At 38.2% G+C, this 143,742-nt stretch overlaps 12 protein-coding genes, 1 long non-coding RNA gene and 2 other non-coding genes across 19 annotated transcripts in view; 10 read left to right on the forward strand and 5 right to left on the reverse strand.

Moving 5' to 3' along the window:
- The window catches only part of LOC135795131 (transport and Golgi organization protein 1-like), a 5,224-nt gene extending 5,157 nt beyond the window's left edge, over window positions 1-67 (forward strand). Inside the window, exon 6 of the mRNA XM_065306680.1 lies at window positions 1-67. This exon is cut by the window's left edge and continues 549 nt beyond it. The gene's annotated coding sequence lies outside the window, so the exon portion shown is untranslated.
- The window catches only part of LOC135795136 (uncharacterized), a 12,148-nt gene extending 11,972 nt beyond the window's left edge, over window positions 1-176 (reverse strand). The window contains exon 1 of the long non-coding RNA XR_010549034.1: window positions 104-176. This is a non-coding gene — a long non-coding RNA (uncharacterized lncRNA). The remainder of the gene's footprint in view (window positions 1-103) is intronic.
- A 2,107-nt stretch (window positions 177-2,283) lies between these two features.
- LOC135796767 (uncharacterized) lies at window positions 2,284-7,171 on the forward strand. Of its 4 annotated transcripts, XM_065308910.1 has the most exons (5): window positions 2,284-5,834; window positions 5,997-6,365; window positions 6,433-6,654; window positions 6,736-6,973; window positions 7,033-7,171. In XM_065308910.1, exons 1-5 carry the CDS (start codon window positions 2,370-2,372, stop codon window positions 7,128-7,130), a joined length of 4,392 nt encoding a protein of 1,463 aa, XP_065164982.1. In that variant the 5' UTR covers window positions 2,284-2,369; the 3' UTR covers window positions 7,131-7,171. The 4 variants fall into 4 exon arrangements, with proteins under 4 accessions (XP_065164982.1, XP_065164981.1, XP_065164983.1 ...); XM_065308909.1 differs by having other exon boundaries at window positions 2,284-6,365; XM_065308911.1 differs by lacking the exon at window positions 6,433-6,654 and having other exon boundaries at window positions 2,284-6,365.
- Window positions 7,147-22,237, reverse strand: LOC135796766 (uncharacterized). Of its 2 annotated transcripts, XM_065308906.1 has the most exons (9): window positions 21,793-22,237; window positions 16,478-16,579; window positions 16,199-16,398; window positions 12,990-16,135; window positions 12,803-12,930; window positions 12,694-12,729; window positions 12,446-12,609; window positions 8,350-11,128; window positions 7,147-8,253 (listed from the first exon to the last, which is right to left on the reverse strand). In XM_065308906.1, the coding sequence occupies exons 2-9, from the start codon at window positions 16,573-16,575 to the stop codon at window positions 8,040-8,042; spliced, it is 6,765 nt and encodes a 2,254-aa protein (XP_065164978.1). In that variant the 5' UTR covers window positions 16,576-16,579; window positions 21,793-22,237; the 3' UTR covers window positions 7,147-8,039. The 2 variants fall into 2 exon arrangements, with proteins under 2 accessions (XP_065164978.1, XP_065164980.1); XM_065308908.1 differs by lacking the exon at window positions 12,694-12,729.
- Window positions 22,238-29,204: 6,967 nt separating this feature from the next.
- LOC135795520 (pseudouridylate synthase RPUSD2-like) lies at window positions 29,205-36,775 on the forward strand (the record flags this gene model as incomplete). The annotated part of the gene is made up of 8 exons (XM_065307227.1): window positions 29,205-29,373; window positions 30,382-30,604; window positions 31,834-31,921; window positions 32,857-33,077; window positions 33,380-33,570; window positions 33,628-33,858; window positions 33,923-34,269; window positions 34,369-36,775. Coding segments are annotated over 8 exons (1,548 nt in total), but the record flags the coding sequence as incomplete, so codon positions are not given.
- Window positions 36,776-37,118: 343 nt separating this feature from the next.
- Atu (Another transcription unit) lies at window positions 37,119-39,544 on the forward strand. The gene is made up of 6 exons (XM_065307506.1): window positions 37,119-37,242; window positions 37,333-37,615; window positions 37,674-37,856; window positions 38,196-38,487; window positions 38,543-39,124; window positions 39,182-39,544. Exons 1-6 carry the CDS (start codon window positions 37,239-37,241, stop codon window positions 39,473-39,475), a joined length of 1,638 nt encoding a protein of 545 aa, XP_065163578.1. The 5' UTR covers window positions 37,119-37,238; the 3' UTR covers window positions 39,476-39,544.
- On the reverse strand, window positions 39,455-41,378 carry LOC135795735 (T-cell activation inhibitor, mitochondrial). Its single transcript, XM_065307507.1, has 5 exons — window positions 41,235-41,378; window positions 41,042-41,171; window positions 40,284-40,985; window positions 39,984-40,228; window positions 39,455-39,925 (listed from the first exon to the last, which is right to left on the reverse strand). Exons 1-5 carry the CDS (start codon window positions 41,237-41,239, stop codon window positions 39,559-39,561), a joined length of 1,449 nt encoding a protein of 482 aa, XP_065163579.1. The 5' UTR covers window positions 41,240-41,378; the 3' UTR covers window positions 39,455-39,558.
- Window positions 41,379-41,467: 89 nt separating this feature from the next.
- TRNAR-UCG (transfer RNA arginine (anticodon UCG)) lies at window positions 41,468-41,540 on the reverse strand. The gene has a single exon. It is a non-coding gene; the product is annotated as a tRNA-Arg (tRNA).
- Window positions 41,541-41,743: 203 nt separating this feature from the next.
- TRNAR-UCG (transfer RNA arginine (anticodon UCG)) lies at window positions 41,744-41,816 on the forward strand. The gene has a single exon. It is a non-coding gene; the product is annotated as a tRNA-Arg (tRNA).
- LOC135796099 (mutS protein homolog 4-like) lies at window positions 41,778-46,843 on the forward strand. Its single transcript, XM_065307998.1, has 10 exons — window positions 41,778-42,094; window positions 42,181-42,256; window positions 42,317-42,475; window positions 42,525-42,673; window positions 42,738-43,271; window positions 43,331-43,852; window positions 43,912-44,015; window positions 44,079-44,301; window positions 44,356-44,780; window positions 44,837-46,843. The coding sequence occupies exons 2-10, from the start codon at window positions 42,199-42,201 to the stop codon at window positions 46,731-46,733; spliced, it is 4,071 nt and encodes a 1,356-aa protein (XP_065164070.1). The 5' UTR covers window positions 41,778-42,094; window positions 42,181-42,198; the 3' UTR covers window positions 46,734-46,843.
- Window positions 46,844-47,185: 342 nt separating this feature from the next.
- On the forward strand, window positions 47,186-48,958 carry LOC135795521 (another transcription unit protein-like). Its single transcript, XM_065307229.1, has 5 exons — window positions 47,186-47,305; window positions 47,396-47,678; window positions 47,737-47,919; window positions 48,243-48,534; window positions 48,590-48,958. Exons 1-5 carry the CDS (start codon window positions 47,302-47,304, stop codon window positions 48,956-48,958), a joined length of 1,131 nt encoding a protein of 376 aa, XP_065163301.1. The 5' UTR covers window positions 47,186-47,301.
- A 1,415-nt stretch (window positions 48,959-50,373) lies between these two features.
- On the reverse strand, window positions 50,374-119,876 carry LOC135795522 (uncharacterized). Its single transcript, XM_065307230.1, has 3 exons — window positions 119,237-119,876; window positions 68,640-68,732; window positions 50,374-50,484 (listed from the first exon to the last, which is right to left on the reverse strand). The coding sequence occupies exons 1-3, from the start codon at window positions 119,441-119,443 to the stop codon at window positions 50,374-50,376; spliced, it is 411 nt and encodes a 136-aa protein (XP_065163302.1). The 5' UTR covers window positions 119,444-119,876.
- Window positions 54,821-56,479, forward strand: LOC135796114 (transmembrane protein 272-like). The gene is made up of 4 exons (XM_065308021.1): window positions 54,821-55,392; window positions 55,470-55,592; window positions 55,741-55,845; window positions 55,906-56,479. Exons 1-4 carry the CDS (start codon window positions 55,077-55,079, stop codon window positions 56,088-56,090), a joined length of 729 nt encoding a protein of 242 aa, XP_065164093.1. The 5' UTR covers window positions 54,821-55,076; the 3' UTR covers window positions 56,091-56,479.
- LOC135795388 (peptidoglycan recognition protein-like) lies at window positions 69,343-72,546 on the forward strand. Its single transcript, XM_065307066.1, has 7 exons — window positions 69,343-69,502; window positions 69,800-70,014; window positions 70,069-70,180; window positions 70,237-70,419; window positions 71,631-71,833; window positions 72,142-72,253; window positions 72,325-72,546. The coding sequence occupies exons 1-7, from the start codon at window positions 69,439-69,441 to the stop codon at window positions 72,507-72,509; spliced, it is 1,074 nt and encodes a 357-aa protein (XP_065163138.1). The 5' UTR covers window positions 69,343-69,438; the 3' UTR covers window positions 72,510-72,546.
- Window positions 73,804-75,273, forward strand: LOC135795582 (peptidoglycan-recognition protein SC2-like). Its single transcript, XM_065307298.1, has 4 exons — window positions 73,804-74,186; window positions 74,265-74,482; window positions 74,544-74,655; window positions 74,983-75,273. The coding sequence occupies exons 1-4, from the start codon at window positions 74,102-74,104 to the stop codon at window positions 75,183-75,185; spliced, it is 618 nt and encodes a 205-aa protein (XP_065163370.1). The 5' UTR covers window positions 73,804-74,101; the 3' UTR covers window positions 75,186-75,273.
- Window positions 119,877-143,742: the final 23,866 nt, after the last annotated feature.

Raw genomic sequence — 143,742 nt, forward strand, 5'->3', positions numbered from 1 at the left:
ACGCAAAACATTGTACATATAATACTTGTACAAAATGAAAAACAATAAATTGTATATTATCTATAAATATTGTGTTTTTATTTATTGTGTGAAACTCACTTACCTTTAACACCTGCCATCTCACGACCCAAATGGAGAGGAATAAAAACACGACTGCACTCACAAACGACTTAGGCACTACTGAGCGCGCGGCGCACTGCGCGCTGCCTTTCTATATCTACAAGTAACCCTGATACCGTGGTGGGGGGAAACTAATGCGCACCCATTTCACCACTGCTTGAGTCTTCTAGAAGTTCAGGTACAGGCTTTTGACTTCCTCCTATGACTCAATCTCATTTGAAGGTCCTTTATTTATAAAAATGTTTTCCTCATTTCTATGGTAACCATGACAAATATAAAGACCGTTTGAAATTTTTGTCTCGTCAGGTTGTTTTGTGAATATGGTATGGTAGGATTAAGATGCTGGAAATTGTGTTAAAATTCTTCGCAGACGCGCGATAGATCGACTTACCTGCGCAAGCAAACGGTGAAATGATGGATACCGGTCGATAAGGGGTTAATCCGAATATAGCAGGGGCATAGCCGGCCATTTAATATCGACCTATAGTCCCCAGAAACCAAGCGCCTTGAGCGGCGGTCGTGGATCGAACAAATTGCATAGGAAGAATAACCGAAGCTTACTGCGGGTTGTATCATTGTGCCGCTTACGCAAAACTTGGCGATCCAGCAGGAACAAACACGTCATTTAAGGGATCAGCTTGCTCCAAGGGATCAGTTCAAAGTCAAGGAGGGTAAAGTCGGTTGGTAAGAGATTGGTATTCGTCTCACGGCATGTGAAGAAAAATTAACGAATCATTGGTTGATGTTAATAAACAAGAGATCAGGGCTTTTCAAAACCATTAAACTGAAAGAACATCCGTCGTGAACACACAAAGGTCAAGTCACGTGATGTTGTCCGGGATGAAAGAAACATTCAATTATTAAGTGATAGGTGATAAATCAAGCATTGTGAGAAAAGAACGATTCCACGACTCTTGCGAGGATAGTGAAACTTAAGACTTTCTTTCAAGCTAAACCCTTGTAGTCGACGAGGTACTTGAGAGGATTCTCGAGATAGTACTCAAATTACAAATGAAGACTCAAGAAACAATAATAAAGGGAATCAAGAGCATTGCACAGAAATAGGGAAGTTAATATAAGATATGTCCCCGATCTCAAATCATCACAATTACTCCACGGTGACTACGCTATCATGAAACATACAGAGAATCTTTGATCGGAAAACAAAGAGAAAAACAAATCAAAGAAACAAAGTAGATATTATTACAGTTTACGAAAATACTATTATCTTGGAAACTGGATTCGATATCTGAGGACACCTTATTAAAAGGTAAAAACTCGCATTGAGACTTACAAGTTTCTCACCGAGATAAAGTAGAAGGGCATAACATACTTAGCTGTACTGGAATGATAATACGCCTTAATCACAAAAAATTATTAGGAATTACCAGGAACTTAAGGAATGAAAAAGGTTTACAACTGCGTTTCAAACTAAGAATAAAGAATGTACCAGTTGGAGACCAGGCCTCCAAGGGATTTCCAAATGGAACAAATGTCCTCCAAGGAAAAGGATTGTCTTCTCAAGATTTAAATTTGACACCAAATATTTACCAATATGTGAATTCTGCAAGAGTGGCCACTTTGACACCAAACATCGGTTTCTACTTGGGAATTCTGGGTCCACCCTATGGTTGTGGCTCCATGGGGAATAGGGTAAATTCCTTCTGTTTGATGATCACAAAAATTCTGTACATATAATGCAATTGTTCTAAAGCGTTATGGTGGTGTTAGATTCAGATGTCCTTTCTACAAACAACTAAGCTCGTGATATAATGCACGGGTCAGGATGGAATAAAATTATAACAAACAGAGCCAATTCGTCAGGTAAATTTTTGGAATACCTCATACACTAGCTAGGTATCAGAAGGCAGATCCCAAGCAAAGGGAGGGCAATTTCGAAAAATAAGGTTTCATAAGACTCTTGGTAGTCCCACTGATAGAGATGAGTGAAAATAGCTGGGGCTTATGCAATCAAAAAGTCACTTTTCCACTGCAGAAGGGTTAATGAGAACCACTTAGACAGGTACGACGGAATCCTTGGAAAATGCTAACAATACACTTTCAAAAATGAAAACATGTTTAATCTACAAGTGGCTGGGACTTACCAATTATAATAATAATAATTGATTTGAAAAGTGATTTGGTATTTTGAAGCCAGTATGGAGAAGTCTAAGAGTATATGCCATGGTAGAGGGGATAATAATGAATCATTAAGGACATTTGATGGTTCTGGTAGTCTGTATCCCTACATGGGTGGTCTTAACAACACAATCAGTGAATTTAGACATAAAGAATCAAGTGAAATAAGTTACAAATTCAAGAAAAAGTCTTGGTCTAATAAGGAGCTACCTAAAAAGAAGTTAAAAGATAGAAAGAAACGCGAGAAGAAGTCAAAGGTCACAAAACAAGACATGGCTATACAAACAGGGTTAGATGATCTTGAAGAAGAATTAAATATAAGATCCGAACGAGAAATTGGTGTATCTACTGATTGTAACTTTTGTCCTGATCAAAGTGTTACAACTTATAAAGATATTCAAGTTCAAGCTGCAATACCTCAACTTAATAACATTGCTTCAAGTGTACAAGCGAATCAAACTGGGAGAATCTCACAAAGTGAGAGTAACATAACCATATTTAAAGAGAAGTTCCAAAAGAAAACAGATTTTACGGCTTATAAAGAAGCTAAGAGTATTGCAAAACAGAAACAGAAACCTATAACTAAAACTAGGTGTGACATGACTCATGCTCATCAAGATGAAATGATTCTAAACAGGAATAAGCAAGAGATTTACACATCAGGTGGTGAAAACTTTTCGACTTCTCCTTATGAAGTAACACAGAGAGAATCGCCAAGGAAACATAGACCACATCAGAAGCATCGGAATTGTTCATATGCACGTGTTCCTACACCGCATCCATCTTGTCATCCTGTGATGTCAACAGGATCTATTAGAGAAGTGCATCATCACACTAAAAAGACAAGGTCGAAGAGTTTAAGTCATGAAAGAGATTCTCTAGCTGAGAAAATCAATATTAATAAGGAGACTATCAGACATCATAATAAAGAGATTGCTGCATTGGAGAAGTGCCTAAATGAGATTTTACACAGATTGGGACAGGATGATTCTGTAAGTAAGGAAATTGCAATTAAAAATGAAAAGAAAATGTTAAATGATGAAATATCGAATGATTCTAAAAGTGAATTAGTGTCATATGATGTTTCTAATGTTTCTAATAACTCAAATCCACCTAAAGTTTTAAATAGACAACGTACCTATATAAAGGATCATAAATCTAAAGATACCAAACCTAAAAGAAAGAAATCAAAAGCATCAAAGTCCTCATTTCAACGTAGAAAAATATATTCTGATTCCCTCAAAAAGAGACACCAAAGATATAAAGAGAAACCTGCGAAAACAACACGAAAACCAAATGTTAAAAATGCGTTATCTCCGACAAAAGTCAGGAGTGTTTATAAGAACCCTAAAGGTTTCATTTCGAGTGCTACAAGTATGAGTAGTAAACTTTCTGATATTGGCAGCACAAGTCCATATCCACAGAGTATCCCTTCGTTAAATATTAACAGAAATGATGAAGCATATAATCCAAGAGTATATCATCAAAGTCATCCACAAAATCAACATCAAGATCATCACCATCACGGGATTGTTAAACCAAAACACAAATTACAATCAAAAGTTAGTCAAGTCCATTATAGCAAAAAGAAAACCAAATCCATTTATGATATGCTTCTACACTATATTCACTTAACCAAAGATGTTAAAGATGATAAAGCTAAGAATGACTTAAGTCAAGATAAATCTATATCTGAATTGAGTTCTGAAGAATCTAAAATAGTGATTTTATCTGTTTCTTCTTTAAAACTTCGAAATAATCCTGAGAAACATAATGAACATAATAAGAATCAAAAGAGTTTTAAAAAGCATAGGAAGAGAGTTGTTGAAGAAGTATCAGATTCTGAAAGTCCAGGACCCAGTAATAAACCATTCTTCATAGCGAACAATAACAAAACTAAAGTACAAACTCCAAAGAAGATTGTTCCCAAGTTAACAATTACAAGTGAAGATAGTTTAGAATATGACACGTCACGTGCACCTGATTTATGTCCGTTGACGGCCATCTTTAATTTTGAACCTCCTAAAAGAAATTACTTGGTGTATAACACCGAAGTTATCACTCACAATAAACCTAAAATTGAAATTAAAGCATCACCACAACCTTCTACGTCTACATCCGAGAATACAAAAGTTGAAGAATCTGAAAAACCTAAAACTTCAACGAGTGCTAAACTAATGACCATTCAAGAAGAAAAAATTGCTTCTCCGAAACGTAGAAGATCTACTATTAGCAGAACATCTTTAACTAAAGTATCTGAAGAAAGAGAAAAACCAGAAATTGGTGTTGCTGACCTGAGTCCTGTACTTGTACGAAGAGGAACTGCATATCCGTCATATGGAGATGTAATGAAAAGTTTAGAAAACATGACTTTACCTGATAACAAACCTCAACCTAAGTTGACTTCATTCAATTGCAATGATAGGGAATGCAGTAATTTGATATTTAACTACACCTCAAAGAAGGATCCTAAAGATTTTAGACAAATGGATAAACAAAGTTCCAAAGATAGTAATTCTAGAGGAGCTTCCTTTAGTTGTGAACGCCATGAATCAAGCGCATATCATACTTTGACAACCCTCATGGATTCTAAGTCAGAACGAAGTTTTCCTACACCTTCTGAGAGTGACGTCGCAATCAAAAATGAAAGTGGTTATGAAAGCTCAAAGAAATCCAACACTTTCAAAAACTTTTTCAAGAAAAAGACTTTGTTTGAAGTGTTTAAGAATAAGATCAAAGCAAAGAAGTATTTTGATACAGATACAAGTGTTTCAGAAAGTTTGGCCGGAATTGATACAAGATCCCCTGCTTGTATCATATCTGAAGAATCTATAGCAAGATCAGAAAACTTTTCTAACAGAGGTGTAAAAGAAGAGTTGTATCCTGATGAGGAATTTGACCAGGAAGAAAAGTCCCCGTACTCTCAGAGCAAAACTGTTCTCTGGTTCAACTTTAGAAAGAAAAAACGTGAGGCAGGACAACCTTGTGATCCCTGGTGTATCAATAAACAAAATGCATCTGATCAAACAGAAGTACCACTAGCGTGTCACAAAACCTGTCAACAATCATTCAAGTGTATGCCTGCGGGTCCAAAGAATAAAGATGAATGCCCGTGTATGCAACCTTATGAACAACAGAGGGAACAATGCAAAAAGTACGCTAGTAAAGTCCTCATGGAAGCTGCCAAACGACAGAAAGGTTACCGCAAGCAATATGAGGATTTCAAAGAGATGCCTTTAGATGTCCTAATGGGCAATAAAAAGTGTGCGTGCAAACCATTAGTTCAGGGTTGTCCTAAATCCTACGCGAATAAAGTAGCTGCCATGCAAGCAAAGAGTTCACAAAGAGATAAACCAATTCAAGTCACCAAATCACCACGTAAGAAAACCCCGCCTGTGATAACTGCTCCTGGTTCTCCAAAAGGAAAACCCGACAAAAGTGAATCAGATGTGATTTTGCCCAGAAAAAGTGCAGGCGTTATACGCATATCATCCAATGGGAGTGTGGAGACTGTCGAACTGGAAACAAGTGTAGAAACCCATAGTGAGGACCAAACAGTGCGTTCATCAGAGGAAGTAAGTTCCAAAATAAGGTCCTATACAGACCATGAGATTTTCGATCGATTGTTGAGTCAATATGAGCGAAAAGACGCCATCGCGGGCCGTCTCTCCCATGACGAGCTCTTTCACCAGGACCAGATGCTGGCAGCTAACTCGGGTGTGGTTCCTGACCTCCAGGTACAGCCGCGCCCGGAACGCAGTGAAGAGGAACGAATGCGTGGTCCGAGGTTCAGCGACCGACCTAAACCACTAGTTCACATCACCACCGACACCACCGTACGACCAGACGATATTGGTACATGCTTCGCGCGCGGGTTCCGCCCCGATAACCTCATGCTCTCTGGAGATGCTTGTTTCCACATCAACAAACAGGACAAGATTAAGATGTCTCCGTATATGCTGAAAAACACTGAAAGTATCATAGACTTTTCAGAACGGGAGACACCTTTGGATTTTCTATTAGCCCTGGGCTTCATGGTGGATGAAGCTAGTAATGCGTTGAAGGACGACGATATTCGGAGTCGTTTGTTAGCTGCCATTACTGAGGTGAGTGTATAATTGTGTTTTCCTTTGTGTGGGGTCGTTGGTAAGAGATGCAAGTGTTTGTTTGGAGGCCAGGGTATGGATCAATAAGATCACCACCACTCAAGGTACACTGCTGTATTTGGTCGCTTATAAATCGCGCCCGGAGACAATGCGATACTTTCTGCAGTTGGTTGAAGCGATTATTAACAAACGAATCAACAATGCGATTCGTCTTGATGGGTTTCTCCGGGTGTTGGAAGATGTGGAAGCTGGGCGTGTACAGATGATCAATATTCTCGGAGAGGATAAGGTTAGGATATGCCCAACCGACTCTCAATCGTCAAAACCCATCTTAATCTTCTCTAATGTGAAATATTTTGTTTGATTGCAGTTTGAAGATGAAGAAAACGAAGAAAAGATTGTCAAGAAGCAATTGAAGACTCTCTTCGTCAATGTGTACACAGTTGCTGAAAAGGAAGCGTCCGTTAGTGGTCGTACCTTATCATCCAACCAAGTGAGTCTGCTTCGTATCCTTGTTGCGAAATATCGCGCTGGTTTACATCCGCATTTGGAGCTTATCGCTCGTTACATTGGCCAAGGTCTGCTTGAAAATGAAATACAACTCGAAGGTAACAAATATAACCTTAAAATGTTTCAATATAACCTAAATACTCTTTTGTTTCTACAGCCGCCATGATCTTCCTTTCACGTCTCGATACATCCGAAGTGAAACTGAAGGAATTCGAAAACTATTGTGGCATCACGTGTCAATTGCAGGACACTTAACAGTATTACTACCCCCTTTCATTAAAATGTTTTTCATTGTTTTTATTCGTTTTTTGTTTGGTTTTTCATTCTCGTTCAATGTCGTTCATTATTATTTTCTTGACAATTTTATAAAATCACAAAATTCAACGTCGGTGTCACACAAACTCAAAATATATGTATATGCGCGGTACAATCGTTTCTAATCATATCAATAATTTATATAAACCTAATATCGAATGGCATCGTGTGTGTTAACATACATTACTTAACGCTTAACTCATCATGGCGTCGCAATAGTTAACCTAAAATTTACTCGACCCGCGACGAGTATCAATTAATCAACATTACAATATATCATAATATAATTTTAACAATTAATATATTAATATTTGCTTGCGTGGTTCAATTTTGTTCGTTTCGAAAACTTTTGATTCGCTCACCGTACCAGATATGCCAAAAATGTTAACAATCTTTTTTAATGCTTCCATTATTATAAATATTGCAACAATATTCATTTAACTTAAACATTATCTTAACACCTAATCGTTCTAGAAGTACGAAATAAATAATCAATAAGAATAATAAATAAAAGAAAGCTACAAAAGGTGTGTGTATACTCACATAAGTATTATTCGTGTGTGTGTTGTGAGTGATTCTTTTAAAGCAAAACAAAAGTAAAACAACAAAAGTTGTTAAGTATGTACAAACAGATGCATTTTGCGCATGAAACGATAAGCAAAATGATTTGTCTTGTGTCTCGCAGTATATTTTGGCCACTGAGAAATGTTTGTAACTTGTTTAAGAGTATTTCGTTTTAGTTAAGTGCTCGTTTGCTCGAGTAAATCGTAATTGACTGGAATATTCATTGAAATATAGTAAAATAGATTCTCATCCTAGATTAGAGCATAAGACCTCTGTTTTGAGTGTTTAAACCATGTGCTCAGTAATATTATTGCTGTTTGCGTGCACTGGAGGCGTATCGGGCATCATTGGCGGGGACATTGAGTGTTCAGGTGTAGTCGATGTGCGATGGAAACCAATCCCGGTTCTGTGTGGGATGTCAGCGCTTGGTGATCGACTCGACCTGCTTGAACTACTCATGCGTGATGAGCTTGATGCGTTGTTCTGATTGTAATTGTATCTGTAATGTAAGCAATGTTGATTTTTTTAGTATTGCAGTTGAATAATTTTCCATAGGATTAGTTGGCAGGCATGTGTAGTGTAATGAATGTCTTACTTTTTATACGTCCCACCACCAGTCGTGATATCATCATACCCTCGGCTTCTTTCTTCTGATGGCGAGTACAATGAAGCAATGTTGGTCCTCCTCGGATTATACGTCTGGTAACGATTGGGTACGTTGACATAGTCATTGGACACTGATTTGCTCCGCACATATGGTCTATACTCAAGATCACCCTCGCCGGAAGAAGAATATCCACTGCTTCGGCGATAACTACCTCCATAGTCCAATGATGAGGTCATACTAGGTTTATATTTGACTGTTCGTTGACTGTAATCCTTGTAAAGGTCTAAATCTTTATAGTTACCAACTAAACTCGCTTTTCTTGGTTTCTTTTTTTCATTAAACCTGGTGTAGAATGACTTACGTCGTATACGATCAATAACAGACTCATTCTCATCACCGGAACCTGAATAGGTGTTACCATTTGGTGACAATGGTGATAATAAATCTTGTTGGTGATAATCTGAACAAACTGACCATGAATCACAACTCAAAGTCTCATCACATGGAGATAACAGAGTGGAACTCTCATCGGTCGTATACGAAATGCGATTGATGTTGTAATCACCACTTTGGGTGTGTCCTATACCGGAAGACTCCGAGGAAGCCGGCGTATTCATATTCTTAAGATCTAATTTTAGATTACGTCTATCAGTATTCACTCCATTCACATCAGCACCAATCACTTCAACGTTATTATTACTCAAGTCATCACCATTGCGATTTTCAACATTCGTACTTTTCCGGTATGATGGAAGTTTCGTAGATTTACGTTCAACTTTCTCGGTTATTGTATTATTGAGTACGTTATCACTTCGTGAACCATTATATCTCTTCATTTTATCCATAAATGTGGACTTGGGTCGTTCACCATTTTCAGGAGATGTTACATCACGCACTTCCCGAGTTGGCGTGGTCACTGGACGTGGCTTAAACGCCGGTATGTTCGATTCATTAATATCGCCTAAATCATCTTTTGGTTTCTCAGTCGGTTTATCCTTATCTTTGTCTTCGTACTTCTTGAATAAGTTTAGAATTTTCGAAACACTCTTCCGCGATGGTTGTAGTGATTTATTTGTGGTTTTAACATTGGAAAAGTCTTCAACAGACACAGCTCTTTTGATAAGAGTTGATTCAGTCATGTGATCCATATTTTTCGGAACGCTTTGTTCACGTAAGCGTTTTATAGCTGATTCGACTGCTTTCGGTGCTGCGGCTGCTGTATCAGGACTTACGATTTCATCCTTGGGCACTTTGACCTTAGACTTTTCCTTTGGTTTATCGTCGACGGAAAGTGAACGAAGCTTTTCAAACTTCTTCTCAATGGATTGTAGAAATTTACTTTTAGTTGAAGCTGACTTTTCCGTTTTCTCTGGGGATTTCTCAACCTTTTCCGGTGAAGCTACCTTATCAGACTTATCTTTCGTTTTGACCGTTGTTGAAGAAGGTTTCTTGAGTTTGGAAACTTTCTTGACTACTACTTCAGCAGTGCCTTCGGGAGATTTATCTTTAACCCCATTTTCCGCTGGATAACTTTTCGGTCGCACTAACTTCGATACTTTTTTAGTTTCCTGCGATTGTTGTCTTGATAACACATTCGTTTCGATATTTTTAATGTTATCGGAAACATTCTTCAACAACGTCTCAGTCTCTTTCATATTTTTAGAATCTTCCTCAATTTTGATTGTTTCGTTAAACTTAACTCCATTACTAGTTACGACGCCATCTTGAATCTGTGTCGGAGTTTGGGCAGGGGTAGTTGTAGACACTGTAGGAACATCCTTCGGTGGTGATTTTCTTACGGGTTTCTCACATTTATCGACTTTTTTCAACGCTTCGACAAGTTCCTTACACTTTATCAGTTTTTCCTCCGTGTCGAATTTTACATCCTTGACTTCTTTTATTTCACTAGTGTCAATGTCTTTTTCCTTCGATAACGAGCGCTCACGTCTGAGATTCAAGCGATTTTTAATTCGTTTATCTCGAATCTCCTTGAGGACTTGTTGAGTTTCACGTTCGCGTTCCTTTTTCTCCTTGGAGACGACATTATCCTCTTTAGGTGGATCGAAAAAGTCAGGACGTAAAAATCTCGAGATTCTCCGGGCTGGTTTCTCACTCTTATCCTTTTCGATTGGCTTGGTGTGCATGTACTTAGATAAAGGTGTGCTTAAGGGCGACTCGTCGTCTTTTAATGAGGAAATCTCCGCGATGCTTGCCTCGGGACTTCGTAAGGAATAAGAATGGAACTTTGTCCGGAAGTCGCTCGGCTCACGGAGACTAGTAGCACGATAATATCGTGGTCGTTCTTTTGTTGCATTGGCAGTGGAGTCGTAACTTGATGATCTATCAGTGTCATAAGGTGACGTCACATCCCGTACATCACGCCCATATAAAGATGGCGTCCTATCGGTATCACTCCCATTGGTAGTATTATTGTTGTTAGTATTAGTGGTAAGATTTTGTTGGCTGCTGCATCGCTTTTCGTAAGAGAACCTCCTCGGCAGCGTTGATGCCCCTCCTGCAGCACGATCCAAAGATCTCCTCGCACTCAACTCCTCACGAGGCATACTTTGTCGATCGCGTTCTTCTTCACGCATGCTCATAGTGCGTGATATCTTCTTAGCTTCGGACGGAGGCAACGACGCAAATAATTGCTTCTGGATCCTGCGTGACAATCCAGGCGTGAGGTACGACAGCGCGAGGGCGTCCTCTTCGGTGAGCTTAAGCTTTTTCAGATTCAAATCCTCGAGATGCAATTGTGCTTCGGTTTCTGAAATCACAATCCCCCACAAATCATCATCACGCTGTCTTATCCATGACACCTTCACTCGATTAGTTTGGTTACACAATCATCATCAACAGAAAAGAAAAATAAACAAAATGGCGTCGCACGTACCTTAGCATGTGAAAATCTGCCCAATCCGCTGTCGGAAGGCGTGTCGGTATTTGAGGGGGGTGCAAAAAAACAAACGAAACAAAACGACAACAAATTAGTACGATCAAAAATCAACTCAATTCTTCAAACAAAAAACAAAAAACATTAACATTATTAATGGTATCAAACTTTGGTCGAGAGATGACGCCACATATTATAACCTACCAAAAAATAAACAACAAACAATGCACGCGAGCGATTTGTAGGTAGGAAAAGCATGTGTACGTGAGATAGTGAAATATAGAAATCAAAATAAAACACATCGACAACAAAAAGAAGCCACAATGATTCCTAATTATGTAAAAATAAAAAAAGTAAGTCCAGCCCTGTTTTCTCTAAGTTTACCTGTCGCCATATTGTATATAACTGCGTATTTCATCAAGGACCACCACAATGACAAGCAAAACGTGTTTTTATGTTTGTTAACAGTAACAATCTTCAACAACGCGCAAAAACAAACGAAAGTCAACATACACATGCACCTCCTACCGAAAATCGCATCAGTAGATCGGTCGGTAGATCGTTGGGTGGGCGTGGCGCGCGCGGGTTGGTGGTGATATCATTTATGATGGTGGATTTGTTTGTTTAAGAGTAGAGTAGGTGGAGATTGATTGCTTTTTTGTACGGGGGGTTGGTGTAATTTTAGTGTGTGGTGCCCTCACGGCCCCTCGCGGCGGGCACATGCATCATCACGCGCACGCGCCCTGCAATCACACGACAAACCGCCGGTCAGTCACAATCGACGACTCACATGCGGAGGAGACTTCCGGCGGGGCGTTGCAGACGTCAAAAAAAAACAAAAAAAGAACGTAATACAACGCTCCCTGTAGTGTGTAATACGCACAAAAATCAAGATGGTCTCGTCTTGCGTAAAAATACGTTCAACAAAACGAAAAAAAAATGACAAACTAGTAAAACGTAAACACTACTCTACCGGGCGGGCACAGGCGGTTATGTCACATTCCTCTTAACGTTTACATAAACATAAATTCCCGAGGAGTTCCAAGGTGGAGTCACCACGCCTTTGCAATATACCTAGGCGTGGCCTCACTGCCAAGCAACGCCTCGTACCAGCCACTAACGTCTATTCCAACTACCTAAGGTGCAACGGGTGCAAAATGCAAGATGCATCAGACTGCCGTGAATACATACCTCCACGCGGTAAGGTGGAGCTTGAAGTTGTATGGGTAGGGTGCATAGAATCCTGGAAGACGCTGTTGATATCAGTCGCCAGATCACGACTGACGCTGCGTCGCCATGGTGTGGTACTGTTCACACTGCGCTCACGGCTGAATTGTCTACCATGCGGTGAGTTTCTGTAACGCAAAAAAAGAGGAAATTAAAATATTGCTGAGCAAATAAAAATATAACCTAAATGCATACAGAGTATACAGGCTTACATCAGCGAGCGCATCTCTCTGAACGTGTAATGCGAGCTTGAAACATCAATCACAACACGAGGAGTAGATTAGTAGACGTGGGTTAGTCATAAAATTGACAGGGTCTTACCGTGACGTGCCCAGGGATTCCATTCGAGGGAAAAACTTAGAACCGTGATCAAAATGGCTCAAGAATCGACTGTTGGGGAACACTGGACGTGCTGGATCATCGTTTAAACGATGAGTTAAGTCTCTAACCTAACAATTACAAGAATAAAGTTTAAAAAATAATATAAACATAGTTTAATTAAACTTACCCTTGACAATAAAGTCGAGAACAAATTCTCAGCTGTCAAAAACTCGAAACCATCGTCATCATCATCATCCTCACCGGAACTCAATGAATCCGCATGTTCTGTGGTGCTCTTCCTTGGTCGAGAACTACGTAGTTTGTGCATGTGGAACATATCTCGTTTTGAACCCTCTCCTTCGGCATCGCTATCACGCCCAAAGGAACTATGCCGATGAAGACTACTAAATGGAGATTCGTCCTCAGATCCATCACGATCAAACAGCGACATCATTCGCCGGGGTGTTCTAAACTTGGAACTAGATAACCGACTGCTATTGGTAACAGTACTCGACGTGTCACTAGGTTCAAGACTACCCGCACGTGGTGTAACATATCCACCACCTTCCACTGCAATAGGGATGATATACTCCCGAGGTGATTTCTTAATAGGTTCACCTGTTGTTGAGGTTTCTGTATCACTTTCTTGTGTGGATTGTCGCGATAATGAGTTTGTCCTTTGTGAAGATGACGATCGCTGTGATTGGAAACCACGTGGCACAGGTGGTTTTGTCGGTGGTGACAAAATAGGCTCTTCCCTTTCTCTCAAGTTCGAGTTCAAAGGACGCTCGAAAGAAATAGGAATAATATGTTCTTTTTTCCTAACGTCGATATCCGCATGACTTGGAGCAGCACCAACAGATACAGATCTGAAGCCCATAAAGGGTGGTGGACTGGTAATGGGTACGGTAACCTCACTTCGTTGTTGAGGTGTAGCAGGTGGGGCTTGAACATGATGTGACATCTCAGTTTTGAATTCCATTGTCGCAGGTTTGGGTTTAGGGTAGTCAAGTTGTATCTGTGCTTTTGTGGACTTTCTCCTTGGAAGAGTAGCTGATTTAAGAGTTATTTCCGCTGAGGATGTTTGTTCACTTGGAGGAGACAGTGGTGATTCGGGAGACTTTGCAACTTCTGGTGTGGAAGAATTGGGAGTGGGTGAAGATATAGCCCTTGTGAATGGCTTAGGTGTTGGTTGGGCAATAGGTGGGATTACACCAATGCTGCCGGAAGCAGAACGTCCGCTAACACCGAAAGGCACTGGCGGTTTCCGTACCATACAAGGACGTGACTTTGACTTCCGTGCGCCTTCTTTATCCAACGCACTGGAGATTATACTCACGGCGTTTTTCATCTTGATTTTACGTTCGTCTTCAACTGGTGCTTCCGATTCAGTCTGAACCACCTCTTCGACTTTTGTTGGCGTGGGTTCTACATTTATTGGTGTTGCTTTCACTGGTTCAACTTTAGGTTTCACTTCTGTTGGTTTTACAGGTGATGTTACTGTTGGTGTTGTCACACCGGGTGTACAAGGAGTAGATTCATTGTCCAAATCAATACTATCTTTCTTATCATCGATGATTAACTTCTTGGAGGCGGCTCCCCTCAATTTGGGAGGGGATGTGCTTGTGAGGCTTGCTTTCCTTTCAAACTCCTTCTTAAACCCGCCTACACTAACACCAGGAATTATGATTTTCTTTGGTTGTTGTTTCTCTGGACTCTTTTCCTTTTCACCGGTTGAGATTAGACTTTGGAATTTCTCTGCCTGTTCGAAAATTCGGCTTTGCCTTCGTTCTGGAACTTTTGAAGGAGTTGTTGGAGTAGGAGGAGCTGTTGCAGGAGCTTCTTTCGGGGGCGTGGGTTCTTTCTTTTCAACTTTTTCAGTTTTAACTTCTTTTGGAGTCTCCTTTGGAATTTCTACTTTTTCGATAGCAGGTGTATCTGTTTTCTGTACTTCCGATTTTGTTTTGACTGTTTCGTTCTTCTCACCTAGAGCTGCAGGCTTTTTCCTGACACTCTTCTTCTTCTTTTCTGGAGTTGCCGCTATTTTAACATCTTCTTTCACATCTTTGACTTCAACTTTATTTGTATTTACATCTTTGTTTTCTTTATTCTCTTTATTTTCTTTCGTTTCCTTAATTTCTTTCATAACTGCGATGTTTTCTTGACTTGGATTCTCGTTGATCTCCTCCAAGACTTTGGTACTTAGACTTACCGAAGTTGTTCGTTTCACTTTTTCCTTTGGATCTTTTACATCTTTAACTTGACTAGCTTGTTTCCTTGTAGCTTCCTTAATCTTAGCTTCTTCAATAATCTCCGCACATGCCGCTCCCTGCATTGATGGATCCTCAACATCCGCCATTTTAACATCTTCCTCAAACGTTGCCGCTGGTGCAGAAATATCCGCTATCGTATTCTCCTTGACAATTTTCTCTTTCCGTTTTCCATCTTGAGGCACATTCGCTTTCTCCGTGCTAACCGTAGCTTCCAATTTTCTTTTCGGTGTAACTTTATCCTTATCAGTGGCAATAAGTTCCTGTATCCGCCTTTCCGGTGAACTAATCTCCATAATAGATCCAACAGACTGTGACCGTGTAGGTGGCGCCACCAATGGTTCAGCCTTTACTTCCTCCGCTCCTTGATCACCGGTAACTACTAATTTATCAGCTTCGAGTTGTGCTGGCGGTGGGTTCAGACTCAGAAGAACATCTAATCGTACCGGTGTCTGATTAGCCAGATCTTCTGAGATATCTAAACACGATTCGTCGTAGGTTTCATTCACCCACCAATGCGCGCAAATCTTTTCAATATCCGCGCGCTTTTTTGGATTCACAGTTAACATTTCATGTATCAAACCGGAAGCAGGACTAGGATTTTGTGGTTCGAAATATTCTCCTTGCGATATAGACTTGACCAATCGCGTGAAATTACTACCATCAAAAGGCATCGCTCCATAAACGAGCGTATATAATAGCACTCCTAAAGACCAACAGTCAACTTCCGGTCCATGATAAGGTGTGCCTTTGACAATCTCAGGCGAGGCGTAAAGCGGAGAACCACAGTACGTAGACAAATGGCGATGGTCATCGAAAACATTCGACAAACCAAAATCAGCGATTTTTGCGCTGCCGTGTTCGTCGAGTAAGATATTCTCAAGCTTAAGATCACGATGGCAAATCTTATGTTTGTGACAATAGTAACACGCTGTGGCAATTTGTCGGAAGATGCGCCGCGCCTCGTCCTCCGGAAGCATTTTTCGTACAAAAAGATAATCGTAGAGTTCACCGCCGGCGGCGTACTCCATTACGATAACGATTTTTTCGCGATTCTCAAAAACTATTCAAAGAAAAACAACAAATTTAGATATTTTATTATAAAACGCCTTTTGTTTATGTTTACCTTCGTAAATATGTATTATATTAGGATGTTGCACTGATGACATAATTTGGATCTCGCGTCGTATTCGTATCAGGTCCGCTTCCGTTTCGATTTTGGACTTTTTTATCGTCTTGATGGCGACCTCCTGACCTGTTTCCTTGTTGATACCGAGCTGCACCTTGCCATAGGTGCCTTGCCCCAGCTTTTTTATTATATCGAATCTTAAAGAGAAAAAATTTAGTTTAATGAACACATAACCTCAACTATAAAGTAGTAAATTTATTGGAAAAGTGCATTTACCGTTGTTTTAATTTGCGTTTGTGATTGTGGAGGCGAACACTCCCCGTGTTCTCTATGCCTCCCATGATGTTGTTGATCATCGCTTCGCCCACAACCATTTTGCTGAAACAAAATTATTTCATCATTTTAAAAACCTGTCATCTTCATTTGAGGTTAAGAAACTTTTTGAATATATTCTACATCTTATAGAGTGACATTGTCGATCGTCATTTGTTCGTACGAGACAATAAAAGCGCATGAGTCAGAAATAGCGGCATGCGCATGGATTAAACATGCGTTAAAAGCGGCCGCAACGCGCTTTCTGAAGCTTCCGATGGCTCCCGATCGCACATCGCGTCCATCTATTTTTGATCGTCGCAAACGATGCGTGCCTCGCACGGTCGCAAACAAAATATAAAATCAAATAACGCGCACGACGGCTTCAACTCAATCCCAAGCGCAACAAACCGACCGAAAAGATCAACACGCAACAAGAATAGAGTCACAATTGATGGCGACAATCCTAGAGAATCCAAGACAAACCAAAGAGTGACTTAACTTAAACGCAATGGCTTACAATCAAAAGAAGTTACTTAAGACACTTAATATTTGGTCTTAAGTATAATAAAAACTAGAAAACTGATTTTTTTTGTAGAAATTTCTCAGAAAATATCAAAATTGTGGTTGTTACAGTCTGGAAATTAAGTAATAATACTTAAGTCAATAAACTTGACTTAAATCACTCCTAAAATCTAAAATCTTGATGTAAAACTATGTTTTTTCTGGACGTTTCGACACTTTCGACATTCCAAGATTTCGGCATATTCTGCCGGTCCTGCATTGGCCAACACACGACCGCTGCCGCCGCCGGTTGGCGTGCGTGTTCGCGGGCGCCCACAGCTTTCAGCTAAATTTAGCGAAAGGCAGAGAGCATCTCTTCTCAACTCGCGCACTGGTCGTCTGTCGTGCGTCGCCCCGCGCACAAAACACAAATGAGATAATTTTTCACTTTCTCATTGCATTAAGGACACTGCTGCACGAAAATACACAAGCAAAAAAATTGAATCATCAAAATAAAAATACGAAACATAAATAATACAGATTAATGTAATTTTAAACTATGAATCACAATTTTTATAAACACACTGTATGAAATGATGTATGCGCATGGAGTTTAAATTACTTGGGAATTTTCGGGAAAGAAAGCCGCCACATTAGCTCATCCGGAAGTCATGAACATAGATATCTACGTGCATGTGGATGTGCAAACAAAACAGACAGACGGAAGCAGACAGCCGCCGCCGAGAACGCGAGAAGTTCATGCGAGGTCGTTAAAAAGCAAAATTAAAACGTGCCGCATGCGAACGAAGCAAGTGCTTTTATGCGCGTTGCAGACGTCTAGTTGACATTCATAAGTCACACAAGTGCAACTGCAATATATCATAACTTGTATTTTTATTTTTTTTTATTAACAAAAACAGCTGGAAAACCCGTTAGAAATATAATTAGCTACTGTCAATCGAGTAAATAGAACTTTTTAACTTAGTGCAATATTGACTGATCAAATTTCTTTCATTCGCTGATATTTTATACCTGCATAATTCATATCTGCAATAATTTGATTCGAAAATGAAACGTGGTCGCAATTAAGTGGGGCGTACATGCTTCCAGACGTGGGCGGTCATGGTGTGCCACAAAAGGTTCTGAGCTGCTTGAGTGTTCTGACACTCTGACATTTACATTTTTTTCATTTCCCACCAAAGCAAACACACATTCAACTTGTGCTAGACTATCTATCTAATCATTTAATTCTTAATATATTTTTTATATCTCTGGTCAATTCAATTTGTCTGTTCGTATCTTTGAATGAAAGAGATTTTTTTGTATCGCCAGACGTCTGAGTCTATGTCAGTGATTAATTAATTAAAAACACGTGGGCGCACCAGACGCGAACGTGCGGGTTGTGCGCGGTTCGTGCTTGTTTATATGATTGGTATTATTATGCAGAAATTTATTCTGCTTCAATCGCAACGTGTTGGTGTTTACTTCGCTTCATTCATGTTTTTCACTAATTCCAACCAGAAATGTTGATTTTAACACTAAACATTTTTAATATTTGAATGTGCAATTTCTAGATTCCTTCGCATGCGATGACAAAACGAGGTGGAAATATATCGCGTGCGTATGTGCGCCGTGAAAATTTGGAAATTCATGCCAAGAAAATCATCTTGCCGCAAGCGCCGCGATGCGTGTACGTATGTCCCGTCGAGCATCGACATTTAAATTAAGATTACATCGTCGTCGTCGTCGTCGCACCTCGCATCGGCATCGCAAATTTTCGCACCGTGCACAACCCACTCAGGAATGTCACATAAACCTTCATTTTGAGGTTCATTTTCGTGCGCGGCCAACTACCAACGCTGCCGGCATAAAATTAAGTACGTACTCAACGTAATGCTGCAATATTTATAGGTATAACTTACATATGTGGTAACATAAACATGTAACATGATTTTGGGCCTTGCACCTTGCACTCGATAAAAAATAACAATCCCTATCAAATTTTATGGATGAATAAACCTGAATAATTCAATTAATTTGCATTTTAAAATTGTTTCAGTATATCTATATCAAAATGAATCGCAAAATCTGTTGGTAAGCGCATAACTCAACAACGCCTAGACCAATTTGGCCAATTCTTTTTTTTAAATGTTTGTTAAAGTCAAAGGATGGTTTGTACGGCGAGGAAAAAATCGAATAATTGCCGGGAAAACCCTAAAGACAGCCTTTTCCTATAGGATATAAGTTGGCATTGAGATTCAATCATAGTTATAGTTAAATAGTTGAATCCGAGATGGCGCGCTGAAGTGCATTATTAGCAATTCTTTATATAATTAATTTCTTTAAAAGAAAATTGCGAATCTTATTGATTAAATTGACACATACTATGTCTAGAACAAGAGAGTAAGAACGAATTACATTTTTTTAAACACTACCGGGACGAAGTCGCGGGCAAAAGCTAGTAGTTTATAGTTAATAATAAAGTTATCAAATAGAACTAATTTATTGGGAAATACGGATAAAAACATGAAAAAGATAAGAAATTATATCTTTGACATCATAAATCAAGCTGGTTCTCAGTAAATACTTCGCAAAATAATATAAAATTAACAAAATAAATTCAAATCAATTAGAAAATATCAAAATTTTAAATTATAATCTTTTAAAATGTGACTTTTTGAGGTTATTACAACCATAACCTTAAATTTAATGTTTTCCCAGCATAAAAACCCCAAAACTAACCTAAATCATCACCCAAATTATTTCTAGGTTAAATTTAATGATTTTTGAAAGTTTCTAATTGCTCCTGTCGTAATCAATTAAAATCAGTGTAAAAAATCAATAGTAAAAAAGCAATTGAACATGGCAAACTATTATGTTAGGTACATTAGCATTGGATGCTGCGAGAAAACGTGACTCAAACGTTTCATGACGTCAATCGCACACGTAGAGCGCGAGAGAACGGGATTTGTACGAGTTACGAATTGCAAAATGACCAACACGCGAATCACTCGCAGCTATCGGACTAACAACAATTCATACGCTCGTAAACCTTCCGTTTACCACTGAGTGTGTGATTCACATTTATGTTGATATGTTAATGATGACCAAGTGACCAGATGACCAAATTTGGTCAAAAGTCAAACAGAATATTTATCACATTACTTATTTTCGCGTAAAAGTGACTTAAGTTAAGATAGGTTGACTTAAGTCAACTTATTATATCGAATTAAATTTAATTCGTGTGTTATAACAGCGAACGTGTTGGTGTTCCGAATGCGTGGTGGATAATGAGTGGGTGGGTGTGCGCGCACAACTAGCACATAATGTGACTTAACGAAACAACGTAGGTATAACTATACCTACCCAGGTACAATCATGATACAATGGTAATAACACAATTTAGCAACACCTTACAATTGAAAGGATAAAAAAATTTAAAATTGAATTTTGACTTAACTTAACTTAAGTCGATTTTAACTGGAAAATAATAAACACAGTGGAATAAAAAATAAAAATATGCGTGGTCGTTAGGTGGACGCAAAAAACAGTAATAAAAATCAACTGGGAGAACAATGTCGGCTTGTGAATGTGAGTGTCGAAACAAACGTTTTTTTCGGACGGAAATATTCTAGGCTAGGCGCCTGTGACAAATCACCAACAGCCGGAAACAGCTTACGAAAAATTCTATACTGCTATAAAAAAAAATAAAAAAATAAACTGGTGAAAAACAAATGCCATCAGAAAACAAGCAAAACAAGCATTGTGAAAGAAGAAATCAAATTAACTTAAGTAAAGTAAAGCGAAGTGAAACTACGAAAGAACAAATGATGAAAATGAACAAGTTTCCCAATGCTTTTTGCTTGTTTCCATGAAGTAAATTAAGTTTACGTCGAGACACTCGTGGAAGACCACCCAGACGCTCAGATTTTCCAGGTTTAACCAAGGCTGTAGTCTAAACGGCCCGAATGAGCTTCAAGTGTGAGCGAAATTCGTGCTCGGACCTTTCCTAACAAGATTAAAGAGGATAATTAAGTTTAATTATCGTTCGTGTCGCTCACGCCACCGCCACCGCAAATAGTTACGAGGGAATCACTAGAATATTCAACGAAATCATTAATATCATTAATATTCTCGTCAGTGATTGATTAATAGACTATAAATTGGATTTATTGAAGGTTCATAACCTAAAATTAGTTTCCGTTTTTATTTCTTTGAATTGAAATCAAATTTTGTGAATACACAAATATCAACTATTTCACTAAATTGTGTAACTTTTTATTAAATAATTATGAGGTTATAAGCACTCAACAACCAAATATCCCTGTTATAACCTAAAAAATAAATCCTGGTTTTCTTTACGAAAAATTCGTGTTACCAACTTAAATATCAACCCTAACCTAAAATTCACCTCCCAGTGAATTTTTTAAACGATTGGCAATACAAATCACCCCAATTTGGAGGTTAAATCTGTCAAAATCAAGTGTTACCAACCTAAAACCGTAAACCCGTTTAAACAAATACGCATGAAATAATGTCTCGTGATAGTCGCGCCGGCTGAAAAGTACAAGTCCAAGTGAAATGTCTCCTAACCTAATTATAACCCATTACGCCGATAAATTTAGATCGGCACAGCGTTTAGGAATCTCGACGCCAGGCACATACACACTCTGCTACATAAACTACAAAAAGGCACGGCTTCCAAAAAAAGAAACAAACCTATCACATGTCTACGCTATGATAGATGAAATAAGAAAATAAGTAAATATACTCACAGTGATTTATCTTGTTATTTCCGGTTTGAATCCTCACATGTATTATACAAAAAATTACAACCGTTTTGTTCGTTCGTACAGCGCGCCGCGCGCCCTCATCGATTGTGAACTTTTCCGGGCGCACAATAACAATTTTCCGGGAAGTTCGCGCGCGTCGTGATACGCACGCACTGCACACCGGCGGGGCGCGACATTCACGCGGCGGCTACGACGAAGATGTCCTCAACGCCCCTCTCCACACATCACCTCTTATCAGAGTGAGTGATAACGAGCGTGTGGTGTTTTATTGGTCGAGTTGTAATGATTGGGTTGCTGGTGTCAACGTGTTTGTTTGTGGGTGTAAATGTGTGTTGAGTAGTGATTAACAGGCGTGACAACACGCACAAACGCGATGCGCACTGCCAGACGCCATCTTCTCGACTGACGTGCACCAGCAGCACGATGAGCACTCGACCAGGCTCGGCCTACAAATGGGAAGTAGTGTTCAGTTCGGGTGGCATCGTCGATGGTCGTAGTGTGCCACTGATGCCAAAGTCGCCAAGCAATGCTTTCGTGTATACTTGGTTGCATATATTAAAACACTGTGAATTTGTTTTTATTTCGTTTTTGTGAAAATTATACTTTTAAATAGTTTAAAAACTATTTAGAATCAAATAACTGTTGATATCTATTTATTATTTATAAAAAATGCATTATTTATTAATATTTAATTGTTTTTGATAGATTTTCATTTAGGAAAATGGTTTAATTATATAAAAAGTATTAAAATAATTGCGTTATTAATTCCTTTATTTAAATCCAAACGAAAATCGTTCAAAAATCACGAAATTCTATTTGTCTGTTGGAATGTGTGTCTTTTCATTGGTATAGAGAATGCGCGAGTGCACGCCGCGGTGGTTCGGTGGTGGCGGCGTCGGCTCCAGACTATAATATTGATTAAACTGGCGTTCGCCGCCGCCGCCAGCGCGACTCGTGCGCCCGCTCGCATCGGCAGCAACGGGCCGCGACCCCCGTTCGACCGAATATCGTCCAGCACGAGCTCACACCCGAAAAAACGCGTTTTCGTATCGTTTCGGGCGCGCAAAACGCGCTGAAAACACTCGAATTCCAAAAGAAACCGCGACATTCGCAAGGGTTGAACTTAAACTCTCGTCCTGCACACTCATCCACTCACACACACTGCCATTGAACTCGCTGCGAGAGGATAACTTTTCATTGCTGAAAAAACTACACAGTTTTAACGATGAAATTTAATTTTGAGTGAAGTGCTGCTTAAAAACGAGTTTTCTCCGCCGCAAACGAAGAAAATCCACGCTGGGGTTGGTAAAAACTAAGGTGGTGCATACCGAGATGACATGGACATCATCGGTGCGTCCTGCAGGGATGAAACGTGTCCAAGACATATAAATAGGTATAAAATCCAATATTTTTACAAATTTTGCATAAAATTTTACATATTTTCCTTTAAAAATCATATTTTTGTTATTAATTTAATCTAAATATCAAATAATTATTTATTTTTAGTTGAAAATTATTACTGCAGTAATATAACCGATAAAAATTTTATTTTTAATCCTAAATTTACGCGAATATCTCAATGAAAATCTTGTGCTTTACGACTGTCGAAATGGGCGTGCGACGAGTGTGACGGCGCGCTGCGGGTTGCATAAAATATGAAGCAGTATGGGTTGCGTCGAGTAGCGCTTTGCATACGAGTGATGCGAGTTGCCGCGCGCTGGTCGTAAATTTCCTGCTGATTCGTGCGAAACGCTGCGCAAAACGCGCAAAACTAAAGAAATCCGCTTAGATTCGCTTAAAATCCGCGCTGCAGGCTTCAATTTAAAGTATCACTCATGCATCCACCCTAACACACACTAATTTCTTATAATATCCATAAATTTATTCATGTTTTACGCGTTTTATTATATTTTAAAGAAACAAAACTTTATTGTATGCATACAGAGTTGCATACATTGCATAACACAACCAAACACACACAATATACGTGCGTTTAATTCGTTTAGTGAGCTTTTACCATTTTATTCCATTTTGCGTCGGTTGGTAACTGAAATGTTCATTAATGGCCGTGCGTGTTGCATCGTAGTTTCGTAGTAGGCTGTAGTAGGCGGCGTTGGAATTGTAAATGAGTATCGTATGTGTAGTTTTGCGTAGCGTAATTTGCAACCATGCAACACATGCACATCTACGTTCATCACCGTGCATATATCGTATGTGTGAGTGGCGGAGAACTTCCGGATTCGTTATTCCATCATTCCGGATGCGGATTCGTCCTGCGCCTGCGACGCGCTACGAGCATGACCGAACGTTAACTAGCGAATGCATCGGATGCACACAGCATTCAAGCGTCCATTATAACTCACATTAGGGAATCAAACCTTTTTTTTTTAATTTTTATCCATGAAGTTTAAATGCAGGAAAAAATAAATAGCATGAAAAAGTGATTGTAAATGTCGAATCTGATGCGTTGTGTTGTGATAGAACGTGATGGAATGAAGGGAATGAAGTGAACGATGTTGAATGATGGCGTCTTCGCATTGTATTGATGTTGATGTGGAATGGGAAAGCAGGGACGCCGGAAGCTAGTGCCATTTGCACGTCATTCGGACGCCATTTTCTGTTCCGATGCATTGTACTTTCATGATTCTACTGCTTCCACTCTTTCAGCTTCCTTTTCATGAGTATTCTATTGTTTTTCGTTGTTTTTCCAACGGCAAAATCAACAAAGAACAAGTATTTCATACTAAAACATGTCTTTTTAATTAATTTTCATCAAATTATGTTTTGTTTCATTCTTATCTACAGTTTAACATACAAAAATCATCAATATTTGTTAAATTCTATTCAATTTTCATTGATGACTCAGCATGAACATTTCAAAATGGCTACGGTACTCCGCCATATTGTTCCGCGCTTCAATTTATTATTATTATAACATTTATTGTCAGTTATCTATTCACAAGTCGTTTGTGCTGTTACTTGCACGTTCCGGTCGTTATCGATGCAAATCACAGGCGTAAGTAAAATTAATTACGGCACGGCGTCGCATTCACGAGGTGAAAATTCAAAATTCGCGTATTTACCCAGCGCCGAAAGCAAATAATGCATAATAAACGATGGCGATGCCAATGCGCGATGACGAGGCGCGAATTTATTAATCGCATCGATCCGCAACCCAACATACACGGCTTTAACCCGGAAAATCAACACAAATTGACCTAAATCAACTAAAAATAAACAATTATAGCGTGATTGACATTAACAATTATGTTGCTGTTGTTGTTACTTCATCTATATTTGCATCAAAATCGTAAAACGAAATTTATGTACGCAAAAGAACTCAATCCATCATTATAAATTACAGGAAACTGTAAATTGTGATGTTGAACTATGTAATTAACATTGCACATCATTATTAACACATAACACGATAATTATATGCGTTATGCTGCATGTTAAGTATTCTTATATCTTTCGCATCTTGAGGCGACCGCAACTCGAGGGTGTAACAAATGTGTAACAAATCTGTTTGGCGAATGTCGACGCATTATCATGCGTTTCGATCGCATTCATAATGTTGCGTGTAATGTGTGTTGCCGACCAAGAAATGTATTGTGTGTTGCTTAGTTGCTAGTTATGTACTAGTATCATAATTAACTCGAGGTAATTTAATTTTGTTGCAAAACGGTTTTGTTTTTGTTTTCACTTGTTTACGATCACTCCGGGTTGCCTGAGGTTATGAACATAAATACCCACCTTATAATCCCCAACATGATGGAATGTTCATGAATATTCGCTGGAATATTCCAGGAGTGAAGAGTTAAGACTAAGCGGATGTTTTGTGTTTGTGTATGTTGCAGTTCGTGGCTGTTATCCCGGAGGTAATCTGGTATGCAGTGGCGGAAATTGGCGCGTTCGAAGATCACATCCGGTCGATCACGCACGCGCAATATGCTCTGCTGCGGCCGGCGAAAGGTAAGCCAGCAAAACAATTTACCGCAATAAAAAACGGAAATAGCAGGCATAACTCTTTTAAATTATTAAAATAAGCTCTATGCATGACACTAATTGTGATTTATTGTTTTAAATTCTAGTTTTTTTCCACTCGTTTTTGTTTCATTTAGGAATTTATGTTTCATTAGCTTCTGCCCGCGACTTCGTTCCAGTAGTGTATAATAAAAATGTAATTCATTGTTACTCACTAATATGTGTCAATTCTATCAATAAGATTTGCTATTTTATATTAAAGAAATTAATTACATATATAAAGAATGGCTAATAATGCACTTCAGCGCGCCATCTCGGATTCAACTATTTAACTATAACTATGATTGAATCTTCATGCCAACTTCTATCCTTTAGAAAATGGCTGTCTTTAGGGTTTTCCCGGCAATTATTCGAATTTTTCTCGCCGTAAAAATCATCCTTTAACGAACATTTAACGAACATTTTAAAAAAAGAATTGGCCAAATTGGTCGAAGGGTAGTTGAGTTATGCGCTTACCAACAGATTTTGCGATTTATTTTTATATTATAAATTTCCCCATTATTTCTATTTTTTACTTGATTACAAAACTTTTAAAAACGTTTTATAACTTAAAAAAGTAAATTTTCCGTTTATATTTTTATTAGAGACCGACCGAAACTGGATTTTAGCCGAAACCGAAATTTCGGTCGGTCTCTAATTTTTATTGCTTTTTGAAGTTTTGGCGCATGTGATGTATCGTTCGTTCATTTGTTTGTTTTATTATTTTCCTTGTTATTTCTATAAGGGTACGAGTAGTTAGAGGGTGAAACTCAAGCAGACTGCGTGGTGCCAGCATCGTTCCGTGCTCGTGCCGCAATTCCTTATCGAATTTATCAATAACAGCGAAATAGCGACATAAAATTGAACGCGGCGCCGGAATGCAAAAGAACTCAAGCGGAAAAGCAAAAAATAAAACCATATATACCAGAGGCTGCAGTTAAAAAAAGTGATAAAGTAATAAAGAAGGTTATAATCTTATAATAACATAAAATGCATGGCAAAAAGCACCGCTGCACGAACCGAAAGCAGAAAAACCAGCACAACCGGGTGTTATACTGCATAAAACAATGGGAAACAGGGAAAGAGAACTGAAATATGGCCGACTGCAAGCATAGTGCAAGCATCATGTTCTATCGGGTCTGAATCCTGGTTTTGGGGCATCTGTGTTATCCGTTAGAAACATTCCTCGCTCCCTTGTGGGTTTATTGTCTGTGTCGCTCAGCAAGCCGAGGGGTCAGATTCGGCGTCAGCCTTTTCCCAAGCACTGATTGCTAACGTTATTATAAACACTAGGATAACATGGCGTATAAAACACACTGTTAGCACGCTGCAGTTGGGTTTTAGTTGATTTTGCGCGGATAATCGGTTAATAACTATGCAACGTTACATGCTTGGACGCCATGTTTTGCAGCGCGGCGAGGTATAATAAAGGAATGATAGCCGAGGAGATATGCTCTCGCTTGTTTTAATAAAAGATACTTCATTTTGGGCTTGGGGACGCGCCACGTGCATAATATCAGTTTAATGCTAGGTATAATTGAAAATGTTCGAGTAGATCTGCATCATTCATTTTAGTCGAAATGTGTTGTTTTTAACACTCTTTTGAGACTTTTACAAGTAGACATTAACTTTGTATAAACAACAACGCCATCTATCGGAAGTAAGCCAGATTAATAAATTTTTATCACTTAGAAAAGTTGCAAGTACTTTTGCGGTTTTCATGTTTCCTCTTGTTGTTTGGCACGTAAAACTCCGCCGGTTATTAATTAATTTTTTGGTAAAGTTGGTATAAACTAGGAATAGATATCAGCGCTATGATTGGGCGGGCGCATCCGTATCGGTGATTGCGGTCGTGAAATCCTTCCGCCGTTTTGATGTTGCGAACTTTTCTCTCCACCCCGCCGGTGGTATATTTTTTAGACGATAGTCGGGGCGCAACGCCGAGACGCTGCTGGCGGATATAAATTAGGATTCGCTATGAAGAAGTTCCACGATACCCAGGAAATACTCGCGGCGCGGCAGGCAGTATTGGCGTGCAAAACTAATTAATCTTTCTCGTCGCACCGCCAGCAACCTCGAAGATAGAATGTTTTCATAGTGTTTTAAAACGTCAGGTTGCGTAAAATAACAATACACACGTGCGAAAAATGCAAAAAAATCAAATGGGGCGTGCTCGGGGTAAAGTGAACTTTCCTCCGGGACTGGATGCGATGCGGGGCGCGCACTAATTAACGATTACAATTGTCGACGTCGACGCTGTATCTGCCATCTTGCAGGTTGTTCATCTATAACCTCAGCGCGTCCCAATGTGACAATAAACCTGCGGAGGGATTTATGATTTTCTCAGTCCCAATGGACAACTTTACCGTTGTATTTATTGCTATTCAACGTGCAATTTGATGATAAACTTATCTGGATCAGTTGGGCGTTGAAACAAAACTGGAATTAATCAATCTTTATTTTTTGATTACTTACTGCAGCGCATGAAATGATGAAAAACGAAGTTGAAAGTTGCGGCGTGCTGGAACCGCCGCCGCCGGAAGAGCTGGAAAAAATAATCCGTTTGTAGTTGGTAATCTGGTTAAGTAATCCGGGAAGATTACGTCGGGACGTTCTTCAATTTCGACGCTTTTGTGCGGTAAAGAGTAATGCGGGGGATACCACATTATCTGGAATTAACTTTCAAACGCTGATTTTTTGTCTACAACTGCGATCTTTTGATCGCAGGCAAACAAAGACCGTGGAAAAATTGTTATGACAACCAGAAACAACTGAGAGTTTTGTATATCTCTACTAATATTATAAATACGAAAGTCCTGATGTTTGTTACACTTTCACCAAAAACGACATAACCGATCATCATGAAAATTTGTACACATATTCTTAGTGATTCTGATAGTTGCCAGGCTACTTTATTTAATAAAAATTATTTTTAAAATAAAATAAAGAAATGGATTTAGCCAATAATACCTCTGCATCTGTTGACTACTTTAACGCCATCTAGCATTCCAACAATGAAGCTCAAACCTAAGTACTATAGTACCATCACACTGTATTTATCACACTGTATTACCGACGCTACGTCAACATCAAATCCAGGTATTTCACACTATGGAGACTGTACGCTATACTTCCGACTATACTTTCAACCATTTTAAACTTCCCACGCCATTCCTGCTTCATTTATTTACTTCTTCTGGCGACTACAGACGCGAACAACAACTTCATTATTTTAGATATTCGCGAGTGAAGCCGCGGGTTAAAACTAGTTTCTTATATTTTTGTGTTGCACCGTAGGCAAATGCGCAGGCGCAAGTTCCACCCGTGACTAAAACCCGTGACTAAAGTACTTTTTTGGTGGTCCGTGACTAAAGCAACTTCATTATTTTAGATATTCGCGAGCGAAGCCGCGATTTAAAGCTAGTTTGTATTATTTTTATTTGTTGCAGGCGAAACTCGAGACCAAAGCGCTGAAAGCCAAACGGCCTGGATTCACAGACGACCGATACAACGAAACATCCTACTACATCGAGAATGGTACGTTAAAATATTTAATTAATCAATAATTTCATCTGAAAAAATTTATATTAAAATATTTGCGCCGCATTTGCATCACAATTCGTCGATTTTTTCTCTGTTGGACTGAAATCTAACACCGCGAGGAAATGGCTCGGTGACGAATTCGATTCGCGCACAACCAGCTGATACGAGTATGCATGAAGTTGTAGAAAACTTCAATAAAACTTGGGTGCGGGTGAATTCTCCGTCTCGCATTCACACAATTCGCCTGTATAATGCTAATATGTAGAAATATTTCCGGAGGGAGCGCGCGCGAGTTCCGTGTGCAAACACAAACACACCCACAGAGGGCGCTGGTGTGAATGCACAATGGCGAATCGATCGTGTTTTATATCAGCCCCAGACCTTTTTACAACTCGATGTGCGATGTTTGGGCGAGAGACGCGCGCGCTCGAGGCTTACCTTTCCATGCGATATTTTTTTCTCCTCACTTTCTTTGAAAACTTATCCTTTTATCATCCTACAGATTGTTACAAGAGATGCAGCAGAGAAAAAAAAAACTTCTGACTATCTTTATTTTATGCGCGAGTTTTGTTTGGATTAGCTTCTAATTTTAGGCCTTCGAAAATCGCCTGGCGTGCATCTTTTCGCGGCGTAATTTTACGTCTCGTGAAGGCGGAATCATTTGGCAGCTACTGTGCGGGAGGAGTCACTTCGCGAACAAGCGAAACTTTCCCTCTTTCGCGCCAAGTAATAAAACTTTCAACATCAGTCTCGGGCGTCGAATGTACGCGGAAATAGAAGCTCGTCGAGAGGGGTGAAGATTTCCTCGCTTGTCGACACGCCGCTTCGACAGCGAATTCCTGCAAAGCAAAAAGGACTATTTACAAATTTCTAAAGCGTCTTAATTAATTATAGACTTCGATGCCGCTTTAGTATCTAATTTCGACAGTTATCTCGTAAATAATTCCCGGAAATTCGAAATTTTAGTAAAATTACACAAAAACGTTTTTTTGTGGTCTTTAGGTTTGCGCAAGGTCTACCCTTATTACTTCACATTCACGACGTTCACCAAGGGACGTTGGGTCGGCGAGCGCATCCTGGACGTGTTCGCTCGGGAATTCCGCGCGCACCCTGCGGAAGAATACGAGCGCTGCATACAGGCGGGCACGCTGACGGTGAACTACGAGAAGGTGCCCACTGACTACAAGCTGAAGCACAACGACCTCCTCGCCAACATCGTGCACAGGTATTTACGCCACGCCGACGTGCAAAACCGCGCCGGCCTCCTTATTCTCCTCCTCCTCCATCCACATGCTTCCAAACCCCTAATCGCACACACACCGACTGCAATGTTAAAATATTATTACATTATTACACGTGTGCGCGCCATCTAGGTAGAGAGATAGAGATAGAGTGGTTTTATTATGATATTACTGCAATTTCTAGCCGCGCGCACCGAGCACAAACATCATAACATTAAAGTTTTAATCAAATTTCGCTTGTAATACTCGCCGAGCTTGCGATAAACCAGCCAGGCGATGTGGGATTATCTGCGTTGTGTTTCCGGTTTGACGTCACATCATGAGACGCTGTTGTGGTTAAACATCATAACATTAAAGTTTTAATCAAATTTCGCTTGTAATACTCGCCGAGCTTGCGATAAACCAGCCAGGCGATGTGGGATTATCTGCGTTGTGTTTCCGGTTTGACGTCACATCATGAGACGCTGTTGTGGTTGCATACAGTTGCGCTGTAATAAAACAACATGGACGGTGTCAACCTGAAGGCTTCTCATTCATTGCAGCGAGCGTTAACGAGCTTGCAAGTTAATGCAACAAATGAAATTTGTAAATCCCGATAAGCACCAACAAGAAATAAAATTCTTTGTGTTGTTTGGATATTTGTGCTCGGTTGTGGAAATTGCGACAAATCCGCTGGGATTTTGCAATTCGTTTGGACTCACAAAGCTTTTTTTGCGAAAGTAAGTGGCCATAGACACCAAGCGACTAATTTAGTAGTTGGGCTTTCTGGTAAAACACAATAGAGACCAATCTGTAGGTAAGTACACATGTAATAACCAAAAAGCAGTTATGCAACCAAATCTACTCGTACGTACTTAGCAGATTGGTGTGGCGCGGTTTTTAGCTAGTGCACGTTTTGAATATATATATACAAACACCAGAAATATGCATGCACATATTTCACGGCCCCCCGGTTCTATGGCCACTAATTTTCGACGATTATATATACAAAATGGCTCACACTTGGAACCATCCACTAATGCATCTGTGCAGGTCTCCGGATGTTTGCTTTCATGTGTTCTTTAATACCCCCTTAGTAAAATCCTTTCATTTGCGATTAAAATTTGTTGTTTGGAAATATCTATTCGGACGATGTGCAGACGCATTACTTGTGGTTGGGTTTCATTGTCATGAAAAGCGATAGTACCTCAAGACGTACTAATAATATTTCCAGACACGAAGTACCAGTGACGTGTCACCCCATCACCATTGTGCACATGGACGAGGACGTAGTGGTGGTGAACAAGCCTGCCTCTATTCCAGTAAGTGGCGCCGAGACTGCCAAATCTATCATCTTACAAACCTTCTTCTACTTCTTCATTTTAACTCTCTCTGTCTCTGTGCAGCGTGTTGCCGGCCGCCGGGCGCGAAAAACGATCGAAAAATCGCATTAGCTTACTAAACATGATTTGTATTAGCACATTGTATTAACTTTAACCATCACCTCGTAAATTTCACCTTGCTTACGACAATAGGAAAATGGCCGCTGGCTTGCCCCGCCTTGGAGCGCTTTTTAAAGTGCTTTCTTGGTTGTTTTGCAGACATGAGACCCCCGTGTTAGCAAACCCAATCAAGTTAATACATGTAGACGAAGACTTAATTGTTTTGGATAAACCGTGTTCCCTTCCGGTGAGTAGTACCGCGTGGTTCCGGTTCCCACAGACACACACACGGGTGAATTGTAAAACGTGGGGCGCAAGACAAACAGGACCGGCCGACTGTGCCGCGCCGCTGAAGGATGTGCGGAGGGTTGCATAGCACCCGCCTTCTCCGTGATCCCTTCGATAACAAATCTAAGTGTTTGTGTGCGATAACTTGCTTTCGACTGTCACTGCGAGAGTGACGTATTTTAATTAACTTCCATCATAATCCGCGCCGTGGGGACGAAAGAAAAAACAATTTACTTAACGGCGCTTTCTAAACGCCACCAAAGTGGTAACTAACCGGCTTTCGTAACCTACTAATTGAATTATTTCTGGTTATCGCGTTGCGGGTTTGTTTTACGATGTGGTCCTGTTCAACTGGGACCTGACTAGACCTTTGTAATATATGTACATATCCGGAATACTCACAGGTCGTGCTCGTTTCCAGACTGTTTCATTTTTTCATATTCTGAAACACCTTGGAAGATTATTATTGCTGTATTTATATTTATATTGTTTATGTTTATAAATTGTGCTTCGATTGGATTGGATAGGTGCATCCATGTGGCAGATACAGACACAACACTGTTGTCTTCATCCTCGCCAAGGAGTACAACTTGAAGAATTTGCGCACGATTCATCGGTTGGATCGACTCACCAGCGGGCTGCTTCTATTCGGCAGGTCGCCGAAGAAGGCGCGGCAGATGGAGCACCAAATTAGGAACCGATTAGTACAAAAGGAGTACGTCTGTCGGGTCGAGGGCGAGTTTCCAAAGTAAGTTGGACAAAAGAATGTGCTCGGCGCTTTCACACCTTTTGCCTTCTGTGCTTGTTACACTTCTTTACAAAACGAATTCTACCACTTCGCCCGCTTCGAGAAACATTCAACATTCAACAATACAATTTAACTTTGCGTCTTGCCTTAATGAATCGATGCATTTTTTATGCGGCGGGCGTGTAAAGTTTTTGTAACGTACTCGTACACAATCAGTAGTAGTAGACCTACTCACAAACTCAATTTGTTTCTTTTTTTTTCCACTTTCTGAAGTTGTATTAATTTATTTTGTGTTTGTACAGTGAAATCATCGAATGTAAAGAGCCCATCGAAGTAGTTAGTTATAAAATCGGCGTTTGTAAAGTCTCACCGAAGGGTAAGGACTGCACGACGATTTTCCAAAAACTAGGCTACAACGGAAAGACTAGTATAGTGCTCTGCAAACCCAAAACGGGACGCATGCACCAGATCAGGGTACATCTTCAATACTTAGGTGCGTTTATCTTCATCACAATGAAGATTTGGTTAAATTATTGATGAAATATTGCAGGATATCCGGTAGTTAACGATCCTCTCTATAATCACGACGTGTTTGGTCCCATGAAGGGCAAAGGCGGCGATTTGGGTGGTAAGACTGACGAGGAGCTAGTCCGCGATCTGATTCACATTCACAACGCCGAAAACTGGCTGGGAATGGACGGTGATAGCGAACTGTCAATGTTCAACCCTCGCAAAGGTGGCGATCTTGATGAATCACTTGTTAGTCCATTCGCACAAAAAGGTACGCCCTCTTTCAACTCAATGTCAAACAAGGTTTTAATTTGAATGAATTGTTATCTGTGTAGATCGAGTGTTGGGCGACGATGACGGTGATCCAGTATCAAGGGAACCTTCCCCGTGCGACGACAGTCTGGAAATCAACACGCCGATCGCCTGCGAATCCACCCCGCATCCCCTGACGTTATCTCCCCTTTCATCGGTTGGTCACGTCGCCATGATGCCCGGCATGCAAGGCGGCAAGGACAACGATGCCAAGGTCACCGTCGCGACGCAGACGGGTCACGAGGCGCCCGACTTCAGCTTCAACCCCGACAAGATGACCGTCGACAAGCACTGCTACGAGTGCAAAGTGAGATACAGAGATCCCAAGCCGCAGGACCTCGTCATGTACCTGCACGCCTGGAAATACCGGGTAGGAGTCTATTCTATTCTATTCAGTTGCATGATTGCTAAGGGATTGCTGAGTTTCATCAATTACTAAATTCCACTACAATTTGTCTGTTTTATTCAGGGTCCCGGCTGGGAATACCAGACCGAGCTGCCGACGTGGGCCAGTGTTGACTGGGTGGATCCCAACGACAGCGAATAATTCATTCAAGATGGACGCCGCGCCAACCACAACGCAAGCATGGATTTATTTGTCTTTCCAACTTAAAGTTTGTTTAGTTTTTAAACGTTAGGCTTAATTTTTAATCAATCTTCCCATAGGTTTTAAGTCTAAGCAAACATAACCTATAATTAGTTGTAGATTCTTTGACAGTTGATGTTTGCGTCCAGTTATGTTATTCAGACGCAGTTCGAATCAAAAATCGCGCTGGTTCAGCTGAGAATGAACTATTTTTATATGATACATCAAAATAGCAATTAATATCGCATTGCCCATTTCAGTAACTGATGTGCCGTGATGACAGCAAGTAAAAACACAAGAAAAGAAACATAACAATACTATTGTACTGGAATACAAACGTGCCTTGTTATAATGTACGTTGTGACAGATAGTTTATCAACAAACTATTCGCAGACATGAATCAATGATATTGAGTGAAATGTTTAATGATATATCCTTGTAAATGTAATTAAATATTAACTCATATCAGATGAATCCGAAAAAGTAAGAATATATAAGAATATATTTACTGTTCATGTCTCTTTATAACGATGATGAAAAGATGGAGGGAAATAATAATAATTAAGGATTCTTGAATGTATACTTGTTAAGCACTGACATGGATTGTTATAAAATGTGATATATAGAGTGATTCGATGATGTTTGTATCTACTACACTTCTCGATTCAACCAGATACATATTATAACTAACACTTTGTTTAAACGATAATTACGAATGTGAGACATTATACATATAGACGTAATGCAAATTGATTGTTGACGGTGTTAACGTTTAGGATATCATAAGTTGTTTTGTGATCGGATTTAAGGTCAGTGCTTAATTTCTAACCTCAAACAGACATTTTATTTGAAAGACATTGATTAGTTATTAGACTAGGAATTGAATGAATTGATTTTTTATCAAGTTTTGTTGACGACCCAATGCGCCGACTTGTTATCACTCGACATTTATTGTTATTGTTTGCTTTCGACATCATTTTTGACTAGTGTGTAAGCGTGGATCGCCGCTTTTCATCAGAAATTAATCTGTATCGCTTGTATCATGCTAAGAAAAACGAGGATTACGAGATTCATATCACTCATTCAAGTTCACAAATGTAATTACGTAGCTTAGAGATTAGCATGATGAACCATCGAGAAAATTAAGATATGTATTTTTAAACAAACATAAATATATTGAAACAATCCCAATCAATTGAGCTTATATATAAAGAAGATACTGTTTTAATAAAAAAAACTTGGAAACCAATTGTAAAAGACAAGACGCAGATTTGTATGATATTGATTATTGCGAGAACAAGGGAGAGCTTTGTGTAATTATAATCTATTCAAGAAAAAAATTCGACACTTCTGTTCGTAGATGGCTTATAGCGCTTCCTGTTTGTTGAGAAAAAGCTCTTTTATAATGATATTACCGCTAATAGACGATAAAACTAATTACGATAACTATAAATTTACAACAATTCATAAGATTTAGCGAATAATACATATTGTAATGAACAGAAGCGTTAGTATTAGGTGCGATTTTTAACTTTTACACAATATATTGCGAGTGCGTCGTGTGACTCGTGCATTCAAAACCTTTAAAAGATGAAGATTTAACGTCAAACCAAATTGATGACAACAAAACCAACCGTAGAATCAAAGTGAAATAATAAAAATAAACGCAGTGTACCAATCGATTAAACAAATGCATAAATATATGATAGCGAAATTTATAAAATGTATTTTTCATAAAAGAATTTTTAACATTGGATAATATCTAATAGAGAGAATTTAACGCTTCGTCGATATTTAGTTGATAATGTTAAAATTTGAAGAAAAGACGCTATTTGTTAAGTGAATAATATGATATTATACTAGCTGGACAACCAAAAACTCATCTATTTCGTGTTTCATTTTGAGGTACAGACAATATAACGAACGCGCACCAATATTTCGATTTTATTTACATTTGCAGTGCTTCTTGAAGTCTCTTGATTTGTAACAGAAATACACTGTGGAGGAGTGATTTTTGAAGACGCAAGAATAAATACCAACAACCGGATGCAACCAGAATTATGTAAATCAATTGTGAATCAATCTATTGTACATTTAAACTCTCTTTTGTTCACAGCTTTTATCATCTGTGATGAATTAGAATTGTTATTAATTTCTAATGCTGTAAGAAAGCAATTTTATGTACAATGTAGATATGTAATTAATTGTAGTTTGAGTGTGTGTTTTATTATTTAAATAATAGTTTCTTGTCAATGATTGTAACTTTTACAATTATAATTATGAAAGGGTTTATGCGAGAGTATTCTTTTTCCTTTAAATCGTTTTCAGAATCCTTACAAGTGAAGAAATAATAAAATTTTATTTGTAAGATATTTTGAAAGATGATATTTACTGCGTGTGCTTAAAAACCTACCAAAAAGATGTTTTATGGCGTTTGTAGAGTTGATCTTTCTTTGACCTTTCAGAAAACTAACATGCAAGACAAATTTAAGTAATACTTTTCAACTGTAACGTAAATTATGATGCGAAAACCGTTAAAAACTGCAGAAATTTGGCGCAATTTTCCAACTTTTTACGTGAACATGTCTACACAGGTGCTGTTTGGGTTGCCTACATCTCTCATAAATTTGTAACCTCCACACTTGGCATATTGGCGGCTTGTAAACATCGTTGCTAATGAATCCGTGATCTGTGCCAACTAAAAAGTACTTCATTGTTATTAAAATTAGTGCCACGGTTAACAGACAACAACTATGGGTATGTTTATCTTTAATATACATTATTGGATACGAAATCATTGTTCCAACAGGATTTGTGTGTGATTTTTGAACTTCCTAACCTATACAGGTGTAAATCGGAGTCCTTCACCCAATCGGTCACGATCTGCGAGTGCTGAATCGAACAGATCTGCACATTCTAATGCTAGTGCAGGTTCCGGATCACGATCGCGCTCACGTAGCCGATCGCGTTCCGGGTCCGGCAGTCCAGGCACAAACAGGTCAAGATCTCAATCAAGATCAAGATCCAGATCAGGAAGTGCTGGCAGTAGAAGATCAAGTGCACATTCGGGGAGAAGCGGATCAAAATCGCCTTCACAACATAGTGGAAGTCGAAGTAGAAGTGGCAGCAGGTAATACAACCTAAAAATGCGTTAATTTCATTAAATTTTTATTTATATTTTGGTTTAGATCAAGAAGTGCTGGGTCAAATGTTAGCAGAGCATCAAATCAGTCAAGATCTAGATCTAGAAGTCGTTCTAGATCACGATCACGTTCTGGTAGTGCTCATTCCAATAGAAGTAATCGCAGTGGACAATCTGCAAGAAGTGGGTCTAGAAGTCCAAGAAGTCAAAGAAGTAGGAGTAGAAGCAGGTAAATATTCGTTAAAAAATATTAATTTGCATAGTTATGCAACACAAATCACTTTAAATTTTATACTCTGACTGGCAAACTCTTAAAACATTAATTTTCGCTTAAAACTACATGAAAATAACGAATATTTATTAAATATTATTTAAGCAAAGTAGGTGGTGAAAAACAATATTTGTTATCTACCACAGCCTCTTCAATCAAAATTCTTCATCTTTATTCTTAACATTATAAGTTTTAAGTAAATAAGTTTTATTTTAGCTGAAATGAAGTTGTACAGGTTGCATATTTCATATAAACCCGCTGAACTTAAAAACTAAAACTAAAATCCACCATTTTAAGGTCAAAATCAGCCGCATCAAGAAGTAGATCTCGTTCAAACACACCGAATGATGCTTCCACAAAAAATAAATCACCAGCAAAAGGTTCCGACAGCGAGAACGAAGACAAAGGCGCCGACGCTGCTGATTTATTCGGTGATGCTGATGATATCAGCTCAGATGAAGACAAAGCAAAAGAAGCCGCACCAGCTAGAGACGAAAGAAGCGATGATGAAGAAGCTAGACCCGAGCCAATGCAACAAGATGACCGCTCGGATAGATCAGCAGATGAAGAAGACGCAGAGAAGAAAGATGTAACAATCATACGCAAACTTTTTAATCAATACTTATTTATTATTATCAATTTAGGAAGAAAAAGAAGAGGAACAAGAAGTCGCTCCGGAAACAAGAATCGACGTGAAAATACCGAAGATTTCCTGTGATTTAGGCAAAGAAATTCATTTCGTCAAACTACCAAACTTCTTGTCCGTTGAAACGCGTCCGTTTGATCCTGACACATACGAGGATGAAATCGACGAGGAAGAAACACTAGATGAGGAAGGCCGAGCTCGATTGAAGCTAAAAGTTGAGAACACCATACGCTGGCGTGAGGATATAAACAAAGAAGGCGATACAATTAAACAATCAAATGCGCGATTGGTTCGTTGGTCGGACGGGTCGCTGAGTTTACATCTAGGCTCGGAAATATTCGATGTGTATAAACAACCACTGCAGGGTGATCATAATCATTTGTTTATCCGACAGGGGACGGGTTTGCAAGGCCAGGCTGTGTTTAGGACTAAGCTAAGTTTCAGACCACACTCTACAGAGAGCTTCACGCATCGCAAGATGACGCTGTCGTTGGCGGATCGCTCGCAGAAAACAAGCGGGATTAAAATTCTCTCACAAGTGGGGATTGATCCTGATAAAGATAAGAAAACATTGTTGAAGGTAAATAATTTAAGGTTAGCGTGTATTTTACATTGTGATATTTTTGTCTTTTGTCAGAAAGAAGAAGAAAAACTTAGGCAGACTTTCCGACAAACAAAACCACGCAAACGCGGTGATGGTAGTCGCCTACACGCCAGTCAAACTTACCGTGAGGAAGACGGCAGTGAAGACGAAGGCGCCATTTCACTGAACGCCATCAAAAACAAGTATAAATCAGGCGCTAACATTACCAAAGGCGGCGCGATTTATTCATCGGATGAAGAAGGTTCTGACTTTGAAGCACGCCGGTCGAAAAAACTCGACAAGCCGAAAGCACTGAAAGACTCCGAATCAAGCGAAGATAGCGATTAGTTTTCATTTCATTTCATCAACTACAACTATTATATAATATTTTAATTATAATTGACCTAGTAATCTTAACTATTTATCTATGATCACAATTTCCAGTTCCATGGCACGCAAACAACCCCATCGGACAGCACCGAATAATACGTTGAAATACTCAGTCGCAGGCCGTTTGTAAGCTCGGACAATCGACGCTGATGAACCAGTAGATTCTCGCAGCACGCGATCATCATCTCCGGCGTCACGTTGTCGTCTTTACGCAGACTCAGCAACTGTAAATTAATCTTACACTTTTCCTGCAGTGAGCGCTCGATGTGTTTGTCGGTTTCGTAGCGACTCATGTTCTCCAGCGCGAGTTCCATGTTATCTGTGATGAAACTGACTAGGAGGAAGCCTGGGCATGACGCAGGGACGATGAATTGTCCTGTTGGGGATACCATCAATGGACCAGCCTCCCTGTTGTAATTTAATACAATTTTAAATCAGTTTTAGGTTAATATGAAAATTTACTTACGTTTCAACGACGATTTCAAATCTTTTGAGTGATTTTGGCCAAGTTTTTGGAAACTTTTTATATGTAAGAAAGTCACTCAGGGATGTGGTGATTTGTTGTAGATGGCGCTCATACTCGCCGGCGAGAATCTTCGGCATAAATTTACGTCGCATTACTTTAATATCTCGCAGCACTTGAGAGACAGCCTTTTCGAATGCGGGAATTCTTTCTAGATGTTCATCGTACTTCTTGATATTTTTGATCAACTGTAAGCAGTTAAACAAATTAATATTTACTTAGACATGGAATTGATCAACTTACATCCAACCAGTTGTGTCTAACTTCACCACTGTTCAACATGATGTGACCATCCAAACTAACGCCGGTGAATGGTGCAAACACCAAGATTCTGCCTTTTAAACACTGAAGATCATCAAAGTGTTCGACTGTCAACGCATTCAAGCTCTGTAAGCAGCCTTTAAAGTGTTGGATATTCCAACCGCAGTCCCATCTTAAGTCGGATAACTTTAACTCAGCTGAGAGAGTTTTACTTAATGCTTCAATGTCTTCTCGCATTGGCATTGTTAGATTACTGCGTTCCAATGCTTCTTTGTTGTTGCTCTCCAGCCATTTACAGAGTCTTAGATTTTCTTGCGCTTCGCGAATTGTGCGTTTCACCGCCAGCGGGCCGAAAATCACGTCGTTCGGGTCTAGATTAGTTAAGTCAATATCGTTTGTTCGATCGGGTCTTACAAATGTATAACCGCTGGATGAATTTTGCGCTGGTTGTGGAAGTTTGTCGATAAATTCTGTACTCAGGTTACATGATTTGAGAACTTTTAGGAGAATTGATCTAAGATCTCTTTCCCTCAAGTCTAGTTTAACTAATTTGAATGTACCTTTCTTGGTATCTATTTTATTGTCTCTGATGTAGAATTGTATACTGCAGGGTTGAACGTGGCGCGATTTTTGAACGGTTTCAATGAAAGAATTCAATTGTTTAAGAGAATTCTCATTAGTTGTCTATAAGCATAGATATTTATTTATTAACTATTAAGTTAATTGAGTAGGATATTTACCCTTTCTTTTGGAAATTGCTCAAACAAATCGGGATGTACAGCAAAATAAAACGGCCTAAGAGCAGTGGCTACTTCTGTTGATGTCAACAGGCTATTCCTGCTGAGGTGGAATAGCCTGATCGTAGCCAGCCTGAAAATTATCAATTACCAGTTAATATCTGCATCAACTTAGAAGGAATGATGTTAATCATACCTCATATTTTAGTAGAGCGATGCATCGCTGTTAGGTGGAGTAGTTATGGCACAAAGCAATGAAAACCAGCCAAGGTTTTGCACTGAAAGTTTACGTGATCGACAAACACATGACCTTAACCTAACCTGCAAATGCGATAACTCAACCAAAATTTGAATTTGAATTAATTGATTAACTACCATCGTGAAAAGCAATAAAATTAGGGAAAATTTTGACTCGTTGAGTCGAGTTTGCGACCGTGACAGGACTCGAACCTGCAATCTTCGGATTCGAAGTCCGACGCCTTATCCATTAGGCCACACGGTCTGATGAAGGGATGTTTTTCAGTCATGCTCCTCCTTGGAATTAATAGAAATCACCCCTTATTTTGGATATTTCATTAATAATTGATGAATTAAAAGTTAAATAGGTAAATTCTGTACATATAATGGGTCTATTCAGTTTGTCTTGACATATAAATTAGCAGAATGTTAGAGGGTGATTCTTTGGCTGGAAATCATCCCTTATCAGACCGTGTGGCCTAATGGATAAGGCGTCGGACTTCGAATCCGAAGATTGCAGGTTCGAGTCCTGTCACGGTCGCAAACCTTTTTGTTTAACTATCAATTTCATACGCATGAAAGTTTGTTTTAATGTAATGCATCTTCTAAATATCTAAAATCTTCTAAATCACAAAACAATTTAATAAATACATCTTATAAACATGGATTACGTATTCAAATTAGAAAATAATAAAATAAATATCATAATTTTTCATGGCATTGCCAAATTGTAGCTACAAGCAAAGAGTTTTTGTGATGTATATAATGCTGCATATCTTGAACGGCGGTTTTTGGAACTAAAACCAGTTACAAGTTTAGGTTAGGAAGAAGTTTCAAATAGTAATCAGTTCTTTAACGTGCGGCGGTTAAACAATGATTTAAGAGTGTTTAATGTGGTTTTTAAGGTTTTATGTGTTACAACAATGAACTTAAACGATTTCGCATTATGTCCCCGCCGCAACAAGAAGAAAACGCTAAAAGGTGATTGGAAAATTATATTTTTACGTTTACTAATACTAAGCATAAATTGTTTGGTTCTAGTTACCTATATACAAAATGGCGCTTCAGGTCACACACGAAAAACCTCCACAATCACCAGTAAATCAAAGAGCACAGAAAAATGGCATTCTGAAAGTAATTCAGTTACACACACATCAAACACAACACATACAACAGTGGATGAGTCTGGGATTATCATAGGTATGCAATAAAAAACGCAATAAAGCATTTTATTAACTTTTTTAAATAGCAATCACGGAGGGGCGAGGCGAAGCATCCTGTGAAGTAGGCATTTCTGCCATGAACACTCAAAACCCTGAATTGTCATTGTCGCAAATATCGGACACCAGCAGTTACATCAAGGTGCTGAATAAAATTCACGTTTTATATCCATCAGAGGTAAATTCAAAATATAAAACTTAAACTCATCGATTATCGACATTAAATTAATATATTTACATAGATTTTGGTTCCGATAACATTTACAAGCACAAGACTCGTCGAGATGTTAAAAAGCACATTCCCAGCGGTAAAAATACTCGCGATTGATCGGTCGGCATTCCGCAAGGATTCCGGGCAACAATTCGTGCGCGATGTATGTGCCAAAGCATACAATCCGGTGATACTCGTACTGCAACATAAATACTACGCACTTACAGCCACCGGCGCATTGCGCGTTTATCTCGAGACTTATAAGCGTGAATTTTATGCGAAGGAAAGCATGCGGGTAACTTACACCGAGTCGGATTCCAATTCGATGATAGATGTCTTCGTCGCAGACAAGCTGGAGCTGGTGGCGTGTGCTCTCGAAGACGATACTATACATAGAAAGACTTCCAGCTTACGAGGGATACTTAATCACTGCAAGACAAGATTGGGTAGTCGAATGTTAAGATCGACGATTTTACAACCACCGAATCAGTTGGAGGAGATCGAAAGTCGTTTGGATTGCGTTGAGGAGTTGCTTAAATGTCCTGAAAAACAAATCGCACTTCGGGTAGGTTATAAACTTTATTACTTATATTAAAATAACATCTTTTTGATTAAAATCATCAGGATATATTAAAGAAACTGTCAACTTTCGGTCAAGTATTATCTCTTGCTACAATACTGAAAGGAAACGCGCAGTACTGCGACGAGCGCCACTTAAACTACGTTCTGCGCCTGAACAGCTTCTTTGATGAGATAGAACCGATGAAGGAGATATTATCCACATGTAGATCTAGTTTCTTCCACGAGGTACTTGCTACTTTAAATCGAGAAGAGTTTCAATTCCTCAATACCGAGTTCAAGCGGATTCTTCACGAGGACGCTCGGCCTTGTTCAGGAGAACAAAGCACAACAGCACGTTGTTTTGCCATCAAAGGTGGTGTAAGCGATGTTTTAGACTTTTTGCGCACAAAATATTCCAATCGTGTGGAAGAAATGCGCAAACACGTTGCAGAGAAAGCTCTAGAAGTTGGTTATGATCTGAAATTATCAAACAGCCAAAAGAAGGGATATCATATGGTCTTGCAATTGGGTGGAAAACAACGTAACAAGTTTAATAAGTCCACATTACCTGTTGATTTCTGCCAGGTACAATAATTCCTGAGTTTATGAGTTTAAGTTAAACTCAAACCTAAAATATTTTCTAGGTTGACATTATGGCGACGATGGTAACAATGAAAACCATTAAATTACTAACATTATCGAATTTTTTAAGCGACACAGCGACTGAAATAATTAAAATCAGTAATATGTAGGTTTTCTTTTTAAGAGAAATAGGAATTCAACAAATCATTAAAAATTTTATTGATTTTAGGCATCTCCACAAATTACTGCTTAAAGTCCAGGAAAACATTTCTTTACTTTATATAACGTGTGAACAGGTAGCAAAATTTGATTTTCTACAATCACTAGCAAATGCTACAGCTGCGGGAAATCGATATGTTCGTCCCAATTTCGATAATTATACTAAAGTTATCGATGCGCGTCATCCTCTCTTAGATTACATTCTCGAAAAGGAACCTGTTGCAAATAACATCGTAAGTTATACTAATCCAACAAACTTCAGTTATAATTATTCAAAAATATATTAGATCGTAACACCAGAACACCGCCTGCATTTGATCACGGGCGCCAATGGTTCTGGTAAATCAATTTACATTCGACAAATAGTTTTGTTGCAAATAATGGCGCAGATCGGTTGTTTCGTGCCTGCAACCAGCGCCACCTTTCGAATATGCGACCGGTTTCTTGCGAGGATCTACTTTGAGGATAACTTTGAGAACGGTGCATCTGCATTTACCCTCGAAATGAAAGACATTAAATATTTCTTCAATGTTATCACTGATCGAACGTTGATTATCATTGACGAATTGTGTCGTTCGACTGCCGTGCGTGAAGGAACCGCACTTGCAATGGCGATTTGTGAACACTTGATGCGCACACCCGCTTTTATTTATTTCACAACTCATTATACCTACATTACAAAACTACAACAATTATATCCACAGATTAAATGGTTAGTTAGATATTTTGTAAATACATTAAAAATAATTTCAACGATTTAAATTTCAGTTGGCAAATGGAAACAAAAGAAATTCATCATGAAGCTAAGAAACCAAAGTTACACTTTACACACAAATTAATACCTGGTGTTGTTACCCTGGAAGGTTACGGCTTGGCTTTAGCAAGAAATGTTTGGCCTGACACTGCTACAACTGATGCAGATCAACTTTTAAGAAAAATAGATGATAAATCTTTGGATACTTCAATTGATAAGAAGATAGCGCTCAAAATTAATTTAGAAAACACCCTTGCTGAGTTAAAACGCGTGGGAAAATGCGACAAATGCACTGCGTATCAATTATGGCAAGAGTATCAAGCTGCACTGCAAGAACTCGGCGTTACAATTAATATTGAACGACGTGTGCGTAAATCCACGTTCAATTCGACTCAAAACGATGACGTTGATATGACTCTCACACAAGAACATTTTCAAGCCGAGTTTGTCAGCACAAATTATTCTTCCCATCAGTCACGCGCAAATTGTTCAAGTTTTACTGAGAATTCTTATCTTCAGCAGAAGGGCATTAATAGATCTCCTCTCATCATAAATTCAAGCATTTCAAGTAATTTTAATACTGTCCCGAAGCAACCTGTTAAAGTATTACAAAATTTCACTATTGCCAAACCGGTAAACACGTTATCTCGAAATTATTCTGGTATTGCGGCGAGAGAACAAGCAATTTTGCGCGATTCTGATGATTTTTCGTTTGTGCCAATGTCTCAGTCGGTGTTTAATAATGGTAACACTGCTTTTGACACATTTACGCAAAATATTCGAAATATTCAACAGGCTAGTCAGGCTGAGAGAGAGTTTAACACTTCATGCACACATAATGAAACACTTGAACAAGTAGATTTTCTAAACAAAAGTCATGCCTTTGATCCATATGAGATAAACTTAAGTTTTTCATTCGACGGTGAAGATTCACAAAGTACACAGGCAAACGTATTTGATTTTTGTGCGCCTGAAGTACCCAATAATCCTTTTCAATTTGAGTCTAATACGCAATCAAGTAGTCATGATGTACGAATGATTGAAGATATTGCTCACAAAGAACTTTCGATTACAAGTTCACATTTTATGAACAATTTGCGTGCTGAAGACGCGTCGACACCAATACCATCTGGTAACTTAAATACAATTGAAGCTAGAATGAAGTATGCTGAGGCCTGCATAACACCAACACCACAAATGTTTGATAACGAGTTTAAAACTCGTTTACAAAGCAATGTATTGACGCCTTGTACCAGCACAACTGGCACTAAACCAAAAACTGTAACAACAGAAACCTATTCACCTGAATTGCCCATTAAGAAGAAGAAATTATTAAATTCTGAAGAACTTAATGCTGCATCGTTTGAAAATTCATTTTTAAACAATGTTGCACAATCTCAAGAAAATGAAGAGTCACTAGAATCATCACAGGAAGTGATTGATTTATGCTCTTCACAATTGGAGCCAATCACACCGTTTCAAAAACAAACTAAGAAAAAAGGTTTCAAGTTGTTTAACAAACGCGAGCTTGAACAGTTTTACAATCAGATGCGGCTGAATGCAATGCAGAGTAATGATCCAGAAGAAGTAAGAAAATATTGCCAGGAAGTGATGAATCGTCCGTCTATGAAGCAACTACGGGCTTCTGAAGTATTAGTGACTGCGCGGCGTACCGCAAATGGACAATGCGTGTTTGACAAACCGAAGAAACCGAAAAGATTCCAAGCACCTTTCAAAACAAATGACAATTTCGGGCGGAATAATCAAATCAACGCTACAATGTTCAGCGATGCTAATTCACGAGTCTTTGACGAGTACATGGAATACATAAGGTCAGCGAAGGATAAGACTGAAACACTGGATTTTGATGAATTTAAACGCAGAAGTTCAACGTCCGAAGATTTCCCTTAAACTAAAAAAATAATCGTTGGTTTTAAATTTGCAAAAATAGTTTTATTAATTATTATTAGTTATTGTTTATAGTGTTTATAGTGACAGAGAATAAGAAATCATTTGCCTAATTCATGACTACCTAACCATTCTTCGTCGTCGCCGTGGTTGTCTCCAGGATTGGTGCAGTTTTCATCGAAAAGATTCGCACACCGTGTTTTAATGCGTTGTTGTTGACGTAGATACTGCTTCATTTTATAATAGGCACGCAAATTATTTAGGAAATCATCGATTGCGACCTTTGCTGGTGTGGCACGTTTTCCAAGTCCATTGCCCCTGATCCATTCGTGATCATCGCTGGAGCCTGGTAGGCCGCCATTGACACAACCTTCGTCGAAAAGATTCGCACATTTTGCTGAGCGTGCAGAGCAATGCACGCAAAATATACATCTCTCATAAATTTATAACCGCCATACTCTCGGCATATTGTCGGCTTGTAAACATCGTTGCTGATGAATCCGTGATCTGTGCCAACGAAAAAGTACTTCATTGTTATTAAAATTAGTGCCACAGTTAACAGACAATAAATATGGGTATGTTTATCTTTAATATACATCATTGCATACGAAATCATAGTTCCAACAGGATTCGTGTGTGATTTTTGAACTTCCTAACCTCTACAGGTGTAAATCGGAGTCCTTCACCCAATCGGTCACGATCTGCGAGTGCTGAATCAAACAGATCTGCACATTCTAATGCTAGTGCAGGTTCAGGATCGAGATCTCGCTCACGTAGCCGATCGCGCTCCGGGTCTGGCAGTCCAGCCACAAACAGATCAAGATCTCAGTCAAGATCAAGATCCAGATCGGGAAGTGCTGGCAGTAGAAGATCAAGTGCACATTCGGGAAGAAGCGGATCAAAATCACCTTCACAACATAGTGGAAGTAGGAGTAGAAGTGGCAGCAGGTAATACAACCTAAAAATGCGTTAATTTCATCAAATTTTTATTTATATTTCGGTTAAGGTCGAGAAGTGCTGGGTCAAATGTTAGCAGAGCATCAAATCAGTCCAGATCAAGATCTAGGAGTCGTTCTAGATCCCGATCACGCTCTGGTAGCGCTCATTCTAATAGAAGCAATCACAGTGGACAATCTGCAAGAAGTGGGTCTAGGAGTCCAAGAAGTCAAAGAAGTAGGAGTAGAAGCAGGTAAAAATTGTTTAGAAATATTAATTTTCATAGTTATGCAACCCAAATTACTATAAATATTATACTCAGACCGATATAAACTTAAAACATAGATTTTATCTTAAAACTACATGAAAATAACGAATAATTATACAAAGTAGGCGTAGAAAAACAATATTTGTTACCTACCACAGCCTCTTCAATCAAAATTCTTCATTTTTATTCTTAACACTAAAACTTTTTAATAAATAAGTTTTACTTTAGCTGAAATGAAGTTATACAGGTTGCATATTTCATTTAATCACGCTGAACTTAAAACTAAAACTAAAATTCGCCATTTTAAGGTCAAAATCAGCCGCATCAAGAAGTAGATCACGCTCAAACACACCGAATGATGCTTCCACAAAAAATAAATCACCAGCAAAAGGTTCCGACAGCGAAAACGAAGACAAAGGCGCTGACGCTGCGGATTTATTCGGCGACGCAGATGATATCAGCTCAGATGAAGACAAAGCAAAGGAAGCCGCACCAGCCAGAGACGAAAGAAGTGACGATGAAGAAGCTAGACCCGAGCCAATGCAACAAGATGACCGCTCGGATAGATCCGCAGATGAAGAAGACACAGAGAAGAAAGATGTAACAATCGCACGCAAACATTTTAATCAATACTTAATAATAATTATAAATTTAGGAAGAAAAAGAAGAGGAACAAGAAGTCGCCCCGGAGACAAGAATCGACGTGAAAATACCGAAGATATCCTGTGATCTAGGCAAAGAAATTCATTTCGTTAAACTACCGAACTTCTTATCCGTTGAAACGCGTCCATTTGATCCAGACACATACGAAGATGAAATCGACGAGGAAGAAACACTGGATGAGGAAGGCCGGGCTCGATTGAAGCTAAAAGTTGAGAACACCATTCGATGGCGTGAGGATATCAACAAAGAAGGCGATACAATAAAACAATCGAACGCGCGATTAGTTCGTTGGTCGGACGGGTCGCTAAGTTTACATCTAGGCTCGGAAATATTCGATGTTTATAAACAAAAATTGCAGTAATATCATAATAAAACCACTCTATCTCTATCTCTCTTACCTAGATGGCGCGCACACGTGTAATAATGTAATAATATTTTAACATTGCAGTCGGTGTGTGTGCGATTAGGAAGGTTTGGAAGCTTATGTGGATGGAGGAGGGAGGGAGAATACAAGAGGAGGCCGGCGCGGTTTTGCACGTCGGCGTGGCGTAAATACCTGTGCACGATGTTGGCAGGGGGTCGTTGTACTTCAGCATGATCAGTGGGCACCTTCTCGTAGGATTCACCGTCTTGTGCCCTGCAACATGCAGCGCTTTCGTATTCTTTTCCACCCAGGGTGCGCGCGATTCCCCGAGCGAACACGTCAGAGGATGATACGCTCGCCGACCAACGTCCCTTGTTGAACGTCGTGAATGTGAAGTAATAAGAATTGGAGCGCGCAAACCTAAAGACCACAAAAACCGCATTTTTTCCTGTAATTTTTCTCTTAAAATTTCCAATTTCCAGAAATTATTTACGAGATAACTGTCAGAAATTAGATACTAAAGAAACCCGGCATCAGAAGTCTATGAGTAATTAAGACGCTTTATTTGTAAGCAGGTCCTTTTGCTTTGCAGGAATTCGCTGTCGAAGCAGCGTGTCGACAAGCGAGGAAATCTTCACCCTCTCGACGAAGAGCTTCTATTTCCGCGTACATTCGACGCGGGGAGACTGATGTTGAGGTTTTATTACTTGGCGCGAAAGAGGTTCGCTTGTTCGCGAAGTGACTCCCTCCCACGCACAGTAGCTGCCAAATGATTCCGCCTTCACGGACGTAAAAATTACTCCGCGCGAAAAGATGCACGCCAGGCGATTTTCGAAGAGCCTAGAGTAAACTAATCAAACAAAGGAAAACTCGCGCATAAAATAAAGAAGATAAGTCAGAAGTTTTTTTTCTCGGCTGCATCTCTTGTAACAATCTGTAGCATGATAAAAGGATAGGATTTCAAAGAAAGAGGGAAAAATATCGCATGGAAGGTAAGCCTCGAGCGCGAGCGTCTCTCGTCAAACATCGCATCGAGTTTGTAAAGGTCTGGGGCTGATATAAAACACGATCGATTTCGCCATTATTGCATTCACACAGCGCCCTCTGTGGGTGATATTTTATTGTTTGCACACCTGGAACTCGCGCGCGCTCCACTCGGAAATATTTCTACATATTAGCATTATACAGGCGAATTATTGTGAAGATGCGAGACGGAGAATTCACCCCGCACCCAGGATTTTATTGAAGTTTTCTACAACTTCATGCATACTCGTATCAACTGGTTGTGCGCGAATCAGATTCGTCACCGAGCCATTTCCTCGCGGTGTTAGATTTCAGTTCAACAGAAAGAAGAATTGTGATGCAAATGCGGCGCAAATATTTTAATATAAATTTTTAGATGAAATTATTGATTAATTAAATATTTTTAACGTACCATTCTCGATGTAGTAGGATGTTTCGTTGTATATCGGTCGTCTGTGAATCAGGCCGTTTTGGCTTTCAGCGCTGGTCTCGAGTTTCGCCTGCAGCAAATAAAATATACAAAACTAGCTTTTACAATCCGCGGCTTCGCTCGCGAATATCACAGAAATAATGAGGATTTGCTTTAGTCACGGACCACCAAAAAGTACTTTTAGTCACGGGTTTTTAGTCACGGGTGGAACTTGCGCCTGCGCATTTTTGCCTACGATTGCAACACAAAAATATAAAAAACTAGCCTTAACCCTTGGCTTCGCTCGCAAATATCTAAAATGATGGGGGTTGCTTCCGCGCGTCTGTAGTCACAGAAGAAGTAACAATAAGAAGTAGAATGGCAGGAAGTTTAAATGGCTGACAAATTACAGGTATAGTGTACAGTCTCCATAGATGTAAGATGAGTAGTTTAAGATGTTACGACGTAGCTGTCGGTAACTGGTGTGATAATACAATTAATGATGGTACTATAGTACTTAGGTTTAGAGCTTCATTTACTGGAATGCCTGGTAGCGGTAAAGTAGTCAAATAGCCAGATGCAGAGGTATTATTAGCTAAACAATTTCTTTATTTTATTTAAAAAATAATTTTTTTTTATTAAATAAAAGAGAAGTAGCTACCAACTTAACTTTCGAGGACCACTAAGAATATGTGTACAAATTTTCATGATTATCGGTTAAGTAGTTTTTGCGTGAAAGTGTAACAAACATCAGGACTTTCGCATTTATAATATTAGTAGAGATATACAAAACTTTCAGTTGTTTCAGGTTGTCATAACAATTTTTCCACGGTCTTTTGTTTAGCTGCGATCAAAAGACTGCAGTTGTAGACAAAAATCAGCGTTTGGAAAGTTAATTCCAGATAATGTGCATCCCCCGCATACTTTACCGCACAAAAAGCGTCGAAATTGAAGAAACGTCCCGGACGTAATCTTCTCCGGATTACTTAACTAGATTACCAACTACAAACGGATTATTTTTCCGCTCTTCCGGCGGCGGTTCCAGCGCGCCGCAACTTTCAACTTCGTTTTTCATCATTTTCATGCGCTGCGGGCATCAAAAAATAAAGATTGGATTAATTCCAGTTTTGTTTCAACGCCCAACTGGATCCGGATAAGTTTATCAATAAATTGCACGTTGAATAGCAATAAATACAACGGTAAAGTTGTCCATTGGGACTGAGAAAATCATAAATCTCCTCCGGAGGTTTATTGTCACATTGGGACGCGTTGAGGTTATAGATGAACAACCTGCAAGACAGATAGCGTCGACGTCGACAATTGTAATCGTTAATTAGTGCGCCCCGCATCGCATCCAGTCCCGGAGGAAATTCACTTTGACTTTGTTAACGCCCCATTTGATTTTTTGCATTTTCCGCACGTGTGTATTGTTATTTTATTGCAACCCGATGTTTTAAACACTATGAAAACATTCTCTATCTTCTCGAGAGGTTGTTGGCGGTGTGACGAGAAAGATTAATTAGTTTTGCACGCCAATTAAGTTCGCTGCGCCGCGAGTATTTTCCTTGGTCAACTTTCATAGCGAACTTAATTATATCCGCCAGCAGCGCGTCTCGGCGTTGCGCCCCGACTATCGTCTAAAAATATACCGGCGGGTGGAGAGAAAAGTTCGCAACATCGGAAACGGCGGAAGGATTTCCACGACCGCAATCACCGATACGGATGCGCTCGCTCATTCAATCATAGCGCGATATCTATTCCCTAGTTTATACCAACTTTAATTAAAAATTAATTAATAACCGGCGGAGTTTTATTGCGTGCCAAACAAGAGGAAACATGAAAACCGCAAAGTACTTGCAACTTTTATAAGTGATAAAAATTTATTAATTCTGCTCACTTCCGATAGATGGCGCTGTTGTTTATACAAAGCTAATGTCTACTTTTAAAAGTCTCAAAAAGAGGTTAAAACAACACATTTCGACTAAATGAATGATGCAGATCTACTCGGAACATTTGCAATTATATTACCTAGCATTAAACTTTAATTATGCACGTGGCGCGCGTCCCAAGCCCAAAATGAAGCATCTTTTATTAAAACAAGCGAGAGCATATTCTCCGGCTATCATTCCTTTATTATACTCCCGCCGCGCTGCAAACATGGCGTCCAAGCATGTAACGTTTATTAGTTATTAACCGATTATCCGCGCAAAATCAACTAAAACCCAACTGCAGCGTGCTAACAGTGTGTTTTATACGCCATGTTATCCTAGTGTTTATAATAACGTTAGCAATCAGTGCTTGGGGAAAAGGTTGACGCCGGAATCTGACCCCCGGCTTGCTGAAAGGACAATAAGGACAATAAACCCAATAAGGAGCGAGGAATGTTTCGGACGGATAACACAGATGCCCCAAAAACTAGACTAGACCCGGAGTTGAACATGATGCTTGCACCCGGAGTGCGCGTGCTATTAATCCGTTAATAGAGCGGACTTCATGCTGATCGCAAGGGTTGCAAACCAAAGCCAATCTGTGGGAAGAGCAACAAGCGGAGGAAATTTCAAATTTCAAGCTGGAAATTTGCACTGGCTTCCGATTAAATGAACATCTGGTGAATGGTGGAAGTCGTGTTTGGTCATAGTTGGAATTATCAAAGCAATATTTTTCGAATTTCTGCATAATGAACACTTTTCTCGTGAAAGTAAACATCCGGTTGTCAATAGGAATGAGTTTTGAGCGTATTCAGCATGCGCTCGTTTCATAAATACGCATTTCTGAAGGAAAAAATTCGCTCAATATAGTCGTTGCAAAGAGATGCTTTCAATTCAAATCATATTTCCGGTATGGTGCGTTAACATCATCTTTGCACACCTCTACAAGCTTTTACACTTTTATTCAAAAAGGATTTTTTCCATTTTCAAGTAGATGTTTAGATCTTTTACAAATCTCTCCCTGTTAATTTGTAATTGCTTTTAGGAAAAAAATTGAAATTTAAAAAATTTAAAGAATGCTATATTTTTTCATCGTGAATATTTGAAATTCCATTCATTTCATGCTCCACGCAACGCATTCAGATCGCATCAGTTAAAAAAAAAACCCATCCGCATGAAGTATATTCAATTTTTGCCGATTCGCGCACTGAACAAATGTATTGAAAAGCAGCGCCGTCAAATAGATAAGTTTGCTACTTTTTCGGATCCCGCGCGTCTTCCAATCGCAGCATACGCCCGCCCGCAAGAAACAGGAAGGAACTCAACCTTGCTTAACCTTCCGCTCGAATACTCCTCGCATGTACGGAATGTGTACGTGCGCGAACACCGAAACAAGCGAAAGAACGGATCTGCAAGGCAAATGCAAAATTGGATTGCATCAAAATGGATTTGCCCATCCCGCCCTCTATTAGTCAAAGTGGAAGGATGCGGACGCGGAACAAGCCATAAAAGTCTCGGCGAATGTTTGCGAGTGAATTATTTGCATTCGGCGGCGAGTGCATAATAACCGACGTTCTATTCTAATTGCATTTGGAAATCTGTTACGTCGAAGGTCTTTGAAAATTGAATTCTACAGGATGTTACGTTTGTTTTCTTCCCTGCATTACATAGGTGGTGTCTTGGTTGCCTATCTTGCAGGTAAACAAAGTTTAACTAAGTGTGCCACATTAAATCATTGTTTGCACTTTGTCTCCCGGACGCAAAGTTCTCGGAAAATCAGACATGAACCAAGGGAATTCGAACTTTCCTCGAGTTTTACTACGCTTCTTTTACCTTTTTTTTTCTTGGTTATAAAACATTACATAACCTAGGTTATAAATATAAATTTTAAAGATCAAAGTTCACTATTTTTTCATCGCGTCTAGACGTTTTATTTTCTTTTTGTCTTTTCGAAGGGAATGAGAAGCATCCGAAAGCCCACATGCTGGAAATCGATTTACTTGGAAATAACTTATCTTTCACGGAGCGATGCTCTCCTCGTGCGCATTAACTAAACCTAATACATTTTGTTGTATTATTCATTTTCGTCGATCCCCCGGCTGGTGGTGGATATTTCAACTTTACGCGTCTCTTCTGTTTCATGAGGCGTAGGTTATGTTGGTTTTTTTCAGTTAGGGTTAGGCGAAGGATTTTCGATTTGTGGTTATGTTGATTATGCAGTCATTCGCTTTGTTTCGGGGCCGTGGAGAGCCGTTTATCATTACTTTACGCTGAATGATTTCTCGCCGGGGGTGTGCGGCCGAAAGTTCATCATAACACCGTAGAAAATTCATGGTTTCGTAAATTCGTAATTTGTCTAAGACCCTGGGTGGGGCTCATTCCGTCTAATTGGCAATTTCGTTCCAAGGCGCTTTATTTACGCTACAGGGAAACTCAAAGCGAAAATTTTAAAACAAAAAACAAAAAAAATTGTTTGACATAATCAATTGTCATCCTTCACACATGGATTACATTCAGTGGTCCATAAAAATATTTTTTGTTTGGCTAGGTCTGCGCCAATGTTCACTTGGCCTTCTCTAGGCAGCTAAAAATACCTGGCAATGCAAACCTGGCAAAATGTATAAATAGTGCCGAGTTTTTTATTATCGCTGCTCGCCGAAATGCTCGCAGCATGTGCGTCCCACAGTCGAACGGGAACATTGTCACCATGAACAACACCTAAGCGAATGGATATCCCGTCCGAAACCATCCCAACATGCGGCGTGCGGCAACACCGCTCCGGAATAACAACAATCTCCGACATGATGAGGACGAAAGCGACGAGGACGCGGACATTCCGCTCACGGTCCTGGAGTTGAGTGCACCGCCATCACCGCAGATACATCAAGTGGACGCTGGAAATGAAGATGGAGAGAAACCACGCAACGGGAATCAGTCGCCATCCGTGTCGATACATGTAATCGACGAGGGTGGCGAGAATGGCAAAGACGTGCCGGAGAAACTTCCACCACCGCGAAAGCAAAGCGACGATAATGACACTTCGTGGCAGAAGATCAAGAAGAAAACCTCACGTAAGCACTCAACTCCTCCCTTCTGGTAGACAAAACAAAACAATCTAATTGAATTATTTTTATTTTCTCCTCTGTAGCTGTGGTCAACGCATCAGTCGTGTTGATGTATCTGGTGATGTCATCAATGTTCGTCTTTGGCTGGGTCAGTCTTAATAGCTGCACGGTGAATCCCTGGATTCCGGTTTATCTCATCGTCGCAGGTGGGTATCAAAAGTTAATGCATGCAGGAATAAAAGTAGCTAAACTATCGAACGAACGGAAAAGAGGAATACTCTTCTCTCCCCGCCTTTGAACTCATAAATCTTGTCGGCTTCCGCCCGCCCGGCTGCAGTAAAGTGTGTTTTTCAGGTTCAACAGGTATCCTCACCAAGGCGCTCATCCGCACGAGGAACAAATATCTCTTCAACGTCGTTATCCTGCTGGTTTTATTCGACTTGTGTTGGCAGGCGTTCGGTATAAATCTCACGTTTGCTTTTAAACTGCGAAAATAACCATTCAACTATAAATTCACAGGTTCCTACATGGTTTATTCTGAATACCAGCCTAATTATGATGCTGGTAACGGACAGCCGTATTGTCATCGTGTTGCCTATCTACTAGCCTTCTGGATCATCACCATAGTGTATTCTCTGATTGGATTATTTATTTTATTATCGTGTTGTTACTTTTTGATGCGGAACACTTTTCGAAAAACGTGATGCACGGCGAAACAAAAGACAATTTGCATTTATGTGCGCTTTAAAAGTTTCCACAACGTGTTAAGTAGTCGCTACAACATAACCTACAATTGCAACGCGTTGGGTGTTTAGGGTTAGGCGAGGATGCCCAAGAAGAATGCGGCCGAGTAAAAATGTAAATGATTAAACCTCGCGCGTATGAATTCGAATCACCGGAGCGTGAGGTTTTCGTTCTCTCCCAGGCGCCCGGATTTAATGAAACATGGACCCGTGCGCAATTCCCATTCCGGAGTGAAATTCAACGAGAAAGTGTCAGTGGCAAGGCAGAAAATGCGAAAAAGCTACAAACACATCAGTGACGGACTTGAAATAAATTACTCTACATGCAGTAATAAAAAGATAACCTTAAATTGTTTTTCATAAAATCAACAAAAAAAAAACCCAAAAATTTCTTCCTCTGTGTTTTTTTTCGAAATGAAATTTGTGTAGTTTTAATTAAATCTTTCGAGTGGTTTCCGCATCGGACATCAATCAAAAGTAAATGCCCTTTGCGCGTATGTGTGTGTGTGTACTTTGGGTTGCGTAACATACGCCTAACATAACCAAACACGTCGAGCGTTGAGGAATGAGCAAATATTAAATCGGAGTGCTGAATGGCGTAGGAATGGGCAGAATGGGACGTAAACTCGAATCCCGCAGTGTGTTGTCCATAATGAAATGCATTCCGTCGTCGCGCTGGCGCGTTTTCATCAAAACTCAGCCGCGCTGCATATTAATATTCCGATTTGAAAGTTTTCTCATAATTGTGCCAATCTACACACGCGTTATATACATACGAGTATTTCCAACTGGACCTTTGGCATCGGTCAAAATTAAATACATCGTTATTCAAAATTTCAACTAAACAAACTGTTAGGCAACCCAATGAGCATGAAAACATAACAAAATCTACAAAATCTACAAGAGAAGACGTTTATACAAGCAACTTTCAAGAATATAAAAGAAAAACAAACCGGAGAAGAATTATAAAACACGAATTTCTATGCAAATTTAAGTAAATATTTTCGAAAAACATATCATAACCAAACATTCACTGTTTTCCTGTTCATATTCATGCAAGTATATAAAAATTAAATATAAAGTAAGGTTATGTTTTGTGTTTAATTACATTGCATGCATTTCCACCTGAAAAAATGCGACCCGAAAGCACAGTGCACAATTAAAGCCAGCAATGCATATGATTACAATCCAGGAATAAATTGCGCGCCGCATTTATTTGCACTTCATAAGTGCCGACTTCCGCGCCACCCACAACACAATGCATTACAATGTAGAAAACTGCAGAAATGAATAAATCACAATAACGAGCACGAACAATAGTTTTTACGGTTGCATTTGATTAATAACAAAATAATGATTTCCGTATGCAAATCACATTTTAATGCGACTAATTTTATTTTATATTCAACTAGCTTTAACCCTTGGCTTCGCTCGCGAATATCTAAAATAATGAAGTTGCTTCCGTACGCGTCTGTAGTCACAGAAGAAGTAACAATGAAGTAGAATGGCGGGAAGTTTAAAATGGCTGAAAGTATAGTCTATGGAAGTATATCATTACGTATTGCTGGATTTTATTTTATGACCCGCTCAATATTCTTAGCTTTAGCGAATGATCCGTGGCGTATGGCGGTAAATTTATTTCGAGCGCACTTTATAACCATGACAAATAAGTCCTGAAAATGGTCTTTGACCACTCGCCCGAATATTTCATAAATCGACTCCACAGGCGGCTCTTTATCCTTTATGCTTGGCTAACGCTCTCCATAAGTGATTGAACCCATCTCCACATTCCCAAGTGGGATGCGAATCATGCGCCCTATCTCTTCCAACTTTCAACGCAAGACAAGTAATTAATAATCAAATACTTGAGTGAAACATAAACACAATTCGAAATTGGGTTGTGTTTTAATTGTGGAAATTTGAACAAATACGCGATGTGGACATTACGCAAAGATTTTCATTGGTTTTTGTCGCTTTGGACTTGCTTTGTATGTGTGTCCCTAAACTCGTTATCCTTTGCAGTCTGCAGTTGCGGCCCCCGCAGGGCTCCAAAGCTAACGATACAAAATACTCTTAATTACGAACAGTTTTTGCTTGCTTTGCTTTTGTCATCATCACCATCATTTGTGACAAGAGTGAAAGAGAAGGAGTGGATTGTGCGGAAAGGACCACAGCGCTATTAATGAGCGATTCTGAAGTCTGAAGTTTTGAGCTTTTACAAATTGTCCCGGCTTCTACACATTTTTCGCCGGCGGACGCGCGCAAAACAACCGCGGGTTGGGGTGGTTCATGGCAAAAACCTTCTTGCGTCCGGGGTGCAGTCTGCGAATCATATGCGCCTGGCGATGGCCGGGACACGGCCCTGCACCTTTCTTTGCGGTTAAAGGAGATTTATACGTGTATAGCCCGTCGCCGTAAGTTCGCGACACCGAATTGCCGACAGTGAAATATCGCGCACTTTTATTACGCAATATTTTCCTTATTCTCGCGCGAATCGTGCACGTACCTTTACATTTCGGACAGGCGTTCGACAATTTCGTGATGCGCAAAGCTTTTTGATGGACGCCCGGCCGTCAGGATTCGAAAAACTATTCGCATATGACGTGTTTCCGGCAAGTACGGAAAACGTGACAGTTTTATTTTTACACCCTAAATTAAAAGCAGAAAACGTGCATTTTAGCGCTATTCATTGAAATAATAGAAATTTTTGATTATTAGGCAACCAACATAACATGTATATAGTATATCTGCAGTAGAATGTTTAAAAACATTTCAATTACGCACACATCCTGACTTCGGATGTCAGTGTGTATTATTTTCGGATTATTTTCACGGTGCTTTTACGCGTTGATGTGCTTATCAGCCGAAGCGTTGAAAAAGTCAATTAATTTTCAATCTCGCGCTCGACACGCCATTTTACTCTCGTCGCTCACAGCAATTTAAAAATCAGTTTTATATTGCGCACACCCTAAAACCCACACTCACACACATGCTATGAGCATAAGCACAAGGGCACTTGTCGAACGCGGTAAAAACTACGCGCGCCCAAAGGCGGAAAATTTTATTATCAACTTTCGTTTTTACTAGCGCGGCCGTAATAAATATTACGCGCTATGAAACGTGAACATACGCGGCTGGAAAGATGGAGACTAGAGTCGCGAGTTATAAAAGTTTTGCGGCAGCGAGCACTCGAAAAGATTACCTGCGAAGAAGAGTCAAGAGGCGGAAAGATGCAATGCACAACTGCAAACTGAATAAGTTTCAAAACATTTTATTTTATTTTTCAACGATTTCCGAGCATAAGAAAACATTGGAAATGAATTGAATAAAATGCAATGTTGGTTGCCTACGCTGAATTTAATGCAAACTATATCAACTTAATTAATTCAATAAATCTAAGATTCTCTGCGCTGAGGTAACAATAGTGTCTTCACTGCAATATCCTCAAAGTTATGATTGTGCTGCCCGGCGCCTCCACATTGTTGCGGGTGTCAAGTTGAGCGCGACTAATAAATAGACGCCATCAAATCGAATCCTAATGAAATAATTATTGCTATTCATAACAAATAATTGCGGTCGGGTGGATTTATGGCCGCAGCAACGTCTCTATTGTTTACACAGCCTCAAAACTAGCGGGCATTCAGGGACGCATTTAATAATACCAAAACAATCTGCTTGCTATCTAAATAAGCAGAAGCACAAAGTTGGAATTGATTTAATTAATTGATGAACATTTGCTTGCCAGCGCTTATTATTAGTTGGAAATGTTCATAGCGCATTAATTCCTAAGACAAAAGCGCAAGTGATATAGTTATTAATCCTCACAATTGCGATTTTTCTCTTTACGCGCGGAGAAATTGTTTGTAATTTGTGCAATTCACCAACAATGCGTCTATTGTGCCGCCGAACAAAATTCGGAATTCGTAGGCAATAATAAATGATTTGTCTATGATTAAATAGCAGCAATAAATTAGCAAGGCTGAATTATTGGAATGGTTTGCCAAACGTAAAGCAAGTCGATTATATTCGTACTAGGAAGCGGATATCGTTTCATCTCGCGCGCTGCGATATGAATTTCGGCATTCAGCATTCATCATTCATTACGCCGCACGCAATCAATCGTTCAAATTTTGATTATTCGTATTAAGTGCAATTATTTTACGCAATGCGCAAATAAATTTAACGCACGTGTATAATTGGTTGCATATCAATTGTGTAGGTTAGGAAAAGTCGCTGTCAGAGGATAAAATATGAGATTTTCGAATTATAAACCCCCGAAGTAGGGTTTTGGCCGCCTCCTGTGTGCTACAGCTACTGCTGGAAAACCGGGCCATCCTTTACACTCCACATTTCATCCGCCGCTCGCTTTCCACTTATGCTATTTGCATATTTGTCAGCGTACTCGGCGGGCTTCATAAGCCAGAACAAACGCAAAGCGCATAAAAAAGAAAAACGAGCAACAGTTATGAATTGCTCTTCACCATACGCCATATTGCAGTTTAGAAGCCCTTGTACATACAGTGTTGGCTTGACACATTTTTATTATAAAATATTTTTTCAGACTAAAGCCTGTCCTGATATTTATATAACATTATAGTGATATAATGGTGATGGGATGCGCGTTGGCCTTATCATTATCTTTTTCCCTAGCTCTCGGCGAGCAGGAAGCGTGACGCCAACAAAGGGACATTAGGATGCGAGCATTATTTCATCAGTCTCACTTGCCGCCGCTGTTATTACTACCCCGAAGGCCAAACAAGGCGTCGCGACGACACCAGCCACACTTGATTTTTTTCTGTGTGTGCTTCTTATCTCTACATCCTAACAACCGAACATAATGGGAATGTAAATGTAAACATTTTACGTTATTAAATTTTCATATTACAAATTTAAAAAAAAATTAAAAAATTCTCTCTACGCTTACCAATCACTCGAAAAATTTTAAAATTTTCTAGGAACATACCTGAAACAAAACAAATCACAATTAGTTTTATAATAACTGAATTCAAATCAAAGCGCATAATATAAACAGCATTTTCGCTAGCAACTGAATAAAATTTAATTAAACGTAAGCTGAAATGTTTAATCCTCGTCGGCTTACATCGCAAAATCCTACTTTATTTGATGCGCAGTTTAATTTAAAATTAAGTGAACCGCAATTTGTATTTCACATTGCAAATGCGCCGCTGCTGCTGAATATTCCAAAAATATCGCATGATCGTTACCGAAATAATTGTCTCACTACATTTAAAATCATTACATAATGCACGGCGTAATCAATTATCAATCGCGATTGCCAAAACAAACGAATAGCTAAACAATAGTTTATTAATCATCATTGTTTGTTAGAATATTATACAACAAACAAACAACGGTGCTATTCGCTGCATAATTGGTTATTTAAAAAACTTTACCGAATCAGCTGTAAAGCTTTAAGACGCGAGCGAGAGCCCGTAAGAGCATAAGCTGGGCATTTGCTTGCGAAAGGAAAAGATGACATAAGGAGCACGAAGCAAAAAGTGAAATCCTGGTCAAGTCGTCACAAAAAATCATCTTGAATAAATTTATTACAAAGGTTAAGTTTCCACGACTTATACGAATATAGGTTATATAAATACTGTACTGTTGACAGTCGCGTAGATGTCGCTAGAGTGCAATATATTTCTATGCATGCGGGATTTGTACATTCAATAAAGTCGTACCGAATTCGATTCGCTTCACAGGAGAAAAGGAAGAAAGACGCATTCGGCTTCCTGTCCGACGAGGTGGCTGCCTCGATCATGTTGACACTGAGCTACTGTTCGCGCGGAAAAATCATGATTGATGAGGCCTTTGAGGTGAGCCATACATCAATGTCCCGCATAATCGGTTCCGAGCGTCGCCGCACGTAGTAGGCAACCCATATGCCGGCCGCCCGACGACCTTTTACTTTCATCGCCGCCTCCAAAGGAAAGGATGAGGGTGAAAGGATACAATAATTTGATTTTTACACAGGGTCGGACTAATGCAATACATCACGTCAAAACTGAAAAAGTCAAAATTTTGAATTTCAGGTTTAATGTTTTGTACCTAAGTGAATCTTGATAAATATTTTGTGATGTGTGTGCGTTTTGGCAGATACGATCCTGACGCGATTCTAATGGTTTTCATACAATGTAGACGTAAAAGAACAGACAGGCTTTGAGCATGTGACGCATTTGATGTGCCATTCAGGTGGGTGCGTTTTGTGTGCGTTGATGGGCATTGTCGTCGGCGTTCATTTGCGTCAATAAACATCAACGCTATGTAAAAAACATAATATGTTAATTTTGGCAATACTCACGGATCACTTAAGCTCAACCCAATCAAAAAATTTAAAAAATTTAATTAAATTTCGAATTTTTCATTTCCCAAACAATAATAAAAACAAATAAATTTCTTACGCAGTTCAATATTCAAACGCAAGCATTTCGTATTTCCGGCCGTCTTTTTCCATTTCCGGGCGAATCGTTTGCTTATTCCCAAACAGCGTTATGGAATATCGAACGCATTAAACAAGCGCAAGGAACGCAAGGACGATTGCAGCAATTCCAGCACAACACGACAACAGCAATAGTTAATAGCATTTTCTTAACAGAAACAAGCACGTTGTACCTATCGCACACACAGCGCGTCGTGCTGTAAACTAATCCTGAAGTTAGAAAGCACCGGGAAAGCCGGAAGAAGGAAAGAAAAGACTCCACTCGAACGCTGCTTGAATAGCAATAACGATATAGCTTAAATAAAACCTTTCGCCGATCGCACCGCGGCGCACAACAAAATACACCACTTAGGAATTGAAGTTGAAGTGCAGCGAGCAATTTAAATTCGATTTAGTGCTGCACACCGACACAAACACACGCCGAGATCACGTAGAGCAGTCGAAAGCGAAGGAACGATTCGATTTCAAGAGGAAATAAGTATGTAAATGCATGCGAACATGAATGCATAAAGTAATATCGACGGCGCAAATCATTTCTCAAGTGAATTCGGCATCAAGAGGTTACAACAATGAATTTATCAACAACATTTCCTCGATTGTTATTGTTCCAAAGGGTAAATAGATGATTGAAATGTCGATAATTCGACTTTATCGCGTTATTTACGAGCGTAAACATTGCGGGAGTATTGTCCAAAGTGTTTGGAATGAATTTGTGAACAACAATGATACAACCAGCGGGAATACAATGGAAGAGGTTTGTTTCAAACCTCCTAAATCTTCCAGGCGCATTGTTACGCACAATAGAAACGATACGAAGTTCAAGATCCTTTGCTATTCTGCATCCAAATATTCGAATACCAAAGTCACCAAAGATTGAACAGCCAAGGTTAGCGAAGCGATAAATCCACAATATGGACCGCAATTCGTCTTGCTGCGCGAGCACGAGAAAAGCTGAAAAGCAGGCATCCACCAGCGCAAGAAGCAAAGTGGAAATCCAAAGGACTTTGTGTTGCGCGTACAGATTGTACAAGAGCGGTAAAACAAAGCGTGCTAAAAGGCCACTCCTCGCATACCACAATTAATCATTCGCCGATCAGCAGACGTAGTATATTGTAATTATTATTGTATTTACCCGCACGGCGCGAATCAAACCACCATCCTTCCATGAAGAGATGAAGATTATGTAGGCTGGAGGCTGTGCTGTGGTGCTTTGTGTGCGCGTGCTTTTAGAGGAGCGTTTAAGGACTCTATACGTTGGGAGATTAAGCACGTAGTTACACATCTATGGCGTGTATCACTTGCCGAAAAATGTAATTAATTAGAGTGGAGCAGCGACAAGCGGTTTGGTATCGAATTAATTATCCTTTTGAGGAGGAAGACGAATTAAAATTGAAGGCCTTTCAAGTTCCACACACGCATTCAATGATAAACAATGTTTATTCTAACCGAAATACGGATTATCCGTTCTAATTTGATTACTTTGGAGTAATTTTGATGAAATTAGCGAGATAATAAATTAAAGGTTCAAATAATAAACTGTAAATCTACAGGATAGATAGGTAGATTAAAATTAATTAATTTTAAGATTTAGTTGCGTAAAATAACTGCTAAAGTATCAAATTCCACGCTGTGACTAAAACCAGTGAGTAAAGTACTTTAGTCACGACTTTGTCTGTCCGGGTTTAAAGTACCACTTTTTGTGTCACATAATTTTATAATTTAGATATGTAAAATATCTGCTAAAGTATCAAATTTCACCCCGTGACTAAAGCCCGTGATTAATATACTTTAGTCACGACCAAGTGCTTTAAAAGTGGAGGTAGAAAAAATAAATTTTCTACTTAAACATTTTTACATAAATCTGATTAATAAACTTTAATTTAATCTATTTCAAGTACTCGTAGTATAAAAGTAAAACCAATTTTTCTTGCGCGGAAAATTGAAAATCAGAAACTTTTTCGATTTGTTAAATTCGTTTGCGAAATCTCACTCGACACGCAACCACCGCGTTTCCTAACAAACTAAAACTATTATCAACGGCGGTGTTTTACTGCCCCCGATTTGTCTATTCAACCGTCCTGTTTGTGTGACCTGGCGGCCGTGCCGCCGCCCGTCACCGGGGATGTTTCATCAAAGAATCCACGCGTGTCGGGCACCGTTTTCGCTTTCCATTCTTTCCTTCTTGTCGGAGCCTTGTCGATTTTATTGCGTTACTTTCGGTTTATTGAGCCATTAATTTCGTTTCGACAACGTGGTGATCGACAGAATTATTCGAAATGTGCCAGGAAGTTATCTTAATTAAGTAGCTATCGAAAAGATGATTTCACGAAAATATATTGTAGTTAACACTTCACGTCATGAATTTATCTTGCGGGTTTTCTTTGCGGGTCGTTAAGACCAGCATTTGAAACTCGAGAAATTATTAAACGCAGCGCACACAATCATAAAACGTTTTATTGCCTCTCCTTTCGTATTTTTTCCTCGTTGGGATCTCACATCCTTTATTTTTGAGGGGAGTTTATTTTATTTTATTACATTTTCATTCGTCCTCGACATCACACACTGCAAATCTTTTTTCCTTCAAGTGTTTATTAAATTTAACGATGCTTCCATTAATCGCAGATATTTTACGCAACTAAATTATAAAATTATGAGATACAAAAAGCGGTTTTTTATACATGGACCGGCCAGGCCGTGACTAAAGTACATTAGTCACGGGCTTTAGTCACGGAGTGGAATTTGATACTTTAGCAGATATTTTACGCAGCTGTATTATAAAATTATGAGACACAAAAGTGGTACTTTAAACACGAACGGGCAAGGCCATGATTAAAGTACATTAGTCCCGAGCTTTAGTCACGTGATGGAACTTGAGCCTATGCATTTAAAATACAAAGTTTTATGCTATGTGAAAGTAGAAAAAACACATTCCTAAAGTGTCATTTAGCGCACTTGATTCATAATATACAATTTCAAAGAGAATATCCTCTGCATTGCGTATTAAAATGATACAACTTGAAATGCATATTGACGCAATGCGCGTATGCAAATGGGCGTTATTGCAAACGTTATCACAACTTCATTATGAGCGCAGCTGGCAACAGCATTTATGCCAATGCAAAGACAAACAAACTAGTTAATGTTTGCACGCATTCCAAAACCTCACCCTCCACGCTTATTTCCCAAGATTTCCCTTCACCCTGTATATTTTTAAAGGCAACAAAAAGCATCATAAACACCGAATTTACTATTTATACGAACACAAAGTTAAACAGAGTTGACTTGACTGCAAGTCACGAAAGGAAGAAACTGTACAACATTCAAATGCTTCAAGATTAGTCGAGTGCATCAAAGAAAACTTACTGGGTTGAGGACTGCATGGTCCTCACAATGAAGTGGACAGGATTAAATTAAGCAAAGTTAATTATAACATTCATTACCTTCACCCGGGCAAGAGATACAGGCGATGCATAAATGCATTAATGTAGTGCCAGTGGAACGCAGCGAGCATACCTTGTTTAATTAGATTTCATTTCTTGCAGGATGTGCAGGATGCGTTAACGTGCAATTAGAAATGTTCCTGGTCGTTATAACAACTTCGCACTAATTGAATGGAACTTTTCATATCGCATAATATAATCGATGTTTGCATAATGAAACGACATAGGAATTAAGTAATACGAGAGAATTCAATCATGAGAGGTTATGTTACAAGTCCTGTTTGCGTTTACAGATAAAGTGGACGTAAAGTGATGCGACCTCATCAGTTATACGCCCTGACGTTGCACACACAGCCCCAGAGGGCCTTCGCCGACAGAGTTTATGTAAAGAAAATATTTTTCTATTTTCCTCCGCTCGGCGGAAATGGGAAATAAATCAACAACTCAACTCCACGCGTCCTACTGACCCAAGAATAATAAATAAAAAACTTAAAATATTTTGAAATATAAACAATCAACAAATATAAATAAAAAGTATTGTGTTGCATGTGTGTGTAAGGTAAAGAAAGATGGTGGATTTGATGGTGGGGTGCTGAAGAGCACTAGAGTGTGCTGACGGCGGCAGGGAACGGAACGAAATTGAACGCATATCTTATTCATAACCGAACGTGATTCCACGCCGCCTTCCAGCGCGCAGCCATCTTCTGTAATACCTTCGCTGCATGGTATGCGGAAGCTATAACACTACATGCGAATGTGAGATTACTATTATAGCACGCGGAGGATTGCACACGAAGAAGAAGAAAGAAGAACTTGTCTATTGATTTTTCTTTTGTTCGCTTTTTCAAACATTCAGACATGATATTTTAAATATTCAGGTATGTTGTTGTATTAGGAACATAGATGGCGCTAGTGGTAAAACACATAACCTATTTTTTCTTCCGTAAAAGAAGCTGAAGATGTTTAAAAAGTTTAAAACAGATTTTCGTAATTGTTTGATTAATAACGGAATGTTTTCAAGTCTTATAAAAAAAAAGCAAACATCCGATGAATTTGTTTGTTTTTTCTTCAAAAAACTTTTAATTTTAATTATAAAAAAATTTAATAACTCAAACTGACTAATAAATCAATATACTCGTATTTCTTGCATTGTTGACTTTAATAATTGCGAGTAACTTGTTCTTTTCATCAAAATTACACTCGAAAGTTCGAGCGTTTGTGAATTAAGAAAGTAAACCAATTTTCTAATGATCGTAATTTTTGTGATTTGGATGTTTTCGTAATTTAATTCTTCCGAATGGATCGCGGCGCATTTGAGGTACTTGGAAACTAAAAATAATTGGCTTCGTTAGGCGTGCAACATGCTCTCTCGCTGTGGGTTAACTAACAACACAACCGCAGCGTAGATATTGGAAAATCACGCGCGTGAAATTCTTCTACGCACGTGAAATAATATCAGCTTAATTGCTCACGTAAAAATCAAAAATAAAAACAAGCTTAAATTGTTCACAACGCAAAAATTAATTGGTTTCATTTACTATGAAAATAAATTTATAAAAATGAAAAAAAAAACTATGCGAGGATTATTTGTTTGACGTGTTTTGTTTTCGCTTTGCATGCAAACAAAGACGCAAAGCCGGGTTCGTCGAAGCGTGCGGATTTTAATGGACGCCAAAGCTTAAGTCCTCGAATCCTTGCAGCGGATGTGCGCCTGATGTGTCCACGCAAACAACGCCATAGATCGAGATTATCGGGAAATTGCCAATGCTGTCGACGTGCTCGCAAAGCGCCGGAAAACGACGCTCAAGATGCTAAAGCCTCGTTTTACGAAGTGCATAAATATAACTCGCCTTTGCTGCGGCTGCGTCTGAGCACAATTTTACGCATTAACCGACTCAAATTGGTGTGAACTGTGTGGAGTTAACATGGCGGGCACGTTAAGCAGGCAACCCAATACACACACACGCAAGAGTACCGCTGCAACCAAGATTGCTTAGGTTTAGTGCCGTCGCAATCCACGGCAAACGTCCGGGATTTTCATTAATTTACGTGTAATCAAAAAGGTTTTCCGCCCGACGACCGCACGGCACGTCTCGACCTTTCGCCCGCCCATTAAGAGTCCCGAAACTCCAAGTGAAGCCGGGAGGAAATTCGGAGCGGAACGCACACAACCGAGGAAGGAACTCACAATCGTCTCAGGTCGCGATGGGAATGTTGTCTCATTGAGCGACGTTTCTATTTTTATTCCGGCCGCAGATTCTAATTGTGACATCACAGACACGGCTGCATCTTAATCATCATAATTTCAACATTTCCATGTTTTTTTTGTTTGTAAACACAAACATTTTGTTTTCTTGTAAGAGGGTCTGGTCTCTTAAGCCGGTTATCCTGATTTACTTACGAATTACCGTCGGAGGATAATTGCATCAGGACAAAAGAACACACCGCGAGATTTCCATCTGCAGCGTCATTGTCATCTCAATAACGCAAACAAGCACCGCGCGCGCGGAAAACGTTGAAAATAATGAAGAGATGAATGATAATTACTCAAAACGAGAAGATATCTTGCGCTTTTTTTTGTTGTTGGTTGAGACGATTTTTTGCGCTTACCTTCTTAAGATCTTTGTTTGGCTCTCCGTCGTCGGCTTTCCGTTTCTCCGTACCACCGGAAAGCTTCTTCTCCTTTTCATTTCCACCACAAATCTGCAACAATGAAACATCATTAGGGATATTTTATTTCACTGAGAATATCAAACAAACAAAGAAAAATAAATATTTTTGCTTTAATACTTGAAGAATCTGTTTAATCCTGTATTAAGAAATAAGATATTAAGTATCAAGTGTCTAAATAGAAGTTTTGTACTTTAGTCACGACTTTAGTCACGACCTAACCCGTCCGTGTTGAAAAAAACACTTTTTGCGTCTCAAAACCGTGAAAACCGGCGCTTTAAAAATAGAAGTAGAAAAACATATTTTGTCAAACGCAAATAAATACAAACATAAATCATCATATTGAGATAAATAAACATTGCACAATAACAAGATATTTCACTCATAATTTCGAAGCGACGTAGACGATAATTATTAATAAACTTGATAAATAAAACGCAATCAATACATGTGTAGAGCGTAATGGCATAATATTCGATTACATTCGCATTTTATAGATTGGTAAATTTCGAGTAAACAGTGTTTATCTAGTTTATCAATAGCCCGTGTTTGTCCGTGAAATATTTACGCTTGTGGACACGAGTCGATATTTTTGTTGCCATCAACGCAATCAGCGAAATTGACTAAATTACAGTTATAAATAAATTCACTGCTCTTTATCTTCATCTTCACTTCATTGACAACCTACAAACAGTCAACATCTATTACTAGTTCCAATAAAAGTAAAGTAATTGTAAAAATGGAACAGAATGAGAAAGTTTACGTCCACGTCTTGTTTCTATTCCCAATTATTTGTGGAGCATGTAAGTTTTATTAAAATTTAATAAAATATTTTTGTATATTAAGTATCAAGTGGCTAAACGGGAGTTTTAGTCACGAGATTGATTAAAATGAATAAAGCAAGTGTTTAATCAATCGAGTGTTTAATAACGTGATAGCCACGCTGATTTTTTTACTTCCACCCTATTTACAACGTTGGGTTTTTGCACCCCGTGACTAAAGTGCTTTAGTCACGACCGTGATTAAAGTGTCACTTTTTGTGTCTCAAAATCGTAGAAAAAGCAATTTAAGGATAGAAATATTTTAATTTTTGTGTTTAGTATCAACATGTCCAAATATAATAACACGTAACGATTGGAACGCAAGAGAAGGCCTATCGAAATCTTTAGAGCAATATCCAGCAACTCATGTTCTCCTACATCATTCCTCAACAGCCACGTGTAATTCACCAGCGAATTGTGCTGCGTTAGTACGATCCATACAAAAAATCCACATGAATCGTAAGAGATACAGAGATATCGGATACAATTTCCTTGTAAGTCAATTTTTCCCTCTTCTATTTCTATTTCTTATCCTAATTTAATTCTAGATCGGTGAAGACGGTAACATTTACGAAGGTGTCGGCTGGGGCAAGCAAGGCACCCACGAAGACCGCCTGAACTCCCGCAGCATGGGCATTTGTTTCATTGGCGATTACACGTGTAAGTCTCCAACAAGAAATCAAGCAATCAAAGTGGGTTAATCATTTATTTTATAGCTTATCTGCCAAATGAAGCAGCTCTCGGCGCACTGCAACGCCTGCTGGAGTGCGGTGTGGAGGATGGCCACCTCACCGCCGATTACAAATTGATCACTCACCGGCAGGTCACGCCGACGGACTGCCCCGGCCACAGGCTGTATACCCACATGCGCGGGTTGGACCACTGGGTAAACGCTCCTTAGGAGGTTACGATGTGGACAGTGCCAAGTTAATGTAATCCAATTCATGTCGCTAATTACATTCGCACCGCAAATATCTTGGGAAACTTGCGATGAATTCATTTAAGAAATTCTAGAAATTTCATAGAGATTGCGATACACAATACAAATCGAATTATATTATATATAATTTAATATCAATATTAATATTAGTTTAGTTTTAAAATAAATTATTTCACAAACTTGGATTTGAATTTTTTTAAATTTTGTTTTGATGGGGTTATCAGTGTGTTTGTTAACAGACGTTTGCATTTCGATCATAAATTATCGTGTGAACGTAATTAATGCAGCTGGAAGATAAAACGTACAATACACGTGGGAGTAAACTGGTTTCTACGCATGATAAGAAATGTAACTAGGCTATTTTTGAAACCATATTAACAAAAATAGTATATTAAGTATCAAGTAGCTAAACGGGAGCTTAACAACGTTCCATGTGACTAAAGCCGATAACTAAAGTACTTTAGTCACGGCCGTGTTTAAAGTTCCACTTTTCTTTACAAAAACTTTAGTTTTCTCTGTAAATTTATGGTAACACTCTGTATAAATTTAATAACACTCTCTTTCTACATGACTCACACATAATCCTTTATTAACAATAACCGTAGATTAAATTTTAATGACCTTGCATATGCTTGAGACGCGATAAATTTAATTATTTCATCTGCAGTCGTAATTTATTCGTAAAAATTAAACCCGGCATGTAAATCCCCTTTTAAATAAACATCTCGTGAATCCCGTATAAACGCACAATACTTCAACTTAATACAATCCCTGTTTTTGTTGCTTGTTAATATAAAAGCCGTCCGGATAATCGAAAAAGCCCAGTACGTCGCCGACTTAGCAGCAAACAGCAAACACCGTCGTCAACATATCACGCTTAAAAAAAATTCTTAACAAACAGAATAAATTATATAATCAAGAGGTGAAACACCAGCGCCTGCTGCTATCTAAACCATGTTGGGAAAACTTGTTGCTCCTTCGTTGGGCGCGTGCATCGCGGCTTGTTTGCTCGTCCTGGCAGCATCCTCAGGTTGCTCGTTACGTCTTTCTATTGTGTGCACGTTTGTTGTGCGTTGGAACCGCGAGCGCGGCCCATTTTACTAATAGCGCAATCGTTATATTTTTAGATTTTATTATTAACATTTAAATATAGCTTTTTAACGTTTTCAGATGCTCTGGATATCGTATCGAGAAGTACGTGGGGTGCTGCTGCACCAAGATTCAAAAATTACATCTCTGGAACTCCCACACATCTTATCGTGCATCACACTGTGACGCCATCTTGTTCCGGGACAGATTGTTATCGGAGATTGAAGCAGATTCAAGCTGATCATATTAATAAGAAATACGGGGATATCGGATATAATTTTTTGGTAAAAATAATTTAATAGTATATTAAGTATCAAGAGGCTAAAAAGGAGTTTTAGTCACGAGCGTTTAATCAATCGAGTGTTTAACAACGTTTAGCCACGTGATGCTTACGCTATTTTTTCTACTTTCACTTTATTTTTACGTCTTCTGCTGCCCTGTAGACAAATACGCAGGCGCAAGCTTCACCCCGTGACTAAAGGCCGTGACTAAAGTACTTTAATCACGGCCATGGCTGTCTATGTATAAAATACCACTTTTTGTGCCTCAAAACTGCAGAAAAACTTGATTTTAATCATCGATTATGTTTTAGATTAGTCAAGATGGTACCATTTACCAAGGACAAGGTTTTGGACGTAAAGCTGCCCATGCAGGAAGAGCAAATGGCTATAGTATTGGTGTGAGTTTCATTGGGAATTTTGAAAGTAAGTTTCTACTAAAAATTCGATATTTTTTTTAATGATTTACGAATACTAAACCTATGAAATATTTCCAGCATCATCTCCAAGTCAGGCGTCGCTAAATTCCCTCACAAACTTGATTTCCTACGCGGTACAAGAAGGCAAATTAAGCTCCAACTATAAACTGGTCGGACATAGAAGCGTGAAAGCTACAAGTTGTCCAGGCAGGAATCTATACAGCGAAATCAGCAAGATGAAGAATTTTTCAAGTACCCTTTGAGTGTTTAAATTACGCCAATAAAAAGTTATCAAAAGAATTAAGCTGTGCTGTTGAAACTGACTCATCAATATATTCATAGCCGGATATAAAACGTTGACAAACCAAATACTAAAACCCGAACGCAAAGAGTGCGTATATAAAGTTGAAAACCCTTAAAGTTAACTTCTGTCTTTCAGGATTTCGCTGCGCGCGGTCTGTTTTCGAGCGCTATGGATATAAAAATATTTATGTCTACCCCGTTCCGAGCGCTTACCGTCTGCGCTATGAATATCAAATTTATGTGTACGTGTTTTTATTTTATATTTACTTGATTTCTCATTCTTTTTGCGTGTGTTCGCCCGTTCTCACTTCGATTGCAGTGGAAAACTGCAGATGTGGCTATTTTATTATCCTCCAACGTTCAAGGAAAAATTTTGAATTTGTTAATAATATATATAGAAGTATCAGAAAAAATTATTTAGAGCAAAAAATTACTTTAATTTGTGATTAGTTCATGTTTTCCGATGTTGCTGTAAAATAAACTGTATACAACTGAAAAGTCGTGAAAAACACCCTGTAACTCCTCTAAAATAGAAGATATTTAAAGTGTCTTATCGCCATGTGATAGATAAAAGAGTCCTTAATAAAATGAGTACTTTTTGCATCTTCTAAATTTGTAACAAGTACCCAAAAATGTCTCTCAAAAATTGCTATTTTTACTAAATTTCCAAAACTTGAGATAAAAAACACCCAGTATCTCCGGTAATAATGAAGAAATTTGCAGTTTCTATACGTTATCTGGTAGTTGAAAAGACCTTGTATAATATGTGTACGATTTTAAACCCTAACCCTAAACTAGAAACCCTTAAATGCCCTTTAAAAATTGCTATTTTAAGAAATTTCTTAATTTCTACATTTTTTACGGTTGAAAATCCTTCATATCTCCAATAAAAATAAAGAAAATCAAAATTTCTCAATGTCACGTGATTACTGAAAACACCCTTTATAATATACGTATCCAATGTAATCTCAAAACCCTTAGACAATGCCAAAAACGCCCCTCAAACATTGCGATTCTTACAAAACTTATAAAAACTAAAAACTTTCTCCATCCTTGGCACACAAAATCCCATTTAACTTTAAACCATAAACTTGACCTTTTTTACAACTGATAATGAGTCAGCTCATACCACTGATAACAAAACATCACACTCGTATAAACATTTACCGACTTCACTATAATTGCTTGATGTAGTGCTTAGTGTTTCACATTAGCCAGTTCATTGCTTCAACATTAAAATCAAAACAGACGTAAATTCAAAACATGATAAATAAATAATTCACAGCGGCATTCCCGCGATTCCCTCGAGGCAATGCTGAGTTACAACTCGAATGTAAATCACATCGATCACCAATAAATTGGCAATACTCGTATAAATTCCCATTCGGATTCTCATACGACTGTTTTTTGTGTTAAATAACACACGATAACGCATCGGCAATAAATACAACCCGATATTACAGATATTCGTTAGTAAAGTGTGTTACTTTCAAGCGCAACGAGGTGAATTCATATTAAGTTATTTATTATTAATTAAAAGTATTAAATTACGATGGCAAATAACAACTTTGGTATTTTGTTATTTTTGTGGAGTAATATGTTGATTTACTGTGGTTTGACTAATGCTTATGCAACAGGTAATTATCAATGTTATTTACAACATAATATCACGTAACCTTGATGAATTGATTGATTCGTTTTTTCGATGTTTACAGGCACGATTGCCATGAATATTATACTACGAGAAGAATGGAACGCACGAGAACCAATCGCCAAACATAATTTGACGGAACGACCAGCACCTTATGTGGTCATCCATCATAGTGCGACCCGATCGTGTTTTTCGGAAGCAAAGTGTAAGAGACTCGTCAAGTCTTTTCAGAATTTTCATATGGATACACGAAAATGGGACGATATCGCGTATAATTTTGTGGTAAAAAATGAAGAAATAATTTTTATGTTTTCGGATTTATTTTTTTAAAATTTGTTTAAAGATTGGTCAAGATGGTAATGTGTACGAAGGACGTGGATGGGGCCTTACAGGAAGTCATGCTACATCCTACAATAAGTTTAGTGTTGGTATTTGCATAGCTGGAACTTTTACAGGTAAAGAAAATTGGTTAAAAATGATTTGTTTTACTTTCATCGTTAAAAAAACACTTTTTTCACGGTTTTGAGTTAGAAAAAGTGATATTTTAATCACGGATGGCCAAAACCGTGACTAAAGTAGTTTAATCTCGGGCTTTAGTCACGGGGTAGTGACTAAAGTATTTTCTAGTAGTGTGCGAACAAATTTCAAAGTTTTAAAAAACAAAAGTTTAAATACAAAAACCCAAACGTGGAAATAAAACGATAAACGTAGTTAAAGTGCCGTTTAGCACACTAGATTCTTAAAATGCTACTAAAACATAAAATGTTTATCTCTTGTTGTAGATTATTTGCCAAATGAAAAAGCAATGAACGCATTAAAACAGCTCATAAACTACGGTGTAGTGACAGGTGAAATAAAAGACGATTACAAGTTGATTGGCCATCGGCAAGCTACGGCAACGGAATGCCCCGGAAAGACTTTATACGAAACCCTGCAGAGTTGGAGTCATTGGACACCTGACACCATCGACCAGCGCCGCCGATAAAATTATAAATATACGAGTATAGCAAGCGGTATCATTAAAAATATAAAAAGGGCAGGAAGAATGCGCAAATAAATCAATATATCACCCAGTTCTAATAAATTTCACTTGTTAAGACTTCAGCAAGATAAAAAATAAAAACGAAAAGAAAAGCGCGTTCGCACAGGGTGAAAACGACGTTTCGTTAGTGTAAAACCGTTCGATCTCGTTTTTAATTAATACCTGGTGCCCGCACTCTTTTTAATCACTTTGCTTCCTCTCCGGCTCGCATCTCGCCCTTATTTCCAGCGTTTCAGTGCGCTTAACTAACGTTCATTAAAGCAAGTGATTTGCGATAAAGGGATAAAATATTTTTCACTTTGCTTTTGATTTTCTTCTTTCCGCTTTCAACATCCGGCTTTTATTCTTATTTACTAACAGGGAAAACTTCCGTTTTGATAACAACTTAAAAAATTTAATAAAAAGTATAAATGTGGCTTAAATAATTCGTGTCATCCTCGGAAAAAGATTTATGTCAAAAATTAACAATTTTTATATCAACTCTCGTGCGAGGTGGAAAAACGCGCACGTAACGTAATGAAACGTCATGAATAGTGAGCACGAATGCGCTCACAAGAGTGAAAATTCCACCACACACACGTAATCCAGCTTTTCCGCGTGCGCGCATCGCGAAAAACTGCTTAGAAGTGTAAAAATTCGAATCATTCGCAGGAAAAATGCTTAATGTGGCAGAATTCAAATGTGGCATCATCTCCCGCATGAATAATTTCAATTTTTCACTAAACTCAACTTAACTGGATGTGTGACAAGCCTAAACCAATAATATATTTCATTGTCTTCCCCAGTAGCTCCCGTTGTGCCGGCCATGTGGGATTAATTAATCAACGGTTAATTTGTTGTTATGGCAGCGGTTGTTAATGATAATTGCCGATACTTTGGGCGTTCCGCGTTCCGTTTCGCACGCCACATGATTATCTCTCTTCCTGCGTGATCCTGCCGGCTGTAAAGTTACTATCGACGTTCATGTTACCACCAACCTCACACCCACCTCCGCAGCATATCCTGCTTCCGACATGTTGTGTGCGGTGTGGGCTAGTGACGTCGCTAATGTAGTGTTCTCTTCCCGACTCTGGGGGTGACTAGGTGTGATTATTATTGGTTACCACCAGCTCCCCAGCGCGATAACGATGCATGAACTCTCGTGTGACTTGTGACTTTCTGACCGGCGGTCAACTGGCATTAAATACTCATAAACACAAATCATCCCGGCGCTAATTCCTTGCTATTCCATTTTCACTACTATTACTAGTACTTAAAATGTATGGAAAACAATAAATTTATCATCGGGTAATTTATTATTTCGCTCATTATCGACTCGTGTGATCTTTAATTTTATTTACCTGTACTACATACGAGGTATGATTTTGTTTGATTTGTGAATTTCTATAAATATGGAGCTGGGCTGTAAAGAAAGAAAATCGACGTCGCGAACAGATCAAGTGAAGGAAAATCAAACAAATTACATAAATACGTTCGTCGGCGTGATTAATCGAAGTCGATTTACAAACGCGACAGGCGAGCTAAATATCAAAGCGTTTCGTGCACGCGTGAAAGCGACAGCATGGATGCAAACGACTAGAAAGATTTAAAAGTTAAGCGACAACATTTACTGTATGATATTATATAATTACGCAAACTGTTTATGAAACGTTTATGAAAGCTTAAAAATTATTTTTCGTGGAAATATTTTTTTTCTATTTCAACTTTTAAAGCGTCAGTTTTTCCTGCAAAAAGTTAATAATATACTTTAGTCACGGGTTTTAGTCATGGGGTGACTAAAGTACTTTAGTCACGGGTTGGAGCTTACGCCTGCGCCTGTGAGACAAAAAATTATTAATAATTTTAATAATATACTTTAGCCATGGGGTGACTTACTTTATACGGGTTAAAAATAATAAAAATTTTAAAAATTGATATTAGTTGTTTTATTAAGTTTTGCAAGATATTCCCGATACACTTTCGAAGAAATTCGCTTTGCAAACACAAATAGAGTTCTTCAGTAGGGTCGCTTTGCTCTTTGCATCCATTTCGTCCGCCGCACGGTTCGTTTAACCAGCTCAAGTAGAGCGTGACATGTACGGCAAACTTTGCGAGTTTTTCCCATATTTTTCCTCTCTCTGCTTCATTTTTTCATTTTTTCCTCGCGACTTGATTCGCATTTGATGTGCGTCAGCGTCGCGTGGTGCGTGGCGACATGCGATTGATGCTTTATTTAGATATTATTCGGGTATTACTTTCCGCAGATTGACATTTAAATTACAAGAAATTAAAATGGAATGATATCCGACTACAATTTAATTTGATAAATCATTTTCTTTTTGCTACGAAAGTGATATTAATTTAATTTAAATTTGTTTTAAAACATTTTTGAACGTGTCAGAGAATGATTAATTAAAATACATATTAAATACTCATTATACACATAAATTTCCAACAAGTTTAATATTAAAATGTATTTTAAGTTGTATTTTTTTATCGTGTTAGTATGTGTTGTGATAAGCACGATAAAACGATTTAATCCATGGAAATTGAGCATGAAATTAGCAATTACTTACAGTTGGCCTATTGATTTTTTCATTAGCACTTGTATTATTCAACAACTTCATCATTTGAACACAAAACTTAAAAAAAAATTATTTTTTTTGTATTTTTTACTTTCCGCGACAGTTTCTAAAATCCAACTGTCATTCCCAGCAAATATTGCTTGCCAACAATACCTTCAAAATCTTCAAACTTGTTTTTATTCTTGGCCTTTCAAGTTTTACTGGAAACTTTCACCCCACATCGATTCACATTACGTTCACGTGCAAACCGCGCATGCTGTCTGTTTGTTGTGAAAACACAAAATGTTTAGCGAATTGCATTGACATTGCATTGCATCGCGCTGCGAAAATAGAATTTCACCGTTTCACCATCGGGGCGGGCGGATTGTGGGCGCAGGATTCGGATGGACTCTTTGTGCCAGGCCAACCAACAAGTCGACGTCCCGTCGGTTCGCAGTACTTACAAGCGACCGACCGACCGAGTTGCCGTTGGCGTTGAAAATCAATACCTGCTTGCCAACTCGAACAAACCTCACAACCGCAAAGGCTTTAACTTCAACTTTAACCAAAGAGGAAGAAAAACTAGCAAGGTGTTCTGCGGTAGTAAAAGACATAAAAGAATTTTCTACCAAGAAAATCATAATTTCAATATGAGTATTTTCAGAATCAAGTGGATAAACGGGAATTTTAGATCTCCAAGTTCCACCCCGTGACTAAAACCCGTGAGAAAAGTACTTTAGTCACGGGCGTGACTAAAACCCGTGAGAAAAGTACTTTACTCACGAGCGTGACTAAAACCGTGAGAAAAGTACTTTAGTCACGTTCGTGAGAAAAGTACTTTACTCACGAGCGTGACTAAACCCGTGAGAAAAGTACTTTAGTCACGGGCGTGAGTAAAGTACCACTTTTTGTGTCTCTAAACCGTAGAAAAAGTAGCACTTTAAAGGTAAAAGTAGAAAAAATAATATTTTGTACTTAAAAGCTATTAAATCGCATGCTTAACTCCTTCCACGTAGCTCTTCCAATTTGTTCACTTCACAAATTTGGAAAAGCGACGAAAAGTGGGCGCCGACGCGTTTCAATTACCAACAAATCGCTGACATTAGCATTTTCATCGAATTTCCTGTCGTCGCAACGTTATTGTTATAAAATATGAGCGCCGCCAAGAAGGATCCCAATTCCCGCGCCTCCCTTCCATTTGATAACCCCGAAGACCCAAACATCATCATATTTTTCACACGCAGCACAAGTGAGTAAATTCACATTTTCCTCTTTTCACTTATTTCCATCGTATTTATTCAGGATCAAATAATTTCTCACATCTATTGAATTTATTCTATGTTAATCGCATTACTAGTCCTCGCACGTTTATGTAAACCACATGCAGGACCACCGACTGGCATCCGCCCAAATTTCCTTATACGTCACTACAATACCGCACGGCAGACGCGCTCTGGCCGGCGACCAGCCGCACCGCAGCACCAATGACCGATATTTCGGAAATGTCCGACATATCGTACGCACCTAATAAATTACCAAACCGACGACGCGGTGCGCATAAGCGTGGGTACGCCAAACATATTTCGGCTGCGCGCGTAATTTTTCACCACGTAATTCCATGAATTACATTTACCAACTTAACAGATCATAACCGCGAAAATAAAACAAATCATATATTAAATTAAATGTAGGTATTTCAGGGCGCATAACAATAAATTATTGTCAAAATTTAAGTTCCAACATATGTTATTTACGAGTAAAACTATTTCGGTGCGAGTTTTGTCGTGGATTAATGTAGAGCTGCAGTGAACAATGGAAAACACTCGCGACGTTTGAAAAAATCGTTGTCTATTGTTAGCGGGACTAAATTAAGACGCATTCCAAGTAAATATCGCCTCGATATTCTCTTGAAATGACTTAATTTTAAGCCGGATTTAAGCGAGAAACCATGTTAGACTTTTGTGTTAAAAATTTAATTTGTTTTGGAACATTTCGTCGCGTACCTTCGGCTTGGTAATTTATTATCATCTCAAGGAGGGTCGGTTTTGAATTGTGATAAAAGTTAAAACTTTGCTTTTATGACTTTTTCGTTTGTTTAAAGCGCGCGCGGCCGCTGCGAATAATGGCATTGTTCCAAACTATTTTCATATCGCGCGGCGCGTCTTCCTCGCGCATTATAAAACGGTAAAAATGTCGTAAACTATGCGCCAGCATGAGATAGGCGGATGGCCTCGCGAAGCGTGCCCAATTATTGCGATGTAAATACGCCAACAGATTGTTTTCGGTCAAATTTACAAACATTCTGATGAAATTTCCGCCCGTCATTAATTTTTTTCTTCTCTAGAGAAACAAAAAAAACAATCAAATAAATTCCAAGGTAAAGAAATAATTAGAATTTAAAGTTTGGATTCCAACTGAAAGTATTTCGATGTTAAGAGTTGAGAGTTGACAAAGTGGTACACAAAGATCAAACGCGAAAGATTGCATAATACTTTCAAACTCGGCGCACGTCTTCGACGTGTGGTCGCCGGAGAGATACAAGAATAGAAACAGAAGCGGTTTATCACGCTAGATTAAATCATAATGAAGACATATGTGCGACACATTGCTACATGAAGCTCCACCTCAAAAAAAAAATACAATTTCAATTGAATTTTCTTAATTAAAATTAAATTTCCACGAAACGCTGCAAACATTAACGCAGCTTGTTTGTTGTATGTTCATTTGGTTGCAAACATTTCATACACAAAATAAACACTGTTAAATACCTCTTCGCTTTTGTTCCGAGTTTTATTGTTCTAAACGTTTGCGCGCAATTTTACTCGCAATGTAACGCAACGAATTTGAAACTAAAAGTTTAGTCTCACTACACTTTTCGTGCGCTGTCAGACGGCGGTCAGGAGTCGAAGCACAGGGGAATCGTGTAATAATAAATCACTGCACCTGTTCGTGTACGTCTTTCTTTTGTCGGCGACACACATTTCGCAGCCCTGGCATTGCTTTTAAATATTTTTATATAATTTTATTCAACGCTCAAACAAACAAGACGTAAAAGACGACACCCTCCGACTTTTTAAAAATATCGAAATGATGAAAATTTCATCTGTAATCATCGTGTCTGCCAGCGGAAGAACCTTCTTCTTCTTCCCCATCTCGCATTTTCATTTATATAAATTTTTTTTTCGTCGTTTTGCGTCGCGCTCGCACCGCATTCCGGGGTATTTTTCATTCTTATATTCCTGTGCCATCTGCATGCATTTGTTTGCTCTTTTAGTTCGCACTTCATTTGCGCGTGCATATATGGATGATATGTAAATGTCACAAAATAACGAGGCGCACGCTGCGATATAAAATACAAGAAATATATTTGAGATGCGACAGCGGCGCGCATAATGAGCGCGTGCGGGCGCAAAATTCGAACTGAATTATTCAAAACTGAAGGTAGAACATTTTTAGTTTAAAACGCGCATATTTTCTGATTGTCAACTGCTTATTTTTGTTTCGCTGCGTCGCGAAGCTTTTGTACATGCTTGTTGAATTTGTTGTTGGCAACGTGTTGGATTTCCGCTATCCCCTGAGCATCTCTCACGGCCTGGGCTTCGTCGCGCGCATGTTATCTAACATTATTTTATGAATCATTTTATACGCAAGGCGGTAAATATTTATCAACCTCATCGAATATTTAAACCGTGTCGTCCCTAGTCTCAGCGGCTCACTTCTTAGTCTCTTTCCGGAATCCCGGCAAGATACATCAACTTCATACTTATGCGGTTGCTCAAATTTCAAAACTTACACTACTTTTCACATGCAAAAGAAAACTTTTATATTATATTAAGTAACAGAAGTGCGCTAAATGGCATTTTAACTTCGTTAAGCAATTTCTACGCGCGTGACTAAAACCAATGAAAAAGTACTTTAGTCACGGGCGTGACTAAAGTGTAATTTCGTATTTCAAAACCGTAAAATTTAAAAAATAACTAAAACTAATTTACACAAAGAAAAAAATATAAAACTTGTGATTGGTTGTGTTTTCCGGATTAATCTATTAAAAGTCCAAGTTGAAACAAATGACGCCCTTGGAAGTACGTGTAAAGGCGTAAAAGCTGCGTGTGGAAAGAGTTGAAGAATGAACGCCGGGTAGAGTTTGTCGATTGGGTGCGATTGGAGACGTGTCAACGATTCGATTTCCTCGAAGATTTTCACTCCGACGAATGTTTGCCGGCGGGATCCCGTAATCCGCAAAGAGTTGAGTGAGTCGAGGGTTACACTCGGGTTTGCTTCCGGCCCGGCGAGGTGCAGCCAGAAATCCCTTCCACAAATACACACAACCGAGCACCACATCGAGCAAAGAGGATGCTGGGTCTGCGGCTACGCATGAACTCCGAAAAATCCGGGGCGCAGTGAAAAAAACTTCAAACCTCAATGCGGAAATCGAAGTGGAGCATCAAAACCCCCTGGCTCAGAAGTGACGAATGTGTCTGACTGCGTGCGCGATGCGTGTGAGGGCCCGAAGGCGTATAAAGGACGCAGTTGAGAGTGGGTTGAGATTTCACTGGGTTAACCCGCAAACAGCACATTGCCACGCGTCTCGTTATTGACTCGTGCGCATTTTGTTCGGCAGCCAGGTCAAACGATTTTTTCCGCATCAAAATAACGTAAAATAGCGCAATTTCTGTGCTTTTGAAGTAAGAGAAATAATATTTAGAGTTTATATGATGCGGGCGGGAAGAAAGGTCAAAAATGTCGGAGGGAGGATTACGCGGATCAGAGAATCCGAATTGTGTCAAATCGTTCCGGGTTAAGGTCTTAAGTCACTTTAGAAAAGGCCGAACGTGAATTTACGGCGGGAGGGAAAACGTTTTAGATATTATTCTTTCTATTTTACTTCCAGAATGGCAAATATTTCTATCAAAGAAAAATCGTTTAGCGAAAAAATCCAGAATAAAACGTTTTATTGCCCAATTGAACAATTTGGAGAAAACTAAAAATCAAAGTCACTACAAAAATTAAAATCAGAAATTTATCCACCGCATTTTAGTCACAAAATTCCATTTAAAAATAAAATAATTAATTTCAACTCAACAGGTAAACCCACTTTGGGTTAAATAATTGTTTACTGTACTCTTGCGAGTAAAATAAACAATTTTCCGTGGAACTCAATTCCATTTAAATTTGAGAAAATAATTATTTTTTACGCTAAACATACATTCTCCGTAATAGTTGTTTATATTTTACTCGTATTATTTTATCCGCTGTCGTGCCTTTGCGCGGTGTGCATAAACTTATCCACCGCCGCCGTTTCATAAAATATACAAACACAATCACAGCATTGCGTGTAACTAATGTATTCCGGCGGCGACGTCAGCGGTGGATAACCAAAAGGGTGTTCGCCCGTCGCAAGCAGATCGTTCGCCACCGATTCGGAATATTCCCGATATTGTATAAAATACAAGCCACGCGGCAGGCTGAAAAGAACTTTCATAAATAGCGCACACGGTAGAAAAAAGATTCCGAGTTAGGGGCGGGCGGCGGCAGGGGAACACACCGGCGGCGACGGTAGCCCGCACCGACGGCATATTTATTAAAGGCGGTCCCTGGCGGGGGCGCATTAAAAATCCCCAAGAGTTTCGGATGGAAAAGCTTTTCACTGTTTAAATACGACGAGCGGCGCGACCCTCGCTGCTTTTTATGCTTTTCGCGGGAAAACCCGGGATATCTTACACGACCACTGGAGGTGGTACAGTTTTTAAAAATCAAACATAATTTGTTACATGTACGGTAGTTTCCTTTAACACGCATCATAAATTTTTCTCACTTTTGAAAATAATCGCGCAAAATAATAAATTAAGTATCAAGTGGCCCAGCAAGGGTTTTAGTCACGGGCATTTAATCTATAGAGTGTTTAACTACTTTTAGTCACGTTAAACATTCTTTTTCTATTTCCATTTTATTTTTTGTTCAGTTTTTGTATTTAATCTTTGAAATTCGCCCGCACACTACTTTATTACTTTAGTCACGGCCTTGTGCTACACCCTGTGACAAAATTACTTTAATCACAACCAAGTTAAAGTAGCGGAGCTTTTTGTGGCTTTGAAAGTGGAAATAGAGAAAAGGTAACAAAATATTTTCATTGATTATCGGTAGAAAATGCGCACGCAAAGTTTGCATCAAGCATAAAAACTTAGTACGCCCCATAACCAAACTTTTAATTCACAAGTTAACAGAAGCACATTTCAATGTCAGCTGATTTGAATGTTTTCCGCAGGATATTCTATCAATTTATCATGATGTTTACCCGTCGGTTACTTTATGCAAGTTGATGCACAATTAATAAATATACATTCTCAATATATTAAAATATTGTTGTTTATTTGTAAATCTCCTTCTTCATGTTGTGAATATTAACCCTTTGTAGTTTCTAAAGTTTTCTTTATGTAACAATTCGCTATATTAGTTTTCCTAACACTACGTAGAAAAATCGCCGGTATTTGTGAGTTTGTGGGCTCTTTGTTTCAATCCATAGAGATTTTCTTCTTAAACACCCTGTATATTCATTTATCTTTGTGTCCGTGAAAAATTTGTTTTAACTGTTGTTTTAGAGTTTTCCATGTTCTTCTAAATTTTCTTTTGTGACACCCTGTATATTAGTTTCCCGGAGCCCGTGAAAACGAATGATATTTGAAGTGTTAAAATGTTTTTTCTTACCATAGTAAATTTTTCATTTGTAACACCCTGTATATTTGTTTCCATTTTCAACCCGTGTAGTACAAGCCATTTTACAATTTCATTATTACGGTAGAACTGTACGAAGTGGTACTTGCTTATATGCGCGGCTTAGCAGGTCAAAGTCCGGTTTCAATATGGCGACATGTAATTTGCTGACATGTAAAATCTAAACTTGTATTCTATTGTTAATAAATAAATAGTAAGATATATTGACTTATCCCTCTAGAGAAATTGTTAAGGTAACCTGTATGATTTGTGTAATTCTTCTTCATTTCAGCCGCAGGTCAGAACTTTAAAGAATAAACTTTTAAGTACGCCTCTTGAGACGACTTAAAACTTCTATAGAAATATTTGAACAACCTAAAAGGATGTCCTTATAAGGAGTTCTCTCTCTGGGGTGATCCCCACCATAAAAATTGTTGATATGCCTGATACCCCTGGGATGAAGCGCAGAGACATCGTAGCTGTAGGATGGGCCGGAGCAATGGACGGACTGAAGCAGTGGAGGATCGACCAGAAAGGCCGGAGGCGCTCTGGGAGATCGACCCGTGCCTGTCTTATAACGACACGTGCCAAAAAATTTTAAAAATCTGATCCTTCCTGTTCTCTTCTTCTATCTCCTCTTCTCTGCTCTACTCTCTGTTCTCTTCCTTCTGTCCCTTCCTCTATGCTCCCTACTACCCTTCTTCTTCTATTTCTCTGTTCTCTCGTTCTCCATTTACTTTCATACATCTCTATTGCCCACACTTGTATTTCAATTTCATATACTTTCTGTTGCACCATATGCAACCCAAATTTCACCCGATATTTTTATATTTGAGAAAAATGCCTTCCACACCTGAGATTCGATCCGGTGTTCACTAGCATGCCAGCAGGTGCACGTATCCACTCGACCACCGAGTGTTTTTATCATTTATATTTGATTCTTCTATTTATGTTTCTACTTTATTCAACTTTTGAAAACAACAACACAACACAAACAACGGCTATATATTGTACACGCTCAACGCACTTAAGATATATATGGAATATTATTAAGACATCAATCCTGCAAACGGCAAAGGGGAAACCAGAAAGAAATATGAAGAAGTATATAATATTACATTATGTTTTATTAGCAACATTTAAAACCACATACATTTATTTAAAGTCGAAAATCATAGACAGCTCTTAAATTTCCCTAAAGGAAAACTTGCCTTGTAATATGCGTGTCTCTAACATTTCTGCGACGGGAAGCGGTAGACTCTTTGGCACAAATAAATTCAAACTTCTTCACAGGCATCAACGTTGTTTATTTATACCACTCAAAAACACACAACACAAGGTGCAAGCAAACATTAAAACACAAACAACTACAATACAATACAAAATATTTACATATAAAAACGAATTCTACGTGGACAGTACAACAAACATGTATGTACACATTAATACATAAGACTATACAGCAAAGTCATATACACAATAAAAGATGCTTTCAAGTTCTACATACAGAATTACATAACACAAACAGCAATCAAGGAAATGTGCTCAAGAGGATGACATGCACAAACAAATCTAGGATTACGCGCACTGTTGCTGAAGCTTCTCTAACAGACACCGCGCTGAAAATTCTAGGCCGCTCAATAACAATGCATGCACGAATAGGTGAATTAAAATAAAGAAAGTCTGCAGTTTACCGTTCTATCACGGCTTTCTCGAAGAAGATTGTCATGGTTCCTATCCATTGTCCTAATAATATCACAACAAACATTACAAGAAGTTGCAGGTTCATGCTATCCGTATCTCGCGAGTGTGCAGTGTAAATACTCGTAAGTTGATAACACACGACCATCTTATATATATTAATACGCACAAGAAATGAAAAGAAAATTAACGTTATTGCATATTCGACACCCGATTATCTACTAATAAAACACGAAACACGTGAGTAACAACTAAATCCAGTCGATGGACAATCGAATTGAACGCGATTTACCGAATTGCAAACTAAAAATAAATCGATAACATCCGCGAGAAACACGCCCGACCCGACCAACGACCGGCACAAAACTGTGCTGATCACACCGCGCAGCGCAATCAGCGACGGCACGCGACCGCACGCGATTATACGAATACTCTGCGCACGCCGCAATACAACGCGCACTATTTGCAACAAACAAGGTCGCATGCTGCATAAGCAACTTTTGATATGTGCCTAGAAAATTTGTTTAATGCCATTTCGCGAGCAAAATATCATACGAATTATCACCTATGCAAGATCGCGTGCAAAGCCGAACAAATACAAACATTTCACGAGAAAGGGTGATAAAAATCACCCTTTTATACAAGTTTTCGCGGGTTGTACGTCGAATTCTGGCAACAAACAAATACAACCCGACGAAGAATTTAATTCCGCATCTCTAGACGTCGCGATGACGTTTGTAAGCCGCCAAGATCGCTCGCAAACACAAAAAAATACAAACATTTCACGAGAAAGGGTGATTTTTTCATGCGAATTATTACTTTTACCGCTGGCCTCGTAAAGTACCCTGAATCGAGTCACTTCTACCGCTAACAAATACAACCCGACGGAGAATTTACTCTAAACACCCCGCTCGAGTTTGTGTGACGCTCAGCTCGCGTTCAATGATTAAAATGATGCACCATTTTACCACCACGTGGGGATAAGTACAAAACAAACACTTAGTTACACATACCACATACCAGTATTTCACTCGTTGCAACACTCAGGACTAAGGTTGAAGATGATAAAATCTGTGAAATAAATGACATTGTTAAGGGGAAATGCGGGAAGGGGTGTCAATATTTATTTTATTTTAAATCGGGAGTCGACCGACGAAGCGAATCAAATTCGCATTCTAATTTAGCTCGTGACTCGGGCATCGGAACTCGAAGGCAATTGCTAAAACAGAGAAGAGAACGATAGTTAGAACATTGAGTGCAAGTAATAATAAAATAGTGTAAAATATGATATAAATGCGACTCGAAACTTGTTTATACACAAACAAATACTGATAAGCAATAGTAGACTTCCGCCTAGGAATCGCATTACTAACAGGTTTCAAAACAATCGGCGAAAATATGTATTGTCACATTGCATATTAAAACTATATGGCCGCTCGCGACGGTCCTTAATAGGTCGCCGGATCATGGCCAAGAATAGGGCGCAGAATTCATCACAAACTAAAGTTAAATCACATTTAAATACAGTAATATTAGATACGGTTATATAAGCATGTTCACAACAATAACAGGATATCGTTCCAACCCAGCCTAAGCAAAAACGTAACTGCACTCGGATGAATAAAATTTGTAGAACAATGCAAATGGGTGCGAATGGGTGAATTAACATTTAAAAAGTGATTATGAAAGATTGGAACATTCTCTATCAGATAAAAATATAAAATAATTATATTTGCTACAGTAACAGGTCGAAAAACGCGACTAAAAGTGCTAAAAAGTGACATTTATCAATTTTTGTCCATTTTCTTCAATCGCGAATATCTCGTAAACTAAAAGAGATATTTGAGATCTGATCGCAGCGTCTGAATCTACGGACTAAACTCTATAAGATAGGATAGTTAAAATTGAAATCTAAGAGATAAAAGTTTCTTTCATAAGAAAAAAATTGGCAAGGGGGTGGGGTGGGGGGGTGCTTAATCTTTTTTTCAACAATATCTTCTAAACTAAAAGAGATAGCAACCAGCGGATTGTAGATTATGAAAGATTGGAAAATTCTCTATTAGATGAGAATTAAAAATAATTAAATCTCTTGGGGTAAAAGGCCCATAAATGTGACTAAAAGTGTTAATAAGTGAAATTTTTCTTGTACTTTCTCGTGCTTTTGTATGTAAATAAAATTCGTAATCTTTCCGCGGAAAAACGAAAGTCTAAAAACACATGAGGACAGCGCAGGAATTGAAAATGCATTCGTGGCCGACGGTAAACACATCAAGCGGAACAACGAGAATGCACAATGCGGCGCAGACAGACAAGCATTCTCCAACTGAATTCACCGCCGCCGATTTGTGCGCTCACATTCTATTTGTATATTCCGGCAGAGCGCACACGAGCACGAAAATGCATCAAAGATCAAACTGTCGCGGAATATCAACCGAGACCTCGGCACGCGAGATTTCATCCCTACAACACACATTTCATCACAAACATAAATAAGCACCAACAAAACTAGCAATAAAAAAGTAAATTGTTATATTTTCCAAACAGTCAGAATTGTAATTTGACCTGCTCGAGAATTGTAACAAGTGTCAGTCAAGACAAAACAAGCTTTCAATCCTTTCTCCATCCGCTGTCTTCAGAAACTCCAAAACATTTCGCTGCAATGTCTGATATCCTGTCTCAAATGTCATGCTTTATTTGAAAACAATGGATACAATCTGTACAAATGCATTTTCTGTTAACAAGAACCTTTTGCATATTTGATAATAATCAATCACAGGTTAAATGATTGATTTAGGTTGATATTGGACATTCGCGAAGTTTCGCATTGTTCAATTCGCCAATTTACACGCGAAAACGCGGAAAAATCACTCAAATGAATACTTAATAGTCTGAAATCGCAATCATTTGCGTTTCGTTCAACACGGCGCACAATTACAACCCTTTAGCAGTCGACACAACGAAAATTGAGCAAAGCAATCATGACTTAGTTGGAAATTAATTGAAACGAACTTTCTGCTTCCATCAAAGCTTTCACGGCGCAAAATGATTAATTATAAATCTATGCAATTATCCTGAGTTGGATTGCAGGCGAATTCTTCAATAAATAATGGCAAGCAATATTTCTAAATCAAATCAAATTTCGCTTATGCTGTAAAACATAAATCCTAGATGCGTACGGGTTTTTATCGGCTGCTATTAATTTTTCGCCGCAGCTGTAAAGCGATTAAAGTTACTCCTCGACTACCTGCAGCGTGGATTATTAGAAAACCTGCGAGGCGTTCACGCATTTCGGTAGCGATTAAGCGGCGAGCGGCGACGGATTACCGTGAATCGAATGTTGTCGGCGCCCGGCGCATCCACCACCACCACCTCCACCACGTCCGACATTCGTGCGGTGCTTAAAGAAGCGAAGCGAAGCGCGTTGGAAGAAATTTATTAACTTCCGAAGTTATAAATCCTCATAATTATGTGTATTATTAAAAGCCACCCTTCCACCTAACCCTTACGATAACATTAGTAAACGTTAAAAAATTATAGAAAATTTTTCAAAACGTGAATAAAAACGCAGTAAAAACGTATTTTAATCAAATTTTATGTGAGGGTATGTTTACGACATTGCGTACTAAGATTTATAAATTGATAAACGCAGTAAATTGATTACAACGCGCGTATGATTAATTCATGAATGAGAATGGTTATTGTCCAGCCGGACGGATTTATGTACAAATTTATCACCACCATCATGGCTGAGGCTGAAATCCATAGCGATAATATTTTTATTAGATTATATTACACACACGATATTTTTTTCGCTAGCTGGTAGGCCAATGTAAGCATTGAAAAAAGCGGAAAATGGAAATGTGCGCGGCATTAAGGACTGGTAAAACAAGCAATGTTATTACGTTTATTACCCAGTCATAAATGCAAATATCATGTAAAAGAAATTCTTTTAGGCTTGACCAAAAACGCAGAACATGTGTATAATAGTTTATTACGCGGTAAAACAATCATTAATGACCCAGGTATTTCCGAAATGTGACGAAAAAAAATTCTTAAGATATTAAAATCAAATATTACTTTATTTTCGCGAAAGAATAAAGTAATATCAACTTTGATTTTGATAATCGAGAAACGAACACTTGCGGATGAAAAAAACAACACAAATACAATATCAGCGAATCTATTCTGTTTTCGTGCGTGTTTTTATTTGCTTTTTTCGCGTGCCTAGAGTAAAGTTATACGACTTATGGCCATTATATGATGAAGAGTAGCAGAAGAGCGAAAAACGAATAAAAAAACATCACGCTATACTCGTAGTTTTTCCATGCCAGTCGAGTTTCGTTTTCGTCTTCTTGCTTCTTACAACGAACTGCTGCTTGCTTGTTTTTGCGTTTTTTTTTTGTCATGACGGGGTGAAAAGTCTAGCCTAAACGAAAGCTACTCGCAAGAGAGTGAAAACGGCAAAGAAAAGGCCCAAAACAAAAACCCGAAATTGCGAATCTGGTACGGATGAATGGCGCGTATGGTGGATGCGCCGGGCAATGTCAATACAAATCCAATTTGAATGATATTTATTGAAATCCCAGCACATTTTTTACGCAAAAACAACTTATCCTCTAATATATTCTACTTTTAATGACAATTTTATCACGGAATGAATCAAATGATTGCAATACACCTCTTGCATAAATTTCCGCCATTTAATAATCCGCGTATTCTAATTAGAATAACGCGCCACCCCCGTAGATTGATTGACGCCGGCATCCGGGGAGTTCCGCCGCCGACAAAATTACCATCTAATCTGGCGCGTCGCGCAACTTCGCCAGGCATGTTCCACGCGTCGGCGGCGGCTCTAGATAAAATACATGCCCGCACCGCCAAAACATCCCCGAGCAGCAGAGTATTCGAATGCGCGCACAATTCAACTTCAAACGTGCAAGTCTAACAAACTAACAAGTAAGACACATCGCACTTCGTTGGCTCGCGCAGAAGGCTGAATGCAGGAAACGTCGCCTTGCGATTCCAGATTGCTATCTGAAGACAGCGCCGACTGCGGGGGTTTTATTATCTGATTCAACGAGTACGAGTTCGCGTACATCGTGAATTAGTCGAAATTGTAAATTTAAATTTATAAACGCCCGACAGCATAAATCGTTCCTAGAATGACTTCAAACAGCGCAGTGGAACAAAACTATAACACAAATAAGCTGAACTCGCGGCGGGGAAACAAACATGCAAATGTAGCATGATGGACATAAATAGCAATTAAGCACTTATCGTCCACGTTGGCGAGATTGCCAGGTTGCGGGGTGAGTTATGCAATTTCGCTCTCGCTGAAGTTTTTGTTCATTTTGGCTGTGCGAGAGGGTAGAACACGAAAATAAACACTGTTCGGGTTTTATGTCGTGCGTACGATGCATCATTAGTTGCCCGTTTTATTTGACTCGTGAATAATTTAATTGCACATGACGGGGTTTCACTCGTCCATTAAATTTCAGCACTCGCCGGGTATTGTATGTACATAGATCGGACATGCAACACGACATGAAAACGCAATTTTTGCGCCGTTAATAACAAAAACACTACAAACATCGGCGAAATTCAACAAAATATTGACACAGAAAATGACAAATTGTGTCGGACAAATTTTAATATCAATATTTTAACATTTGAAGAGTTATTGTGATGGTAGGCAACCAATTTTACTTCTGCCGAATAAAAATAAACTTTAGTCACGACTTTAGTCACGACCGTGATTAAAGTGCAACTTTTTGTGTAAAAAATAAAAAAGTAAACTTTTAGTCAATATTAAATCAAAATAATTCAAGAGTGAATTATGAGGTGATTTTTTTCATAATCTCAGCATGTGGCTTTAATGCTGTGCACTTACAAAGTTGAATATATTCCAAACGCGTATAAAACACTCGCATGTCAAACTTTTCCCCGAACGTAATGTTTTGCTCCTCGCTGCGCCGTGTTTCCTCGTGTGACACATTGTAAACCCCACGTGCAATGTACACGCCGCGCAAGAAGTATTACCACAACTTTTTTTTTATTTCTGCTGCTGCAAAAAAGAACTAAAAAATCCACCATACGGCACTTTGTTTCTCTTGTACTCTCCGCACGATTCATGAGCGTATCGTTTTGTTTACTTATGAAAATTTATGATTTCCTTCATATTGGCGTATCGGGAATACAAGGAAAACAAGAAAAGCCCGGCTGGAAGTAAAAACACGTGTCAGCGGAGGCTGCGCGCGTATCAAACGAACCTGTGTCAACGTGTTTATGTTTACTTCTGGCTTTCTTTTCGTTTCTCCCACACACAGCTCGTGGATTTTGTTTAACTTGAACTTCTTTTTTTCGCGTTTTGTTTCGTGTTGGCTTTTTTCGCTTCTATGCAAGTATTTATTTTTAGGTGCGTGCTTAATGTCGAAAGTTTTCACAAACGAGCTTGGAAATGGCGAATTCGCGACAAAACAAACGAAAAACGAAACAATACCAAAAACAGAAAAACTTTTCTCGCAACAGCGCAACGTATAAAACTGTGATTAACTCAACTTTACAGTTTTTCATCGTTTATTTTCCGTATTTAAAAATTTTTCCTTAAAAAATTTATCACACCCTTTGCTAGCAGCAGCGTAGAAAAATGTCCGTCATAGAAAAATATAAATCTTGGAATATTAATGAAGAATAACGAATGGTCGGGCAAGACATGGAAGGAAACATTGCCACTGATTAATTATGTTGTTGTGGAGGAACCGTGAACATTTTTCCACGCGCTACTTTTTCCCGAGTCTAGTGAAGTACGCGGAAAGAAGCACAATGTCGCCCGACGACGCCAAGGTAAAATGATATTAATGATTACAATGTTTACGACGGCGTGAGCACATTTCCTTCGACGTGCTCCAAAACGCTTAAAAAATGGTACGCCACGAACGCATGACGTGTGCACTTTTTCAGTTTAAGAATTCCTTGTTCATCAGCAACCTACATGCGGGCGGGAGTAATAAACATCGACAAGAACAAATGAATTTTGAAAAATTTATAAAAGAAAAACACAATTTCGGATAATATTCACTCCTGACATCGACACTGTATTTTTTTGCGAGTTGATATACTGCTGGTGATGACAGAGATATCAAAATAACGAAATATGAAGGTGTATTTGGCACCTGCATCCTTGGCGAACCGAATTTAAAAGGATAATCTAAGCTGGCAGGTATTGTGCATGTGCATCATGTTGGATATTTTGCTACCTTGCTCAAAAAACACTTTTTCTTTGGATCTAGATGAAAGCAGGCACCTTTTGAACACGTGTGCTTTATGTTACTCATAGATGCCACAAGAAAATTAACTTTCCGAGTGTTTTCAACACGAAAAAAACCAACATACGAGATAAAAATTAAATATTTCGCAAACACTCGGTGGATGAGAATAGGTAAGTGTGGTGTGTGCACTGCAGCAAAGCATAAAATTTTATATGCGCCGCAGGCGAGCACTTTCCAAATTTCGATCGTTCGTGGCCGAAGAAAATGAAGAAAACCATGTCCAAAAGGTTATGACAAAACCGAAAAAATAAAACATATACAACCCATAACACTAGAACCAAATTACAATTGTGTTTGTACCCTTCAACAATAAAATTTATTTATTTCATCAAAACAAAACGAGAAATTTTTACGCTGTGTATTGTAAAATCGTATTTCAATTTTATTTAATTTCGCTCGTAATTTATTACGCACTTACAACCCGATGATTTACACTAGTTGATGCAATCGAGTGTTTAAATTTACCTCGCTTATCGCGAATTTATTTTATTTTTTCCCACCGGCGACCTATTTTTACATTTCTATTTCGTTATCATTCCCGCATTCATTCGCATCGCTGATATGAAGTGCAATTACATTAAATTCTATTTTTATGTCACCGAAACGCGACGTGTTTTCCGTTTTCTTGGTGGCGCGCACGGCTCGCACGGTAAATAAACGTGATAAATGTGATGTATGATAGGCGAGCAATGTTCGTACCTTATAAAATATTTGCGCCCAAGTGCCACACACGCAAAGTGTAAAATTGTTGATAAAAATATCAAGCATATGCAGCGTGTGTGTGTGGTAGTTGGAATAATTAACACGGATCTCATTAAGCGCAAGTTTAATTAAAGCGTTCCTATTAAAACTAAAGTTATTGCCATATACGTTTCGGCACTTGTACGTAATAATTAGTACTTTCGCACTATTTTTTAATTAAAACAAATCGAATTTTTTTAGGTGAAAAATTGTGACAAACTTGAGGAATATATTACTTTTAGAGTAATTAATTTTAGTTCTAAGTCATGTGAAACTGGTATCAACGGCTTTAATAACTTTAATATGTAACTAGTGAGGGTTGGTTTAATATGCCTGAGTTATTATGCAATTTATTTTCATCTTATCGGAAAGTTAACTGGGAGCAAAAGTAGAAGTACATAATAAGATTTTAATAACATAGAAATAAAGGGTTCATAAAGACTTCTAACTGAATGAAAATATTGTAATTTCATGTTGATACTGTGTAATAATTTCTATACAAATTAAAAAAACTGTATATTAAGTATCAAGTGCGCTAAACGGCACTTTAACCACGTTTTTCTACTTCCACTTTTAAAATATCAGTTTTCCAGGGTTTTGAGACGCAAAAAGTGGTACTTTAAACACGGACAGCCAAAACCGTGACTAAAATACTTTAGCCACGGGTTTTAGTCACGGGGTGGCCAATTTTCGTGCCTCGAAACCCTGTAAAAAGTATCGTTTTAAACATGGAATTAAAAAAGTCAAGAAAATGAATTAACTAGTTCCATAAATAAAACCAAAAACTAATTTTCCTTGAATATTCAGAATGCACGATTATTTAAACCACTTACTCACCAAAAACTGCCACATGTATTATACAGCAACACGAAGCAAATCGGTGGTTTGGGTACAGAGAGCTGTAAGCGGTTTACGCGTCAACTTGATTTGAATTTACCCCTCGCACACACAAAACCCACCCCCACACAGCCGGCGACATAAAGGTGTTTAAGCATGCGCTGCAAGAATGCGCCTGAGCCCATCCATATATGAACATAAACAATATAAACAAGAGCAAACACGCGCCCAAAGCAGACGCGGAATACTAGGGTACGACGAGGAGTAAAACCCTCGCAGATACGCGGGATGCGAAAATATGAGCACACACTCCGAACTTTGCTCGAAACAGCTCGCAGAGTCTATTTTAAACGAAGCTCCAGGCGCAAGGATTCTCGAATGAAGATGGCCCAGGCGCGATAAAACCGGAAAACCGAAAAGCAGCACAGTGCAAAAAGAAGCTATTTAGTTAGTAAATGCTAAAAACCAAACAGAAATAATCAGGATACGTGCCTGTTGCACCCAAAATATTAAAAAAATAATATTTGGAGGTAGAAACCGCCAAAAATATGAAAAAAAAAGCGATGGTTATCAACGATTTCAACTGCTTGTTAAAACTAATGTAAATATAATGTTAATATTTCCCTATAATCATGCTTAATAGTTGGTTATGTTGTCGGTTCTAGTAGTGGGCAATTAATCACGCCGGAATCATTAACACAGCGTTTATTTATCGCTGGTACGCATAAACGTCGCACGTCGTGCGGTTAGTGCAAACATAACATCGATAACGATTATAAACGCTGTTCAACGTATTTTTAGGTTATGATTATCCAGTTTAATAAACCGCGCCGAAAAAAAAATGTTTGTTTGCGTTAGTGCTTTGTTCTATTTGCTTTATTCGCCGCTTGAAAATAGAACAATCAATCATTCGCACTTGACGAACGTCAATCCTGAAAGCAATGAGGATGACTGATTGAATTTTTAATGCATTCTTGCTGCCTTAGATTTTCCTTTATAACTAAACAAAATTTCAATTTGTGTTGTGTTGAGATTTATCTGTCACTTGGTACATTTTAATTTGAATTTCAATTTCATCCCTCGTTTGTTCACCTCAGCTTCTTTGTCCCGACTGTTTAATATTCGTTATTAATTAGAAACAGCGCGCGTCCCTTTTGAAAAGTAAAGCCTTGCACATTTGTGTAACGTGCATTTCACCGGCAGGAATTTTCTTCCTTCCGAAGGTAGACGCTCATTTCGCAATTCAACCGAGCGCGAAAATTCGGAGGAAAGTATTAACGCGCTGCGCTGCTCTGCGCGAAGATGGAAAGTGGGAGTTTTCTATGCGATTAACTTTCTCAACTTTCGGTCTGTATGTATAAATAATAACCGACGCCGATTAAAGCGCACGCAGCGGCTGTAAGCTCGGAATTAAAACGTGCGCGCCATGGCGGGAACCAACCAGCCAGGATAAGTAAAGTAGTTGATGGTGATGCCGACACGCAACAGAAGGAGGGAATTTAGCTACGCTCACACCTTGTAGCTGTATAGTTACTGTATAGTATAACTCTTAGAAACGCGGCGGCGAGGATGCGACGAAAACGCCGCGGGCTTTCAGCGCCATTCAGGACACTTCCACGACGACATTCACACATGAACCAACGCGCTTTGTTCCTGCGCGTTTTCTAATAGCACTATGTGGTAATACTCACAACTCAATTCCAACTTGCAACTACCGCAGTTACCGTAAACTATCAAAGTGCATACAAGGCTTTTATAAACTTTTTGTAACACACAACTTTCAGTTGCAAAATAAAATTCGTAGATAGTTATAATATATTTTTTTTAGTGAAAACTGCGTTATAAAAATTAGAATTACAGAATATTTAGAATTACTCTACGCTCCAAGCTCCGCCCCGTGACTAAAAGCCGTGGGTAATGTATTTTAGTCACGGCCGTGTATAAAGTACAATTTTTATGTCTAAAAACCGTAGAAAAACAAGCGCTTTAAAAGTGGAAGTAGAAAAACAATTTTTTGCACAATTAAAAAACACGAAATCGATTTATCCGGCAGACGGTTTGTAATAGACATGAACAAGTTGCTTTTAAGTATTTTTACTGATATATCCGTACTGTTCAGCACTTTCCGTGAAGATGAATTAGTGTACGTGTCGGGGATGGACGGACTCGTTACAATCTGCAATAAAATCCCATCTATCGCATCCATTCCCTCAGTACTTTTTACCAAGTGTATATATCTGTTTTCGTCGTGTTTCTCCTCATAGCGCACACATTATTTATTTTTCTTGCACTAGAATCGATAAAAACCACAAATGCAATTTTTATTTTTTCAATTCTTTAAAAATTCACTCGAATTTCTTAATTAAATCATTTTCTAAAAATATTTCTTTTTTGACGTGATGTTTTCTTGGAAATTCTTCTATAAAAATCGACATCCTGTGTGCTTTTTGCAGCTCGCTGATGGTATAACTGACTAGCTGCACTTCACATATTTGTCACATCCTGTCCTCTATTGCCATCATCGGATATTGCAGTAAAAGTTCATTTGATGTCTACCCACACGCTTGTTGATTACTTGTACTCTTTTTTATTCAATCTTTGATGTAGTTAATTAATTTCTGCAAGAATTTTATGGCTTCCACTATTGGTTTTCATCACTTTTATCAAGGATCAATTAAAATGTGATATTTTAAGGACTATGTAAGTTTTACATTTAAAATATTTTAGATCTAGGGCACATAATATCCTCTTGGAAATATGTGCATGTCTACGCATTTGTATAGCCAAGTAATTTTCCCCTCATCGATTTTACTTTATTTTAACGACGTCGCCACGTCGGCACGAACGCGGTGCTTGACTTATACAATGCCGATTGCACTTCAGCGCATTAATGGTGTGGTGGTGTGTCCTGAGCCGAGCTTCGAGCACGTTTATAAGGACGAGGGAGAATAGAAAATGAGCATATGTGAAAGAATGGTCACTTTTAATTGTGCAGAGGTGTATCGTTTAATATTATTGCTTATTAGCGCATAAAATTTTACTGTAAAAAAATACTGATAAAGTTTTACCAAAAAATAAATTTTAATTTGCGTATTTCCAGGTTAATTACCGCTTTTAATAGTCGATTATTATGCGGTTTTAATGTTTGATAATTATAGATAATGCTAATAGCATTCTGCGGCTGTTTGTTGATTTTATTTTGTTCGATTCGCATTAGGTTTGTAAATGAAATCCTTTTTGTTTTGTTTTATTATTCAATCGAGATTTGGTCTCATGGGGCGCATCTGAGTTTCTCCCGCTGTGTGAATAAATGAATTTTCCTTGTTGAAATCCATCCGGCATTGTATTCCATTGTCCTTTGACTATTGCATTCTTAGCACTGTCATTACCGACAATACCTTTTGACTAAACCATTGATTTCTAATTAGAATTAATTTTGAAGCGCTTTTAATTTGTATTTCATTGCAAGGCGTAAACATATTTACTGCATGTGTTTATTATGTCTCGCGTAACAACTGAAGACGTTTTCATCTATAGCAGGCGCAAGGGTTTAAACTTGAGGGCGTACGTGCGAGTGGGAGTATGTAGGTCGTCGGGAATATTGCGCGTCGTATAATGCAGTGCTGTTGAGCTTTTAAAGACGAGTACGAGGACGACAACGAGGCGACGAGGACTATAGGCAGACGAGTGTGGTGTAGAGTTTAAACTTAATAACGAGGAGGATATAAAATAAAACTTGGCTAGTTTGGACTTTTTTCAAATTTTTACTGCGCAATTTAAATAGAAAAATTGCGGAAATAATATAATTATTTAATAAAACTTGAGGGGTGGAATATGAACAAGCCATTTAATATTTTATTATAATGAATAAAAGAGGAATAATTATTTTAATATAAAAAATGGTAAATTTTGGAAAACGCGAATAGCCAAGGCCGTGACTAAAGTACTTTAGTCACGGGATTTAGTCACGGGGAGAATAAACGCTAAACGTGGTTAAAGTGCTATTTAGCGCACTTGATACTTAATATACTATAAAACCCAGGTTTTTAGTACCAAACAGATTATTCATTCACACATTAAACATGACTGTTTCATCGCTTCATTGTTTGAAGCGCCGAATTTCATTTTCGGCAAATAATTTCGTGCGGAATTAATTCGCGCGCACAGCGTTTAATTAAAAAGTTGATGAATAAAACGAGCGTTAGTTTAATTAAATAATTTAAAATGTGTTAATTAAGTTGCTGCTGGAGGTGGAAAATTTGCCAAGTTTATTAAAAGAATGTACGCGCGCGCGACGAAAAACGGCGCGCACAATTTGATTAACAAGTGGCGCGCAGCAGCGAAATAAAGAACAAAGCGCGCGCCTGGGCAAAGGACGTGCGCGCACAAAAGGCGCCAGTATCACAACGCAAACGCCAAAAAAATTGATACTTGTAAAGACTAGCGCGCGAGGATAGTGAGTGGGCAATAAAAAAAACCTACGTACGTATATCAAGTGCCGAAGCAGAATTCAGGACACAGCGCGGACAAAAAAGGGGTCGATGCGTTTTGAACTTTACGCCTTGTGGTAAAAGTAGCTAAAGACAAAAGGCTTTTAACTTAATAACAACCCAGCAACATGAAATTTTTAACATTTTGTTCTAATTTTTCGTGCTTAAAGGATTTTTCCATCTTCCGGGATGGCAATATAATTTAACATAATTTACGGCAGTTGTTTACGTTGGTAACAAAAGAAGTTTACGGCGAAGGCAATAAATTATTTTCCAATGCTTTCCAATCACTAGGAATCGTTAATAACAGTGTGCAGAGCCATTACTCATTTTGATCCTTGCTTTTTCCACTAAAACTAAAATTTACGCGTGAAAAAACTATAAAAATTATGTTTTTAATAGTTAATTATGAAGTTGATGACTATATAATAAAATTATTCCCAAAAATAAAATTTTTAAACATATTAAACAATTCGTAACTCAGTCGCATGACACCGAGCAAACAATTCGCAGACCACTCATTTGAATAATGAATTTTCGCCAACCTGCCGCGCGCGGAGAAGAAAGCTAAAATGGAAACCACAGTTGGAAGACCGTGGTGAGCTTGCCAACCGCACTGGAGCAGAATTAAGGGTTGAACCGACCCGGTAATTTAATAATAAAAGCACAAATTCGAAATACTAAATTACAAATGTATGAATTCTACATTCTACCTAAATACGTATAAGAAACAGTGTATCCCGGCGCCTCCACATAATCAAAACACATGTATTCGCAAAAATGCACGCGTCCAACGAGTTGCACTCGAGTTCACATGACAAACTCCCAAAAGAAGGCACGAATGATGAATGACGGAAGTGGATAATGAAAGTGTTTAATGTAGGCTCGCAGCGCAGGAAAACATCCCCGAATGTTGGAAATATGTGCGTGTGTAACTGATATACGAATAGAAAGAAAGAAAGTGGAGGAAAGTCGGCGGGCGGATGGTAAAATAAGGCGAGAAAGCGGGCACTTCCCGATGCTTTACGGTCCGGTTATGATTCAGGATGCGTGTGTCCTCCGGAAATAAAGTTATGAAGCTGACGTGAGCGCATCTCGGACTTTCGGCGAACTTTCCGGCGGAGAAGTTTATTTTTGGACACGGCATAATAACTTTTAGTGCGCGGCGAGTTATGAAATTTTAACGCTATGAAGGAAAATTGTGTTTTTTCTTACCGGAGGTAATTTACACCGGTTGGTTAAATACGCGCGTATTCACGCCCTCACATTCAAGGGTACGAGTCGAAATGAACGACAACTGTATAATAGTTGTAGGTGGAGAGTTTAAACTCGGAACAAAGTGAACAGCAATTTACTTAGTAATTTAGTTTCAAAATATTTAAATTTACGAAAACATCGTTTTAACGATAAAACATTTTAATTTCTAGGAATTATGAGCTAGAATATTTTTTTAAAGACATAACATCGATGGTAACATTTGAAATGTGTTGTAAATATAGTCCCAACATCCCGGAGAAAGATTGCAATACAAATATCATAACAAGCACGATTTTCAGCTAATTTTGGGGGTGCACGTTGCATTACAACAAAATCATTTAAACAAAACACAAGTGAATACAACTGAGCGACGCGGAATTCATATTTAGACTTCAGGAAATAGTTACCGGCATTTTTACAAGAATAATTGAGTTTATAACCATTTTACAAAGATTAAACAGATTTCAATCCACGTAAAATCTCAATATTTTGTTATTTTTTACTAGAATTTAATTTCTAATGCTTGTAACAATTGAATAATTGCATTGCAGGCATTTACCGAGCAACAGTACGCGAATTTGATGACGTGCTAACTGAATGCTAACGAATTTATGCGAGGTGAACCCAATCGCCGCCTCCGCAGCATTTGTGCAACAGCAGTTTGCGGCGACGGTTCACTAATCAACACTGTAAGCACACCCAGCCGGAGCAATTGACGTAAACCTTCGTGTAAGCAGTAAAAGCAGTCGACATTAAATTCATTCGCGCTTCAATCTGCTCGCACACAATCAATAACATCAAATATTTAAGATCGCATTGATGCAGAGCGTAATGAAAGTGACAGCAGCAGATATAAATTATTTCCGTATGCGGTGCGCGATGAGTGATAGCTGCGGAATTGAATTGCTCAATAATATTACACATCGCATAAAAGGGTTTATGGCAAATGGCACATTCGCCAGGGTTTACTATCAATTGTCTCTAAGCGAAGTGCATTCATCACGAAATACAATACCGAAGTTATTGACTATTAAATTCCGGTCAATTCAGAGCAGTTTATTTATTAATCAACAGGTTTGATAAAATTTTTAACTTAAAAAAAATTAAAAATAATAATTTTGTAGTTTTTGAATTAAATTTAAGTGAAGATGTTGTAAAGATGTTAAAATAACGAGTTTTTCGCAATAATCCCTACTAATATTATAAATGCGAAAGTCCTGATGTTTGTTACACTTTCACGCAAAAACTACTTAACCGATCATCATCAAAATTTGTACACATATTCTTAGTGGTCCCCGAATGGTTATAGGCTACTTTTTATTTAATAAAAAAAATTATTTTTTAAATAAAATAAAGAAATTGTTTCGATTACTTTACGATTCGATTACTTTACGATTCGATTACTTTAACGCCATCTAGCATTCCAGCAATGAAGCTCAAACCTAAGTACTATAGTACCATCACACTGTATTATCACACTGTATTACCGACAGCTACGTCAACATCAAATCAATTGACTACACTATGGGGACTGTACACTATACTTCCATAGACTATACTTTCAGCCATTTTAAACTTCCCGTCATTCTACTTCATTGTTACTTCTTCTGTGACTACAGACGCGTACGGCAGCAACTTCATTATTTTAGATATTCGCGAGCGAAGCTGCGGGTTAAAGCCAGTAATGACATAATTAACAATCTCTGAAATGATTATTGCTTCATCATCATTCGAACGCATTAAAATCCAATAGATTTTTATTTCTTATTTAAGTTTACATCACTTTACTTCTCTTTCATTCATTGCGCGGCTTCTGCTTGACAAATTACTCTTTACTCTTGTGTAACGCGTAATTATTTGCACGGCTACGGATTTATTCTCGACTCGGATAACACATGATTTTCAACATCAGTGTCAACATAATTTTTGTGTTCCAAGCCGACGCTTTCATGCCATATATTTTTTGTGTTTTCGGTTAAACTTTTCCAACATTTTTTCCGCGCGTTTTACACTCTCGGATCTTGTTGCATCTTCGCGTCTCTCTCGCCGCTCGCTGTTTCGCAACCTAATTGGATTTAATGCGTTATAATGCCGCGCACGGTTTCGTCATAATTCATTCATTTTATTGTACTTTTGTTCTGCGTTGTCGGCGCGACGGTCAGAGAAAACTCAACTTTTTCATCCACATCTTCAACGCTTGCAGGCCACGTCGTCGTCGTCTTTTCCGTCCCTGCAACGATCTTTTCGTGCTTTTTACGAATTCTCTTGGTAGTGTAACAACGTCCGTGACGTCCGCATCTGCTCATGACTTCGTTTGGCGTCGTTATTTTTTTCCTCTCCTAGGTGTAATAATGTTGTATAACTGCGGTGCAATTGCGGCGTCTTTTTAAAAACACGTTCGTGATTCAAATATGAAAATTTATGACGATTTGAAAATTAATTAAGTCGCAAGGATGAATAATTCCAAACATGGCGATAAAACTAGATCAAACTACGCGTCCCAGTAAACTAGTGAACTATTAATAATGAAATTTTAATTAAACCGCACACACAAAAGTTATGACAAAATTACGCCGCCGCTGATAAAGTAAATAATTGAGTAATTGCACCGCAAATTTAACACCCACCTAAACGGCGATTAAATAAATATGTAAACGGCGGCTGACCTCTTCTCCGCAAAACAATCCACTGCCACCTGGCTCGTACTCACGCTAATACGCTTCATGCACATTTAATTATCTAATTAGCCGACGTCCGGACCCAACCGTCGCGCGAATATTACTATTGCGAATCTAAATACGCACCAGCACAATGTAATCGCAATTTCACGCCAACGGATGATAATTTATATTGTTCCCGGTCAAGTTAACTGAAAACCACTCTAACCTATGCAAACTATTATCATTCGAATCAAATAAAACGCGAAATACAAACAAGAAATTCTTATATTTTATTTCAATCACTATACTCGTTATTTTTACTCAAGTAATTGTTAAATGGCGTGTGTGCACAGTACAAAACATACTTTGTAGGGTAGTTTTCGTTGCGAGTCGAGAAACACGAAATTAAGAAACGTAACAACTTTGAATTTAGGAACATGTGAGCAGTGTTTGATGGTTATACAAATGGAAGCAATGCACGAAATGCACATGACACATTTGTATAAATATCGAATTATCTGTCTTCATTAAGCTAATTCATTGTCGCTGCGAGTCGACGCAACATGAATTCCACATTTTCCACCCTTTTATGCTTCGCAACATTAAACGAACTGCGCTAATTTATTTTCAAAGTCCATTATATAATATGAAACAGAATGAAAATATTTCGTTTAAATTGAAATGATGATAAATATTATTTTTACACGCTTCGCGGCATAAGCCCGGCGCCTCCACTCCTTGAAATACATAAAATGTAAAAACGCAGACTCAGACGCGGATCAAACATGAACGCGTATTGCTTTTGTGACATTGAATACAGACACAGTGAGGAGAGTGGTTGATGGTGTCAGCGAACATGTCGCATCTGCGCGCAGCGTTTAGAATTGCATGAAAAAGTCACATGTGATGCGAATGCGAATGAGTGCAGATAGAAAATATTCCATCACGCTGAGGGCGCGAAAAAATTGACAGGAGGTATTAGAATAAGAGAAGCGACTGCTGGGAGCCGTGGAGCATTCGTGAAAATAATCAAAAACGGCTTTGATATATTAAACCTCGGCGTCGAAGTGATGCCAGCGATGCTCGATTGTTATTTTCGGATTAAATTTGGTAAAAATCACTTTGCGAAGTGAATAAAATCGAAAAGAATAAAATTTTCAAAGAAAAAAAATATTTTTAGGTTAATGTAACCAAAATATATTTTTTCTACATAATAATAGTAATCAAGTTGATTTTCCTTGAAAAATCCAACTTCCTACCTTTGTATTTTATTATTCGATGTTTTAATGTAATTTGCACCCTTTTCAGGTGGTTTCCAGAACGGAAATCGGTACCATCGGTACCACACAACACAACCCCTTCTTTATTACTTCCCCGCCGAGTGGAAACTACATTTAATTCTGTAATACAGTTTTAACGCGCGGTCGACCAACTTTTATGACTTTTCAACGATTCATCAACGCAGGTCGAATGACGCAACAATATTTACCATGAAATTCATCATAATGCAGATAATAAAAACATTTATGAACTGCAATCTAATTTAATATCACCATAAAATATTCTCGAAAATAAAAACGAATTTGACAATTTTGCTCCATTGCTCGAAGGTATTTTGTGATTTTGCCATTTTGTTTCCGCGCCGCGCGCGCCATTTATTCATTTACCATTCAGCGTTTAATATTTAGTTTGCGCTTCTGCTGCGGCGCTTCCGTTCGTTCGGTTTTGTTCCGCGCGCGCACAATAAGTTTTATACTTTATTGGTGGTTGTATGATTGCACAGCGCGCTATAATATTCCACCACCGACACTAAAACAAACCGCTCCACACACATACATTCACAGACACAAATAAAACCGCTTTCGACTTTCATGCTTTTCAACTTTCCACGCACAGCCGCGGCGAGCAAGTTAGGTACGAATTTATAGAATAACACCCTACGTCGAGGGATATTATGGTATTACTTGATAATAATCGCCGCATTGCAGAGTCATTTATTTCGGACTTCTTTATTTCCACACAGCAGATTGTCCTGCGGTTTACTTTGTATCGCGTTGTGTTTAGTAAACAAAACCGAGATGACACAAACTGATGAAAATCGTTTAATCCGGTTCTGGAGGAAATAGTGTTTGCGCCTGCCTGGCTAATGAAGTTGCAGATATAGACAAAAAAGTATGTATATTTAAACATCCAAGTTATTAAAGCGCAAAATGCGTTAATTACTTATGCGGCATTATCCTAGAACCTAGAGCTCAGCTTTTATTGTGCGGCGTTATGGATTAAATATTTATCAAATCCTCGAGCGGGTATTTTTGCCAATACGTACTCGTATTTTTCGTTCCCGCCTAGGCGATTCTTCAAAGTAGGACACAACGCACGAACCCCACACAACCGACATGTCGCACGCGTTTATTAATATTATTTGACAAGTTGACAATGGAATTACTCAAGTTATCCTCGCCGCAATCTCCCTGCGACGTGCACGCGCTTGTGACGAGTCACATTAGTCATCGTACAGGGTGTTTATGTCAATTCAATCATAAGGAAATACATAAAATTTCATTTTCATCAAATTCACGAATTTGTTTGGAATAAAATTGGCTTTTTGTCACTTTGTGTTTTTGAAGTGTCGTAGGATGATTCACATTTGAAAGGCATGAAAAACCTCGCACATAAAGAGTAATTACGGACAATTAAAAGCGTTTTTCCACGATTTTAGCCGGCCATCTTCCCCTCGGCGGCAGAAAAAGTAAAATGTGCGGAGTGGATTAATTTCTGAACGTGCGCGAAGTGTGTTTGCGCTGACTTTTTCTGTTTTCTGTTTTCCACATCCGGGCGTGTGCTTTTTCTACTCTTTCCATGCGCATACACATTCACATTCGCCACTCCTGCAAACACTAACAGCAGGTCCATTACCAAACGATGATTGTCGCTTTTATTATTTTTGTTTCTAATTTTTTTCCCCGGCTGCTTTTTGTCTCTTTCAGCATGTTACAAACATACAAACCAAATGAAATCGTAAGATGATTTTGTTCGTGTCAGTTTGGATATTTTTCGATATGCGACGCATGTGTTAACGCACGTCATTCCACACACGCAAATAAAGTCTATGAGTTTACCAAGTCAACGAGCTTTTTCCACGTGCGTGCACGCACTGCTTTATAAAGCAATCAGTCATTTGTAACACGCGGACGTCGAGACATCCACATGAAAAATAAAAATTGAAAAAACAAAAATTCTATTCGCTTCAAAGTCGAAAGATGAAATGCGCGGGATTAAATGCGGCGTTAAATTTTCAGAGAAAAATTATCATTATGCAATCATAAAATAATATTTTGATAGTTTTATAAATAACTACATCAAATCTTACCTCAAAACACCAAAAATCTCAAAGATAATTATATTTACCTGAAACAAACAAAAAATAAACATTAATAAATCATATTCAGGTAATATTACTAATTGATAAACAATTACAAATCGCCTAGGGATAAATTAATTTCCCTAATTGATAATTTTCGCACTTTCCCGTATTGCTGCCATCGCCAGCAGGCATTCACACCGTAAAATCATCAGCTAATGTTTCTATTTATATCAACATTAGCAACCCTTCAATTCTATTAAAACGAAAAGCACAATATGCCTTTGATGCAAATGCAGCATGAATACGCGTGCACAATGCGAAGCATCAATAGGATTAGCATCAATGGGCATGTAATAAGATCAACCGGCACTGAATATATATCTGATTCAAACGTGATGAGTCAACCTGCGCAAAGCGCCACAGGCACGCGTATGCTTTGTATTCCCTCAATCACTTCATGTGCTAGGCCTTTAATAGTGTGTGAATTATGAATCTTATTGGAAACGTATTCGATTCCAGTCTGTTACGAATAGTTTAATATCGATGATCCAATTATATCAACTGCTTGATCATATTTACTAGGAGATTCAATAAATTATGATGTTAGGTTAAATGCAGTGCAAGGATTGAATCAAATGTATTGGATTTGGATGGATATAAATGCCAGGAAGTGAAATATATCAGACTAGCTTTATCCTGCGGCTTCGCTCGCGAATATCTAAAATAATGAAGTTGCTTCCGTGTGCATCTGTAGTCACAGAAGAAGTAACAATGAAGTAGAATGGCGGGAAGTTTAAAATGGCTGAAAGTATAGTCTGGAAGTATAGTGTACAGTCTCCATAGTGTAGTCAATTGGATTTGATGTTGACGTAGCTGTCGGTAATACAGTGTGATAATACAGTGTGATGGTACTATAGTACTTAGGTTTGAGCTTCATTGCTGGAATGCTAGATGGCGTTAAAGTAGTCAAATAGCCAGATGCAGAGGTATTATTTTAAACTATTTCTTTATTTTATTTAAAAACAATTTTTTATTAAATAAAAGTAGCCTATAACCATTCGGGGACCACTAAGAATATGTGTACGAATTTTCATGATGATCGGTTAAGTAGTTTTGCGTGAAAGTGTCACAAACATCAGGACATTCGCATTTATAATATTAGTAGGGATGTAATGGACTATAAGAGTAGCAAAGTGGAAAAATTACTTTTTCTACGTTTTTCAGTTTTCACGGTTTTAAGAGACGAAAAGTGGTATTTTAAACACGGGCGGCCAAAGTCGTGACTAAACTACTTTAATCACGGATTTTTAGTCACGGGAGAATCTTGCGCACATTAAATGCTCGCTACGTTCGCTCTTAATCAATCTCGTGACAATTTCGTGTTTTTTTGAAAAATTACAATTTGCTTTAAAATTTCGTGTATTTTGTTTGTAATTCGCGTATATACGTTTAGAATTGTTGCTGACGTCACTGTTGAGTTCACAAAACAGAAAACTACACACATATTGCGAAAACAAAATTAAATCTATACAAAATCATCCATCCCACACTTAATAAAATAATACCTGCGCTGAATAATATTATTTAATGATTATACCTTCACAAATATTTATTCAATAATAATTAAGCCATATTTGAACTGTAGCAATAAAATGTGATAAACGTAACCATTGCGTGCGTGACTTAACTCGACACAAATAATTTTAATTAAGGCGCTTCTTCAATGCCTAGATAATTGCGCATTGCATAAATATCAACATTGCACAATCACTACTTCGACACTCTACGAATCGGAATTTGCAATTACGCATCTTAATCTACCTCCAACAATAAATAAAAAATAAAAAAGCTTTTAAAACATTTTAATCAATAAAATTACCAACTCGACCATGAGATGGATTCATCTTGGCGCACAGCGTTTAATTGCAAAAATAATTGAAACCATACACATACACATGCAGCAAACATGTTTAATTATAAAACATAATCAATAATTCCATGTGTACTACCCGAGCTATTGATATTTATTTGAATTCATCGTGATTGCGAATTTATTAGTACCCATTGAAAATATTAAAATATTAAAATATTAAAACTGGGATGCAAAGCATGTAATTTTATTTATATCGGTTGGGTTAGCACTAGTGCAACATTGTTGACAATCACAATTTACAGAGAAGTTAATTTTTAATATAAAAATCCCATCGAAACAACATTTCCAGTATTATTCCAGCGATTTAAATTTAAATTTACAAATGGTAAAATAATTTTCCACTAGCAACTAGTATTAATATAATATAAATGTCAAAGTAAATGTTATTAATGTAAAATTATTTCACACTAGCTGTTGCCCGCGACTTCGTTCCGGCAGTGTTTAATAAAAATGTAATTCGTTTTTACTCTCTTGTTCTAGACATACTCGTAGTAAGAGTCAATTCTATCAATAAGATTAGTAATTTTAATTTAAAGGAATTAATTATATAAAGTTTTGTCAATAATGCACTTCAGCGCGCCATCTCGAATTCAACTATTTAACTATAACTATGATTGAATCTCAATGTCAAATTTTATTCTATAGAAAAGAGCTGTTTTGAGGATTTTCCCGGCAATTATTCGAATTTTTCTCACCTTTTAAACCTTCCCTAGACCTCCACGAATAATTCAAGACCAAGATAAGATAAATCCGTTCAGCCGTTCTCGAGTTTTAGCGAGACTAACGAACAGCAATTCATTTTTATATATATATAGATATGAAATTTTCGCCCGTAACTCGGCGATTTAATGATTTTTGTCGAAAATTACATAAGCACTTAATTGTTGAATTATAAAATATATAAAATAAGAGGAAAGACAATTTGAAATTATTATTTATTGTGTAATAATCAGACAGGCAGCTTACTGGTATTTTGTCGATCGTTACGATAATGTACATAACTTTAATCAAGAGATGAATGAATTGTGTTTCGATACATAATATAAAAAGGTAGTTAAACGTCCCGAAATTTACTTTCAAAAATATTACGAGGCATAAACGACCAGCCGGAATGTATTGTAATTTATTTTCGGTCGTGTGCTACTTTTCCTTTTCTCCGGCGCGTAATTCACGGTCAATTTTTGTTATATTACTTTTACCATCAAGCATAAAATATATAAATAAATGTGCAACAAAGTATTGGCAGCCAACCTCGAGGTTCTACCTACTTCCACGGCGCGATTAATTCACGCATTGCATAATCACGGTTCAATTACTTTGGATGTGGCAACGATTGCAGCGATGAATGCACTTATCGGCATAAAACCTTAGATGGATGTGTAAACTGTTACAACGGCCGCACGGTGATTAAAAACGATTTGATGACTTGCGGAGTGCAACCGAAGTAACAGTATATTATAACATGCATCGAGCAGGTAAGATCAACGGTTGTGTGCGCAAATGTGCAGGAAGCATTGAAAATAAAAATAAAAATAATGAAATAAGTATCAAGTGCAAGTGCACTTGCGCGGTGCTAAAATTAATTGAATAACGTTACTACCGCATTAAAAAACAAGAAAACCTTCCGGGTTGAATCCGGAATGTTAAAAGTTTATAATTACGGCGTTTGATTTGTTTACAAACGCGTTAATGGGATGCTTCTCGTTGCTAAAAGATGACATAACGATCGAGAATAAAACACGCTCGTAACAAAACGCAAACAAGCGAGCAGGATGTCGGAATGCGCATTAGATGGAAGCATATATTCATAGATCACCCAGTGCCTCCTCCCAGACGGACGCCACTAAATGACTAGGAGTAGATATTTTTATTTTTATGTATTTTTTTCTGTCGCTGCGGCGCGCGCAGAGGCGCCCATTAACATCAGAAGGTGATCATGTACGTAACGCCACTGAAAAGCAATTATAACGAAATCAGTTGTGATTGGCCATCAACTGGTTTTCGAAAAAAACGGCCTTTTCGGGATGTATTACGCAATGTTGCGACTGCAAATGACATGTGACAAGAGAAAATATGGCGCGCTGCATGTAATTAACGATAAAAGAGAGTCGCATTATCGAATTGCGCGCCGTGTGTCGAATATCAAATCACGCCCTGCAGATTTAATTCACAAGTGCAGTTATCGTGTAACACAATACTCGCGTGCGATAATTAATCGCAAATGCAATGATATAAAACTAATTCGCATCATTTGAGCCGTAAATTTATCCAGTGTTAAATTTTAATTAAAAAAATAAACTAAAAATGATTTCTGCACGTCGAATAAAACAAAAGTTTCATGAAGACGAGCACAAGTGAGGAAAGTAAAGTCAAGTGTCTTATTCTCGGAGCACTTGAGATGGTGCATGCAAGTCGCTTACGTCAGCGTCTGTTATCTGCCAGTGGAATAAAAAGTTTCTCTCGCAACATGCGCGCCGCGATTAAAACAATGTCGAAACACAAATAAAGCGCGTGCAACGCGGTAATGAATAATCAACACAACATTAATACCACCCCGACGCTATCGACGTGTTGATGCGCTAACATTATGTGTATTGATTCGGTAGCAACGCTTGAAAGGTGAATTTAATCGATATCAACCTCAATATTTGTGCAGCGGATGAATTTCTGTTGATTTTTAATGTTTTATTTGATGCTAGCTTTAACCCGCGGCTTCGCTCGCGAATATCTAAAATAATGAAGTTGCTTCCGTACGCGTCTGTAGTCACAGAAGAAGTAACAATGAAGTAGAATGGCGGGAAGTTTAAAATGGCTGAAAGTATAGTCTATGGAAGTATAGTGTACAGTCTCCATAGTGTAGTCAATTGGATTTGATGTTGACGTAGCTGTCGGTAATACAGTGTGATAATACAGTGTGATGGTACTATAGTACTTAGGTTTGAGCTTCATTGCTGGAATGCTAGATGGCGTTAAAGTAGTCAAATAACCAGATGCAGAGGTATTATTGGCTAAACAATTTCTATATTTTACTTAAAAAATAATTTTTTTATTAAATAAAATGTAGCCTATAACCATTCGGGGACCACTAAGAATATGTGTACAAATTTTCATGATGATCGGTTAAGTAGTTTTTGCGTGAAAGTGTAACAAACATCAGGACTTTCGCATTTATAATATTAGTAGGGATTTGACGTTTTGCAATAAAAAAAATTAAAAATTCAATGTTTTGGCATTAATAAAGCAATTGTTCAGTATAATTAGCATTCTGCGCACTACAATGACCGATATCACAATAGTAAAGAGCATAACACAGCTTTGGTAACTCATTAAACGAACGTAAACTATTTATAGTTTTATCGTTAAGTGCGCCGGGTGCTAAACGACCAGATGAAATCAATTTTAAGTTCATTACTCGCAAATATTACTAATTTCATCAAAAACTAAAAAATAATTATAATAATTACATTAACCATCAATCAAACACTCATTACCCAATCTCAATCTTCATCTACAATCGCATTATTACATTATTCTGCAAAAACAACAAACGACCTTAAATTTTTTATAACTAGATATTGAATTTACTTAGGAATAATATGATGACAATATAACCTGTATGATTCTTGTCTTGACTTGCAATTACAATCATTATTCGCAACGCAAATAAAAAAAATTAAAAACTTATGACCGTAACAAAAAATTACGACTAGTTAAGTTACTAGTCGTCTAACCTTGAATACACATATATAAAAATAAATAAAAACCATAATGTTACGTTTTTTAATTGACTACACACACGAAAATCGAGATTTGTTGAAACTGTTCATTACTTTTCGTCTTTTTTATGTAATTCAACATAAGAAAGTTTGGCAATTTTATTTTATTTTTGAATAAAACTCGTGCAGTTCAACGGAAAACATAAAATAAACATAATCTAAAAAATTGCACAACTTTCCATCCGTTCCAAGATTACCAACAAACAATAAGATTAGAATAAAACAATTTTTCCTCGTATTGTATTAAAATAAACTATTTAAAGTCCTCAGAGGAAAAGTTATGATATAAAATTGAAACAACTGTTTTTATTTTTATACATACACGTATGTTGTGTATTTGGACTCAAAAAAAAATGAAGCAACGTGTGTTATGCGCGGTTACGTCTCGGTCTCGGTCTCGGATTTAATTCGACACTGACTCTTCCTTTCTTTTTTACATTTCGTATGTGTTTTTGTGTTCGCCTTGATGTTCTTTCGAACGTCTTTACAGCATTAAACGCGTTATTACTCCATTCGCGTTTATTTTTTGCTTTGTTTTACGACTCTGCACAACCGCCTTGCATTACTTACGTTTTTTCTCTGTCTATAATAAAGTAGCATGTAAAAATTAAATATTTATGTTTACATTCGGCTGCGGAAAATTAAACAAAACGATTCATGTACTTTATTCAAAGTTTGTTTTATCAATAAATATTTAAAAAATATCCTGTATATTGTCTCGAATGTAAAATTTGTTTATATTATAATCATAGTTCATTGATGTATACGTAATACACACGAAATTGTTGCACACTAACCTAAAAATTCACTTTCACCAGCCGAAAACGCAACGCAATCGAAACGAGACGAAGTTCGTTAATCCGAGTGTGTGTGTGATGAGAAAAACGATTAACATTTAACTAAGCATGGTCAGTTCTCAATCGAAAAAATGAAGTGCAATAAATTAGGACATGTTTTTACTATAAATTTATAAGTACGAGTAATAAGTCTGTCATCATTCATGCATCAAGTCTGGCGCGCGATGCAAAAAGAAAATCATCGCAAGTATGTCAGAAAGTCGCAGAACGCGTTTTCGTTTTCGCGTAGAGATCATCCCGCGACACAAGCGAAATCCAAGTAAAACTCGGCCGAGCAGTCGTTGCATAATCGTCGTCTGCGTTGCGTTTCGTTTATAAGGTCAGCCGACCGAAAATAAATTGCCGAATTCACGCATATTTTATGCACGCATTGCCAGGCCCAACCTGACTAATGCGCTCATTCTTATTACGGACAAGACAAGATTTAAAGAGTCACATCTGACGCTATGCGTTTATTTCGTTTTATTGTCAACCAAGCATGAATAAAATCACCGACAAAAAATAACAAACTGGTTGTTATTTGTACTTTGAAATGTCGATCGGACAAAAACTAGAAACCTCGAGTTTTGTATTGACAAAATCTAGTTTTAATGTTTGAGTATTCAAAAATGTGAATATGAGTGCATTAGTCTAACCTTGGCCAAAAACCACCTCAATGACACCAGCAGAATTGAGTCCACAATGCAATTTACTAATAAATTGTAATTAATTAACCTTTCTGATAAAAAATTACGCAATTTATGACAACCTTGAAAATTAATTTTATTTCGTAGCAAATTTTTAAATTTCTATTCAGGTTAAACGTCAGAAAACAAACGCGTTTGAAACGCTGAAATTGTATTTAGCTCAACTTCTATTCCTTTGATCTATTTTGTTGTAGTCAAGGATAAATAATAAACAAATTGATGTTAAAGCCGGCGTTTTTATTTCGCGTGATTTTGTTTGAAGTGTTTGTCTCTTTCAAGTCGCGCACTTGTCACAATTCTATTTTCGGATTATATTCTCTAATTTTCTACGAAACTATAAATTCGACATTTATTGCATCATCGAATAATTCTCCGTCTAATTGTCGTTTACAGTCGATTAAAGCGGCCAAAACTGTTGTGCTTCTTGATCATTCGCGTTATTATCTCGTTCATAAAGTCTCGAAAATAAGCAATTATCTGTCAGCAATCGAATTAAAAATGTATTTGTTTTTCCGACGGTTTTATTCATGCAATTCCCGGCGTAATTTTTGCAAATCAACTAAGAATGCATATTTTTACTGCCAATAAAAGCTTAAATCAAATTGTTGTGGTTTTGGTTTTCAGGGAAACACGTTACGGGTTATTTTGGCGTTTCAACAACGCTAAAATCGTAATAGAATCGATGTTTTACGTGATCGTATTGCATCGATGCAGAAAATATTTATACGTTTACGACTTATTAGAATATGCATTACACATGTTCTCGCATATTACTAACAAAGCATAAAACATCAAATAAAACCCTTTGTTTCTGAATTATATTTTTTTCCGACCAGAAAACCTTGAATATTTAATACGTTAATTCGAAACAAAAGTTTCAATTATTCCTGGCTGACGTCTGAAGTGTATTGCAGATGGTTTTTCACATCTTGCCACTTAATTCACTTATGTATGCATATATGTAGTTCAAGATCAATTATATGTTTATACCTTTTCATTTCCGAATCAATATGCAACTAATCAATCGAATTGAATTCACCCCCGTGCGGACAACATGTTTCAAAAACTATTAAACTGCGCGACAATAAAATGCTGTGACATTCGTTTCATTTATTGTGACTGTTTAATTTTGGACTAACTCGATCAATGTCACGAAATTATTATTCGCGCGACATGGATACGCGGATGGACATTCATCATTTATACCAAGATTTATTCGATTATATTCACAGGTAACAAATATTTCAATTTTAATTTTCACTTTAATTTGCTGCATGTTACGATTTTATGCAAAAATAAAAATAATTTAATTTTTTTTATCGTATACACTTGGTATGTAAACAATCGCAAATCAAAACATATTTATCTAAAATAAAATATATTTGTATGCATTCATGTGCGCATTGTGTAACTGAAACACGCGGAATAATTCCGTGCATGCATTTTTTAATATTTAAAATAAAAATATTCAATTTCCAGCGTTATCAAAGAACAAACAAGCGAATTCAAGTCATTTTACTCTTTATTACGTTGAGTAGATTATCTCTATGTATATCGGTCACATTTTTGCCATTTTTCGGAGCGAAAAAGCGTCGACTAATGTGGACACGACAATTTATAATTTATCGATCCCGGGCGGGCGTATCGCATGTGATGCACACACGAAACAAAAATGAAAAATGCACCAAATGCACCGCATAAATATGAAATTGATACACACGCCTCACAAAGAACCCAAATCCAAAACCATTATAAAAAAATCGTGTTAATAATAAATATCACGTCATTTATCATCGCAGTCAGCTCAAACATTTAACCCGAACACGACTTGTTCTAAACTATTCATCACCAGATGGTGCTGGTTATGCTAATGTGATTTCCCACACGTCCCCGAAATTGAGTTTGAGTTTCTCGGATTGTTACCGGCAAATTCAGATCGTGTTTCGTCAAGTGACGCAATTGGATTGCGCGCAAAACAGAACCGCATTAATACAAGACGAAATTTATAACAATTAAACTACAAGTACAAGATGAAAAGAGCTTAAAACATTATAAGCACTTAAAACCTTGTCCTTATTCAATGTTTGGTGCATTTTGATTTATGATACGAGCGGTGATTTATGGCCGGCGACGTGAGTGCACTCGCAGTGAAATATTGGCAATATCACCAATATTTACCTGCCGTTTTCCGTTTGAACTTTTAAGTCACTTGTAATTACGACAGCGCGCCACGCTTAAGTCTACTTAGTCGTATGTTAGAAGAGACATAGACTTTACGCAAACTTACAACTTACTTATGCTTACACAATGCAGTTTAGTTTAATTATAATTTAAACTAAAGCGTAAGTAATACCGAAAGAGACTTTACTTAAGTAAGTTGATTTAGTGACGCCATAACGTAATGTCAATGGCTTAGCGGGCGCTCAAGTGTGCAAACGTAATTATCGTGTGCTAATTCCCTAAATATACCTGAATAAATCACTTTCAGACCGATACTAAAACAAATTGATCGGATAATTGAATTTTTATGTTTTTCAACGTGTTTTAATGTGACTTAACGATGCGCAATGCAATTTTCCGTTAAATCCCTACTAATATTATAAATGCGAAAGTCCTGATATTTGTTACACTTTCACGCAAAAACTACTTAACCGATCATCATGAAAATTTGTACACATATTCTTAGTGGTCCCCAAATGGTTATAGGCTACTTTTTATTTAATAAAAAAAAATATTTTTTAAATAAAATAAAGAAATTGTTTAGCCAATAATACCTCTGCATCTGGCTATTTGACTACATTAACGCCATCTAGCATTCCAGCAATGAAGCTCAAACCTAAGTACTATAGTACCATCACACTGTATTATCACACTGTATTACCGACAGCTACGTCAACATCAAATCCAATTGACAACACTATGGAGACTGTACACTATACTTCCATAGACTATACTTTCAGCCATTTTAAACTTCCCGCCATTCTACTTCATTGTTACTTCTTCTGTGACTACAGTACTTTATAAACAAACAGAAATTAGCCATTTTTTCCGCTTGGCATTATCATAAATCTCGACAAAACTCGCCGAAACCGTAAAACTTAATGCTTTGCCTCCACACAGCATCAGAACACATGTAATTCTAAAAATAATAATAGACACTAACCACCCATCCATGCGTGTGGCTGCGCGCACGCGAGAATGTTTCGTTTGACTCTTTCTATTTCTATTAGCATAAAATACTAGACTCGCAAGAGAGGAACACACATCAGTTATAATAGTCCGCGCATGCATCTGAATATTTGAGAGCATTTCGTAGGGTTTTTGAAGGTGCATGTCTGCCAACTATTTCGGTGTGTTGCGCGGCACGTTTTAATTCTTTTGTCAAGCGAGTCGAGATTTCCACCACGCATCGCCCAAGTGATGTCAGAGAGTCAGACACTGGGAGTGGAGCTGCTGCTCGGAAAAGTAAATCGAGGTGTAAATTTAGACTCTAAATATGCGGAGGTGAAACAGAATAGGATGCGGCTGTTCCTCTGTCCGTTTGTTCGCCTCGAGACACGACATAATGAACACATGAGCACACACCGAATAGTAAATCTTAAAAGCGTCATCGAGCAACAGTTGCGCGCGGCTAATCTTGGACAGAGATTATTAATCAGCTGAAGAGGTTTTGTGTTTGTATTTTTAGACAATGAAAAATTTTTTCCAAGACTTTAAAGACAATAAATGTGCTAAAAGTTAACAAAAAATCCAAAATCTTAAAATTTATCAATTTACTGTCAAGTTTTAAAGAATTTTGCGTCAATTTTTAATCTATACTTAAAAATCGTCTACTTAATGAAGTTTTAGTAAAGTTTTAGTTTCTCCACGGCGTGACATCTTTATAGCTTGCACATCTTCCGGGCGAAGTTGAACGCCTCTTAAATTCGTACAACTTGCGACGATAATTGCCTGATGCCGCTAAGCGGCTACCTAATTAGGAAATTAATCACCTCTGAGGATGAAAGCCATGCACCACATTAAACGCATCAATTTGTCACAATTTTAACTCCCGTACTTCGCCCAACTTATATATTTACATAATATTTAAGGAACAGCTTCAGCGTTGAAATTAAAATGTAATTTGATGAATGGATGCCTTAAAATAGTAGCGTTAAATTTTGAATCACTGAAAAGCGTGCTGACGCCTTTACATTTCCAATTGGAAGCAAACGAGAGCATAGCGATCAGATAAATAAACATCCAGTCAATCAATGATCAATCAGGCGTTCTTTTAAATACGAGAAACACGGTTTTAAAGTTCTTGTGATGCAGGAAAATATAATTACAATTACACATATTTGTAGATGACGTTTTCCTCGACCTGTTTCACCGCAATAATCATTATAAAGCAATTTGTAGAGAGAATCGTCCTCGTGTCTTCCTTTAATGTCCCCAGCCACAATTACCGACATGTAAGTACGAGTATAATGACACTATGCGACTCAAATAAAATAAAACAAATTGTATAAAACTAAACGCGCATAAATATTTGATTATTCACTGCAAATTCTTCGTGTTACTTCGTTTTTTATGTTACAATGCACATTGCAACCCTTATTTACGTGTTATATCCTTTGCCAATTTCGCTCATTTACAGTTTCCTGCATTCCGCGAAGTTTATAGCGAAAAACGTCGAAAATTTTCATCGCACACCTTCGGCGTCATTTTACGAGGGGCAAACGGAACATCTTGCGAAAGAAGAATGAGATGGCGGCGGGTGCCATCAACTAAACAACCGAAGCCTGCCCCAAATTGGATGCAAAGCATGCGGGGGCTGGCGGAGAGCGATTAATAAAGACGCGCTGCGGCGGCGGCACGTAGTAAAGCAAACCGAGTATAAAACCCAAATAAGGGCGCGATGACGATGAAGTTCTTCCCTCTGCTCTGCGCCCGCCCGAGTAAAGCCGCTTAATATATCAACTATTATTACGTATTTTTAAAACATGCAACGCATGTAAGGATTTAATAAACATTCTCGGAATAGCATCGTAAAAATTCAGCCAATTTAATTTTAATATTATGAATATCGAAAAATATTCTTTTTTTTTAATTAAATTTTATCTTATACCTTTCTTTGTGGTTGTCGCATGGTTGGCTGAGCAACAAATGTGCGCAAAGTTGCAAGCGGGGCCGGCAGACCAGCAAGCATCGGCTGTACATGAACAGCTGGCGGTTGGAGATGCAAAGGTCCTCCGGGATGATGAATGGGCACGGCGACCATCTTCTGCAGGGGCACCCCCCACGGCAGGTACCACGAGCCGGGATGGTGCTGCATTCTAACAAGTTTCTTCCAAAAGTTTCTCACAACTACACAACTTCAACGTTTTAAATCTTTAGCTTTTATCTTATCGCGAAACGTGTTTATGCACACATAGAAGACGACTGGTTACAGACAACAACATTCAACAATCACTGGCTATATTCACACCAAATTTTATTTATCTACGTATTCAACTATATATTCAAGTGTTTAGCACCGCCATGCTTTCATAGTCCGAACATGTGATTCATGTGAATCACGCACATTTATATAATTTTTAGATTTCAAGATTCGTTTGTTTTGTTTTTATTTTTTGTGTTTTCGATTTGAGATTGTGATGAGAACGCGTCCGCAACGCTGTGCGTATTATGAAGAATCGACACGAACGACGGACGTGCGCTGCGAGCCGCGTACGTACACTGACTGATTGCGGCGAGCAGCACGCAGCCTGCTGTGGCCTGCTAGAAACGGATAGAGGCGCAGTAGACAAGCGACGCGAACGGCAGGAGCAGCGTGCGTGGCGCATCGTCCTGCGCTCCTGCGTCGAAGAAATTGCGCGCACGGTGTCGCAGGACACTAGTGTTATCACGGATTGCTATAAATGCTAATTACATGTACATAAATTACGCTAAAACGCAATTTATTTCATATTATAACCTCAAAAATTCAATTTTTTTTCAAAATTCTTTTTAACTTTAATTTTAAACTGGATTTCAGTGCCTGGTAACTACAAACAGTACAAGAATAGATATTCCTAAATTGTATCCTTTGTACAACATATTTTTTATACAGAGTGTTAACACAACTCATTAAAAACAAGTTTTGAATGTTTTTAAATCATCCAGTAGATGTATACATTTCTAAAAGGTTTAAATTTCAAACAAGATGACAACGACAGAAGACGCAACCGAAAAGTCCACATGCGACAGAAACGAATCGTAAATTTCACCGAAACTAACTTAGTCTATTTTCGTCCCGCTTGAAGAGCTAGCGCCCGGCCTCTAGGTCCACACAATAAGTCGTAAAAGATTAAAATAAATAGTAAGCGATAGAATCGGGCAGTTTTCATCAGCGTGTTGTATACGCTTTGGTTAATAATTAATTTAGAGAAGCTGCAAATGGGCGAGCATTATCAAAGAACAATTAAACTTCGCAGACATCCCCCGACAAACAAAAACAATTAAAACCACAACAACCCTAAACAAACATTAAGTGCACTTCTGTGCGAGAAATATGTAATTTTAACAACAACAATATACTATGATATGATATGAATTAAAATATGAATCTATATAATATATATATATATATATATATAAAAATGAATTGCTGTTCGTTAGTATCACTAAAACTCGAGAACGGCTGAACGGATTTATCTTATCTTGGTCTTGAATTATTCGTGGAAGTCTAGGGAAGGTTTAAAAGTTGAGAAAAATTCGAATAATTGCCGGGAAAATCCTCAAAACAGCTCTTTTCTATAGAATAAAATTTGACATTGAGATTCAATCATAGTTATAGTTAAATAGTTGAATTCGAGATGGCGCGCTGAAGTGCATTATTGACAAAACTTTATATAATTAATTTGTTTAAATTAAAATTGCTAATCTTATAGATAGAATTGACTCTTACTACGAGTATGTCTAGAACAAGAGAGTAAAACGAATTACATTTTTATTAAACACTGCCGGAACGAAGTCGCGGGCAACAGCTAGTTATTAATAAAAGCGAGCCGACTAAATACGTATAAATCGATAATTTATCGTCCGCGCGCCTATCTGCACCGCCGCTGCTGGAAAACGGTGAGAAAACGCGAACGCACCACGCAGAAATGCACCGCAGACGCGCCGAGATCAAACGATTGGCTGGCGTCGCGGGCGAAACCTTTCGAAACGCGCTGATTTATTTAAATTTTATCCGATCGCATCGCAACATGCGACAATGACAACCATCTACAATACAACACGCTATTAATTGTGTAATTTTTACATGCATTTAACAAAAAACGAACAAAAATAAAGTCTACTTAAGTTTAAGTGAATTTAACTTTGCAAGTCCTTAAGTAATTGGCTGGAGCAAGCCGTAAAATGCGAAGTGCATTCGCGACGTGTCGCTCGCAATGATGGATAGGAGCGTGCGCAGCTGGTGCACCTGTTTTCCATTGCTTACCAGCGTTCCATTTCCATATCGGTTGCATTTTCCGCTTTTAGACGAAATGCAATCTTATCGACACTAAACTCAACTATTTCCAAGCAACTAAGTACTTCATATCTACTTAAGTGCTAATTGAAAACACCCCGTATATAGGAATTTCCTTCTTGTGTGTAAGTTATGTGGAAAACCGTATAAAGACGCAAGAATTCGATGCAAAAATAAAATTCGTCGCTAGCGCATCACATCGCATGCTTCTAAGAAGAGTATCACACACCGCGTTTAGAAAGACACGAAAAAATGCGCTGCGCACAAAATCGGCGGGTTAAAAAATTACCCGCTCGCGACCATAAGCGGCGGCGGCGCGGAGCCTTGTGTGGAAATCAAACCGGCGCGCTCGCAAACAGAGACATTTTTATCTCAAGCGCGCGCGCGTTTTTTCTGCGCCTTGTGAGCGCAATATTTTAAAGAGCAACGCGCCGCCGCGCACCGCAATTTATGTGCGAAAAAGAAGCGGCGAGGAATTTCCAATCTATCCATAAAGTTTGAGAGTTTACGAGTTTATGAACGCAACCGACCGATGGAGAATAAATAAAAGTGCGCGCCGCGCACGCATGCAAAGCGGCAGAGGTGGAGTCGAACGTTCCTCGATACGCGTAATTAATTTGAAAATACGCTAAGATAAGATTTAGCGGTCTAATTAACTTCTTGTCTTTGGATAAGCGTATAGTATCTATAACCGTACGCAAAATAAAATTTAAAGAAATGAAAAACACGTGTAGGTAAATTATATTTTTTGTTTTTTTTTTTGCAAAATTTTTTCAATTAAACTGTATATTGATAAAGGTATACAGAAAAGATACTGGCTAGACATACGAGTATGAGAACAAGAACCCCCTTTGGCTTTGCATGTCGTACACATATTGTGAGTACTTTTCTGTGTACATCGACCGCATAACATACCCGCCGTCGTATCAGACGGGTAGTAATTTTCAATAAGGTAATAAATTGCCAAACAGCAGCCAGCACATAATTTACGAATTAAATAAAAATAAAAATTATTAAGAATTAATTTTAATATTTTTACGTGTGGTCGCCGGAGAGATACAAGAATAGAAACAGAAGCGGTTTATCACGCTAGATTAAATCATAATGAAGACATATGTGCGACACATTGCTACATGAAGCTCCACCTCAAAAAAAAAACAATTTCAATTGAATTTTCTTAATTAAAATTAAATTTCCACGAAAACGCTGCAAATATTAACACAGCTTATTTATTTGTATGTTGATTTGGTTGCAAACATTTCATACACAAAATAAACACTGTTAAATTACCTCTTCGCTTTGTTTTTTCCGAGTTTTATTGTTTCTAAACGTTTGCGCGCAATATTTTACTCGCAATGTAACGCAACGAATTTGAAACTAAAGTTTAGTCTCACTACACTTTTCATTGCTGTCAGACGGCGGTCGGGAGTCGAAGCACGAAGTCGTGTAATAATAAATCACTGCACCTGTTCGTGTACGTCTTTCTTTTGTCGGCGACACACATTTTCGCAGCCCTGGCATTGCTTTTAAATATTTTTATATAATTTTATTCAACGCTCAAACAAACAAGACGTAAAAAAGACGACACCCTCCCGACTTTTTAAAAATATCGAAATGATGAAAATTTCATCTGTAATCATCGTGTCTGCCAGCGGAAGAACCTTCTTCTTCTTCCCTATCTCGCATTTTCATTTTATATAAAATTTTTTTTTCGTCGTTTTGCGTCACGCTCGCACCGCATTCGAGATTATTTTTCATTCTTATATTCCTGTGCCATCTGCATGCATTTGTTTGCTCTTTTAGTTCGCACTTCATTTGCGCGTGCACATATATGGATGATATGCTAAATGAAAATAACGAGGCGCACACGCTGCGATATAAAATACAAGAAATATATTTGAGATGCGACAGCGGCGCGCATAATGAGCGCGTGCGGAGCGCAAAATTCCGAACTGAATTATTCAAAACTGAAGGTAGAACATTTTTAGTTCCAAAACACGCATATTTTCTGATTGTCAACTGCTTATTGTTTGTTTCGCTGCGTCGCGAAGCTTTTGTACATGCTTGTTGAATTTGTTGGCAACGTGTGGATTTCCACTATCCCCCTGAGCATCTCTCACGGCCTGGGCTTCGTCGCGCGCCGTTATCTAACATTATTTTATGAATCATTTATACGCAAGGCGGTAAATATTTATCAACCTCATCGAATATTTAAACCGTGTCGTCCCTAGTCTCAGCGGCTCACTTCTTAGTCTCTTTCCGGAATCCCGGCAAGATACATCAACTTCATACTTATGCGGTTGCTCAAATTTCAAAACTTTCACACTACTTTTCACATGCAAAAAAACTTTATATTATATTATGTATCAAGTGCGCTAAATGGCATTTTAACAACGTTAAGCAATTTCTACTCATGACTAAAATCAGTAAAAAAAAGTACTTTAGTCACGGGCGTGACTAAAGTGTAATTTTCGTATTTCAAAACCGTAAAAATTTAAAAAATAACTAAAAACTAATTTTACACAAGAAAAAATATAAAACTTGTGATTGGTTGTGTTTCCGGATTAATCCCTAGTAAAAGTCCAAGTTGAGAGCAAATGACGCCCTTGGAAGTACGTGTAAAGAGCGTAAAAGCTGCGTGTGGAAGAGTTGAAGAATGAACGCCGGGGTAGAGTTGTCGATTGGGTGCGATTGAGACGTGTCAACGATTCGATTTCCTCGAGATTTTCCTCCGACGAATGTTTGCCGGCGGGATCCATGTGCAAGAGTTGAGTGAGTCGAGGGTTACACTCGGGTTTCGCTTCCGGCCCGGCTGAGGTGCAACCGAAATCGCTTCCGCAAATACACACAACAAGCACCACATCGAGCAAAAGAGGATGCTGGGTCTGCGGCTACATGAACTCGAAAAAATCCGGGGCGCGAGTGAAAAAACTTCAAACCTCAATGCGGAAATCGAAGTGGAGCACATCAAAACCCCGTGGCTCAGAAGTGACGAATGTCTGACTGCGTGCGCGATGCGTGTGAGGGCCCCGAGGCGTATAAAAGGACGCAGTTGAGAGTGGGTTGAGATTTCACTAGATTTAACCGCAAACAGCACGTGCCACACGCGTCTCGTTATTGACTCGTGCGCATTTTGTTCGGCAGCCGAGTCAAACGATTTTTTTCCGCATCAAAATAACGTAAAATAGCGCAATTTCTGTGCTTTTGAAAGTAAGAGAAATAATATTTAGAGTTTATATGATGCGGAGCGGGAAGAAAGGTCAAAATGTCGGAGAGGAGGATTACGCGGATCAGAATCGAATTGTGTCAAATCGTTCGGATTTAAGGTCTTAAGTCACTTTAGAAAAAGGACGAACGTGAATTTACGGCGGGAGGAAAACGTTTTAGATATTCTTTCTATTTTACTTCCAGAATGGCAAATATCTCTATCAAAGAAAAATCGTTTGGCAGAAAAATCCCAGAATAAAAACGTTTTATTGCCCAATTGAACAATTTGGATAACTAAAAATCAAAGTCACTACAAATTAAAATCAGAAATTTATCCACCGCATTTTTAGTCAAATTTTAACACAAAATTCCATTTAAAAATAAAATAATTAATTTCAACTCAACAGGTAAACCCACTTTGGGTTAAATAATTGTTTACTGTACTCTTGCGAGTAAAATAAACAATTTTCCGTTGAATAATTTCATTTAAATTTGAAAAATAATTATTTTTTACGCTAAATATACATTCTCCGTAATAGTTGTTTATATTTTACTCGTATTTTATCCGCTGTCGTGCCTTTGCGCGGTGTGCATAAATATCCACCGCCGCCGTTTCGTAAAAATATACAAACACAATCTGCAGCATTGCGTGTAACTAATGTATTCCGGCGGCGACGTCGGCGGTGGATGGCAAAAAAGGGTGTTCGCCCGTCGCAAGCAGGTCGACGTTCGCCACCGATTCGGAATATTCCCGATGTGTATAAAATACAAGAAGCCACGCGGCAGGCTGAAAGAATATAAACAGCGCACACGGTAGAAAAAAAGATTCCGAGGTAGGGGCGGGCGGCGGTAGGGAGCACACCGGCGGCGACGGTGGCCGCAGCGACGGCATATTTATTAAAAGGCGGTCCCTGGCGGAGGCGCATTAAAAAAATCCCCCAAGAGTTTCGGATGGAAAAGCTTTTCACTGTTTAAATACGACGAGCGCGACCCTTGCTGTTTTTTTATGCTTTCGCAGGAAAACCCAGGATATCTTACACGGCCACTAGAGGTGGTACAGTTTTTAAAATCAAACATAATTTGTTATGTACGAGTAGTTTCCTTTAACACACATCATAAATTTTTCTCACTTTGAAAATAATCGCGGAAAATAATAAATTAAGTATCAAGTGGCTAAACGGGAGTTTTAGTCACGAGCGTTTAATCTATAGTGTTTAACTACTTTTAGTCACGTGATGCTTACACTCTTTTTTCTATTTCCACTTTATTTTTCTTTAGTTTTTGTATTTTAATCTTTAAAATTCGCCCGCACACTACTTTATTACTTTAGTCACGGCTTTGTGCTACACCCTGTTACTAAAGTACTTTAGTCACGGCCGTGAATAAAGTAGACTTTTCGTGGCTTCAAAAGTGGAAATAGAGAAAAGAGTTAACAAAATGTTTTCATTTTATTATCGGTAGAAAATGCGCACGCAAAAGTTTGCATCAAGCATAAAACTTAATTACGCCCCATAACCAAACTTTAGTCACAAGTTAACAGAAGCACATTTTAAAACGTATATAAACTCTAAGTTTAATTCCAACTTACAATTGAACCATTTCATTTCAATGCGGTAATTGTCATTAAATAAGTTTGGCGAATGGCATTGAATGGATTTACCTGCAAAAAAAAAAACGAAATAAAATTAGTAACAATATTTTCTAATACCAGTTGAATTCGCACGCAGTGCACACCGAGTTACTCCAATTACAAAGTTGATTAAACACGAGGCGTGCGCGATGTCAATTCCACTTTTCAACTTGTATTTTTTCTGCGCGCGCCTGCAAGCATGTGGGTCGCGTTGCAAACGACGATTCGCGTTGATTAGATTGAAATATTCACCGTGTGTGGAATGCGCGCACGGATTTCGCACAAATTCGTGTAAATTCATGCTAAAACGTTCGCGAATTCGTGAGGCGCGGCAGCGAAATAAAATCTGCAATGTAAATACATACACACACACCGCGAGAAAAATTCACGCAATCCGCGAACAAAACCTACTCGAAACACAAGGAAAATGTACCATCCCGCCGCCATTATATTCAATCAGTAATGCGTTCGCAATTTGTATTGCGTTGGATTTTTCTTTGTTTCAGCGTTTATTCACGTTGCGTCAAGTGGCCAGCATGCGGTTTGAAGAACTCGCGCTGGAAAAATAAAATAAATAAAACAAACATGCGACGATGAACGCAGTTCGAATGTACTGTGGCGTGGCGCAACAGGAGTATGAGAAACACTTCGTTAAACAATGCGAGCGCGGGCGCGCCCTCTGCGATTGTTGTCCTTTGTTAGCTAACGCATCGCTATAACGAAGCTAACGACACACAACGACATAACACATGAACAAAAGTGGACGAAATGCTAACGACGCGTCCGTGTCTCGCGAGTGTTTGCAGCTGGGTGTGGGGGTTGGTGGTACAAATATGCAAATTGAATTTTTTTCGCCCACTTCACCCCCGCGCCAACCCCTGAAACAAGTGTACTGCTGGTGCTGTTGTCGTCAGACTCTTTTATTTTTATTTTCGGTCCACTTTTATGTAAAAGCCATTCAACTTTCGTTGGGAAAACTCGACGTTTTGGTGTAAAATGAAGATGAGAGTCGCGACAACCCGCAGAGCGCTCCAAAACGCATTCTTTTATTACAATGTTTTTGTCCGGTAAAAGCAGGTAAAAGCATTCCAGGTGGTACAATTTAACATTTTGTACATTATACACGCGCGCACTTTGTTTGCGTTGATATTTAATCACTTAAGTGCTTGACAAACAACTAACAAATGGAGAAAATGTCAATATTATTTCCTCCACAACTAGCATATTATTTCTTTGTCTTAAAATGCAACACTAGAATTCTGTGTGTAGGTGATGTGTCAACGAGGTTAACACAATAAGATCCGATCGCAGCGTCTTAATCTACGGACTATTCTCTATAAGATAAGCTAGTTAAAGCGGAAATGTGCTTGATACTTTTTTTCGACGATTTTCATAAATTAATATCTCTTAAACTAAAAGAGATAGCTACCAACGAATTGTTCATTATGAAAGATTGGAACAATCCCTGTCAGATAAAAATATAAAATAATTATATTTCCTACAGTAAAAGGTCGAAAAACGCGACTAAAAGTGCTAAAAAGTGACATTTTTCAATTTTTGCCAATTTTATTCAATCGCGAATATCTCCTAAACTAAAAGAGATATTTAAGATCTGATCGCAGCGTCTTAATCTACGGACTATTTTCTATCAGATAAGATAGTTAAAACGGAAATCTGAGAGATGAAATTTTAAGTCTTAAGAAAAAATTGCCAAGGGGGGGTGCTTGATACTTTTTTTCGACGATTTTCAAAAATTCATATCTCTTAAACTAAAAGCAAAAGCTACCGACGAATTGTTGATTATGAAAGATTGGAAAATTCTCTATCAGATAAAAATATAAAATAATTATATTTCCTAAACTAAAAAGTTGAAAAACGCGACTGAAAGTGCTAAAAAGTGAAATTTTTCAATTTTTGCCAATTTTATTCAATCGCGAATATCTCGCAAACTACAAGAGATAATTAAGATTCGATCGCAGCGCCTTAATCTATGGACTATTCTCTATAAGATAAGCTAGTTAAAACGGAAATCTGAGAGATGAAATTTTAATTCTTAAGAAAAAATTGCCAAGGGGGGAGGTGCTTGATACTTTTTTTCATTGTCTTAAAATGCACCACGAGAATTCCGTGTGTGTAGGTGATGTGTCAACGAGGTTAACACAATAAGAAACCACTTCGCATAGGGATAAGTAAATTAGGATTCGAAAAGCCACCTGTCACCTGTGCTGGCGCATTGCTCGATGCTCGATAATTAAATAAAATCATTTATGCGATCATCCCGCATGCCTCGCATCGTAAGAGGCGTCCCATTAGAATCCCCCACGCAGCAAGATGCTGGAGCAAACGTGCAAAGGAATGGAATAGGAAACGAAGGCAACCGGCGGCGCGCTTCAAATGAGAAGTTGTTGCTCGGGCGAAATGGGATTTGGCCTTTGAACGTCGTGTGTCTGGAGATAGGCGAGCGCCAAGCCGGGCGGAAAGCTTTGTCGGGGAACGAGGGGCCTAAACGACGCGGGACTGCCTCGATTAGAGACTAGGTCAAAGGCGAAAAACGGAAGAAGTTGAATTCTTGTTTGACACTTCGACATGTCACAGCTTCCCCTGGTTTATCTACTACATTTTTAACACTTTCAAATCAAGCATTTATTTTTGCTTTGCTTGTTCAACTCCCAATAGAAACGAAAATTCGCATTCTCATTTGTATTCTTGACTTCCGACTAAACTGAATTCAGTTTTGGGTTCGAAGAGCTTCAAGTCGTGGTTACGATGTTCCTAATTGCGTTTAGGTCATTTGCTGGGAAAGCCAAAGGAGGAAAAAACTCGGAAATAAAAGCATTACTCGAAATCGACGAAGAAAGCAGCAGCGAGTTAAATTCGTCAGAATGAAGAAAAGAAAATCGCGCGAAATAAAGGAATGTTAATGTAATGTCTTCGTAAGTATGCTTTTAGTTTAAGTGTACGTCGAGAACAATCAACAAGCTGCGAGCAATCGAAACAAAACACAACAAAGAGCATAAAATGAAACATTTTAGCGCAAATCGGCAAGAAATATGAGAAATAAACAATAGATTTTATCAAAAACCCAAGTTTTTCTTTTTTGACTCTTTTTCAGATGAAACTAAATTTTCGCTGACGCACAAACGTCTTTCTAATCAAGATAAATTACAAGAGAGATAGCTACCAACGAATTGTTGATTATGAAAGATTGGAACATTCTCTATCAGATAAAAATATGAAATAATTATATTTGCTAGAGTAACAGGTCGAAAAACGCGACTAAAAGTGCTAAAAAGTGACATTTTTCAATTTTTGCCCATTTTATTCAATCGCGAATATCTCGTAAACTAAAAGAGATAAATAGGATCTGATCGCAGCGTCTTAATCTACGGACTAATCTCTATCAGATAGGATAGTTAAAACAGAAATCTGAGAGATGAAATTTTAATTCTTAAGAAAAAATTGCCAAGGGGGGGTGCTTGATACTTTTTTTCGACGATTTTCAAAAATTCATATCTCTTAAACTAAAAGAGATAGCTACCAACGAATTGTTGATTATGAAAGATTGGAACATTCTCTATCAGATAAAAATATAAAATAATTATATTTGCTACAGTAACAGGTCGAAAAACGCGACTAAAAGTGCTAAAAAGTGACATTTTTCAATTTTTGCCCATTTTATTCAATCGCGAATATCTCGTAAACTAAAAGAGATATTTAAGATCTGATCGCAGCGTCTCAATCTACGGACTATTTTCTATAAGATAAGACTAAAGCAAGTTAAAATGGAAAAATGAGAGATTTGTTTCCATGAATACGAAACACATAAAACATCTTCACCTATTCTTCTTTTCTTTTATGCAGCCATTTCATTTACTTTTAACACATCACATCACGTCTCCATACGCCTTTATTTTCATGCGACCGAAAATGCGAAAATAAAAGGCATCGCATACATTGAATATGAAGGCATTCTGTTTTTTACATTCGAACATTCTGCCGTAATAGTACTCCTACTGTACTCGTATTCAGGTAGTAGAGCACATTTCTGGATTCGCGAACAACATCGCATTTCCGCAAGTGACGATGCGACACGCAATGTAACGCCGCACTTACGCACATTTCGACTGCGCTACAACCTGCGAGGATGTCACAAATGGTTGCAGGATATGTTAAAACATATGTTTTCTTAGAATACCTCATAGAATACAAAATTTAAATTTAAATCTTCATTTTATTAAATTAAATTTAATTAGTTATGTTTGATATAAGAAAATCTCGAAATCATACAAAATAACAAGGAAATATAATCGCACATGACAAACGAGAAGAGAATTTCGGAGAAATCACAAGTGTGTGAAGGGTGTACTCGTAAAAGGGAAGAAACTTCATTAAAACTTTCAAATTTATACGGCTTCCACACGCGTCCCAAAACAACCCTCAAAACAAATTACCATCAATACGAATTCAACGAATAAAACTAAATAAAAATTAATTGAATTTAAAATATAAAAAAATCGATTCTAATTAATAAGAATTGTAATATTATGAAATTAAACTCTCTCAAAGTAGGTGTGCGGGGCCATTAAATTGAAATTTCTCAAACGTAATTGAAATCTAAACACACCCTCCTGAAAAGCTCCTCATTTTCCTCATGTACGAAATTCGCATGAAACGTGATGTGCGCTTAATGAGAACGTGCAATATTTTCCGCTGGAAAACGAAGAAAATGAATGATTGCAATGTGCAGCAGGTGTTTTAATATAAATTGTTCCAAAATACCCGCGGGCTTCATTTATTTCCCGCCGCGTGTTTTACATTTTTCCACTCCAAGCAGTCACCAACACGAAAAGATGAAGATGAAGACACTTAAGCTAACCCACAAAAAATAATAAAAAAAAAAAAAGAACAAAATGACACGATGTAAAAAAATATTATAAACCAACAAAGTTGTAAAATTTATGATAAATCTGCGTCTCGGAAGTTAAGATTGATTATCCAGTAATGGTATGCTTTACGCCTGATTAATTAATAAGATAACATTTTATCATCAATTAATATTAACACAACATTCTCGTCTAGTTTCGTTGCCGGTTGGGGAACTTAAACAATTTCCAACTTATGCAGCAATTACGCTTGCAAGAGAAGATGCAACAGAGCCAACCCGCGGCGATAACTAATTAGAGTACAAACTGTAAACTGAGACATTTTAATCAGGCAAGCGCCTGTTTATCTTTTTATTGAATTAATTTTCGAAAAATGTCTTAATTAGCACCAAAAACTTAAAAAATAAAAACAAAAAAAAATTAATTGAAGAAAACATAAAACTAAAGTTACTAATTAGATCATTAATAACTTTTTACTCGTGCACTTTAAATAAAAATTAATTAAACTCTATGATGCACAGTGATTTAATGCAAAAATTGACTCCGCATCTTCTTTGATAGTAATTTATAACAACTTATAAAATATTTAACGAGACGTGAATTTCAACTTTGCGAAACGCCGAATGAAATCAGAAAAGCGCGTAAAAACCTTCGCAAACTTCGCAAGTTAATTAAAAAATTGAATTAGCAGTGTTGTTTTGAATTTCCGAATTCAACATTCAACATTCAGTATTAAACCGGAGGAGTTGTGAACTTTTCCTTCAACTTCCACCTTTGGCGATATCGAACGTTCATGTTAACGGTCTAATGGAGTTTGCCCCTTGCACCGGACGACTGACAACCAACTATTGCGTGATTAAATGCGGTTTACGAGCGCCGAACTCGCTCCTCATGCACTCATTTAGACCAGCGCACACGTATGTAAAGGTGATTGCGTCCGTGTGGCAAACATCTCTTTCGTTTGTAGGTCGAGGCGCGAACGGACGTATCAACCCTATCGGGATTTCTAATCGCGGATAGATCAGGCGCAAACCGCAGGCGTGGGATTGCAGCCGGGCAGTGGCTAACGAACTAAACCAAAGTTTCAGGGAACTAGATGATGAATATAAAAATAAATTATGTTTTTCTACTCTCACCTCAATAAAACTGCTTTTTTAAGGTTTTGAGAGACAAAAAGTGGATATTTAGTCATGGGTGTGACTAAAATACTTTAGTCACGGGTTTTAGTCACGAGTGGAAAATAGCAAATTATTAAAATAAAAAGTTCAAAAACAAAATTTAAACGTTTAAATAAAGTAGAAGTAGGAAAAAAATTGCAAAACGTGATTAAAGTGCAATTTAGTACACTAGATTCATAATATACTTATTTTGATGTATGTGAGATTGAGAATAAATGCGACACAAAGATTACGAACTTAATCTCATACATCGCGTCACGAAGAAACCGATATTTCCAATTTCTGCCGATATTAACTGCGAATAGCGCGCCATAGATTATATCTAAAGTGGCATCGAATAAGAGCGCGTCTTCATATCTCCGCATCGCTAGGTAAAGGTTATAACTCACGGCGTGAGTTTTCCATCGGCCATCTATTCGATATATTCACGCAAATGGCCTTTTTGTGCAAAGGAAATTGACAGATACATATCCCGCATTATATTAAGATAAAAAAATAGATATTCTTACACCAGGCTAATTTTTTTTGATAAATACACACAAATAATACTCGTTTGTGACTTGGGCGTAAAAAGCAAGTATCCAACCTGTCCTGTCGTTCAGCAATATATTAAATTCCCGCGGCAATTCTCGTGATTACATCACGTACGCTCACTACATCTGGATTTCGAGCACTTTTGCCCCACCATGCGCTACCTGCGCACTTCCGGCGGGGCATTTCCATTAATCCAGCGACATCTTCGTCCTGCGTCGTTCACCAAATTGTACAGCATTTATTGCTAAACGAATGAGATTATTGCCAGCGCACTAATTTCGACCAGAAGGCAGAAAGATCAACGTTTACAGAACTCACCAGATTAGAAGCAGCAAATTTGAAACAAAACTAGAGACCAGAAGCAGAAAATTCAAAGTAAATATAAAATACACACCCGAAAGCAAGGGAAATGAAAGGGAAATGTTGAAAGCAAAGGAAGAAATGGTAATGCAATTGTCCGAACCTTCCAATGCCAATAGGTAGATGTAGAGTGCAGAAAAACGTCCGAAAAAAAAGAACATTGAAATGGGTATGTGGATAGTGCACGCACCTGGGGGATAAGAGGATAGTGTCGCCATGAGGTCGATATGTACAAATGAAAAATATTAATGAAATTGCATAGTGTACCTACTCCTACACCCTGTTTTTCTATCTTTCAAGTGGAAATCTCTGATAGAATCAAAACAAACTCAAAATTTCAAAACTAGAATTTAATTTTGAATCTTAATTAAAGCGGTTCCTGCAAGTTGTCTTTGCAGTCGCGACCCGCACGCGACTGATATGTTAATTGATAATGTTTATCTTTCGCAATGTTCGTACCGAGCGCCTGTTAATTAATTCCAGATTAATAAAGCATAACACGCGCTATCCGTGAATGCAGCCTGATGCATCAAAGCCATGCCAGGCTTACATTCGGTGTCAACCATCGAATATCTCGTACTCCAGTCGCACGTATTTCCCAACTCTTTACATGCGCAAATAATTCGTGTTTGTCTTGTCGGCGGTTTGGGTATGAACATGATACGAACCTGTGCGTAATGCTGCGTGTTTCAAGGATGAGCAGACAACATCAGATCATCCTTTCGTGTCAGAGCTGCGAATGCGCATCGAATTGCATCGAGTTGAATGATATTGGTCACGTTTGCATGTTTAACGCGAGTGTTTCTCATGCAAATATAGTCGAATCAAAGATATTCACGAAAATATACAGAGTATATGCAAAAATGCATTTGGAAATAAAAATTTATTGATTGTATGTCAACTACGTCTCCAAACAATCAATAGAAAATTACGTAATAAGTGGATAAGCATAATGTTTAGATAACCTTGTTTTGTTTGCCAATTTTGTAATTTTACATGATTACTCCTATGGCAATCATCGTAAAGTTACATAATCCCTACTAATATTATAAATGCGAAAGTCCTGATGTTTGTTACACTTTCACGCAAAAACTACTTAACCGATCATCATGAAAATTTGTACACATATTCTTAGTGGTCCCCGAATGGTTATAGGCTACTTTTTATTTAATAAAAAAAATTATTTTTTAAATAAAATAAAGAAATTGTTTAGCCAATTATACCTCTACATCTGGCTATTTGACTACTTTAACGCCATCTAGCATTCCAGCAATGAAGCTCAAACCTAAGTACTATAGTACCATCACACTGTATTATCACACTGTATTACCGACAGCTACGTCAACATCAAATCCAATTGACTACACTATGGAGACTGTACACTATACTTCCATAGACTATACTTTCAGCCATTTTAAACTTCCCGCCATTCTACTTCATTGTTACATCTTCTCTGACTACAGACGCGTAAAATCAACTTCATTAATTTAGATATTCGCGAGCGAAGCCGCGGGTTAAAGCCAGTTTAAAATAAAATAAAAACTTGTTTTTAACAAACAAATTTTTTAGTTTTTTTTGTCAATTTTTTGTTTTTCCGTGAAATTAATCGTGATAATCTCCGTAGCACTAGTTGCTTCCAATTAATATTTGACAAGTGTCGTGCACAGATGGTACAATGCAGCAAACATCTTAAAACCACAACGTTGAGGAAGCGCAGCGAATGCAATCTTCGTTAGTCGCTGTTGCGAAAGTAAGCGAACTAAAACTGGCACCGTGCACGGGCAATAATGGCGCATTTAAAGAGAATCTTAAGCCGCAGTACGACAACGACTGTGATCATCACCCTTTCTGTCACCGAGAGAAACTCCGAGCGCATCGCGTGCAAGCCGGAAATGAAATTGTTGAAAGAAGCGAAATGAAATTGCGAAATCCACTCGAACACGTCAAAAAGCAATTCGCATAGTTGCCATTCAAACTATGACACTTAAACTAATATTTTCCAAACTAAAATTTAAAATAAGTTTAATTTTGGGTAAAACGTATTTTTACAGCCATAAAATTACGCGGATTTATGAACTGGCGCAAGAGTGACCAAATAAACGATTTAATGATTTAACGACCCGAAGGTGGCCCACGTGCCGGCCATTAACCGTCTATTACACACCGCAGAAAACTCGAAAACACTTAATTTTATCTGTGTTTAAACTTTTTTTACGCCGGACCCGCCCGCAACTACTCTCGCAATGCGCTGCGCTGCACCGCTGCACCACTGCAATCTAAACTTAGTTAGCCGCTGTAAATTACTCGCGAGGCGTGCATTATTAATATAAATGTGCTCTCATAACTGCTCTAATAGAAATTACATTTACCCACAACATTCCATCCATTATAAAAATTAATACGAAAATAAACCACGCATCAATATATCATTTTTATTATAGTAAAGTTTATTGTTTTCTAAGTTTAAATACGCGTACACACAAACAAATTAATTCCGAATTCATGCGCTGGTATTAAACCGAGTACGGCTCAAAGACCACAATGCACTTAATACGTCTAAGACGTGACCATTAATTTGAATGCACGAGACTTATGCGCCTTCGGACCGCATGCAGGCCCTGCATTACCCAGGATAACGCACAACTTCTCCGAGAGAAGCTTAAACCCTCCGGATGAGCGCGTCCGTTCATTAATATCCCAGAAAGTGGCCACTTAAGACAGGTAGACAAAAAACGCCTCATCAATCATTCAAACTTTTATTATTCAAGGATTCATACTTTTTCCCTGCCATTAATTACTCCAAAAAAAAAAATCAATCCACTGATGAATATTTAACCAAACGTTGTCACCAAAGTGTCTCAGATTGTTTTGATGCAAAACCCAACCGCATGCATATTAATAAACTCGGCGAATCAATATTTGAGTGGGCAGCAAGTTTGTCTAACTTAGCGTAACTTAGTGCGTTGTTAACGTTTGCGCATAAACCCTCATCTAATGCACACCCCGCACACGATGGTAAATGATAGTGTTATGGCAGGGCGACAATGTACCACGGTATCGGCGGCTTTGTGGTCGAGTATTAATTCATGCGGGCTCGGACCGAGAGTCCTTTAATGAAAACGTTCCTGTTGCGCACAGAGAATCAAGAAACAAGTGAAAATTATCCTCAAAAAAATCTTGAATTTCAATTTGTAGACATCGTAGTCAAGTGTTGAATACATAAATCAATCCTTGATGAGATTAGACTCACGATGTATAATCGGCCTGCTTTAATGGGTTACTATTTGAAGTGGAGACGTGATCAAATAGTAATCATGTCTCATGTCCTAACAATCTCCTGCGGCCGGCGTCAAACTCTCCACACTTTGGCCGCAAATGAAAATTAATGAAGATAAATATTCAAATATGACCACAATGTACGTGTAGCAATTTATTATACTCCTAGTTGGAATTAAATGAAACGCGCACTAGAAAAACAATTAATATTCATACCGGTTGGTTTCGTCGAGAATGGAAATGCATGCTAGTTAGCCGAGATGACCAGCTAAAATCGGTTCGAAATTGCGGCCGATGGATTGATTGATTCGTCACGTAATGACGTTACAAAGCAAATGAATATTAACGAGACATTCATGCCCGCCAAACGCAAATAGATCGACTCGACCCCATTGACACAATCAGGATGATTGTGTTCGAATAATAACAATTTAATCATGTGCGTCCGTGTGTAGTAAATTATCTTAAACTAGCTTTAACCCGCGGTTTCGCTCGCGAATATCTAAAATAATGAAGTTGCTTCCGTACGCGTCTGTAGTCATAGAAGAAGTAACAATGAAGTAGAATGGCGGGAAGTTTAAAATGGCTGAAAGTATAGTCTATGGATGTATAGTGTACAGTCTCCATAGTGTAGTCAATTGGATTTGATGTTGACGTAGCTGTCGGTAATACAGTGTGATGGTACTATAGTACTTAGGTTTGAGCTTCATTGCTGGAATGCTAGATGGCGTTAAAGCAGTCAAATAGCCAGATGCAGAGGTATTATTGGCTAAACAATTTCTTTATTTTATTTCAAAAATTATTTTTTTTATTAAATAAAAAGTAGCCTATAACCATTCGGGGACCACTAAGAATATGTGTATAAATTTTCATGATGATCGGTTAAGTAGTTTTTGCGTGAAAGTGTAACAAACATCACGACTTTCGCATTTATAATATTAGTAGGGATTAACCTCTTCGCGATAATTGCCGGAGACTAACAAAGAAAACAGCCGTTAAACTCAATAAACGCACGGCAAACGCGCGCTATCAAAGAACGTTTGTTGAGTCGGCTATCCGGCGAGTTGATATAAGGACCATAAAGACTTTATAAGGATAATAAGGAGCAGACCTTTCCGTGTCGCCTATCAGGATCGTTTCATCTGTTTGTACAATTCATGCGTGCATGCAAGGCGCGGACGTAAGTTATTCATTCGGACGAGGAGCGAAACGCGCGCGCCACTAAGGAGACACCGAGTGCAAAAGGATGGACGGATGAAAGGACACGGCGCGTCGTAGATCGTTACAACTTACACATCTACGTAGCAGGCTAAAATATCATATACAGGATAAATCAATAAAGTACATGATGATGTTCAATATTTAAAATTTTTTAACTAAAAATCGTTTTTGGAGACTTTTTAGAGATTATTATCTGGGGTTTAAAACACTCAGTATTAAAAGTGGGTTGTATGCTAACATAGAGGACTAAAATGTCCAGTCTTGGGACACCTCCCTTTTGCAACTTTAAACTGCAATTTACTTTGCTTCGGAAATGAGGTTTGTTCAAACCGACGGGGGATGTTATCTTGCACGTCGTATATAAGTCTAGTTGACTCGCTTAGCTCATAAATGAACCTAGATTAAAATCACACCGTGTATCACAACATACTTATATTTAAACCAATTTTTTCAAGTTCCACCTTTCAATCGCTACTTTTTCAACGTTTTTAAGACAAAAACACTAAAAGTAGCACTTTAGTCACGGCCGTGACTAAAGTATTTTATCATGATATTTTCATGAGATTTTCAGAATAAGGTCTTAAACCTTATCTTATCGTTATCAGCGATATCCCTAAACACACATTCATTTCCAGAAGCGCCTGGTTGTCGGCATCATGTCGTATAACAAGCCTCTTAAACATTCCACCGCTGCCGCCAGAAATGTTGTTTCCGCTATCCTAGACATTTACGGAAAATGTTATAGCGCGCAAGAGGAAAAGTGTTGCTTTGCGGGCAAAGTTAATATTTGTGTGATATGAATATTTAACACATCACAAAAAGGGTCAATTCGGCATTTGCATGCGCGGCGGTAGAGATGGCCGCCCGCAGATATGATAGATATGAATATACATAATACGATATAAAGCTGATAAAGCGAAAGCAAAGGTAAAGGTAAAGTTGGCCGGCGGCAAAGCCGATTTGTTGAACACTTTCGGCCCCGGCGCGGCGCGACGAATAAAATTCAATTAAACCAACTTTTCATTTATATCGGGACGGGCAAAACCGGCAAACGATAAAAGTTAATATGTTTTAATGCAATTATGAAGATAGCTAAACATTGATATTTTTATTACCGAGGGGAGATTAAAAGTTGCTGCATGCGGTGTGTTTGAAAACGCAACTTTCAGGTGTGATTTCATTAAATATAAATGATCGCTAAAGTTCTAATCGTAGAGATTTATCAAGTAAAGTAAAAATCGCCACCAAACTCAAAACAAGGGGAAAACATTTCCAAAAGCCCCGAAAAAAAACATTAAAGAAAAATAAATCGCGCGTAATTTACGCCGAAAATACATGTTGTGTATTATTTTCGAGCGCAAGGGGGGAAAAACACACGGCGCGTACAAAAACGTCACGAATTATGGCAATTTATGTAAGTCGCACCGACCCTAAGTGAAAACTAACTCACTCCCGGCGACCGTTAATCACCTCAGGGCTACAAAGACGCGCATAACTCACGCGGAAGCATATTTTAAGAACAAACTAAATATCCGTCCTGGAAACACAAAAATTTAAAATTCGTCTTTTGGTCACTACAAAAAAAAACAGCAAAGAAACCGAGCCGGAAAGCAAACTCTTTGATCGTTTTCAGATTGAAATGAGAAAAATTAAGCCCGTAAATCAATTAAAGCTTGGTGGTATGCGATGCCCGGCGCCTTCACATCTGTGGGCGTATTTTTCGCATTGCTGTTTTTCGCTGCTTTGCGTTTCGGTTTAATTTGTAGCGGAAATATTTGCTTTGTTTCAGCGCCGGGCACAATATGAGGCCGCAAGGAATTTCCGAAACGCATTCTTTGTTCTTTTGAGTTGAAAGAATAAAAATGGATTACGCGCCAGGTGAATGTATACGTAAGTGCGGCGAAGATGTGGGTGTGTGTGCCGGTGTGATTTGATTTATTTCCGAGCAGAAAATTTCTTGTTTCTATTCCGTCGTAATCCCCGAAGGTGGAGGGCGTGAAAAATGAAGAAAACCAGTCGGCAGCAGTCCGAAGAAAAAAAAAACATGAGGAACGGTGCGAAAATGGAAAAAACGACCTGATTATTTTAATTTATGTCCAGTTGCAAGAAGGAATGAATATTTCGGATTTACTCGACCAGCAGCCAAACAAAATATGAATAAAAATTCGCAAATTAAATACTTGTGCAGGAAATTTACACAAAACTGACAAAAGAGTAATCAAATGTGAAGTGTTTATATAATTTAAAATAAATTATTCACGGCGAGTCGGGCTGAAATCTTAATTTACTTCTTCATGCGCTGCACTGCGTCCGCGGGCCTCCTTGAGATTTCTGGCGTCTTTTGAAATAAAGAAACGGCTGAATGGTCGCCGCCCACGATGGAAATAATGAATAGCTCAGTTAGTTGACATAAGGGTCTACTTTCGCGCGCACTTTTTTTCGTGCCTTTCATGTTGCGACGTATTTTTTATCGTCTTCTGCTTGCATCCCTAGTTTAATTAGTTTTAGTTAAGCAACTCATCAAAATGCAAACGATATTAAAATTTATTTTTTTCTATTTCCACCTTTAAAACGCATAAAAAGTGGTATTTTAAACACGATAGGTCAAAACCGTGACTAAAGTACTTTAGACACGGATTTTAGTCACGGGGTTTAAAATAACATGCGCCGTCAGTCAAATAATTAAAACCATGTTATTAAATTTCCATCAAATTGTCAATGTTGTTTATTTGACAAGCTGTCCGCATGGTCCAAACCACAAATTCCGCATCGTTGATTCTACGAGTATGCGCTCAAATGTAAAACATATGCAGCATAATTTATTAAGCGTTAAAACTATGCGGCGAGTTTTATGCACTCATTACCGAATCGCCAAATTACGCCTGCGTTCATATTTCGTGCGTTTATTGAACAGACTGACGCGGCAAATGCACACAAAACGTTCAAAAATCAAACGCTTGCTAATTTATGAAGCATGCATTTACAAGATTAGGCAATAAACAAATTTTCAGCTCTTAAAAATTAATTATTAGCAACAACTTGCGTGCGTAAAAGTATTTATACCTTCATAGACGAAAGTCGAAGAGTTTCACTACGCTGAAATTTCCACTAATTGGTCTGGTCTAGTTTTTCGTGATTAATATTAATTATAACACGCACTTGTTCCGAAAACACGACGCCAGAGACCACTCGAACTTTCATGTAAGTTTATTCGACCTAATTTTGCAAAACACAGCCCAAATTACTCCTAGACAGACGAAAACCCAAAAATAAAAATAAAATTGTTCCTGTCGCCTAATTCTGAATTTCAATTTGAAATTCGCTTTCGTTTCCAATTTCCTTCTCATTCGTTAGACACCTGTTTGCGCACAGGCTCCGAAAATCGAATTACAATCAGATGCTACTTACCAAATGGCAATTACGAGCATAACGAGTTGCAATTATTAATTATACAGAGTATAGAAGCAATAAAAATCGGAAAGTTGATGCGCGCGCTTCGTAGATCCGAACGTCTGTCAACAGCTCCGGTGCGTTTTCATTAATCAATTCCAACGGGCCTGGATGATGGCGACTCATAAATTACCCGGTCGCAATTTGTAGCAGTACATACACATATGCAAATGCAAACACACGTGCATACACAGGGTGTTCCAATAAAAAAATAAACAAAAATTCATGAAAAAATACAAAAAAAAACAAATTTCCATGAAAATAATTAGGTTAAGTAAAGATTATGAAATGTTATTAATGTGAGTGTGATTGGATGATAAAACAGCACATTTGTAGCATGCTCAAATAGACAAACAGCAATTTAGACGCGCATGAATAACGCACGGATGCACGAATGCATCGCTGAATGTTGGCCATCAACTAACGTTTCATTTATTGCTCGTAATGTGCGAGGAGCAAATTTCAATTAACGCGACATACTAGATATACGAGTATTCATGTCAGACTTTTAATTTTTACACAAAAAACGCCGAATTTTTCTTATTTCCAGCGCCGAAAAGTCTTTTTTCGATTGGAAAATTTATGTTTTGTCGTTTTGCGCGTTTATAGCGCAACACAGCAAATGGTTTGATTGATATTTTCATGTGATGTTCCCGGAAGCATGTAAAAACACATCCGGCGAAATGGCGCGCAGGTTGCGAATTTTATTATTCGCTCAGTGCTCGCGTTCATGCGACATAAATCCAATAAACACTTATTTATTGTCACTACATATTGGCACTACAGCGCCGACGGCTGTCGTCGATTTTATCTATTTGCATCGACACGCGTACATCATCTCATGATTTATTCTAAAGCTTCACGTATGACTGAAAATCCAATTTGATTTTTTTTTCTCCCAAAATAAATAAATAAATAGTAATTATTAGTGATGAACAGGACGTCGATTAGCAGCAAATTATCAACATGCATAAACCATCCGCAAACGCAAATTTTCATCAACATCATCATAAACGCATGAAATAAATATTACCGCATCGCATAATCGCATAATTCAAATTTCGAATCCACATTTCACGTTTTTCACGTTTGCCTAATAACATATTTATACACATATGCGGTTTGTTTATATTACGACCTCCGTAAGCGTGTGAAAAGTGGCCGTAATTTATGTGAACGTGGGCATCGCGACGACGCGCACCTTTTTCTCGCCCGTTTCAGTTTTTCCCACTCAAGGTCCGCCAACCTCGCAACTTGGCGCTGAGCCAAACATCACATGCAAACGACTTCTATGCGTATATCATCGCCAGACAAAAAAATCGATTATTCTTAAATAAATACGTCTCTCTATAAGTTTATCAAGTGTTGTGATAATATAATTATTGCAAATATCCTGAGTATTAGACGTTTGAGGCGTTTTTCCGATGGTATAATAGCATTTTCACTGTTGTTTGGCCTCACGATTGTGTTGGCAAGTCTAGACTCGTCGCCGGGCAGACGGTTTATGATTAGAGTTTGCTCACTGACACGACACGCAAGAGGAAAGTCTCGCCAAACATAATTTGCTTCAATCCCTACTAATATTATAAATGCGAAAGTCCTAATGTTTGTTACACATTCACGCAAAAACTAGTTAACCGATCATAATGAAAATTTGTACACATATTCTTAGTGGTCCCCGAATGGTTATAGGCTACTTTTTATTTAATAAAAAAAATTATTTTTTAAATAAAATAAATAAATTGTTTAGCCAATAATACCTCTGCATCTGGCTATTTGACTACTTTAACGCCATCTAGCATTCCAGCAATGAAGCTCAAACCTAAGTACTATAGTACCATCACACTGTATTATCACACTGTATTACCGACAGCTACGTCAACATCAAATCCAATTGACTACACTATGGAGACTGTACACTATACTTCCATAGACTATACTTTCAGCCATTTTAAACTTCCCGCCATTCTACTTCATTGTTACTTCTTCTGTGACTACAGACGCGTACGGAAGCAACTTCATTATCTAAGATATTCGCGAGCGAAGCCGCGGGTTAAAGCAAGTTTTTTTTATAAAAATACGTAAAATTAAATACAAATGCTTTTAATTAAATAATTCGCACCTGTTTTAACTGAAAAAACTTAAAATTTTAAAGTTTTTAATTATAAAACGTGAAAATCAAAGGTTTTTTTAATTAAACGGCGTTGATATTCATGCGACAACAATTGGAATATAAAAACGCGTCCAAGTTTTTCGCTTTGCGCTTGAAGGGTGGAATTCGGCTTGGGTGGCGCGCGCGCGGCGACGCTTGATTAATTCCAATTAGATTGTTGTCCGCCGGCCGGCGCCGCGTCGCTTTGGTTAATTTGCAAACGAAAT

The sequence above is a fragment of the Atheta coriaria genome, unplaced genomic scaffold, assembly GCF_025399875.1.
Source record: "Atheta coriaria isolate IRGN ID8LTWV9N9 unplaced genomic scaffold, Caltech_Dcor_3.1 hic_scaffold_7_pilon, whole genome shotgun sequence".
Lineage (NCBI taxonomy): Eukaryota > Metazoa > Arthropoda > Insecta > Coleoptera > Staphylinidae > Dalotia > Dalotia coriaria.

What these genes read in the sequence shown, in the direction of transcription:
- LOC135795522 (XM_065307230.1), bottom strand. Translation starts at nt 119,443, where the DNA reads ATGCAGCACCATCCCGGCTCGTGGTACCTGCCGTGGGGGGTGCCCCTG. An exon ending in TGCGACAACCACAAAGAAAG is followed by an intron (nt 68,733 to 119,236) that starts GTATAAGATAAA and finishes TCATTGTTGCAG; the next exon opens with ATTTGTGGTGGAAATGAAAA. An exon ending in CAAACAAAGATCTTAAGAAG is followed by an intron (nt 50,485 to 68,639) that starts GTAAGCGCAAAA and finishes TATTTGCTGCAG; the next exon opens with GCGAAACTCGAGACCAGCGC.
- LOC135796767 (XM_065308909.1), top strand. Translation starts at nt 2,370, where the DNA reads ATGGGTGGTCTTAACAACACAATCAGTGAATTTAGACATAAAGAATCA. An exon ending in ATATTCTCGGAGAGGATAAG is followed by an intron (nt 6,655 to 6,735) that starts GTTAGGATATGC and finishes GTTTGATTGCAG; the next exon opens with TTTGAAGATGAAGAAAACGA. An exon ending in AAATGAAATACAACTCGAAG is followed by an intron (nt 6,974 to 7,032) that starts GTAACAAATATA and finishes TTGTTTCTACAG; the next exon opens with CCGCCATGATCTTCCTTTCA.
- LOC135795735 (XM_065307507.1), bottom strand. An exon ending in AGCAATTTCCAAAAGAAAGG is followed by an intron (nt 40,986 to 41,041) that starts GTAAATATCCTA and finishes CTATGCTTATAG; the next exon opens with ACAACTAATGAGAATTCTCT. An exon ending in TTAGACACAACTGGTTGGAT is followed by an intron (nt 40,229 to 40,283) that starts GTAAGTTGATCA and finishes AACTGCTTACAG; the next exon opens with TTGATCAAAAATATCAAGAA.
- LOC135795582 (XM_065307298.1), top strand. Translation starts at nt 74,102, where the DNA reads ATGGCAAATAACAACTTTGGTATTTTGTTATTTTTGTGGAGTAATATG. An exon ending in GACTAATGCTTATGCAACAG is followed by an intron (nt 74,187 to 74,264) that starts GTAATTATCAAT and finishes CGATGTTTACAG; the next exon opens with GCACGATTGCCATGAATATT. An exon ending in CATAGCTGGAACTTTTACAG is followed by an intron (nt 74,656 to 74,982) that starts GTAAAGAAAATT and finishes CTCTTGTTGTAG; the next exon opens with ATTATTTGCCAAATGAAAAA.
- LOC135796099 (XM_065307998.1), top strand. Translation starts at nt 42,199, where the DNA reads ATGAACTTAAACGATTTCGCATTATGTCCCCGCCGCAACAAGAAGAAA. An exon ending in TACCTGTTGATTTCTGCCAG is followed by an intron (nt 43,853 to 43,911) that starts GTACAATAATTC and finishes AATATTTTCTAG; the next exon opens with GTTGACATTATGGCGACGAT. An exon ending in AACCTGTTGCAAATAACATC is followed by an intron (nt 44,302 to 44,355) that starts GTAAGTTATACT and finishes AAAATATATTAG; the next exon opens with ATCGTAACACCAGAACACCG.
- LOC135796766 (XM_065308906.1), bottom strand. Translation starts at nt 16,575, where the DNA reads ATGGTTGTGGGCGAAGCGATGATCAACAACATCATGGGAGGCATAGAG. An exon ending in TATAATACATATTTACGAAG is followed by an intron (nt 16,136 to 16,198) that starts GTAAACATAAAC and finishes TTCTTTGAATAG; the next exon opens with TTTTTGAGAATCGCGAAAAA. An exon ending in GAATCCCTGGGCACGTCACG is followed by an intron (nt 12,730 to 12,802) that starts GTAAGACCCTGT and finishes TGATGTTTCAAG; the next exon opens with CTCGCATTACACGTTCAGAG.
- LOC135796114 (XM_065308021.1), top strand. Translation starts at nt 55,077, where the DNA reads ATGCGGCGTGCGGCAACACCGCTCCGGAATAACAACAATCTCCGACAT. An exon ending in GGTTTATCTCATCGTCGCAG is followed by an intron (nt 55,593 to 55,740) that starts GTGGGTATCAAA and finishes TGTGTTTTTCAG; the next exon opens with GTTCAACAGGTATCCTCACC. An exon ending in CTTGTGTTGGCAGGCGTTCG is followed by an intron (nt 55,846 to 55,905) that starts GTATAAATCTCA and finishes ATAAATTCACAG; the next exon opens with GTTCCTACATGGTTTATTCT.
- Atu (XM_065307506.1), top strand. An exon ending in CGAAGTAGAAGTGGCAGCAG is followed by an intron (nt 37,616 to 37,673) that starts GTAATACAACCT and finishes ATTTTGGTTTAG; the next exon opens with ATCAAGAAGTGCTGGGTCAA. An exon ending in AGAAGTAGGAGTAGAAGCAG is followed by an intron (nt 37,857 to 38,195) that starts GTAAATATTCGT and finishes CACCATTTTAAG; the next exon opens with GTCAAAATCAGCCGCATCAA.
- LOC135795521 (XM_065307229.1), top strand. An exon ending in AGGAGTAGAAGTGGCAGCAG is followed by an intron (nt 47,679 to 47,736) that starts GTAATACAACCT and finishes ATTTCGGTTAAG; the next exon opens with GTCGAGAAGTGCTGGGTCAA. An exon ending in AGAAGTAGGAGTAGAAGCAG is followed by an intron (nt 47,920 to 48,242) that starts GTAAAAATTGTT and finishes CGCCATTTTAAG; the next exon opens with GTCAAAATCAGCCGCATCAA.
- LOC135795388 (XM_065307066.1), top strand. Translation starts at nt 69,439, where the DNA reads ATGGAACAGAATGAGAAAGTTTACGTCCACGTCTTGTTTCTATTCCCA. An exon ending in CCACTGGGTAAACGCTCCTT is followed by an intron (nt 70,420 to 71,630) that starts AGGAGGTTACGA and finishes TAACGTTTTCAG; the next exon opens with ATGCTCTGGATATCGTATCG. An exon ending in ATATCGGATATAATTTTTTG is followed by an intron (nt 71,834 to 72,141) that starts GTAAAAATAATT and finishes ATTATGTTTTAG; the next exon opens with ATTAGTCAAGATGGTACCAT.